This window comes from Labeo rohita, chromosome 10 (assembly GCF_022985175.1).
Source record: "Labeo rohita strain BAU-BD-2019 chromosome 10, IGBB_LRoh.1.0, whole genome shotgun sequence".
Taxonomy (NCBI): domain Eukaryota; kingdom Metazoa; phylum Chordata; class Actinopteri; order Cypriniformes; family Cyprinidae; genus Labeo; species Labeo rohita.
Genome location: NC_066878.1, coordinates 24,988,391 through 25,132,569, shown reverse-complemented (window position 1 = coordinate 25,132,569; position 144,179 = coordinate 24,988,391). Strand labels below are relative to the sequence as shown.

The 144,179-nt window shown below is 35.8% G+C and overlaps 3 protein-coding genes across 5 annotated transcripts; 2 read left to right on the top strand and 1 right to left on the bottom strand.

Moving 5' to 3' along the window:
- The first annotated feature begins 44,494 nt into the window (after positions 1-44,494).
- Positions 44,495-93,986, top strand: glis3 (GLIS family zinc finger 3). Of its 2 annotated transcripts, none has more exons than XM_051121280.1 (11): positions 44,495-44,702; positions 46,209-46,553; positions 52,674-52,842; positions 56,750-57,812; positions 76,147-76,308; positions 76,435-76,545; positions 82,192-82,324; positions 82,518-82,647; positions 88,453-88,583; positions 91,929-92,102; positions 92,199-93,986. In XM_051121280.1, exons 2-11 carry the CDS (start codon positions 46,280-46,282, stop codon positions 92,330-92,332), a joined length of 2,481 nt encoding a protein of 826 aa, XP_050977237.1. In that variant the 5' UTR covers positions 44,495-44,702; positions 46,209-46,279; the 3' UTR covers positions 92,333-93,986. The 2 variants fall into 2 exon arrangements, with proteins under 2 accessions (XP_050977237.1, XP_050977236.1); XM_051121279.1 differs by having other exon boundaries at positions 46,209-46,562.
- A 1,590-nt stretch (positions 93,987-95,576) lies between these two features.
- rfx3 (regulatory factor X, 3 (influences HLA class II expression)) lies at positions 95,577-122,188 on the top strand. Of its 2 annotated transcripts, XM_051120574.1 has the most exons (17): positions 95,577-95,735; positions 103,800-103,924; positions 105,643-105,734; positions 106,550-106,817; positions 109,852-109,926; positions 110,332-110,513; positions 110,611-110,730; positions 112,654-112,778; positions 112,860-112,972; positions 113,057-113,172; positions 113,254-113,408; positions 113,597-113,694; positions 113,800-113,949; positions 116,235-116,443; positions 116,581-116,734; positions 116,852-116,894; positions 119,229-122,188. In XM_051120574.1, exons 2-17 carry the CDS (start codon positions 103,805-103,807, stop codon positions 119,501-119,503), a joined length of 2,295 nt encoding a protein of 764 aa, XP_050976531.1. In that variant the 5' UTR covers positions 95,577-95,735; positions 103,800-103,804; the 3' UTR covers positions 119,504-122,188. The 2 variants fall into 2 exon arrangements, with proteins under 2 accessions (XP_050976531.1, XP_050976532.1); XM_051120575.1 differs by lacking the exon at positions 109,852-109,926 and having other exon boundaries at positions 95,578-95,735.
- A 3,414-nt stretch (positions 122,189-125,602) lies between these two features.
- smad4a (SMAD family member 4a) lies at positions 125,603-138,711 on the bottom strand. Its single transcript, XM_051120576.1, has 12 exons — positions 138,387-138,711; positions 136,710-137,047; positions 136,439-136,613; positions 136,326-136,355; positions 134,754-134,963; positions 134,251-134,376; positions 133,996-134,103; positions 131,777-131,827; positions 131,520-131,703; positions 131,275-131,443; positions 129,759-129,898; positions 125,603-127,786 (listed from the first exon to the last, which is right to left on the bottom strand). The coding sequence occupies exons 2-12, from the start codon at positions 136,947-136,949 to the stop codon at positions 127,411-127,413; spliced, it is 1,809 nt and encodes a 602-aa protein (XP_050976533.1). The 5' UTR covers positions 136,950-137,047; positions 138,387-138,711; the 3' UTR covers positions 125,603-127,410.
- Positions 138,712-144,179: the final 5,468 nt, after the last annotated feature.

Below are 144,179 nucleotides of genomic sequence, written 5' to 3'. Positions count from 1 at the left end.
AAGAACGTCTCTGAAAATTTTATTTTATTATCATTATTATTATTATTTTATTTATTTATTTTTTTTGCATATCAATATTCCTGCATAATGTATGAATAATGATTTGTGCCAACATTTCTAGAACGTTAACATTCTATTAACAGGGTTTATACAGATACTGTAAAATGAAATTCCAGAACTTTTAAGGACTTTTCAAGAACTTCTTTTTTGATTTACAAGGGCTTCATTTAGAGATCTTTTAAAAATTCTAAAAAAGATAAACAGATAAAAAAATGTACTAATAAAACAAAATGGCAAAAATAAAGTGAAGCACATGCAAAGTATTACTACTAAAGTATTACAAAGTATACTACACTTTTACTGTAGTAAAACCATTTGTGTAAACTTTCTTTTTTTCGTTTTGTTCTTATAACTGTACTTCCTTAATTTTTTACGTTTTCTACTGCTTAGGGGAAAAAATATGGGAAAACAAACAAACAAAAAAAAGATTTGTGAAACCGAAATGCGGACCTGAAACAAATGATTCGTGAATCATTTCGCGAACTGAAAGATTCAAATTAAATGATTCGCAATCTTAGTTAAATGATTCGCGATCCGCCCTCCGAGTCCCGACCTGAAATAATGGTTCGCGAATCATTATTCAGATCGAGATTTCAGAGTGTGAATCGCGAATCATTTGATTTAGATCGGAACTTGAATCTTTCAATTCGCAAAATGATTTACAAACACGTTCAGATCTAAATCAAATGATTCGCGATACGCATTCCGAAGTCCCCGTCTGAATCAAATGATTCGTGATTTGCGAAGTTCTGGTCTAAATCAAATGATTCGCGACACGCGATTTGAAGTCCCGATCTGAATCAAATGATTCGTGATACGCGATCCGACTGGAGCGCTTCGAAACAGTGAATCATTTTGCTACGCAATGGTTCAGCCGATTCGGAGTTTCAAAAATCTCCGTTTCACCCATCACTACGTGTTTATTAAAATTAAAAGTAAAAGTAAATTTGAAAATTAATGTCTTTTTAATTTGATCTGGCTTTCGCTAGTGAATCGCTTGAAATGAATGATCGAAGTCGGAGCGGTTCCAGCCTTAATGACTCAATTGATTTGGTTCTTCTCTTCCTCTTTCAATTACATTAACTAGAATAAGTGAAAAAAAGTAATGCTTTTTCAATTGTGTGAATTTTGCATGCAAAGATATGTGCTTATTGAAAAAAATAAACATTTATTTCTTTGATACATTGTCTTTCAATAATTCAAGCACTTTTCAAGTACCTTTTCAGAAATGTTGCTGTTTTAAAGGTTGTTCTAGACCTTAAATTGCAAAAAGTCAAATTCAAGCACTTTAAGCACCTTCCCAGAATATTATAAGAACATTCCCTGTTTGCTGGAAAGAAACCACCCTAGAAAATGCATTGCAACACACAAAAAAAATGTGGGTCACAGTGTAAATATCCTATCTGGATCCTGATTTTTGGTCTTTAGACATCTAGCCATTGTGCAATGAATTTAAAATATGAGTTTATACCTCACAATTCTGACATTTTTCTTACATTTCTGACTTTAATTTCTTTGAATTACCTGTACATTTTGCAATTTTGCATTTCTTTACCACAAAGTAAAAATAAAAGATTCACAATTCTGTCAAATAAAAAGGCAAGAAGAAAATCCAACAAAAATATTTTTAGAAAAACATTCACTGAACAGTGAATAATGTTTTTGTGCTGCATTTTAAGAACGTTATTAAAGACCAGATCAATGAACGTTACTGAAAGCACATTTGTTCATAACTTTTGCTAGAAGGAAAGAAACCACCCAGAAACCGCATGGCAGCACACTAAAAATGTGGTGTATTTGGACTGATGTTGGGATGACTGGATCCTCATTCTCTGTGTTTTGACATCTATAATAGCCATTGTGCAACGATTTCAAAATAAACCATGGCTTTGCGCTTTAAATAAGGAGTTTGGCCCAAATTCCCCAGAACTGGATGGTCGCCTGGAAGCCTTCAGCCCGGACCGGAACGGCAACAGCTTGCCTGGATGACTGATGAATAATCCTTCAAGGATCATAATCTAGCATAATTAAAACATAATGCAATATGTTGTTTTCCGCCGTTCGACTTCACCTCTTCCTCGCGGCACCTGAGTCGACCTGTGACGTGTTACAATTAGCGGGATTTGACACGTGGCGGCGGCTTTAGTCACGCTGCAGTTACTATGGTGAAGTGCTATTTTCTTCCCTGAGCCAAAAGCCGCCCATTTGCTGGAAAACACAAGAATGCTTTTACCTTCTGCTTATACATTAGCTCTATTAGATAGAAAAATCACAGAGAGTGCAGAAAGCCCCTTTACCAGGGCTTCTTTTGTCTGCCTGTTGCTATGACAACACATCGTGCCAAACAATACGGAGACTTGGGAAAGATGGGTCACCGAGGAGCATTTGGATTTGTGCCGATTACAGCACTCAACACTGGAGTTTTTCACGGAGGTGAGATGGAGTCAGACGACTCTGCTCTCCGCCGCAAAAATAACACCACTAACGTTTCTCTACAGCTCTGATTGCGTTTTAGACTTTGAGATGGAATCTTAAAGATAAAATGTCATTGTTAATGTCATGTGCTGTCCATAACTGCGAAAAATCAGGCACAAATGAAGGTCAGAAATCAATCCATAGGCCTGCTGTGGATAAATGTGAAATAACGTGAATCGACTTGTGGCTTTATCAACCATGACCTCATATAACATTCACAACACTGCTGAAATAGAAACTATTTAACCTAACTAAAGTTAGTTAGCTGGTTTCTGGGCTGATAACCTAGTCTGTGATCAAAAACTAGCTAAAACCAGCTTTAAGGCCAGCAGAGCACTCATACGGTTTATTTCCTCAGTCTCTCTCTCTTCATGCTGGACATATTAATTGAAATTTCTGAGGTGAAACTTGTTAAATGGAATTAATTTCCCAGGGAAAGTGTTCAGACAGGTTTGAAATGAAGGGTACGGAGTGATGCTTCAGAGTTCTTGTGTTTGTGACGTGAGCGTTTCACGGTCTAGTCTGTGATTTAAAGTATTGAAGCAGGTGAATTACCACACAAACTCTTTTCAAACAAATTTGACTTCACCGGAGATCTTATGTTCTGCAACAACTTCCCTGATGTTTCCTTCACAGTTCCTAGAGGGAAATAAAAATGCAAAAATGAGTCAATAGTTGTCCTACACTGTAAACTTTCAGCAGTTTCATCTTAAAGGTTGTTTTAAAGGAGAAGTCCACTTCCAAAACAAAGATTCACATATAATGTACTCACCCCCTTGTCATTCAAGATGTTCATGTCTTTCTGTCTTCAGTCGTGAAGAAATTGTTTTTTGAGGAAAACATTTCAGGATTTTTCTCCATATAATGCACTGATATGGTGCCCCTGAACTTCCAAAATGCAGTTTAAATGCGGCTTCAAATGATCACAAATGCGGTTGTAAACGATCCCAGCCGAGGAAGAAGGGTCTTATCTAGCAAAAGGATTGGTCATTTTCATTAAAAAACAAAACAATTTAAATACTTTTTAATCTCAAACGCTCGTCTTGTCTTTCTCTCCCTGAACTCTGTGTATTCTGGCTCAAGACAGTTAGGGTATGTCAAAAAACTCCAATCGTATTTTCTCCCTCAACTTCAAAAATCATTTCAAAATGAAGTACCGACACAGTGTTTGCAAAGTGAACATGCAAAGAAGATCAAACACCCTTAACAAAAAAGGTAAAACAGTGATATAGGACGATTTTGAAGTTGAAGGAGAACATGAGAGGGGAGTTTTTCAACATACACTAACTGACATGAACCGGAACAAAAACAGTCCAGGCAGAGTAAGACAAGACGAGCGTTTGGCATTAAAAAGAATATAAATTGTATTATTTTTATGAAAATAACCGATCATTTCGTTAGATAAGACCATCTTTCTTCTCTGGGATTGTTTACAACCGCATTTGTGATTGTTTGAAGCTGCATTTAAACTGCATTTTGGAAGTTCAAACTCGGGGCACCATATCAGTCCATTATATGGAGAAAAATCCTGAAATGTTTTCCTCAAAAAACATAATTTCTTTACAGCTGAAGAAAGAAAGACATGAACATCTTTGATGACAGGGGGTGAGTACAATATATGTGAATCTTTGTTTTGGAAGTCGACTTCTTTAAGGCAGCTGCTGTTTTTAAGTTGAAACTGGTGAAAACTTTTTACAGTGTACAATAAAAGTCTGTTCACTATGGAAACCTGTTTAAACCACAAATTAAAAATTACAAATTCAATTTTTTATCTTACTCGCTTAAAATTCTAAATTGATCTCACTGAATTTTTTCTTGCAGTTCTGAAAATAAAGTCAAGATAAAGTCAAAATATAAACACAGAATTCCAATTACATATCACAATTCAGCCACAAAATAAAAAGGGGATTCGCAACTTTTTCTCACAATTCAGACTTTTTCTTGGAATTGGAGAATTTAGTTTATATCTCACAATTTGTAAGAAAAAAAAATCTGACTCAGACTTCTCTCTCACAATTTTGAGTTTATTACTCACAAAAGTCGCAATTGTTTTTTCCACCACAAAATAACAAATAAAAGGTAACTTGCGAATTTTTCCTTGCACTTCTGAGTTTATATCTCAGTTTTCTGAATTGCAAGAAAAAAAAGTCAGACATGTGAGATATAAACCCAGACCTGTAAGGTTTTTTTTTTTTATGACATGTAAATCTAGAATTCAACAAAAAAAAGTCAGAATTGTGCGAAAAATGTTGCAATTACTTTTTTTTTTTAATTCCAGAAACAAGCTTCCATATTTCACATCTAAAATTAAGAGAATAGCCACACTACAACTATAACGATACAGAGAAACAATATAGATGGAATCACTTTCAGAACATTTTTTCCAGCAAGTGAATGATAAGCCAATGATAATCCACCTGACTAGAAATATCTGATAGCTTGAGCATTTATAGAGGCATGCGACTGCTTTTATAATAAACATAATGTTGTTGCCCGTTGGTGCAGACACAAATTTATCAGTATTGTAATCGTTCTTCTTATGAACGGGCCTAATATAGAGCTACAAAATGCATGTGGAGCAACTCAGATCGTTTGATGAGAAATTAAGTTAATGTTGCAAACCTTTGGTGCTATCCTGGCAAATCTGAGTCTGAAACTCTAAAGGAGACTCTAATGTGAGATTACTGGAGTCTTTTTCCCAGTTGAAACAACTGAGAAGTTTCAGCAAACGGCTCCATTTGCTCTTCATTTCATCCGTCTGGCAGAAACAAGTGATTTCCTGAAGTCAATTTTTCTTTCCTGTGGGTTTTGAGGCCCGTTCATTTCTCAGACTTGACATTTTCATTGTTTAATCTCATAGGTGATTATATTTTATTGCAGTAATGTTCACTTCGATCATTTACGATCCTTTTCCTTGGATATTTGGGACGCATTTCATTAAACACACAGCAGGCTGTAAACCCCAAATAAAAGAAGAGGCATAAATAAATCCAAAACAGCCGTCGAGCATAGCTAATAAACGAACGCTCTTGACCTCAGAGAGAATTCACAAGACAAAGAAACGGAGGAGTGAATCGGTCTGTATGCGATCACATCGGGCAATTCTCATTGTGACAGGAGGGTGAAGCCTTACTCTCGCCACCTGTTATTTAGCGCTGATGGCTCGTCTAACGCGTCGGCGCAGTTAAGCTGTGGGCAGAGGATGGGTTCCAGCTGGGAGATGTGTTCACACATGCTCAGCGGCCCAGACACACACACATATTAGTTTAATGAAATGTGTACAGATCGTAATTGCAGTAATAAGGGGCTGCTTCCCTCGAGGAGGCCTGCAAAAACAAGTCACATGCAACCAGGCAGAAAAACAAGCAGAGAAAGACAGACACTAAACTCATTCTGTGCATCTGCTTTCAGGGGCCCAGGACGGTTTTGAAAATCACTATATGCATCTGACATATTGTGTATTCTTTATACTGATTTTGTCATACACTCTTAAAAATAAAGTTTCTTTATAAGCATCTATGGCTCTTATAAAGAACCTTTACCACTTACATTGCATAAAAGTTTCTTTAGACTACAAAATGTTTTTTTACTCTCGTTAATCTAATGAAAATATTTTTCAATCTTGTAGAAATTGAGCTCAAGCACTCAGCATCATATTTGCTGAATGAAATCCAATACTGGTTGTTGTTTTTTTTTTTACTAATTCTGGGCTGTTGATTCCTAAAATAGTGTTTGTTTTTACTTAAGCACATCACATTTTCTTGCAAAATATGATGCATCTTATAGCATTTTTGCTTTTGAGAACATTTGTAAGGTGCAGATGTTTTGTATTCTCATTTAATCAGCAGAAAAACTGCCACAAAGACAAGGTTCCTGTCTTCCTCAGAGACAAACCTAGAATACTATGTAGGATACACAATTTTAATAATAAAAAAAAGATTGCAACAAACATCTTTTGTTTTAAAAGTCACATATCCTCCACAGTATTCTGGTGTAAATTCATCTGACATGGTAGACGCTCTATATATTAAATACCAACATGGACAGGCAGCGTGACATGCATAAAAAATAATGTAAAAACATTACATTAAATTTGAATGGAAGCAGCAAAGAGAGCAAAAGAGCAACAGAATGAAAATAGATAGAACAACTGAAAGAGTAATAGACCGATAGAGCAATGGAAGGACAGAACAACAGAGTGACAAATAGATAAAGTGATATATAGAGCAGCAGAACGATAGAATGGTAGATTCACAGAGTGATAGAGCGACAAAATGATGAGGCAACAGATAGACAGTGACAGAAAGATGGAATAGAGTGGCAGAATGATAAAGCGATGGATCAGTAGTGTCACAGAGTGATAGAGTGACAGAATGATAGAGCGACAGATAGAGTGACGGAAAAATGGAATAGAGTGGCAGAACAATAGATAATGCAATGGAAAGGTAGTCACGGAGTGATAGAGCAACAAAATGATACAGAGTGGCAGAACAATAGAAAACACAGAATGGAGTGATAGGGATAGAGCGGCAAAACAATAGTTAAATTGATGAAACGTGGAGCTGCAGAACAATACAGTGACACAGTGATGAAAAGAGCAAAAGAATAATCCATAAAGTGATAGAACAGTAGAGAGACAAAACAGAGTAACAGATAGAGCAATGGAATGGTAGATTGACAGTGATATATATAGCGACACTAACAGAGCAAGAAAACAACAGATAGAGCGACAAACAATAGTTAAATTGATAAAACAGTGGAGTGACAGAATGATAGAGAGACAGAATGATGGTTAAAGCAACAATGATAGATAAAGTGATAGAACAGTAGAGAGACCAAACAATAGAACAACAGACAGAACAATAGATAAAGCGATAGACAGTGACAGAACAATGGACAGAGCAACAGAACAACAGATAAAGTGATGAAGTGGTAGAGAGACAGTGATATATACAGCGACACAATGTTAGATCAACAGATAGAGTGATATAGCCACAAAACAATGGATAAAGCGACAAAACAATAGATAGAGCAACAGAACAGTGGAGTGACAGCAATAGAGCGACAGTATGATGGATAGAGCGGCGAAATGATAGATAAAGCAATGGAACCGTAGAGCAACAGACAGAATGACAACAATGGAACAGAGTGGCAGAAAAACAGATAACACGATGGACAGGTAGAGACACAGAGTGATAGAGCAATGGAATAGAGTGTCAGAATGATAGAAAACAGTGGAATGGGAGAGTGAGAGAGTGATACATATAACGACAGAGCAAGAAAACAATGGACAGAGCGACAAACCTAGTTGAACTGATGAAACTGGAGCGACAGAGCGACAGAATGATAAATAAAGTGATGGAACAGTAGAGAGACAAAACAATAGAGCAACAGCAATAGATGACAGAACGATAGATAAAGTGATAGACAGTGACAGAATGATGGACAGAGCAACAGAAAAAGTTGGTAGAGCAACAGTGATCTATATAGCGACACAATATTAGAACAACAGAGAGCGATATAGCCACAGAACAATAAATAGAGTGACAAAATAAAGCGGTAGAGTGATATAGACAGAACAATGGATAGAGCAACAGAATGATAGCTATAGCAATTGAATGGTAGAGCGAGAGAATGATAGAGCAACGTATACATAGAGCAACAGATATTTTGACAGTGATAGATAAAGTGATGGAACGGTAGAATGACAGTGATAGAGTAACAGAACGATAGAGTGACAGATAGAAAGAGCACCAGAACAACAGTTTTTATTAGCATTTTTGATTGAATATTCTTAAAATTATTTTTAAAGATGCAGGGCTGTGTTGTTTAGAAAACGAGTGATAGTATGAAAAACACTCTGGTATTTATCAGTAAAAAAAAACAGTCGATCAGTCCTTTTAAATCTGTCATTTTGAATGATCCAAAAGACACTCATGAGTCGCCACCTACTGCTGTAATGATGTAACCTACAGAATTATTATTGAATGAAACTAAATGCAACATTTGAGTCACCAGGATTAATAAAAAAAATCCACTGTAAATGCTTTCATATCATTATATGATTATCATAATGCAGTGGAAATGTTCATGTTTCATTATTTAAGTGTCTATTACCTGCAGGTTTCATGTGTTTTGACTGCAGATGGCTGTGCGTCTCATGATGAAGCAGCTTTGCATCATCACAGTCTGTTTGGCTCTTAAATAAAGAGAAATAAAAGTTTTTCTGCAGCAGCAATAAGCACAGATTTGATTTGGAATACAAACTCCTCGTTCTCTCAGTCTCTCTCTCACACACACGCAGAGTACAATATGCCCTATTTTGAGAAAACGCAGCATCTGTGTTCTATAAATTTGCGAGTGTTATCTTCAGTCGGCTTCCCAATGAGCTGGAAGAGCAGACGAGAGCGCGGGAGGAAGAATTCGGCTCATTCCGAGTGATGTCAGCTGCATTCTAATGTCTGATGATTGCATCTCCTCCTAAAATGTCAAGTGCATTTCCATTTAAAGTGCTTGCTTAAACACCCATGAAGAGGGGACACACGGGCACTCCGTGCATAAAGGCATGAAGAGGGAGTCTCTCAAGAGCCGCCGGCCAGAAGAAAATCACCTCCTTCCCCTTTTTTCCCGCAGCACCTTTAGACAATGCCTGCTAATGCTGCGTCTCTCCCTAAAGATAGAAGCCGGTCGCAGACTCTCTGGAGCGCAGACACCATCCCACACATGCACGCGTATATATAATTTGTTAACCTCAAGACAGGAGCCGTATATTACATATATTATCTCCCTGCAGCGTTGAACTCAGGTGAGTCATCGCTTCAGTCCATATTGCAGCATTTATAGTGTCAGAAATTCCAATTTGAACATACATAATTAAATTCCCACCTGCTAAGTTCAGTTTTTCCGACTGGTTATTGAATATTGCAACACTCAAATTGCGTTTTTTTTTCCGAAGTTAAATTCTCAGTATTAAACTTTAATAGACCTTAGTCAAGGTAAATGGATAACAAACTTTCTGGGCCTACTAAATGCAAAATTGCATGCAAAAACACCTTAACCCTATAAAACCTGCTTCACATCACATTTGATATGCAAATTTCTAAGGGTTTAAACATTCAATCAAAACATACTGAGACCTGACTATCAGAATCTTTTGAAGCCTCCAAAACATCTCACATCTTTTGAGGAACATTTACATGCTCATCTCTCAATCATCATTGGACTGCATTGTATTATATGTTTGAATCATTTCAATCTCATGTTACTAAGACATATTACTGGAGATACAGGGTGACAACTGATATTTATGCAATTTTATGTCAGTATCTGTTATAAAGATCTCATTGATTTACATTACAAGCATCAGAACTTCAGCATATAAATGCATATTTTGCTCATTTTGAGTCTCTACATGCAACTATGAGCCATAAAAGTCTGATGCACCACATAAAAAAAACTTTTGACTTTTTAGACTTTAAATTGTCTAAATGTTCAGTTAAACTTTTAAATCAAATAAAAACGCCAAATTTTATATGTATGTCAGGCTTTACAGGGTTAAATCAGTATGAAATATCAAATGTTGCACAGCCTCATTTTATTTGCATCAAATTTAACATGGCATCTACCCTGAATGCCACAAAATAAATAAAAAATGAAAACCATAATGGCATTAGCAAGCAGCATGAAGGATTATACCAAGATCAGACAAGACCAACGACACACTCGCCACATTTCATTTTGAGTCATTAGAAATGTAAAATGACACGCTTGAATAAAACTTGAGTGAACGACGCCAACCTGTGCCAACGAATGCGACGCACCTCCTCCAGCATCCATCACGGCCGCGTCCTCTGCCACCTTTTCCTGAGGCCTATAAACAACATAAATGATGCGTCGTGTGGAAGCATCATAAGGGAGATTTATTGAATGACACGTTTGGCCGTGCATCAGCCCTCTCGTTTGATACATTCTATTTAATTAGGTTGCTGATGTAGAAATGTTTGCCGTGATGAAAAGGTAAAGGCAAGCTCACACGCGCCATAAATATCCTGCATAACGACAGCAGTTTAATGTCCAATTAGATTAAAAGGGTCTGAGAAACAATGGCGCATTGTGGACGGACGCCCTAAGAGACGTTGATGGAAAGGAAACAGATTCATTAGCTCCATCAAAACATGACTTATCAACAGCTCTGACCGTCTTGAACTCATTTGGCGTGATTGATTTGGAGCTCTGAATGCTCTGAGAAAGAGCATGTCAATGGAGTCCATAAAGTTTTACATGCATTTACATGCATTTACATGCATGCAGCACCGTTCTCATGCATTTATGGAAAATGTAGCTATCATTTCCATAACTTTGGCTGGTGAAAATCAACTTTTTGAAAATAAAGGTTCCAAAAGGGGGGTTTTCACTGAAGAAGAACTTTTTCTGGTTCCCACAAGAACCTAGTTCTGTCTGTCTGTTGTTCTATTGTTCTATTGCTTTATCTATCATTCTGCCACTCTATCCATTATTCTATTGCTCTGTCGCTCTATCTACATGTTGCTCTATTAATCTGCCCGCTCTATCTAAAGCTGTTGCTCCACTGTTTCATCGCTTTATCTATCGTTGTCATTCTATCTACTGCTGTCTGTCACTCTATGTTCCATCACTTTATCTATCATTCTGTCACTATCCATCTAGCTATCTGTTGCTATCATTGATTGCTGTTGTCCTATTGTTCCATCATATAATCTATCGTTCTGTCATTCTATTGCTCTATCATTCTGCTGTTCTATCTACAGCTCTGTCTATCTTTTGTTCTATTGTTTTGTTTGTTCTATCTGTTGCTGTATTTACATGTTGCACTATCTATTGCTGTTAGATATAGCTTTATCTATCGTTCTGTCATTCTATCTATTGGTGTCTATCTGTCGCTCTACATTCCATCATTGTATCTATCATTCTGTCACTATCCATCTAGCTATCTGTTGCTTTTATTGATTGCTGTTACCCTACAGTTCCATCGCTTAATCTATCGTTCTGCGTTCTATCTATTGCTCTATCATTCTGTTGCTCTATCCATAGCTCTGTCGGTCTATCTAAATGTCACTCTATCTATTGCTGTCGCTCCACCATTTAATCGTTTTATCTATCGCTGTCATTCTATCTATTGCTGTCTATCTGTCGCTCTACATTCCGTCACTTTATCTATCATTTGGACACTATCCATCTGTCCATCTAACTATCTGTTGCTCTTATCGATTGCTGTTACCCTACCGTTCCATCACTTAATCTATCGTTCAGTTGTTCTATCTATTGCTCTATCTATTATCTATAGCTGTTTATCTGTTGTTCTATTGTTCCATTGCTTTTTCTATCATTCTATCCACTGTTCTATCACTCTATCTGTCGCTCTATCTACATGTCACTCTATCTAGTGCTGTTGCTCTACTTTTTCATCACTTTACCTATCGTTCTGGCATTCTATCTATTGCTATCTGTCACTCTACATTCCATCACTTTATTTATCATTCTGTCACTCTAGCTATCTGTCTATCTATCTATAGCTGTCACTCTACTGTTCCATCGCTTAATCAATCATTCTGGTGTTCTATCTATTGCTCTTTCCATCTGTCATTCTATTGTTCCATTGCTTTATCTATCATTCTGTCACTCTATTGATTGTTCTGTCGCTCTATCTATCTATCACTGTTGCTCCACCGTTTTATCACTTTATCTATCTTTCTGTCAATCTATCTATTGGTGTCTATCTGTCGCTCTATGTTCCAACACTATCGGTCTGTCTGTCTCTCTGTCTGTCTCTCTGTCTATCTATCTATCTATCTATCTATCTATCTATCTATCTATCTATCTATCGGTGTCTATCTGTCGCTCTATGTTCCAGCACTATCTGTCTGTCTGTCTGTCTGTCTATCTATCTATCTATCAGTAGCTGTCACTCTACTGTTCCATTGCTTAATTGATCATCCTGGTGTTCTATCTATTTCTCTGTCCATCTGTCATTTTATTGTACCGTTGCTTCATCTATCATTCTGTCACTCTATTGATTGTTCTGTCACTCTATCTATCACTGTTATCTATCTATCATTCTATCATTCTGTGATTCTATTGTTGTCACTCTACTGTTCCATCGCTTACTCGATCGTCCTGGTGTTCTATTCTCTATCATTCTGTTGCTCTATGTATCTGTCGCTCTATTGTTCCATTGCTTTATCCATCATTCTGTCACTCTATCCACTGTTCTGTCGCTCTATCTACATGTTACTATCTACCGCTGTCACTCCACTGTTTCATCACTTTATCTATCATTCTGTCATTCTATCTACTGGTGTCTATCTGTTGCTCTATTGTTCTGTCGCTCTACGTTTTAATCTATCATTCAGTCGCTCTATCTGTTGCTGTCACTCCAGTACTTCATCACTTTATCTATTGTTTTGTTGCTCTATCCATTTTTCTGTGGCTATCTATCTATCTATCTATCTATCTATCTATCTATCTATCTATCTATCTATCTATCTATCTATTTCCTCAATTAAAGTAAAGCCAGGCCTTCTTTGATTTGATTAGCCATATCAAACATTTTGACATTGATGAGCACTGTTAGACCAGCCCAAAAATATAACTTTTAAAACTTCTTGTCATCTTAACAAACAGAGTAGTGTGTAATGAAGTGTAGCAGAGCGACATCAAAAAAATGTTTGGCCATTTTTAATTAATGGGTGTTTCGTCCCCCTCAATGTCTATGGTGGTCTCGACCCTAAAAACTAACACTCAGTTTAATGTGCTGCCGACATCCATTCATGTTTTCATCTGATAATGCTGCGGCACCCTATGACAGACTTCAACAACATGTAATTAACCTGCGGCCAAATTACGCCAATAACAAAGCAGCAGACATCAGTGGTCAGGATCGAGCAGATCGAGCAGATGCCCGCCATCAGATGGCTCCTCCCATCGCCCGCAACCGACCAATCAAACAGCTTCAGTCCGAGACTCTCCACAGAGACGTCCAGAACTTCAGCCAAGGACAGAAGAACGTGGCCCACATCAGAAACGCACGCAGCGTCTGGGTCCATCCTGAGGGTGCGAATCAACAGAGAGCATCAGCCTCATTTCAGAGGAACACAGACCAACCTCGAGCTCAGACACACTTCAGGAGAAAGGACACAGCTCTTTCTACACCATTGAAATCTTAACGCTCCATACAAAGTGTTTTTGTTGCATAATAAAACAAGGCCGCTGCTGGCTTTGGCGTGCCCAGATGGGGTTTTAAATTCAATTAATATTTAGTATTATCATCGATTTGACTGCACTGGCACCATCAGATGAGAACAAAACCTAAACTGAACTGATCCGAATAATAACACTATTGTCCTTTGTAGAGCTGCTTTAAGTTTTTTTATTATTATTATTATTTATTAGAAATAATCTGTATTGTAGAAAGCATCAAATAAATGTAACTTAGGAGCCTAAATATAAAATATATATTAAATATATAAATTTGCTAAAATATATTTTAAATAAATGCTAAATATGTGTTGTAAACAGCTCAATGAATATATGTTTGAAATGACAGTCAGTGAGGTCAGAAAAACAGATGTAATTCAAGGGGAAAACAAGTTTGTTTTTCTTACCACACTGGCATATGTTGCTTGTTTTAAGGATAAACTTGCTTAATTTAGATCAATTTCTCCGTAAACAAGAATTAGTATCTTCAGTAATTTTGCTTTCAAATACATATATCTCGACTTCAGAATGTTAATATGTTTGTATTGAAAAACAAGACAGAAATACTGAGGAAAACGAATTTTTTTGCACGCTAAAGACTCGTTGTTAGTGTCTTGTGTAGTTAACCTTTGTTTTAAAGAAGTATCTTCAACATTAAACCCACCACGAACAAGCACACATTTCTGGAATTATTATGCATAATGTGTTCACAATTTTTATTATTTCATAATGGAATTAAACTTTGATCATGAGCGCATGGGATCCTGTAATCACGACTTCAAAAGCAGATCATTACGGCACAGATGAAGACGAGGAGTGCAGCGTCTCTCTCCAACGCAACATTACGGTAATTAAACCTCCCGTCCCAGAGGAGAGCCGCTAACCAACACCTCCATCAGACTAACTACTCACTCGCTGACAGGGAAGGTCGACGCACAGATGTGCGTTGCGCTCATTACAGCAGAATCACAGATCTCTGAGAAAAGCACATTCACGAGCTGAAGAGGAACTCATCTGATGTCTCAGCACAAGCTCCTCTGTTCTCGGCTTTAATCAATGTTATCATTTCACACAGACGCTCAGAGGAGCTTCAGTTTTACCCCACCGGCAAAATCATTTCTGAACGGTCTGCACTTTCAGCTGTTGTGACATTAGTTTATCTACAGCAGCACAATAAACACACAGCACAGATCGCCATTAGAACGGCTGTGTAACAGTAAAACCATTCACATTCACACAGGATCTGATCATTAACGGTCAGACGAGAGTCCTCAGCTAACAAAAACACAAGAACGTTTTTCTAGCGTTGTCATTAAGTTATGAAAACATTATTTCTAAACACTCTTAAGTGTTCACAGTAGCCACGCTTCCATCCAAGGATTTTTTACTAAAATATTTAGTGCTTCAAAATTTAGCTGATGGAAATGCCATTTATCGATAAAATTTCTCACGTGTCGACAAATTCTTTTTCCGTTTAACTTTAGCGCATAAATTCTATATAGATAGTTAAAATGTCACAAAAATTTGTTTGGAAACACTTTTTGTCGAGAAAAGAAGTTTTAACGCAAATAAATGTGGTGTCACATGACAGAATTAGCCTATAGGCAGCGTCCGTGCGGTGTTGCTCACGTTAAAGCACAGTTTCTCTGTAGTTTAAAAGTCTAAATAAATCATATTCATATTATTAAATTGTGTCTAAAATTATTATAGATATGGTAAGAAAAAGACGAATTACCTTTCAAACATACATATCTTAATTTGATGTTCATTTAGTACGTTGCAAGTTAAAATGTATTAATTTTGTACAAAAATACAAAATTTCACATTAATTCTTTTTGGCTTCTTATATTTTCATTCTTGTTTTGTTCTCAGTTCTGTTCGACCATTAAATTTAAAGGATTTGTTGTGGAGTGAGGGGAAGTAAAATAGTATGGTTTTTCAATATGCTTGGCATACTGTATTTTATTATGACAATGAACAGACTGCGTTGACAACACTGTAAAAAGTGGTTAGTTGACTTAAGTTAAAAAAAAATTGAGGAAACCCATTTGCCTTAAAATTATTAAGTAAATAATTATTTAAAAAAATAAGTTAAGTGAACTGTCAAGTTGATTTAATAAGTTAAATCAACTTATCACTTTTTAGAGTGAAGTTAGTAATGCCGAACTGCGTGCGTGAGGCGCTGGCACCATCATTTGTTTTTTTTGGGGTTTTTTTACCCCCTTTTAAAAAAGTGGAAACAACTTACTATACTCCTTTTGTGGTCCTATAAGAGTAAGACATTATTTGAAATTATTTTAAACATTTCTTAAATTTGCGTACATTTACAATAAAAACAAAACATTGTGCTTTTGTAAAATAAAGGAAACAAACAGGATGCCACTTTCTCAAGAGCGCAAATGAAATTCAGCATATATGCTGATACTTGTTTGACAGTTTTTTTTTTCTTAATTTATTAATTATTTAGAAAATATATATTTCGCATATAAGCCTATTTGTTTCTTTTATATATAGCTTTATTGTTTTTCTCCGTTAGCAGAAGTGCTGCAGGTGCGTGATGTGACCATGTGAATCCTCATGTTCTGTTGTTTATGCTGCTTTTTCCGTGTATAAAATTAATCCCTGGAAAACAAATTTTCAAATATATTTCAAAAATATTTTTAATGGGTCACAGCTACTTAATATATTTGCAATTTAACATACCCTTGTCGGTTAACGGTTAATAATTTCCTAATGACCTTCGGTTAGGAGAAATAAAATAACTGAAATGAACACTTCTATTTCCAGTACAGTCTAATAAATGTTAATCAGAAAAATAATATCTTATAATACAACTGCACCTGTGTATGAATATTGCCTGATGCTCAGGTATCTAATCTAAATAGTCTATAGGCCTAAATACAAAAAATAAATAAATAAATAACACTTGTTAATAAAAAATAATTTCATGTAGGCCTATACAATTTAATAACAGTCTACATAAAGTTTTGTTTCAAAAGCATGAAGAACAGGCCAGAAGCCCTGCATTTCAGCCTGAGCACGATGGGCCCCAGCTTTTTTTTACACTCCTAGAGCCGGGCTTCAAGCCAATTTTCACATCATAGTTCAGACGCGGGCCAGGCTTCAGGCCTGTTTTAGGCTTCTCCTTATTTTTATATTTTAGACATCCACCAATTATGGTGATGAAAAAATTCTGCACTGGTGGAAACAACACAAGACTTCACTTCCGCTTTAACTTTCGAGACGTTTAGTGTCTCTGTCAGCAGCAGCGAGCGCTCCTTCAGCGCAGCTGGAACAGTTCCGCATTCAATTGCACGCAATAGGCTAAAGCTTGCCAAAAAGCACAAACGTTATTACCATGAATGTGTCGGGGGGAAATAGTAAGGAGAATTTTGAATTATTTAGTAATAAACTAGTGTTTTCTGAGTCAGTGTCGCAAGGATGAAGTTGCCGATCCTGACTCGCCATCTCCTCTTTGGATGCGCCTTTAGAGAGAAAAGCATCTTTGCAGGTTATGTAAGGAAAGAGTTTTTGTACTAATAAGTACAAAGTAAGTAATAATTTAAAGCTTTCTATAGATGTATTTATCATGTCAGTGAGGTATGTATTCACTGAGGTTCGATTCATTTTTGTGTAGTACTCCTGTTGAGATGACAGAAATCATGTTTGTTTTCTTTATTTTATAAAAGCACCATTTACAACGTTTTGTTGATATTGTGAGTGCACACAAATAAAAGTATTACTCTTACCTTTAGGAGCAAAAATGACGGAATATTTTAAATTGTTTCCACGGAAAAAATGCAAGTGATTTCCATGTCTCCATGTTCTGCAAAGCGGCTTCAGATTCCACTCTCCGCATAAATGATTGGAGATGCACCTAACAGCACACATTTATTTAAGTTTAACGTTTATAACATTGTTTTATACTTGAACTGTTTTATATCTATTGATTTTATTTTAGGTAAGTCATGATGATTTGAGAAGGCAAAATTGATCAAACAGACTATGATCAGTCTTCCGCTGGCCGCTTGGTCGATGACATCATCCCTAAAAGACGAACTGTCGCATAAGTCTTGGTGTATCGCAAAAAGAATTGCCCTTGAGCTGTTTCCATACGTAATTTCACCTACTGCGCAAATTACCTAGGCTAGTAGCCTGTTCTAGAGGCCTGCACGGACCTAAAATTTAGGCCCTAGCCCGGCCTTGTCCGACAGCTTATCAGAATTCTCTGCATATTCTGAATGGAAACTTGGCTAATGTCAAGTTAAAAAAAAGTCTTTTCTTGCCTATTGAAAATGTTAGAGACATATTGCAAATATTATGGGAATGTTACTTTTAAATGTTCTCTGAACAATCAAAACTTTTTTCTAGGTTAGAAAATGTAGGAGAAATCATTAAAGGAATGTTCCATTTTATAATTTTGCAAACACTGTGGGAACGTTACATTTAAATATTCTTTTAACATTCTAAACATTGTTTCTTTGTAACACTAACATTCTAAATTTGCCATATGTTCGTTGAATGTTCAAAACATCATTTTTTTAAATTTTGAATTTTGTCTGAACATTTAAAACTTTTTTCTTGGTTATAGCAAATGTTACAGAAAACATTAAAGAAACATTCCATTTGATCATTTTGCAATGTTACTTTTAAATGTTCTCTGAACATTCTGAAACAAGTGCTATCTTTGAACTACTAATGTTACTAGTAGAATGTTTTTTCACAACGTTGAGAGGACATTGCCACATCATTAGCCAAGTTCTGAAAGCTCTCTGTTTGGGACAGCAAGATTTTTACTTAAGGAGTTGCTTCTGCTCACCAAAACTGTATCAAAAATACAGTAAAAATTTTGAAATATTATTACAATTTAAAATAGATGTTTTCTATGTGAATATATTGTAAAATGTGATTTATTTCTGTGATCAAAGCTAAATTTTCAGCATCTTTACTCCAGTCTTCACTCACATGATCCTTCAGAAATCATTCTAATATGATGATTTGCTGCTCAACAAACATTTCTGATATTATCAATGTTGAAAACAATTGTGCTAGTCAATATTTTTTGTGGAAACTGTCATACATTTTATTTTTCAGGATTTACAGATGAATAGAAAGTTAAAAAAAAAAACAGCATTTATTTGAAATAGAAATCTTTTGGAACATTATAAAATGTCTTAACTGTTACTTTTGATCAATAAAATGTGTTCTTGATTAAAAAAACTATTAATTTCTTTCAACTTTTGACTGGTAGCACGTATGTATATATATATATATATATATATATATATATATACATACATATATTCCCTGATGACAGTCTCCTCTAATCATCATCTGGAGCAGGAGGCGTTTAGCACATGAGAGGAGGAGAACAGAAGTCATTACAGTACGCCGGGCTCCGCTGGGGAATTGAGCGCTCGTACGGATACGAGGAAACAATTCACTACAGACTGATAAGGGAAAAAAGTTAATTACACAGGTAAGCCTCGGGGTTCATGTAAAACGCCTGTGGAGGAGGAACAACCTCCGCGGACGACCCCGAGCTACACGCCTCTGCTTACCCAGACAGAAAATCTGATTGCCTTTGGAGTTTCACCGGAATGCTCGTATTTTCGCTCCGGGACACAAAGTCACCCGGAACGCATTAGAATAGCTGCATGTTTTTGGATTGGGGGCGGGAAAATGGGCGGAGCTCTGGGACGAGTGACAAGAGGAACTCAAACTAGATTTAATGACATTTTTGAATTGCAGCCGGTAGCTCACATATTAAAATTCAAGAGACGTCAAATGATTTAAATAAAAAGTCATTTATTTTACCTTGACGTGGCAGGCATTTCTACTCAGTGTCTGAGTTCTGGGACGCTTGGATTGATTGACCGGAACGTCAGGAACGTCAAACACAGTTTGGACGTCTGTCAGGCCAGATGGATGAGAATAAAAATGAGTCTGTGGAGCAGAAGTACAGTGGATTTTACTGTAATAAACACTGATGTTGATCATTAAGCCAACAAAATGCTGATTGTATGTGTTTCTAGCACAAATGCATATGATTAAAAACTCATAAATCAGACTTGAACAGCACTGCCTGTTCATCACTCACAGCCTCGTTTTCACATTATATTAAATAATTAAATCTACCATTTCTTCCTATTTTGTCTTGTTTAACAATACAAATGTCTAAACACTTAAAAATCAAGATCCAAGCAAAATGGCTGAAGATATTAAGTGCTGTTTTTTTTAAAAAATTTTTAAAAAGAAAAAATATCTGCTAGTGGGGTGAGAAAAATAAACTTAATTCAAAGGGAAAACAAGATTATTTCTCCTACCCATTGGCATATTTTTCTTATTTCCTTATTTTAAGCATTAACTCACTTAATTTAGATACACTTAAAGAACACTTTCATTATGTCACGTTGTTGCTGCAGGATGGAAGACAGGATACAACGTACGGAACAAATCTAATTTTAATTACTTTCACGAGGAACAGACAGGAACACAGAGCGATATCCACACACGTAGAAACACACTAATCAACAATATGCAACAATAAAGACCGACAGAGAACTCAGGATACAAACAGGCTTATAAAGGGAAACTAATAATTGCAGACAGGTGAAGGGGATGACGCTAACGAGGGTAAACCAAAGCAGACAGATCGACGGGGGGAGACAATGGGAGAAACCAAAGAATACAAACAGACAGAACTGTGACATTACCCCCCCCCTCACAAGGCGCGACTCGCGCCGTAACACATACACTGGGGTGGGGGGGTGGGCGCCCTGGAGGTCCGTGCTGGACAGACACCGGGTACTTAGGGGCGTACCTCCAGGGCGGATCAGGAGTTCAGGAGGCCATGGTGGATCTGGGGGCTCAGGAGGCCATGGCCGGGTAAACAGTTCAGGTGGCCATGGCGGGTCTGGGGGCTCAGGAGGCCATGGCCGGGTAAACAGTTCAGGTGGCCATGGCGGGTCTGGGGGCTCAGGAGGCCATGGCCGGGTAAACAGTTCAGGTGGCCATGGCGGGTCTGGGGGCTCAGGAGGCCATGGCCGGGTAAACAGTTCAGGTGGCCATGGCGGATCTGGGGGCTCAGGAGGCCATGGCCGGGTAAACAGTTCAGGTGGCCATGGCGGGTAGCCCCCCCCCAAAATTTTCTTGGGGGAATTTACAGTACTGCCAGCCGTAGGGAGCGCTGGATGAGGTGCTGGCTCAGGAGGGCGCGCTGAAGGGGGAGCCGGCTCAGGAGGGCGCGCTGAAGGGGGAGCCGGCTCAGGAGGGCGCGCTGAAGGAGGAGCCGGCTCAGGAGGGCTAGCTGAGCAGAGCTCCGGCTCTGGAGGGCGAGCTGGGCAGAGCTCCGGCTCTGGAGGGCGAGCTGGGCAGAGCTCCGGCTCTGGAGGGCGAGCTGGGCAGAGCTCCGGCTCTGGAGGGCGAGCTGGGCAGAGCTCCGGCTCTGGAGGGCGAGCTGGGCAGAGCTCCGGCTCTGGAGGGCGAGCTGGGCAGAGCTCCGGCTCTGGAGGGCGAGCTGGACTTTGTCTTGGCTTATGAGAAGCACCAGGAACTTGATTTGACTCAGGAGATGTAGCCGTGACGTGACTTGACTCAGGAACCACAGCCGTGGCTTGACTTGGCTCAGTAGCTGCAGCTGCAACTTGACGTGACTCAGGAACTTGACTTGCCTCGGGAAACGCAGCTGCAATTTGACTTGATTCAGTAGCTGCAACTTGACTTGACTCGGGGAAAACAGCTACAACTTGACTTGACTCAGGAAGGCTGGGCGGAACCAGCGGAGGGTTAAGAAGGCTGGGCGGAACCAGCGGAGGATCAGGAAGGCTGGACGGAACCAGCGGAGGCTCAGGAAGGCTGGACGGAACCAGCGGAGGCTCAGGAAGGCTGGGCGGAACCAGCGGAGGCTCAGGAAGGCTGGACGGAACCAGCGGAGGCTCAGGAAGGCTGGACGGAACCAGCGGAGGCTCAGGAAGGCTGGACGGAACCAGCGGAGGCTCAGGAGAATTAGGGGAGATAATAGGAGCAGTGAACTCCAGTGGGATTGCCCTGTCCATAATGTTCATTTCAGCAATCATGACTGGGGACTCAGGCTTGGGGGCCATCTTGGCCGGGGGCTCAGGAATGGAGGCCATCTTGGCCGGGGGCTCAGGAACGGAGGCCATCTTACGTGCAGATTCTGGTGTGGCGGCCATCTTGCGAGCAGGCTCTGGCGTGGCGGCCATCTTGCGAGCTGACGCTGGCGTGGCGGCCATCTTGCGAGCAGACGCTGGCGTGGCGGCCATCTTGCGAGCAGACGCTGGCGTGGCGGCCATCTTGCGTGCAGGCGCTGGCGTGGCGGCCATCTTGCGTGCAGGCGCTGGCGTGGCGGCCATCTTGCGAGCTTGGCGTGGCGGCCATCTTGCGAGCAGGCGCTGGCGTGGCGGCCATCTTGCGAGCAGGCGCTGGCGTGGCGGCCATCTTGCGAGCAGACGCTGGCGTGGCGGCCATCTTGCGAGCAGACGCTGGCGTGGCGGCCATCTTGCGAGCAGACGCTGGCGTGGCGGCCCGAGGACAGGGCTCTGGGCGGTGGCCGGCGGATTAGAGCGCGGGATGAGGCCGGCCGCATCGGGCTGAGGACAGCGGTGGAGCTCTGGAGGATGACTGGGGATTTGGGACTGGGCTGACGGTTCGAGCCGTTGACACGGTATGTGGAGGTTCTCGGCTTAGGGCAGGCGGGCGCGTTGCGCTGTGTCTGGGAGGAGACTGGAGGATGAGACCTAATCGGACTCTGAACTTCTTCTACTTCAAAATCAGATCCGTTTAAATAGAGAATCAGATTGATTAGCTCGATCAAGGGGAAACTACAAGTGGGAAGATCGCAGCGTATTGTCTCATCATCCAGCCCCAAAACAAACACAGCGCCAAGAGAAGTTTCGTGCCAGCCTACCTGGTGGGAGAGTTCGATGAATTCCTCCACATACCGTTCCAACTCACGACCGTCCTGCCGCAGTCTCCACAAAGCGTCCTCAGCCCAACTCATCTTCTCTTTATAAGGTCGGTCTTTCTGTCACGTTGTTGCTGCAGGATGGAAGACAGGATACAACGTACGGAACAAATCTAATTTTAATTACTTTCACGAGGAACAGACAGGAACACAGAGCGATATCCACACACGTAGAAACACACTAATCAACAATATGCAACAATAAAGACCGACAGAGAACTCAGGATACAAACAGGCTTATAAAGGGAAACTAATAATTGCAGACAGGTGAAGGGGATGACGCTAACGAGGGTAAACCAAAGCAGACAGATCGACGGGGGGAGACAATGGGAGAAACCAAAGAATACAAACAGACAGAACTGTGACACATTACTTAAAATTAAATAAATGTCAACTGAAATATAATAAATAAAATAAAATATTTAAAAAACATTTTTTTTAATACTTAAAAATTTAGTTTAACATTTTTTAAAAACTAATAAAAAAAAAAAACTTCAAAAATTAGCTGAAAACAAGCATTTCTGTTATTTAGTTTAACTTGATGTACTAAACTGAAACAATAAAAAATATTTTTACATTTAAAAAAAACACAAAATCACAAAAATATTAAAACATGACTGAAATTCAATTAAAATAAACAAATAATATAAATAAACTTTTAAAAAATACTTTTTTCAATATTTCAGTTAGCTGCAAGGATTTCTGTTATTTAGTTCAACTTGATGTACTAAACTGAGATTAAAAATTAATAAAAAAAAATACAAAAATACAAAATAAAAATAACAAAAACATTAAAACATGACTGAAATTCAATTAAAATTAAAACAGATCATATAAAAACTAAACAAACTTTTTTTTAATATTTCAGTTAGCTGCAGTTAACTTGAGAAACATTTCATTCAGTTAACTTGATGTACTAAATTGAAATAAAAAATTAATAAAAAAATATATATAAACATTTAAACAAACACTAAAAATCACACAAACATATTAAAACAACTGAAGTTCAATTAAAATGAAAATATAACATAAAAATAAAAACTAAAAATATATATATTTTAATATTTCAGTTAGCTGCAAGCATTTGCGATATTTAGTTTAACTTCATGTACTTAATTTAAATAAAACATAATGAAAACTATATAGACATTTAAAAGAAATACAAAAAAAATCACAGAAAATATGAAAACATGACTGAAATTCAATTCAAATGAATACAGATAATATAAAAATAAAATCTAAAAAAACGTTTGTTTAAAATATATTTTAGTTAGCTGCAAGCATTTGTGTTATTTAGTTCAACTTGATGTACTAAATTAAAAAAAATAATAAAAAACTATATAGACATTTAAAACAACACAAAAAGAAAATTACAAAAACATTCAAAAATGACTGAAATTCATTTAAAATGAAAACACATCATATTAAAATAACAAAAAAAAAAAAAAACTTTTTTTATATTTCAGTTAGTTGCAAGCATTTCTGTTATTTAGTTTAACTTGATGGACTAAATTTAAAATAAAATAAAAACTATATAGACATTAAAAAACACTAAAAATCACAAAACAATATTAAAAAATTACTGAAATTCAATTAAAATGAAAACAGATAATATAAAAATAAAAGCTAAAAAACATTTTTGTAATATTTCAGTTAGTTGCAAGCTATTTAGTTTAACTTGATGTACTAAATCTAAAATAAAATAAAAAACTATATAGACATTAAAAGAAAAATCTCAAAAAAATATTTAAATATGACTGAAATTCAAAAACATTTTTTTAAAAATATTTTAGTTAGCTGCAAGCATTTCTGTTATTTAGTTTAACTTGATGTACTAAATTTAAATAACAATTAATAAAAACTATAGACATTAAAAAAACTAAAAATCACAAAACCATTAAAAATGACTGAAATTCAGTTAAAATGAAAACAGATCATATAAAAATAACAAAAACCTTTTTTAATATTTCAGTTAGCTGCAAGCATTTCTGTTATTTACTGTAACATATTAAATTTAAAATAAAATAAAAACTAGACATTTAAAACAGATAATATAAAAATAAAAACTGATTCAAAACTAATAAAAATTTTAATATCTAGTACAATGTACTAAAAAACAAGACAAAAACAATATGCAAGATTTTTTGCTTTATTTCATGCATTGCACAAGAACTAAAATGTGTCAGATTGCAACTCAATTGCATGTTGCATTCTCAATATTACAGTAAACAATCATCTTCTACAGTTTTTTCCCTTTCAGATCATCCACTGTCACGGCAGGGCAACAATATGAGGTAAATCTTGCTCAGTTACTTAGTCAATTCACATAAAGTCATAGCTGATGTTTGTCATCTCCTCGTTAAACTCAGCAGACACGAGATCATTAGCCGCACTATGGTGTCGTAACCTTACGGTCGTTGCCAGATTTGTCCCTGCAGGGAAACCATCCGTCCCGATGAACTCTGACTCGGATCTGTCCGGTCCACTCAACGGCAGTCTGAGAAGTGAGATCTGTCACGCGCGGCTCGACAGAGTGACGGCGATGAGGAAATACATCAGACCCGAGAGCCTCTCTGAGCCTTAACAAGCCGCGTCTGCTGCCAATGAGCTCACGACGCTCCGTCAGACCCTCGCACTCACTCATCTAATAACGCAGACTATCAGAGGAGACGGAGAACTGATAGCGACAGCCACTTCCTCTTATGACTTCATGAAGACAAAGATTAAATAACACGGCTCTCACAGAGGTGCAGCTGTTATTGTGATGAGTGACGATCGGCGCAGTCGCATCTTTAGACTCCTGTACAGTAAATTCATCACTAAAGGTTTGCATGGGTTTTTTGGTTGAGTGATAAATTTATGGTTCATATAGTCTGAAACGAAAATAAAACACCATGATTTATTTATTTATTAAGTTGGCTTGAGAAAGCTAATTATTATTCAACTATTCTTCTTCTGAGACTAAAATTTCTGACTGCTACTCCTCCTACAGCTTTAACTCTACAAACTCCAAACTCAGCGCAGGGCCCAGCTGCATAAACTTAGCCTCTTTCTTAAGACAGAATCTTAAAAACTAGTCTGACCAACTAGCAGTTGGCCAATGGGTAGTCTTACTTCTCGGATTCAACTGAGACTAATCTACGTTTTTATGTAACACAATTGTGTAAAAAAAAAAAAAAACCTGACTAACTTTTAAGACTAGTCTAAACCTTTTATGGCCCCAGATCTTCAGACTGATCTGACCGAGTGTGCTGTATCTTTTCTAACTGATCAGACTTGAAAAAAATGACGAATAAAACTGGGAAAAATCCCATAGACTTACACTGACGGAACGTTCAAATGAGCAACACTATTCAAACTCCAGCTGACAAAACTCCCAGAATCCTTTGAGACTCAATCAAACTTTCCTTCTATGTACTGTATTTATAATCCATTCAAACTCATTCAAACTAACTTGTTAACCATGCTAGCAACATGCTAGTAACATGCTAGTCATGCTAATAATATGCTAATCATGCTAGAATCATGCCAACAACATGCTAGTAACATGCTAATCATGCTAGAATCATGCTAGTAACATGTTAATCATGCTAGAATCATGCTAACATGCTAACAACATGCTAACATGCTAACAACATGCTAGTAACATGCTAGTAACATGCTAGTCATATGCTAATCATGCTAACAGCATGGTAGTAACATGTTAATCATGCTAGAATCATGCTAACAACATGCTAGTAACATGCTAGTCATGCCAGTAATATGCTAATCATGCTAGAATCATGCTAACAACATGCTAGTAACATGCTAACAACATGCTAGTAACATGCTAGTCATGCTAGTAATATGCTAATCATGCTAGAATCATGCTAACAACATGCTAGTAACATGCTAGTCATGCTAGAATCATGCTAGCAACATATTAGTAACATGCTAATCATGCTAGAATCATGCTAACATGCTAACAACATGCTAGTAACATGCTAGTCATGCTAGAATCATGCTAGCAACATATTAGTAACATGCTAGTCATGCTAGAACCATGCTAGCAACATGCTAGTAACTTACTAATCATGCTAGCATCATGTTAACAACATGTTAGTAACATGCTATTCATGCTAGAGGCATCATAGTAATGAGTTAATTTGTAAATCATGCTAGAAACATGGTAACATGCTAATCATGCTAGAATCATGTTAACAACATGCTAGTAACTTACTAATCATGCTAGAATCACGGTAACAACATGCTAGTAACATGCTAATGCTAACAACATGCTAACAACATGTTAGTAACATGCTAACCATGCTAGAATCATGTTAGAAACATGCTAGTAACATGCTAATTATGCTAGAATCCTGCTAACAACACGTTAGTAACATGCTAATGCTAGTAACATGTTAAACATGCTAATAACATGCTAATAATGATAAAATTGTGCTAGTAACTTGTTAACATGCTAATTATGCTAACAACATGTTAATAAAATGCTAGTAACTTGCTAATCATCCTAGAAACATGCTAGCAACATGCTAATAACTTGCTAATCACTATAACAACATGCTAGTTACGTTAATCATGTTAATAACATGCTACGTATCTATCTATCCATCCATCTCTGACAGACTGTATTGCCTTCAAAACATTCAAAAATTAACCTTTTAAAACTACTTTAAACTTCAAACTATTTACTTCTAACATTTTCAAACTTTCTGGTCTGGCTTTCTCAAGTTTATTTTTTTCCAGTTTCGACATGTGGTTGCTTTAGCAAAGATTAATCTCTTAAATTAAATATAACATAAATATGTTAATAACTCCTTTGGAGTGCTGAGTAGTGCATTCTGATTGGGTGTGACCCTGAAGCCCCGCCCACAACAACCCTAATGCAAATGAAAGTACATGCAATAAACATGATTTATATTTGCATTGATCACTGCATTGATTATAATTTACTTGCTCATGCACGAGATTATGATCACAAATGACATCTCTTTAATATCTGAAATGTTTCTCAAGATGAAATGGAGACTTCAAATTGTCTCCTGCTTCTTAGATGTTTCAGAAAACATGTTTTATGACAACTAGACTCATTTGCATGCTTTTATTTCTCCTGAAGACTTTAAAAAGCATCTGAGATAAAGTTGAGTCATAATGAAATTATAAGTACATTTTTGAGCAATGCACTTTTCCTCTAAGATGACAACTAAGCTTTAAGTGAATAATTAGCCTTGTTTAGCATTATAATCACGCACTTGCTGTTGCTCCTGTAGCATCGTTTACAGATGAGAAGATGAATGTAGTGAAGTGACACGGCCCCGGGCGCCTCATCTTTTCTTAATTTAGCTGCTGCCCCGAACACCTGCCTGACCTCTGACCCCTGCGGGACAGGACGGGGCAGGTCTGCAGAGACTGGGAGTTTATAAAGAAAAGATAAGATGATTCTCCGAGACACTCAGACCTTCAGGAATCACAGCCAGGATCCTTCATTAGCCTTATTCAAGTTTGCTCGCAACAGACGAGGAACCTTGAAATGACTTCGCACATTCATCAGCGCACGCAACAGATGAAAATGTCTCATAAATGGACCTGTTTGCTGCATTTGCATCCTGTCAGACAATTGAATTTAGTGATTTTCTGAATCAGACTTGTAAATATTTCACAAGCTCCTCTGTTCTGTTTCATAATTCACGCAGGTGTCTCAGCTGAGGCTCAAACCGCATGTGACAGCCGAACCAAACACGGCTTGATGGTTTCGCTTGAGGATCCAAAGTAATACTAGAAACTAAATCATTTATCATCCTGTTTTTTGGTCAGTTGAGAAGCACTCCTTTAAACATCATGTTTGTTTAGTTTGGGGAAAAAAAACTAATCCCTAATGTTAAAAATACTGAAAGCAAATGGTTTTGTGATATTACTATTAAATGTTTCTGAATGTATTAGATAAATGCTTTTGATGCACTGAACACTGTACTACTGTTTCCTTACTGCTAAAAAATGACTTTCTTACTCAGTATTCTTGTCTTGTTTTTCAGGAAAAACATCTAAACTTTCTTAAATCAAGATACATTTACTGAAGAAGCAAAATGACTATATTAGGTGCTGTTTGCTAAAAAAAAAAAAAATTAGGCATTTATTCTAAAAAAAGAAAAAAAAAACCATGAATTTAATTTTGATTTTTTTTTAGAAAACAATAACAGTTATTATCGTAAGTCATTTTTCTTCTTCAGAAAATGTCGCTTGATTTAAGAATATTTAGATATTTTGTAAACAAGACAAAAATACTAAACAAGACAAATCATTTTTGCAGTGATAAAGCAGGACATTCACTGCATCCTGATTTAAAAACAGAAAAGTGATGAGTTGAGTTATTACAGCTACCTTTGATGTTTTAAGGAGTTTCTCAGCTTTTTGCTTCAAGATCCAACTTTTCCTTTGATCATCAAGTGGAGATGAACACTCAAGTAATGCTAGAAGCCTTCTTTGGGTCACGACCCACCAGTTTATGTTTTAAGAAACAGATTTGATTAGTTTGGTTTAATATTACACAATTACTGGAAGCAAATGATTTTCATGACATTATAAGAACCAGGAATGGTTTACGAATGTCTTAAATGCTAAGAATCGTAAACATCATGTTTGATTATGTTTGGAAGAAGAAATGATTCCTTTAAAAAAAAAAAGAAAGAACTACTGCAAGCAAAGAACCATTATACGAGGCATTAACTGTTCTTGAAATGTCGGAATAAATGCTTCTGATGGACAGAACAACTTAAAAAATACAGACAGGGCAAAAGAAATGATGTTTTATGTGACTGTGTTTACAGTCTGAACTGAATGAGAAAGAGTTGATAAATAAAGCAGTTGGCATCATCTATTGTGCTTTTATGGCAAGCCGTTTTAACATTTAATTTTTGTAATGTAGAAATATCTTTTTTATGCAACAAGAACTTATTTTTTAGCCATTTTAACTTATTTTTTAGCACCTATTAAATAAACACTACTTATTCTTTAGATGCTAGTAGTATAAGTAATAAGTAGTTCTTATCATTAGATACTAGTACTTATTATTCGATAAAAACTAGTATTTATTAGATACTGGTACTTATTTGTTAGATACTAGTACTTATTCATTAGATACAAGTACTTATTACATACTAGTACTTATTATAATTAGTACTTATTTATTGGATAATAGTACTTATTATTAGATTGTAGTAATTATTCCTTAGATTTTTGTACTTATTAGATACTAGTACTTATTCATTAGATACTAGTACCTATTAAATACTATTGCATATTTATTAGATACTAGTACTTAAACTAGCAGTTATTATTACATACTAGTATTTATTATAATTAGTACTTATTAATTAGATAATAGTACTTATGATTAGATAGTAGTAATTATTCCTTAGATTTTAGTACTTATTAGATACTAGTACTTATTCATTAAATAATAGTACTTATTCATTAGATACTAGTAATTTTTACTTGGATACTAGTATGTATTATTAGATACTAGTAATTATTCCCTAGACTGTAGTACTTATTAGATATTAGTAATTATTTCTTAGATTTTTATACTTATTAGATATTAGTATTTATTCATTAGATACTAGAACTTCATTATATTCTAGTACTTATTCATTAGATAATAGTACTTATTATTAGATACTAGTAATTATTCATTAGATACTAGTACTTCTTTTTAGATACTAGTACTACTTATTAGGTACTAGTACTTATTCCTTAGATTCTAGTAGTTATTAGATACTAGTACTTATTCATTATATACTATTGCTTATTATTGGATACTAGTACTTATTCATCAGATACTTGTACTTACTGTTAGATATATGTACTTATACTTTATATAGTACTTGTTATTAGATGCTAGTACTAACAGAACTTATTATTAGATACTAGTACACATTTATAGGATACTAGTACTTACTTCAAAGTTTTTTTTTATTGTACTAGTAAGACTTTTAATTGAACTCTGCAGTGGTGATTCTGACTAGTCATAACAAAACATGAGTAATAATCAGTTGTGACTAGTAAGATAAATGCTACTAGTAACAATTACAAAAGATACTAGAGTCTAATAAATAAGTACTTGCGCCTAATGAATAACTACTAGTATTTATTAGTGCTGTTCAAATGATTAATTGCATACAAAATAAATGTTGTCTACATAATACATAAAATTGTATATATTTATTATGTATATATAAATGTACACATGTATATATTTAAGAAAATTATTTTGTTTATATATTAAATATATTTTTATATAAAAGGAAATATATTAATATAAATATATACATGGAAATATTTTCAAAATATATACTGTATGTGTGTCTGTGTATATACATACAGTACACCCATATATTATATAAACAAAAACTTTTATTTTGGATGCGATTAATCGTGATTAATCGTTTGAACAGCAATAGTATTTATTAAATATCTAATGAAAAGTAACCATATTTAATTACTCACTATTGAAATACATGCTAGTCAAACACAGATTCCCACTGAAGTCAAAGCCAAAAATTTGAAATGTGTTACTAGTAACAGTAGAGTAGGTACTAGTCATTACTCAAACAAGTACTAGTATCTAATGAATAAGTAGTAGTGGCTAAAGAATAAGCACTAGTAGCCAATTAATAACTAGTAACTAGGAACTGATACTAGCAGCTAAAAAATAAGTACTCGTAACATTGAAATAGATATTAGTAAACGTTAAAACGACTTGTAACAGAAGTCACTGGTGGGTTATAGTTGATGATGTCACTACAACAGTCTTGCATGGCGTTTGCACCAGTGTTTATGGCTTTATTAGGCGTATTGTTGCATACCTTCACCACCCACCGGCAGCCATTTATAAACTCATCTAGAGGTGATTCGGAGAGGCGCGTTCCTCCGGAGTCCCTGCATCTTCAGCGCAGCGGCGTTGAGAGGTGACGTCCATCCTCAGGTAGAGTCCCCGTGGCTCGGGTGGCCACATTAATGACCATCTGCTCAGAGAGACCCAGTCAACGGCTCTTTAATGAAGACGAATGTGAGGAGGGCCGGACCAGGAGGCGGCCGGCAGGGGTCTAATGACACACCTTCAGCTGCGAACCTGCCACCCGCTGTGACTGATGGGGAGAAACACTCCATGAACTCACAGACTCCAGCAGAACCGCTCAGGAGCTCCTCGAGTGACCAGCGCTGAAAGACAAACACAGGAGCGTCAGCGCAATCAAACCTCCTGCGGGCATGAAAAATATTACATTATTACTCTAAATTACGTGAAAAATATGAACCTTGACTTCAGACTATCAGTCAAAAGTTTGGAATGTTTACAATTCTTTTTAAAGAAAAGTTTTTTAAAGATGTCTCTTCTGCTCATATCTGCATTTGTTTGATCAAAAATAGAGTAAAAATTGTGAAATATTATTATGATTTTAAACAGCTGTTTTCTATGGGAATATCTGTTAAAATGTAATTGATTGCTGTGGTCAAAGCTGAATTTTCAGCATCATTACTCCAGTCTTCAGTGTCACATCAACCTTCTAAAATGCGGATTTGCTGCCCAAAAAAATATTTTTAACACTTTAACACATTCACATAGAAAACAGCCTTTTGAAATTGCAATAATATTTCACAATGTTATGTTTTTACTGTATTTTTAAGCAAACAAATGCAGCCTTGATCAGCTGAGAGACATCTTTAAATAAAAAATCTTAATTATTCCAAATTTCTGACTGGAAGCGTAAGCATAAAATAGGTCTAAAAACTACTTCTAGAACTAGTAACTTATCCAGCTATGCAACTAACTTCACTGCTGTTTAAGTCTTAAAGTGACAGTACACTAAATAAAAGTCATGCAATCCCTTTAACATTACAAAACAGTACTTTTGTAGTACTATGGTACAAAAACCATGTCATATGGTAAAAACGTGGTACTTTCTGACCCTGTGTGGTAAAGTTGTATTGATGTTGTATTAGCAGCAACACTGAATCTGTTCAAAACACACTGCACATCTCATATATATAACGCTAAAGCAGAATCATTTAACCGCTTTTGCTTTTACACCGAGCAAACACAAACACACCAGGAGAAGTTGATCACATAAACCAACAGCTGTTTAACGTCACAGACTCCTACAGTAAAGCGGTCAGTCGTTAACAGTGTTGCTCTCCATGTTTTTAATTAGGAAAACACGAGTGGAATAACCCTGGAGGAAGAGAGCAGGAGAGGACCTGAAAGAACACACACACATCTGCTCGCCTCAAAATTACATTTTATTGGGTTCATGAAAACCGTGCTGACATATTTTATTGGATTTTGAAGAACTATGTTGACACGGTGAATTTCACAGGATGTTTAATGCGAATCCGGCGCTCACAAACGCAGTTTTCTTGACGGTCGATTCTCCGCTCGCACCGACACAATAAAAAGCAAACAAAACGTAATCAAATCTTACTTTGATCAATCGCCGTGCTCCTCCAAATCAAATAACCATAAATAACTCAAAATAGCAGTTCCAGTTGTGTTTGTGACACGTTTGAGGATGAAAATGTGCAGAAAAAAAAGGCACATATCAAGATCTGTACTTGTCTGTTTATGACTACACTGATTTCAAGGGGTCACAGTATTTTCCTCTTCACAAGAGAACGTAAATATTGTGTTTATATTAGACACATTATCAAACGACAGATCAAACACAGTGACTGGGTGAACATCAACTAAAATATCATGCATTTTCTGCCCTTTAGCTGACAAGCCTATTTTAGGGTTGTATCAGTAAAAGAAAAATAAGCAAAAAAAAAAAAAAAAAATTACATGAAATAAAACACATTGACTTAAAATACATATATATATATATATATATATATAAACTTTATGTGAAGTACAATTTAAATAAAACAATTTAAAAGAATTTTTACAAAACAATAAAGACAATGTTACTTGAAATAAACATTAAATAAAGTAAAATATAAAAACGCTTTTATTATTTTTATTTCAGCTATTTACAACATTTTCATTTAGTTTGTTGAAGTACTAAAATAGCTAAAACTTAAAACTTAAAAAACTTTATAGACTTTATAGACAAAGTTTGGGATCAGTAAGATTTTTAATGGTGTTCATTTGATCAAAAATACAGGAAAAAAGATTGTGAAATATTATTGCGGTGTAAAACAATGTTTTTCTATATTTATACATTAAAATGAAATTCATATCTGTAGTTAAAGTTGAATTTTCAGAATCATTACTCCAGTCTTCAGTGTCACATGATTCTTCAGAAATCATTCTAATATGCTGATTTATTATCAATGTTAAAAACAGTTGTGATGCTTGATATTTTTGGAAACTGAAATACTTTTTTCAGGATTCTTTGATCAATAAAAGGTTAAAAAGAACAGCTTTTATTTAAAATAGAAAGGTTTTCTAACAATATACACCACTGTTTAAAAGTTTGGTCATTTTTATTCTCTTTTTTTTTGAAAGAAATGAATACTTTTATTCACCAAGGATGTGTTAAAATAATAAAAAGTGATCGTATAGATTTATATTGTTAGAAAAGATTTATATTTTGAATAAATGCTGTTCTTTTTAACTTGTTATTCATCAAAGAATCCTGAAAAAAAAAATCACAGGTTCAAAAAAAATATTTGTCAGCACAACTGTTTTCAACATTGATGATTCTAATAATAAATCAGCATATTCGAATGATTTCTGAAGGATCGTGGGACACTTAAGACTGGAGTAACAGCTGATGAAAATTCAGCTTTGCATCACAGGAATAAATTATACTTTAGAGTATATTAAAATAAAAACCATTATTTTATATTGTAATAACATTTTGCAATATTACTGTTTTTTTCTGTATTTCTTATCAAATAAATGCAGCCTAGATGAGCATAAGAGACTTCTTTAAAAAACATTACAAGTCTTACTGATCCCAAAAACTTTATATATATATATCTTACATAGCAGTGCATTTATTACATGTTATTCCAGATTTTATTATTTTATCAACCCTACATCTCTTGAATCTCGCCCTTTGTTTTAGTCTATTGTTTGTTTGTTTTTTTATTCTATTTCTAGATTGCTTTGTCTCCATTTCTTACAGTATGTACCCTGTGTACGCTTTGGAATGAAAAGTAGCATTACTTGCATCAGCATTGTGTTAAGGGCCGTAAACTGCTCTTGTATCCTCAAATTTGTATAAAGTCTGAGAGATTCATGTACACAAGCATGTAATTTAAGGACAGCTCAGAAAGAGCACTTTTTTTGGCTATGATTCAAAAGTAATACTTCATTCTTGTGACTATTCACATAAAACCTCTTGAATTAAATAAGAATAATATTTCTGTCTTTTATACAGAGAATTCCACATTGCCACTGTATTTTACAATGCAAAGACAAGTCTGAGAAGAACAACCGTGTTGAGAATACACCATTAATCGTCAGCAGCAGCTTTAGAAAACAGACGTCTGGATTAATATAACAAAGATATGTCACATTAAATCAGGGATTCACAAACTTTTTTCCCCTGAAAAATATTAATTTAACAAAACATTCATATTTCACACTTCTCGTTCATTATTGGAAAAAATCAAATCAAAACAAAAACATTTTAAAACATTTTTTAAAAGAGAATATTCAGAAATCACCTCATTGACTGGCTGAATCCAGTGCATCAAACACATCACAACAGTGATTTTTCAGTGTTTACCTTATTTCTTTTATCAAAAGTCCATATTTGAAAGCCATATGGCCTTGAAGAGCAACATAGCGTCGATACAGATGCCAACCATAAACAACTGCAGTTAAAATCTCTTTTTTCTAGTGTGATTTCTTTTACAGTCATGTCGGCCATGAGTCCTTCAAAACACATCTGGCTTTTATAACATATAAACAATTTCTACAATTGTTTTCTAAATGTTAAATAAAGTATTTCATCAGCAGATCTGTATATCTGACAAACACAAGATCACAGATTCAAGAGTTCTGAAACAAAACACACAACTGAATCATGTGTGCAGGAATCTCTCTCAATAAAAACACATTTCACGTGTTTTGTGTTCATCTTCTCCCATTTGCTCTTTTTACATTGACTATTACTCCATACAATCATTTACAACAGTAATTTCTCATATATGTATTACAATACTGATAAATGTAAAACTGACTTGAATGGTATGAGATGACTGGATGCAACTGATTCCTATTGAACTGTCAGCAACTGAACTGCAGCTCAAACATTTTTTAATTATTTCAAAAAGCACATATTGATGGGGAACCGGGCTTTTGAAACTTCGAATCAGTTAAACCACTGCTTTGCAAAATGATTCACTTTTTCGAAGCACTAGAATCGGATCGTGTATCGTGAATCATTTGGTTCAGATCGGGACTTCAAAGTGGGCAAATGAATTAATTGAACTTCAGATCTGAACTTCAAATCGCGAATCGCGAATCATTTGATTTAGAGCGGAACATCGGACCGGGTTCGCGAATCTTTTGATTCAGATCGAACATTCGGAGTGCGGATCGCGAATCATTTGATTCAGATCGGAACTTCAAAGTGCGGATCGCGAATCAATTGATTCAGATCGGAACTTGGAGCGGGTTCGTGAATCTTTTGATTCAGATTGAAAATTCTGAGTGCAGATCGCGAATCATTTGACTTCGATACTTCAAAGTGTGGATCGCGAATCTTTCGATTCAGATGGGAACTTCAAATCTTTTGATTCAGATCGGAGTGCGGATCGCGAATCATTTGATTCAGATCGGAACTTCAAAGTGCGGATCGCGAATCAATTGATTCAGATCGGAACTTGGAGCAGGTTCGTGAATCATCTGACTCCGAAACAAAAGCGTGAATCAACTGATTCAGATCGGAACTTGGGGTGGGTTCACGAATCTTTTGATTCAGATTGAAAATTCTGAGTGCGGATCGCGAATCATTTGACTTCGACACTTCAAAGTGTGGATCGCGAATCATTTGATTTAGAGCGGAACCTCGGACCGGGTTCGCGAATCTTTTGATTCAGATCGAACATTCGGAGTGCGGATCGTGAATCATTTGATTCAGATCGGAACTTCAAAGTGCGGATCGCGAATCAATTGATTCAGATCGGAACTTGGAGCGGGTTCGTGAATCTTTTGATTCAGATTGAAAATTCTGAGCGCGGATCGCGAATCATTTGATTTAGATCGGAACTTTGGACCGGGTTCGAGAATCTTTTGATTCAGATCGGAACTTAAAGCGCGGATCGCGAATCACTTGACTCCGAAACAAAAGCGTGAATCAATTGATTCAGATCGGAACTTGGAGCGGGTTCGCGAATCTTTTGATTCAGATCGAAAATTCTGAGTGCGGATCGCGAATCATTTGATTTACATGGGAACCTCAAAGCGCGGATCGCGAATCTTTCGATTCAGATGGGAACTTAAAAAGCGTGGATCGCGCGGAAAGCGATTTTTTTTCTTTTCTTTTCTTTTTTTTTAATTAAACGATACAGATATCCAAAACATCAAAACAGTACAATTACAGACAAAATACAATTATTAAAAAAAAAAAAAAAAAAGGGTAATAAAACATCTTAAGATGACACAAAGTATGAATACAGAGATACTGTTTTCATAGCTTTCTAATTAGCAGAACTTTGGATAGTTTCTATATACTTATCCAAGTCCACTTTGAACAAAGAAAAAAGAGATTTAGAGCCAGTAAACTTTTGTTTATGAATGTGAAATTTAGCTCGGAACTTCAAAGCGCGGATCGTGAATCATTTGATTTAGATCAGAACTTCGGACCGAGTTCGCGAAACTTTTGATTCAGATCGGAACTTAAAGCGGGATCGCGAATAATTTGTTTAAGATCGGGACTTCAGAGCCGGTTCGCGAATCATTTGATTCCGTTCGGAACTGCGGAGCGCGTATTGTATCTTTTCTGACTTCTTTTGTTAAACAGCACAAAACATCAAACCATTAAAATAATATGGTTAAAAAACAAAAAAAACAAGAAGCAAGAATGTATACACAGATATAAATGTGTTGCCAGTTAAAAAAAAAAGAAAAGTATACTATTGTAATAAATTCAAGCACTTTTACTGTACAAGTGCAGGAAATCACAAAGTCTCATGTCATTTAAATAAATAAACAAACAAGGCCAGACACCAACAGCCTAGAAGGCTTAACTGTTTAAGGCTGCTCTTGCATCCTTGAGTTTCTAGGAAGTCTGAGAGATTGAAGGTTCGCACTGGTCCATTCAGTGCTCTTTATAACTCTCAGCATAACAGGAGGGAATGTTCGTCTGCCTCGGGCCGGAGCCCTGAGCGTTTCTGCAATTAAAACAGCATTTCTGCCTAATGAGACGCTGATGATTCAGCTGGAGTTTATCACTGCGTCTCTTCCACTGGAGTACAGCAGAGCGCAGTGAGCATGGAGAGACCTGAATGTCTTTTCATTTCCTCTCATGTCTCTGTTCACCTCCAGCTAAGCGAACGAACGCATCTGCCTGAAAGCGTCTAAGAACAACACGAGTTTGTGGGACTGAAGCGCTTTGTCTCCTCCTGATGAGGTGAGGTGAACATGCGGCGTCCGAGCCTGGTGACATTCACACGCTGCGTGACATTATCCAGCAGAAATTAGCTCTCAGAGCCTTTCAAATGGGTGCCGCGCTCTCCATTAATCACAGGAGAGCTCCTCCTCGGAGCCTGGAGAAATGCAGCATTATATTCACACAGGAACGCTGGAACCTTTTAGACCCTTAGACCTTCATCTGTAACTTACTGAATGAGGGCTTTCATCAACATTTGCACCTAGAGCTTTCAGAAACAACCATAGGGTGGCCATCTGTCTGCTTTTAGGTCCAACAGCCCGGTTTTTAAATACAATGAGCTGGATGATTGTCAGGACTATTTTATAGCATTATATGCAACGGTATCCACCTTATTTTTCAGTGCGAAAGCACGCCGTTTTCTGCAAATGTGCGAGACTTCCGGTTCATTAGCAGCGATAACGAAATAATGAGAAGAATAACAAAGTAAAACGGTATGCACTACAAATCAGTGGGTTCATAATTAAGATAATACATGGTAATTTTGTTTGCATATCAAACAGCAAAAATTTGTACAGCTAAAAACAGCTAGAAGTGAATGACACCAGAAGCCAGACACATTCAATTTACAAATGGCCACACCATTATATGAAGCAAAATAAGGTGGATATAACTAACGAACAGACAGATTAAAACAAAAGTACTTTATTATAGTATTTTAGAAACAATCCCAGCGAACAAGAAACATTCTTAGAATGTTCTGACAAAGTTCTCTCAAAGATATGAACAAAGTAACATTATTACAATGTTGAAACATTTTATTTGAAACATTTTTTTAAAATGTTACTTCTTGTTTCAGAATGTTCAAAGAACATGTAAATGTAACATTCCCGCAATGTTTGCAAAATGATCAAATGGAATGTTCCCTTAACACCAAAAAAAAAAACGAAGAAATTAAACATTTTGTGTTCATAGAATATTCATTAGCAACAAAATGTTTGCAAAATGATACAATGGAATGTTCAGAGAACTTAATGTTCATAACTTAATGAGAACGATAGCAAAACCTTCTGTAAACATTTTTGTTATTTTTGTCTCAATTGAAAGTTTTTACTTCAAAACAATTTCGTTTTTGAATGATTTAGCCTTTTTAACAAATTGGATGAGTCAATGATTCAATGACTCGTTCATACATAAAAACTTGCTTCATTCCTGAATAAATCAGCCGTTTTGAATGAATCATTTGAACGAATGAATCTATCAATCAATCTAATAATCAATTAATCAATTTTTAAGACAGTGAAATATCACCACCTACTGGTGGTTTTAGCTTCATATTTAAAGTATAATTTCATTTTTACAACATTTCATATTTTTATATTCAATATAATTTGTATTTTTTTTAAATGTCCATTTTCAGTTGATTGGTAACAGCCTTTTAATGTCTTATAATTATTCAAAATACATTTACTGAATAAATGTAAGTAAAAGATGTCATACATTTAAAAAGGTTAGAAAACTTGCCTTTATAAAGTTAAATATGCCACTGGAAATAGATTTTAATTTCACCCCTAATGGAAAAGGTTTCTGTCACTGCTTGTAGGTTTGGGATCATTTTTCTGGTGTTACAGAAATAGCCGTTGTGTCTGAATAAATGCATTAATGAGACTGACGAGAGAGGATGACTCTGATGAAACTACAGTGGTTTTGGCATTAAGTCCAGACTGCAGTTCAATAACAGTGAACACTGTTCTTACAAATGTTTTTCTCATGGACTGACAGGCTGATTTGACTTTTCTAAGCCAGTAGATTAACATTTTAACTATGGAAACTGATTCTGACAAACCTCAGTTTCATTTTACAGTCGAACAATAACACCACCCTGCTGTTTTCCTGGCCAGAATGAAGTGATCACCACACTGCAGTTTCACCTACAGGACCTGTTTGAGACAGTGTGTGTCTGTGCTTCTACTGCCCTCTGCTGGAGAAACAAACACCAACACCACACAGGAGCAAATGTATTTCCATCAAATCCTGTGCTTTCAAATGTCAATTCACATTTTAGGAGTAGTTAAGAATTAAAAGGCTGATATTTTATCAGAAGCATTTATTTATTTATGCATTGCTGATCTTGAATTAGTTTTTTTTTTTTTTTGAGTAAGTTTTGTTTTGTGCTTTTGTGATTTTTGTTAGTTTTAGTTTTTAATATGTCTATTTTTATTTATTATTTTTATTTTTTCAGTTTTAATTCTAGTAAATTTAGTACTCATTTTATTTTAGCAAACAGGCCCGAGGATATTGGTAAAGGCCAGTGTTATTTTAGCATAGTATTTATTAATATTTTAAACTAGCTTTTATTTTTTATTATGCATTTAATGTGTTATTTGGTGTTTCTTTTGTAATTATTTGTGAAGTTTTATTAGCAATTTCTAAATGAAAATTGTTTCAAAGTAAATCCTATACCATTTTTTAATTTATATACTATTATAGTATTTAGTAATATTTTGACATAGCTTTTTTTTTTTTCTGTTTAAGTTTATTTCAGTTTACATTTTCGTAATTTTGCTTTATGCATTTGTCATTTTTATATTTTATATTTTTTTGGGTTATATTTTTATATTTGTCTTTACATTTTTATTTCAGTTTTTTTATTTAATTAATTACGCTACTTTTTTTGTTTTCATGTTTATTTTAGTTTACATCAAACAATTTTGCTTCATGCTTTTGTCATTTTTATATGTTTTTTTTATATTTTATATTTTAGATTTTAGATTTTTTTGGTTATATTTTTATATTTGTATTTACATTTTTATTTCAGTTTTTGATTTAATTCATTGTGTAATTATTTGTAAAAACTTATCAACAACTTAAGTAAAGTAAAGTAAAGTAAAGTAACACCATTTTCGTTTATATTCTAAAGTCCAGTGTTAATTTAGCATAGTATTTATTAATATTTTAAACTAGCTGTTTTGTTTTGTTTTAATTTAAACTTTAGTTTAAGTTTTTGTTATATTATTCTGTGCTTTCGTCATTCCTATTAATTTCTGTTCTTTAATACATTTCTTGATAATTTCAGATTTAGTTTTAGTAATTTCAGTACTTTATTTTATACAGTATAGGCCAGTGTTATTCACATACTATTATAATGTTTATTAATATTTGACTTATTTAAATGTTTATATTTTCTGTTTACATTAAATATTGTAGTTTTAATTTTTTCATTTTTAATTTAATTTTATTTCAGCTTTAGTTGTAATAATTTTATTATGTCAGTACATAATTTAGTTGCAATGGGAAACATACTTTTTTTTTTTTTTTTAATTTTGTCTAATATTTATATTTCAGCTGATCTCAGTTTTTATTTCAGTGAATGAAAGTGTTAGTCCTTTGGCCCCGAAATAATTAAATCTTTCAAATTTCATGTCTATTTCTTTACTCCGGCAGCAGCTAAAGTCTGTGTGCCATTCCAGTATCAGCACTGCATTAGTGTGAACAGATTATTACAGAGCAAAATACAAACGGCCCTAATTATAACACAATGAACGCAGTGAATCGATGCAGCAGAAGTTCAGCGGCCAGTTCTGAGTCACTGACTCACTGTAAACACATTCATCACTTCTTACAGCTTCACGCGAACTGCCATGTCATTTCCACTAGAGGCCAGCATTTAATTCACGTCTGGTCACCCCGAACACCAGAGGACGCGAGACTTGAGATACGCAGACTCCGGCCTCCGCACAAGCATCACAGATCAATCCTGTAATAATACAGGCCTTTATTAGCATTCGTTCCTCTCACGTTCTCAAGTCTCCTGCAGAATAAACAACACTGTTGCCATGACAACAAGCAGCAGAACTCACTGCACAAACACTCAAGTCTGGACTGAAACTCAGGTACAGTATCAGAGCAAATCCAGATCAAACCAGATTTGGGGATCCAAATATAAACTATAATACTGAACAACTATTTTTCTGAATATGGAAGGCTTTGGGTGCCATTCTATAATTTTTGGTGCGTGAACTTTTGATTTTGATGTGCTTTTTATTATAATAAATTGTTCAAATTAATGAAGCATTTCAACTAGAGCAAGGACTGTCATGAGCAATTTCAAGCCAGCAGATGTACACAATGAGATACACCATTACAAAACTAATCAGAACTAGTTAAAATCTCCTACAAACTGATATCACCAAACATCTTTCAAATCAGAGATCACACCTCTGACACGCTCACTATTACACTGCACATACTGAGTTTATTAGAGTATGTTTTACAATACAATACTATGTGGGTCTTTTTACGTCAAAATTTCATGTATAATGTATAAACTTGTGTTGCCTGCCAATTCTTATATTATTTGTGAAATTTATTAGCAATTTCTGAGGGAAAATTGTTTCAAAGTAAATCCTCTACACCTTTATATACTTATATTTAGTACATTATTTAAGTTTCTGTTTATTTCTATTTTCTGTTTTCATGTTAATTTCAGTTTTAGTAATTTTGTTTTGTGCTTGTTATTTTTTTATGTTTCTATGGGGTTTTTTTTCAAATTCTTTTTTATTTAATGTGTTACTGTTTCTTTTGATTCATTTTATTACCATTTATTTATTTATATAGTATATAGTATTTAGTAATATTTTAGAATAAAATAGCTTTTATTTTAATTTTTTCTGTTTTCATATTTATTTTAGTATTTTTGCTTTGTGCTTTTGTCATTTTTATATGGGTTTTTTTTATATTTTTATATTTGTATTTACATTTTTATTTCAGTTTTTGATTTAATTTATTGTGTTACTTGCTGTTTCTTTTTTAATTATTGAATTTTTAAATTATTATTAAAATAGTGAAATTTATTAGCAATTTCTGAGTAAAAATTGTTTCAAAGTAAATCCCACAACATTTTAATCATTTACAAGTTTATATACTTATATTTAGTCCTTTATTTATGTTTCTATTTTTGTTTTCATGTTAATTTTAGTTTAAGTTTTAGTAATTTTGTGTTATGCATGTCATTTTATATTTCTAGGAGGTTTTCAGTTTTGTATTTAATTTAATTTAATGTGTTGCTGTTTCTTTGTAATTATTTGTGAAATGTATTAGCAATTTCTAAATGAAAATTGTTTCAAAGTAAATCCTATAGATTTTTTTTTAATGTATATACTATTATAGTATTTAGTAATATTTTGTCGTAGCTTTTATTTTGTTTTTTTCTGTTTTCGTGTTTGTTTCAGTTTACATTGAGTAATTTTGCTTTATGCTTTTGTATTTTTTTATATGGGGTTTTTATACTTTTATATTTGTATTTACATTTTATTTCAGTTTTTGATTTAATCAATTATGTTACTTTTTTTCTGTTTTCATGTTTATTTTAGTTTACATTGAGTAATTTTGCTTCATGCGTTTTGTCATTTTTATGTTTTTTTTATATTTTATGTTCTTTGGGTTATATTTTTATGTTTATATTTACAGTTTCTTTGTAATCATTTGTGAAGTTTATTAACAACTGAAAATTGTTTCAAACTAAATTCTGCACCATTTTCGTTTATATTCTAATATAGTATTTATTAATATTTTGACATTTATTTTTATTTTCTGTTTTCATTTTAATTTGAGTTTGCATTTTAGTCATTTGTCACTTTGTGATTTTGTCATTTTATTAGTTTTATATTAGTTTAGAAACATAGTATTAGGGGTTTTATATTTTTAATTAAATTCATAGTGTTACTTGCTGTTTCTTTGTAATTATTTGGGAAATTTACAATATCTGAATGAAAACTGTTTCAAAGTAAATCTCGCACCATTTTTGTTCAGTATATAATATTATATTTATTATTTATATTTTCAGTTCTTCATATCTTTTTCAAATTATAATTATTCATTATTAGTTGCAATTTATGAGTAATGCTTCAAAGTAAATCCTACAAATTGTTGTCAGTGTATGTAATGCATTGCATGAATAATTAAACTCCACAATGCACATACTTCCAAAAGTTATTAAACAAGTTACAGTAACACCGGTTCAATTATTAATTGTATTTAAAAGCATATGTGGATCTCAAATGAATCCAAATATGGTGTTTCAGGAGCGTGTCATGATGTAATGCTGCCAAACATTCACATGCTGGAGGTTTCGCGGGGCAAAAGGGCAAAATGAGGCTGATCTACCCGCCCCTGACAACCATCACAAACCCACACACAACAACAGCAGCAGCAGCAGCAGCAGCAGCTCACATTCACTCACCATGAAACCAAACACGCTTTAAACACGACAAACTCGGCTCAAACTCAGCCGTAATGCGGGAAAGAACGCGCTCCCGATGACGTCACCGCGGCAGAAGTTCGTCTGAAGCGCTTTATTTCACGAAGGTGACATGACGACACTGTAACAGGTGAGTTTACCTGCACTGAGCGAGACTAGTGACGTGATTCATCACTGACTGTCGGAAACATGAAACGAGATCGATAAACTTGTTAAAACGTTTGATTAATTGTATTTGTTTCATGGACGAACGTGACTCGTGAATGTGCGATTTTACATTGTCACCATATGTTTGTTTTACATTACTGATTTTATGATTTTTAATAAACATTAAGCGCAAAAATCATTTAATAATAGCTTATAAAGGACATCACGACGAAATCTTGAAACATATACACTTACCAGTCAAAAGTTTTGAAAAGGAAGATTTTTAATGTTTTTTAAAAGACTTTTCTGCTCACCAAGCCTGCATTTATTTGATCTAAAATACAGCAAAAACAGTAAAACTGTGAAATATTTTTACTATTTAAAATAGCAGTTTTCAATGTGAATATATGTTAAACTGTAATTTATTTCTGTGATGCACAGCTGAATTTTCAGCATCATTACTCCAGTCTTCAGTGTCACATGATCCTTCAGAAATCATTCTAATAATGATTTGCTCCTCAAAAAACATTTCTGATTATTATTATTATTATTATCATCATCATCAATAGTTAAAACAGTTGAGTAATTTTTTATAACATTATTTTTATTTATTTATTTATTTATCTATTTATTTATTTATTTAGTAACATTATACACTATACCATTCAAAAAACTTGGGAGTCCGTTTTTTTTTTTTTAATAAATTAAATAAATTAATACTTTCATTTAGCAAGTATGCTTTAAATTGATATAAATACATTTATAATAAATACTGTTCTTCTGAACTTTCTATTCATCAAAGAAACTTGAAAAAAATCTACTCGGCTGTTTTCAACATAATATTTATTTATTTTAGTAGCAAATCAGAATATTAGAATGATTTCTGAAGGATGGCATGACATGATGCTAAAAATTCAGCTTTGAAATCGCAAGAATAAATTGCATTTTTAAAATATATTCAAAAATATTTTTAAAATAGTAAGAATATTTTACAATATTACTGCTTTTGCTGTATTTTGGATCAAATAAATACAGGCTTGGCTTAAAAAATAATTAAAAACTTCTGAGTGGTAGATACACTACTGTATTTGACCCACAGTTGAAATTAAAAATATGAATCTAATGTTTTGATTATTTTTGGTGCTGTTTAGCTCATCATGTGTTTCAAAACACTGATTAGTAAGTGACTAACCCAACTAGTCAATTTAAAGCAACTTCAGAGAACCTCAATAGCCAAACATAGTTCCCCTGAAAACAAGTACAACGATGCTCTCAGGTAATACAAAGGTACTTTTAGACACTCTTTTACCTTCTGTAGTAAAGTTGGATTATATTTTAATTCACACACAGTGCAAGGAGCAATTCGTACTTCATCTGATCCTTAAGACTGACTTATGTAATCTTATTGAAGTCAATGTTTTGACTTAAAAAAGTTCAAATGTATGCCACTAGATAAAATATTTTCTAATCTATGTTTAATGTTCATCAGGCGATTGAAACCACGGCTCAAATCTAAATCCGAACGCTCGAGATGATGTTCTGTGTCGACCAGTGACGGACATGAACGGGAAAGGCTGTAACTTGATGGTTTCTCCGTCCGGTACAACTCAGGTGCCTCACCTGAGGGTCCAGACGGGTCACTCCTCTTCTCCGTCGCTCCATCCCGACACCGCATCAGGAAACCCGGCCCTCCTTCCCACGCTGAGTCTCCGCCGGCAAGTTCTGACCAATGGGAAGCTGGGCTTTCCGCAGACGTCGCGACATCAAGCCCCGCCCCTTTCGCTCCCAGCACCCTCCTCCAAACAATCAGTTCGACCCAGCTGCCAAGACAATGGTACGAAAGGTAAACAAGAACAAACGTCTCAGGTTTTAATGCAGTGAATTTGCTACAAGCCATGCTTGAAAGAGCAGCCGCTGTTCATAATTTAAAAGGGAAAAGAGAAATAGGCCATATCTTCATGTCTGAGCTCCACTCTACCCATAATGCTCAGCTCAGTGAGCCAGAACACGAGACATGATGCTTTGAATTAGATAGGGGACTATTGAACATCCCCTACGCTATTTAAACAGCACTTCCAGCCTTCATTTTGTCTCAGACTGTCAAAAGCAAAGACGTGCATTTTCATCACAAGCACACTTAATCATTCCTACATATATGCAACAGTTCAATAAAGTCAGAATGAAATCAAAATCTAAATTTGCTTTCTAAATCCTAGAAAGCAGCTGACATCAAGGCCTCCAAATTTTCCAACCAATTAAATAATAAAACTAATTTCAAAGTGAGTTTGAAATGCATTTTCCAGTGGTGCTTTATACAATGTAGCACTTTATAAAAATAGTTTCAAAGAATCTTCACGGCTATAAACAGAAAAGTAAGTGTGTTGTAAAATCCATCAATTATGAAACACGTACTATTAATATTTGACATGCATGCTCATAAAACTGAGAGAAAATGTTTTGTTGTTCATCAGCATTCTCTGAATGTCGTTATAATGATATTTGAACTTGAACGTTCTAATAATGTGGAGAAAACAATTTCAGAATTTGTGCTTTATGAATATTCTAAAAAATGTGTTTGGAAGCATTAAATAACATTCTAAAATGGAATAATAAAAATAAACATTCAAAATAACATTCTGAGTGAAAAATTTGATACAAGGGCATAAGAAACATTTTTGTAAGTGTTAAATAACATTGGAAGCATTTTGAAACAATGTTCCCACAATATGTTTTATTGAAAGGTCCCAGGTGAATCTGAAAGGTCATACATTTAATTATTTGAACATCATCTGTTCTCGTCCTCCCCAAAACCACATTGTACTGATTTCAGGGTTCAAACAGATAGTGTAAAATGAAATTTCAGGACTTTAATGAATTTTTCAAGTACTACTTTTTTATTTTCAGAGACTTCAATCAGAGATCTCACTTAGGTCTTCTATTTCAAATTCTAAAAAAAGAGAAATACTAGATAAAATATACTAATAAAAAATTGCAAAAATTACACTTTTACTAAAGAAAACCACAAATAATGTTCTTAAGGGATTTGTATTTGTGTATACTTTTTTCCCCTTTGTTTTGGTTTTATTACTGTATTGCCTTAATGGTTTGATGTTTTCTACTATTTAAGAAAACAAACTCTTAAAGATTCACAAAATTGCTCCAAAATCACGATATGAAACAAATGATTTACAAACCCGCACCAAAGTCCCGATCTAAATCAAATCATTTGCGATCTGTGCTACGAAGATCCAATCTGAATCACAAGATTTGCAAATCCACTCTGAAGTTCCAGTTTAAATAAAATAATTCACAATCTAAACTCTGAAGTCCCGATCTAAATAATAATGATTCGTGAACCATCATTTCAGATCAGGAGTCAGATTGAGAATTATTTGGCTTGTGTTGTGTGTCGTAAATCATTTGATTTGATTATTCAATTCGCAAAATGAATCACAAACCCGTTCCGATCTAAATCAAATGAGTTACGATACACAATATGAAGTCCCAATCTAAAACGAATGATTCACTATACGTGATCCGATTGGAGAGCTCGAAACAGTGAATCATTTTGCGACAAGTATGTTTAACTGATTCAGAGTTTCGAAAAGCTCAGTTTCATCCATCACTACATGCTTTTTTAGAATCGTTACAAGTGATGTTGAAATGAATGAATGGCTCTTTTAATTTGATCTGGTTTTTGCTAGTGAATCACTTGAAATGAATGAACGAAGTCACGAGTTTGAATCAATCTAAGCGGTTCCAGTGTAAATGACTCGATTGATTTGATTTGTCTGTTCCTCTTTTTGCGTCTTCAGCCATGTTAACACGACACTGTCAGTACTACTACTTGCTTAGCTCAATTGGTTTCCGACATTAACTGAAATAAGCAAAAAAGATGCTTTTTTGAATTGAGTGAATTTTGCATGAACACTTATACACTATCTTTCAATAATTCAAGCACTTTTCAAGTACCTCTTCAGGAATATTGCTACTTTCATGGGTTTTCAAGGCCTTAGATTCAAAAAGTCGAATTCAAGTACTTTAAGCACCTTGTACAAATCCTGTGATTTACATACTGGTTTATACTTCAATAGCATCCAGCAGCTCCGACCATGTTTTCGCTCAAAGCCCGGCTCTCATATTTTTGATGATTAACCAAGCAGAAAGCTTGTACCCAAATGAGCCATGGAACCAAAGCAGAGAGAGAAACTCATTAGTACTTAACAGAGCAGAAACGCTTCCTTGGCTTTACGGGTTTGTTATAGGAATTCCATGACTATTCATGTGTTTCTGTTTGAACAAGACCAAAAATATCACATTAGAGGACAAAAGCTCTGGTAGTCCACACAAAAATGCTGAAAGATAGTTAGGTTTCATTAAATGTTAATAGATTTTAATTTTCACTAACATTACTGATTGATTTGTGATTTCAAAACTAACTAGATAAAAAAGTTTGTCAAGACAAACTTGAAGCTGGCTTGAGAAAGCTGGACCAGAACGTTTGAAAGGTTTAAAAAGTTCAATAAGTTTTAAAAAGTTTTACGTTTCATGGTTTTCAGTCTGAAATAGTTTGAAGTTTAAAGTAGTTTTAAAAGATTAAAGTTTGAATGTTTTGAAGGCAATACAGTCTGTCAGAGATAGATGGATAGATGGCATGATTAGCATGCTACTACCATGTTGCTAGCATGACTAGCATGCTATTAGCATTTTTGCTAACATAATTAGCAAGTTACTAGCTTGTCTCTAACATGATTAGCATGTTACTAGCATATTGCTAGCAAAATTTGATCATGATTAACATGTTACTAGCATGTGGTTAGCATGTTTAGCATGTTACTAGCATGATTAGAATGTTTCTAGCATGTTATTACCATGTTTCTAACATGATTAACATGTTACTAGCATGTTTGGCATGTTACTAGCATGATGTGCAAGTTACTACCATGATGCTAGCATAATTAACATGTCACTAGCATGCTGCTAGCATGATTCTAACATGGTTAACAAGTTACTAGCATGTTGCTAGCATGATTCTAGCATGGTTAACATGTTAACATGTTTCTAGTATGATTAGCATGCTACTAGCATGTTGTCAGCATTATTTGCAAGCTGCTAACACATCACTAGCATGATTCTAGCATGTTTATAGCATTTTGCTAGCTTTAACATGATTCTACCATGTTAGCATGTTGTTAGCATGTTTCTAACATGATTAGCATGTTAATAGCATTGCTAGAATGATTTTAGTATAATTAGCATGCTACTAGCATGTTGTAAGCATTATTTGCAAGTTACTAACACATTACTAGCATGATTCTAGCATGATTAGCACGTTTCTAACATGTTACTACCATGTTTCTTACATGATTAGCATGTTACTAGCATGTCGTTAGCATGATTAACAAGTTACTACATGTTGTTAGCATGATTACCATGTTACTAGCATGATTATCATGCTACTAGCAAGTTGTTAGCATTATTGGCAAGTTACTAGCATGTTATTAGCATGCTACTACCATGTTTCTAACATGATTAGCATGTTACTAGCATGTTGTTAGCATGATTAGCAAGTTACTAGCATGTTTAGCATGTTACTAACATGTTGTTAGCATGATTAGCATGTTACTAGCATGTTACTAGCATGTTGTTAGCATGATTAGCAAGTTACTAGCATGTTACTACCATGATTAGCATGTTACTACATGTTGTTAGCATGATTAGCATGTTACTAGCATGTTACTAGCATTTTGTTGTTAGCATGATTAGCATGTTACTAGCATGTTACTAGCATGTTGTTAGCATGATTAACAAGTTACTAGCATGTTACTACCATGATTAGCATATTACTACATGTTGTTACCATGATTAGCATGTTAGTAGCATGTTGTTAGCAAGATTAGCATGTTACTAGCATGTTACTAGCATGTTGTTAGCATGATTAGCAAGTTACTAGCATGTTACTACCATGATTAGCATGTTACTACATGTTGTTAGCATGATTAGCATGTTACTATCATGTTGTTAGCATGATTAGCAAGTTACTAGCATGTTACTACCATGATTAGCATGTTACTACATGTTGTTAGCATGATTAGCATGTTACTAGCATGATTAGCATGCTACTAGCAAGTTGTTAGCATTATTGGCAAGTTACTAGCATGTTACTACCATGATTAGCATGTTACTACATGTTGTTAGCATGATTAGCATGTTACTAGCATGTTGTTAGCATGATTAGCAAGTTACTAGCATGTTACTACCATGATTAGCATGTTACTACATGTTGTTAGCATGATTAGCATGTTACTAGCATGATTAGCATGCTACTAGCAAGTTGTTAGCATTATTGGCAAGTTACTAGCATGTTACTACTATGTTTCTAGCATGATCAGCATGTTACTAGCATGTTTTTAGCACCATTAGCATGTTAGTTTAGTTTGAATGAGTTTGACTGGATTAGAAATTATATAAGGGAGGTCTGATTTAGTCTCAAGGGATTCTGGGAGTTTTGACAGTTACTGTGCGTTCACACCAGACGCGATTCGCGCTATTCGCGCGTAGTTGGACACTTGAACATTTTGAGTTTACTCGCTTTATTCGCGCGTGAAATTCGCTTCACAACAGACACGAATTCGCGTCATGGGAGGGTCTTCTGCCAGGCATAACTCAGAATAAGCTCAATTTGCCAGCTTTAGCTAGCTTGTAGTCTCAATATATATATAAATATATATAGCTCAAATTGAGTAAAGTGTGAAAATTGAGTTTTTTATAACTTACCAGGTTGTCCGACCCTCTCGCTCACTTTCTTCCAAGATCCTTTTTATTCCTGTTTTTATAGAAGTATGAAGATGTATCGTACAGCTCCGGGTGTCCACACACAGCGATAATGATTTTGTCCTCCATTTTTGCTTGGGATTTCTGCCTCCGCTCGCTAATCACGCCACTACTAGAGCAAGCTCCTGATTGGTTAACGCGGCGCGAATATTCGCCAAAGTTCAGATTTTTCAACTCGCACGTCAAACGCCCAAAACGCTCCATTCGCGCCGCAGGATGTCTATTCGCGTCTTTGCATTGACTTAACATGTAAATCACTCGCGCTTAACGCTTCATTCGCGTCTGGTGTGAACGCACCTTTAGAGTTTCGGCTCATTTGAACATTCCGTCAATGTAAGTCTATGGGATTTTTCCCAGTTTTAATCGTCATTTTTAGGAAAATCTTAAGTCTGATCAGTTAGAAAAGATACAGCACACTTGGTCGGATCAGTCTGAAGATCTGGGCTGAGTTTGGAGTTTGTAGAGTTAAAGCTCTAGAAGGAGTAGCATTTTAGTTTCAGAGGAAGAAAAAGAAGTTGTTTAAATAGCATTTCAGTAAGTTGGCTTTCTCAAGCCAACTTAAATATTACAATTTGCAACAACAACACTCAAGCAAAGCATTAAAAGACACCGTTATTACTGATCCCCAAACAGTACTGAACCACTGCACTTTGCAAATGATCTTGAAATCTTAGTGCAATCTTAATGTGTAATTTGCAAACATAAGTAGTTCTTGTGAACTTCTAATGTACACTATAAAAAACAGTAAAGCTAGAATAAGCAGTACTGAGTAATCAAGATACGCGTCTGAACAGACCAATCATAGTCCTGTTATGCGGTACAAGGAAGGAAAATAAGTGTGTCTCCAGGGCACAACCGCCTCTGATCTACTGGAAACGCCGCGCTTGATTATTAGTTCTCTGCTGGAGACTGGTTTAGAGTCTTTTAGTGCCAGTTTTTCCTGCTCTTTAATGGCTGGATTTTATTCTGACAGTCTGAACTTTAGTATTACGTGACTATGCAGAGACTTTTGAGAAAGTTTGATTTGCTCTGCAGCTTTTACAGGAGATTTTATAGAAAGCAGGAGAAGTGAATTATCATTATTGAATCATAAATGAATGAAACGTGGCTTTTTCCTCAGGTTACTTGTCTTTGGGGACGAACGGAAGAGTGTTTGGGCCGTGCGGCGGATCGAACCTGCAGGTGTCGAGCAACGCCATGCTGGTTCAGAGTCTGGGTCCGGTTTCTCCACAAACTTCAGTCCAAAACGCTCCACCTCATTCACTCGCTCTTCCCTTCACTGATGCCAGGTACACATCCTCACACACTTACAAATAAAGAAGTTTCATAGTGATCTAATAGAAAAACCATTTTTGGTTAACAAAGAAACTTTCAGTGGTCATTTCTTAGAAGAACATTTTAATAACCTAAATGCCTTGAAAGATGATTTTCTCAGTATTTTGATTTTTTTGCACCCTCAGATTCCAGATTTTCAAATAGTTGGATCTCAGACAAATATTGTCCTATCCTAACATCAATGAAAAGCTTATTTATTCAGATTTCATGATTTCAGATGGGAAAAAAATGACCCTTATGACTGGTTTTGTGGTCCAGGATCACATATACATTTTATGTATGTTTACATGGTACAACAAAAGCATGCATTGGCTGTCAAAGGCCAAAAAGTACCATATAAATAGTCAATTTGCAGTATATTCAAAGTGCAAACAGGTCAATATTGTCATTATCCACTGAAAAGCTTCCCTTCTAGCAAACGCTCTCAAATATCATTCATGCTTCTGTATATTCAGACTAGGCATGTCATTATTTACTCACCCTTATGTTGTTCCGTGACTTTCTCTCTTTCTTCTCCTCTGGCAAAGATCTGAAATAGACTACAAAAAAGGTCATGTGGAGAAGAAATGACATATAGAAAAAACATTGCTGCAAATAGCATTGGTCGACTCTTCCCGACTCTTCCCTTCTGTAAATATATCAAAACTTAATGTTTGATTAGTAATATGCATTGCTAAGATCTTCATTTGGACAACTTTAAAGGTGATTTTCTCCATATTTTGATTTTTTTTTCACCCTCAGATTCCAGATTTTCAAATAGTTGTATCTCGGACAAATATTGTCCTGACAAATCATACATCAATGGAAAGCTTATAAAAAAAAGTTATGTAAATGTTAGGATATTGCGTAATAGTTATATAAATGTTAGAACAAAACGTTCTTGAAGTAATGTTGACAGAAGGACAGTTTTTGAAAATGTTGATATCAGAATGTTTTGTTATTTGTACTTGAATATTCAAAGAAATGTTTTTGTAACCTTTAAATAACGTTCTAATCATGGCAAGAAAACATTGTAATATTTGCACAATTTTAAAAATAAAAGTTCAAATGTTTTATTTTGGATGAAAAAGTTAGCAGAATGTTATAAGAATGTTTTTGTAACCTTTACATAATATTGTAATCACAACAAGAAAACTGGGCATGCTAATATGAAAAATAAATGGTCAAACAACATCACATTTTGGGTGAAAATAATGTCAGTAGAATGTTGTAAGAAACATTTTTGTAACCAATAAATTAATCTAGAATTAGGACAAGAAATTTGGACAATTTAAAATTGTACAGACATTTTTAAACAGTGTTCCCACAATGTTTTTATATCTTACATTTATTATTTATATTTATTTATTATAATAAAATTTTTTCGTAATAATAAAATTAGTAGAATGTTGTAAGAAACCTTTTTGTAACCTTTAAATAACATTCTAATCTCAACAAGAAAAGTGGACATTTTAACGTTTGCAGAATATTAAAAATAAACGTTCAAAATAACATTGTATTTTGGGTGAAAATAATGTTAGTAGAGAAACCTTGACATTTTTACATTTTTTTTAAACAACGTTACCACAATGTTTTTATAACCTAAATTTGTTATTTATATTTATTTATTATTGTTATAAATCTTTTTCATAATAATAAAGTTAGCAGAATGTTGTAATAAACGTTTTTGTAATCTTTAAATAACATCCTAATCACAACAACAAAAGTGGACCTTTTATATGAAAAATAAATGGTCAAATAACATTACATTTTGGATGAAAACAAAGTTAGTAGAATGTTGTCAGAAACCTTTTTGTAACATTTAAATAACATTCTAATCACACCAACATTTCTGGACATTTTAACATTTGCAGATTATTAAAAATAAACATTTAAAATAACATATTTTGGGTGAAAATAAAGATAGTAAAATGCTGTAAGAAACATTTTTTATAAACATTTCATTACTCTATTTTAACATTTACAAACATTTTAAAACAATGATCCCACAACGTTTTTATCATTTATATTTATTTATTATTATAATTATTATTTTTTTCATAATAATAAAGTTAGCAGAATGTTGTAATGAATATTTTTGTAACCTTTAAATAACATTCTAATCAAGAAACTAAAACAAGAAAAGTGGACATTTTATATGAAAAATAAATTGTCAAATAACATTACATTTTGAGTAAAAATAAAGTTAGTAAAATGTTGTAAGAAATCTTTTTGTAACTTTTAAATAACATTCTAATTACAACATTTTTGGACATTTTAATGCTTGCAGAATATTAAATAAAATATTCAAAATAACATTTCGTGTGAAAATAAAGTTAGTAAAATGCTGTAAGAAACATTTTTTATAAACATTACATTACTCTAGAATTAGGACAAGAAACTTGGACATTTTAATATTTTACAGACATTTTAAAACAATGTTCCCAGTATTTTTATAAACTAAATTTGTTATTTATATTTATTAATATTATTATTAATAATCTTTTTTCATAATAATAATGTTAGCAGAATGTTGTAAGAAAACTTTTTGTAACATTTAAATAACATTCTAATCACAACAACATTTCTGGACATTTTAATGTTTGCAGAATATTAAAAATTAATCAAAATAACGTTGTATTTTGGGAAATATGTGTATATATATATATATATATATACACTACTGTTCAAAAGTTTGGGGTCAGTAAGACTTGTAATAGTCTTTAAAGAAGTCTCTTATGCTCATCAAGGCTGCATTTATTTGATTAAAAATATAGAAAAAATATTGTAATATTGCAAAATGTTTTTACAATATAAAATAATGTTTTTTATTTTAACATACTTTAAAATAGAATTTATTCCTGTGATGAAAAGCTGAATTTTTATCAGCTGTTACTCCAGTCTTAAGTGTCACATGATCCTTCAGAAATCATTCTAATATGCGGATTTATTATTAGAATGATCAATGTTGGATAATATCAACAGTTGTGCTGCCAAATATTTTTTGGAACCTGTGATTTTTTTTTTTCAGGATTCTTTCATGAATAACAAGTTTAAAAAGTACAGTGTTTATTCAAAATATAAATATTTTATAACAATGTAAATTGTTTATTATTAACTTTTAAGAAACTTTTAATTATTAACTTAATACATCCTTGGTGAATAAAAGTATTAATTTCTTAAAAAAAAAAAAAAAAAAAAAAGAAACAATAAAAATGTACTGACCCCAAACTTTTGAACGGTAGTGTATATGTATATATATATATATATACACACATATACATACATATAATGTATAATAAATAACACTTTAATCACAACAACATTTCTGGACATTTAAATGTTTGCAGGATATTAAAAATAGACATTCAAAATAACATTTTGGGTGAAAATAAAGTTAGCAGAACTCTGTAAGAAACATTTTTGTAACCATTAAATTACTCTAGAATCAGGACAAGAAACTTGGGACATTTTAACACTGTATAGACATTTATTAAAAATAAACATTGAAAATAATATTGTATTTTGGGTAAAAATAATGTTAGTAGAGAATCCTGGACATTTTAACTTTTTTTTTTTTTTTAAACAATGTTCCCACAATGTTTTTATACCCTAAATTTGTTACTTGGGTAAAAACCGGACGCAGCATGACATTTAAGTGAATAACAACTTAAATGACTTAAATATAGACTTGGGAATTGTGTAGATTACTATTATGGATCTGATTTTGGAGCTTGAGAGCCACAATCCCATTTAAATGAATGGAAAAGAGCAACTGGGATATTCACAAAGTAGACAGAAAGTCATTTGCAACATTTCATTCATGACATTTAAACCTGTGTAATTTTTAAATCTGTGTAATTTTTGGGTGATCTACTGCAGGTGTTTGCTGTCCAGAGAATCTTTAGCGTCGACCACCCTCAGCATCGCAGAGACGCAGTCGATTCGCAGCAGTAAGCTGGACTGGCCCTACGGATACCGCGTTCTGCCTCCACTGGGGCTTCAGCAGGTGTCTAATCAGATTGCAGAAGCAGCTGATCCGAATCTCGTTCCCGGGACCTCCATGTCCGAATCCGTCTCCAACCCCGCGTCTCTGCCGCATTATCTCTTCAAGGAGGACGGCAGCAGTCCGCGACTCTCGGCCCGCTCCAAAAAGCGAGCGCTGTCCTTGTCTCCGCTCTCGGACGGCATTGGCCTCGACCTCAACTCCATCATCAGAACCTCGCCCACGTCGCTGGTGGCGTACATCATCGGTTCTCGCACGTCGCCGGCCTCACGTCCCACTCCTTCTCCTCTGCAGTCCGACGTTTGCGGACACCTGCTGGGCATCAGAGGCAGCTGCATCCCTCATCCAAATCCTGGCAAACACATCACCAAAGACAGGTCCATTCAGACGCTCTCCGGCGACACCGAGAGTTTCCGCATGCAGCAGTTGGAGGCGACGCCGCTAGAAGACCAATTCACCAATCTAGTGGTGGAGCACCAACTTCTACCCGAAACGGCGACAAAAAACAGCCTGTCGCCTTCGATACAGCTTCAGTTTGAACTGTCTGCCATTATCAGGACGCCTAGTCCTCCTAGAGGACCTCCACCGCCCTATAACGCCCATCTGCGAGGTTCCCACGTTCATATCCCAGCGGTCTCTCAGGTGTCTTCGGACAACCTGAGGGTGCTTCCGTCAACTCTCTGCCCGATGCTGGAGGAGGATGAGGAGGAGGATGCGAGCGGAGGACACTGCTGCCGATGGCTGGACTGCGGCACCGTTTACGGCCAGAGAGAGGAGCTGGTCAAGCACATCGAGAAGATCCACGTCGACCAGCGCAAGGGTGAGGACTTCACCTGTTTCTGGGCCGGATGTCCACGCAAACACAAACCTTTCAACGCACGCTACAAACTGCTGATTCACATGAGGGTGCACTCCGGGGAGAAACCCAACAAATGCTCGGTGAGTCGAAAGAGTTTCAAAACCTGGAATCTGACAGTAAAATTGTTTCTATATATGCAAGCACAGACTAAAAAATAAATACATGCAATAACAGTAAATAATAATTATGCATGCATAAATACACAAAATTCAAAATTACAATTTAAAAAATGTAATATATATATATACACACACACACTGACCAAAATTATAAATGCAACACACTTGTTTTTGCCCCCATTTTTCATGAGCTGAACTCGAAGATCTAAGACTTTTTCTATGTACACAAAAGGCCTATTTCTCTCAAATATTGTTCACAAATCTGTCTACATCTAATCTAATGTCCTTTGCCGAGATAATCCATCCACCTCACAGGTGTGGCACATCAAGATGCTGATTAGACAGCATGATTATTGCACAGGTGTGCACAGGTGGGTGGCCACTCTAATGAAAGGCCACTCTAAAATGTGCAGTTTTATCACACAGCACAATGCCACAGATGTCGCAAGTTTTGAGGGAGTGTGCAATTGGCTTGCTGACTGCAGGAATGTCCACCAGAGCTGTTGCCCGTGAATTGAATGTTCATTTCTCTACCATAAGCCGTCTCCAAAAGCGTTTCAGAGAATTCGGCAGTACATCCAACCACCTCACGACCGCAGACCACTTGTACACCAGCCCAGGACCTCCACATCCAGCATCTTCACCTCCCAGATCGTCTGAGACCAGCCACCCGGACAGCTGCTGCATCAATCGTTTTGCATAACCAAAGAATTTCTGCACAAACTGTCAGAAACCGTCTCAGGGAAGCTCATCTGCATGCTCATCGTCCTCATCGGGGTCTCGACCTGACTGCAGTTCATTGTCGTAACCGTCTCAAGTGGGCAAATGCTCACATTCGATGACGTCTGGCACTTTGGAGAGGTGTTCTCTTCACAGATGAATCCCGGTTTTCACTGTACAGGGCAGATGGCAAACAGCGTGTATGGCGTCGTGTGGGTGAGCGGTTTGCTGATGTTAACGTTGTGGATCGAGTGGCCCATGGTGGCGGTGGGGTTATGGTATGGGCAGGTGTATGTTATGGACAACAATCACAGGTGCATTTTATTGATGGCATTTTGAATGCACAGAGATACCGTGACGAGATCCTGAGGTCCATTGTTGTGCCATTCATCCACGACCATCACCTCATGTTGCAGCGTGATAATGCACGGCCCCATGTTGCAAGGATCTGTACACAATTCCTGGAAGCTGAAAACATCCTAGTTCTGCACGGCCAGCATACTCACCGGACATGTCACCCATTGAACATGTTTGGGATGCTCTGGATCGGTGTATACGACAGCGTGTTCCAGTTCCTTGCCAATATCCAGCAACTTCGCACAGCCATTGAAGAGGAGTGGACCAACATTCCACAGGCCACAATCAACAACCTGATCAACTCTATGAGGAGGAGTAGTGTTGCTGCATGAGGCAAATGGTGGTCACACCAGATACTGACTGGTTTTCGGACCCCCCCAATACAGTAAAACTGCACATTTTAGAGTGGCCTTTTATTGTGTCCAGCCTAAGGCACAGCTGTGCAATAATCATGCTGTCTAATCAGCATCTTGATATGCCACACCTGTGAGGTGGATGGATTATCTCAGCAAAGGAGAAGTGCTCACTAACAGATTTAGACAGATTTGTGAACAATATTTGACAGACATAGGCCTTTTGTGTACATAGAAAAAGTATTAGATCTTTGAGTTCAGCTCATGAAAAATGGGGGCAAAAACAAAAGTGTTGCGTTTATAATTTTGATTATATATATATATATATGTGTGTACTGTGTATATTAATAATGTATGCATAAATACATACATGTAATTTAAAAATATTTACATGTATACATATATTTACATAGAATTTATATCATATGTACATATAAATATTTTCTATATAAATATAACAGTTTTCTTAAATATATACATGCATCTGTGTGTATTTATATATACAATATATATGCACAGTACACACATATATTTTATGTAAAGACAAACTATGCTGCATGCGATTAATCACGATTAATCATTTAACAGCCCTTGTATATATACCCCAACACATTATATGTAAAATATAGGTAATTTAGAAAAAAAAAAAAAAAACATCCAACAAACCCCAAAATCATTACAAAAAAAAAAAACTGTAACTGGAAATAAAATAAACATTAATTTGAATACTACCAGTTGCTAAGGTACGACAGCGTTTTAGTGCCATGTTAGAAAATTTAAAATCTAAAATTACGAGATTAAAGTCGTAATATTTTGAGAATAAAGTAAAAATTCAAAATTATGACAATAAAGTCGAAATGTTTCAAAAATAAAGTAAAAAGTTTGGCAAAATGTTGCAAGAATACAGTCAAAATGTTTTGAAAATAAAATCGAAATGTTTCGAGAATAAAGTAAAAATGTTTCTAAAAAGTAAAAATGTTTCAAGAATAAAATCTAATTGTTTCGAGAATAATGTTAAAATGTTTCGAAAATAGTTAAAATGTTTTGAGAATAAAGTCAAAGTGTTTCGAGAATAAAGTTGAAATGTTTCCAGAATCTAAATGTTGAGTATAAAGTCGAAATGTTTCTTAAAAAAAAAAAAAAAAAAAAAAAGTAAATATGTTTCGAGAATAAAATCTAAATGTTTTGAGATTAAGTCGAAATGTTTCAAGATTAAAATCTAAAGGTTTTGAGAATAAAGTTGAAAATTTCAAGAATAAAGTCGAAATTACAAGAATAAAGTCGAAATTGACATTTATTATTCTCGTAATTTCGACTTTATTCTCAAAATATTATGACTTTAATCACGTAATTTTAGAATTTCTTTTTTTAGCGTGGCCCTAAAACGGCATCATACTAAGGCAACATTTCTCTTTTTTTTAAACCTGCAGTGCTAAAATAACTAAAACTAAAATAGAAATGAATAAAGACATAATTAAAAAGTTTTTTACTTACTAATAAAAAAAAAAACAATACAAAATATTAATAGAAAACTATAATAGTATCCATCCATGTAGCCACCTATCTATAGCAAAAATGATATATAATACTATTTAAGTACTATTTACATTGTAAACATGCTGTAAAAATAGCAGCGGTGGCAGATGGTAAAGTGATAGTGCAGATATGTGACATTCATCATTGACACGCATGTGATTGACAGTGTTAGGTTACATTTCAGAATCCTGTTGTTGCTCAGCTGAACACCTTTCTGCTTCACTGCCAGTAATTCAGAGGTGAAATGTCTTCTAATATCTTTGCTTAATGTGCAGACACAGCTATACATAAGCCAACGCCGTTCAAAATAACCCTCTCTTTGCAATTGTGTTTCCAACGTGAACCACCTTAGAATAAATTAAAGAACCATTAAGGAACTTTCTTTATTTAGAGTAATAAAGAGATGTGCACAAACAAGCACTTTATTAAATGCCTGCGTTTTAGAGGATCTGGTGATCGGGACGGCGCAGGGTAACGACACCCCCCAGTGGTCGCATCCATTGATCTGTTGCATTTCATATTTGCAGCACATTGCAACACTGCAGTGCATCAGGGAATCGCTTGTTTTCTTTTGTCTGTTGTTGCAGCATTAACAGCATTTCTAGTGGAGAAAAATCCCTTTGTCTTTATGTTTAGAAGAGACTCTTCTGAAGCTTTAAACTAGCTAATAAACACCATTAGGACATCAACAACAAAAAAAGAAATCCCTGGCGATATAATCAGTATAGCTGTGTGCTTCAAAGTGCTGTATTATGCTTCATCTGTGATTTTTCTCCTCTCTTTTAACTCCAGCCATCAGCTAATTAGTGATTATCCTTGATAATTGACATGGGAGTTTGTGCAATTATGCAGTTATTAAAAAGGGACAAAAGACTCACATTTAAGCTCTGGCAGAGACACGGCTGCCTCCTGCCATACACTTCAATCAAACGGACAGCGTGCTGGATGCAGTCAGAGACGACTGACGTGCCGCATTCGCTCCGGGAGGCTTTATTTATAAACAAGACTTGCTGGAGAAAAAAAGTGGTGCTTGAATGTACTGTAAAAAGTATGATTTTTTTAAATCATAGATAAAAATCAGATAAAAATTAAGGTCATTGTTTACTCACCCGCATGTTGTGTGATTTATCTTCTTCTGTGAAACATAAGCAGAATGTTTGGAACTGACAGCATCAGTCAAATTACTTTTTATCATATGGACTATTACTGCCAGATTAACTGCATTCTTAAATTTTTAAATAAAATTAAATGGTTACAAAGCAGGGTTTCTCTGGGTCTTAAAATGTATTCGTCTGCTTTTACACAAAGTCTTAAATTCATAAAGTCAAGACATTAAATGCACAAACTGCAAAAAAACTGCCAGTATTTTTATTAGGGATTTTTAGATGTTTGTTTTCCCAGTATAAATATCTAAACATCCTACTTGAAATGCAAAATGAAGAAATTAAGTCTTGTTTTCTCAGAAATTACAGTAAGTGAGTTTATGCTTAACCCTCTGGTGTTGTTTGGTCAAAAAAATTTTTAAAAATGTTTTACACCAACAGGGGGTTAAAACAAGAACAAATATCTGTCAATGGGGATTAAAAACTTAAGTTAATTTTTTAATTAAGTTGATTTTTTTGACTCCATTGGCCAATATTTATGCTCGTTTTAATAAAAAGAAAAACTTAATTTGGATAAATTTCTCAGAAAACAAAATGTATCATGTCAGCGCGGATCGCGACTCATTTTATTTGAATCATTCAATTCGCGAAATGATTCACAAACTCGTTCAGATCTTAATCAAATGATTCACGATCCGCTCTCCGAGCCTGAGGTCCCGTTTTGAATAATGATTCGCGAACCATCATGACTCGAAGAGCGGGTCGCGAGTCATTTTATTTGAATCATTCAATTCATGAGATCACAAGATCTGAATGGGTTTGTGAATCATTTCGCAAATAAAATGATTCCAATAAAATGATTTGCGATTCGCGCTCCAAGTGCTGATCTGAAATGATGGCTCGCGAATCGCAAATCATTTTATTGGAATCACACATACCTATTGGAATCAGCGACGCAACAAAGTTCAGAATCCCTCAACTTTATGCAAATGAAGAGCGACTGTCGGGAGCGACAGCCAATAGGAAAGAAGACGGTAGAGCTCACATGATCGTTCTCCTCTCAGCCATAGATAAACATATGCAATGGAAAAATATAGGCTATGCTTCTCATTCGTTTTTGTTTGTATGTACAGATTTAACTTATATTTATATTATATTTAGTCTTCTGCCTCCAAAATGTTTGAATTTAGCAGCAAGAAACCTGATTCGCTGTCAAGGCAACCAGTAGTGAGAACGCCCACTAGCAACCTCATCGCCAGCCCCTGGCGACATGCAGCGACAGAAGTCGCTGCTAGTGTGAACGCAGCATTAGTCAAATGATTCACGATCCGCGCTCTGAGCACGAGGTCCCGATCTGAATATTGATTCGCAAACCACCATTTCAGACCAGGACTCGGAGTGCGGATCGCAAATCATTTGATTTGAATCATTCAATTCGCGAAATGATTCACAAACCCATTCCAATCTGAATCAAATGATTCGCGATACGCGATTTTAATCCCAATCTGAAACAAATGATTCGCGAGACGCGATCCGATTAGAGCGCTTCGAAACAGTGAATCATTTTGTGACGCAGTGGTTTAACTGATTCTGAGTTTCTGAAATCTCCCTTTCACCCATTACTACGTGCTTTTTAAAGAATTATTACAAGCGATGTTGAAATTTGAAACTGAACGTCTCTTTTCATTTGATCTGGTTTTGCTAGTGAATCGCTTGAAATGAATGATCGAAGTCAAAGTGGTTCCAGTAAATGACTCAATTGATTTGGTTCTTCTTTTCCTCTTTTTGTCTCTTCAGCCATGATTACATGATAGTACTACAACTGGCTTAGCTTGCTAGTTTTATGACATTACCTGAAATAAGTGAAAAAAGTATTATGTTTTTCTGAATTGTGTGAATTTTGCGTGAAAAGACTGCATTTGTCTTTCAATAATTCAAGCACTTTTTAAGTACCTCTTCGGGAATATTGCTATTTTCAAGGGTTTTTTAGGTCTTACATTTCAAAAAGTCAAATGCAAGCACTTCAAGCACCTTGTACAAACCCTGTTTTCAGTGTATCTTGATTTAAAAACATTTAGACACATAAAGAATCAGAAGTACAGTAAAAGTTATTTCCATAACCTAGTTAACCATTTCTTTTGTTAAATAAATTTTAAAAAATGTAGGAAATTTATTGGTTGTATTTTCAGTTCTACATTTACATTTCGAGAACATTTTGACATATTGTGAACTGACATAAAAGTCTTGACCTTCATAAAACCTGCAAAGTTTAATTCATACAACATTTTAGAATAATTACTGATAAAGAAAACTGAGCTGAAACCCTGAAAATGGTACGAAAACCATTTTGTGACATTTTAAATGCATAGAAACAAAGTAAGGTGTGATTAGTGATTTTAGCACGTTGCTATGGGGTTGCTAGGGTGTTGTGGTGTTGTCGGGGGTTTGATCAGATCACGATCTGTAAGCAGAATCTCCAGCAGAGAATAATTCTCATTTAGACGCTTTCGAGTAGGAAATCTGCCTACATGTTTGTCCTCGGGTGTTGTGATTTTCTTCAGCAGCGTGTTTGTTTCCTTCAGCGATCTGAGCTGATCAATCATTAATAGCTCACACATACCTGTGGTCAACCTTTAGCTCCACACACTTACTCATTAAAGAAGCCTTCGCTGTTGCCATGGCGCCGGGAGCAGTCGGATGGTTTTCCAGTGAGTGTAATCGAGAGCTAAAGAAAGACAAAGAAAGACAAAACTCAGAGTGTTTCCTGTGTAAACTGCAGTCGTTTGTTGTCTGTGGACTGAATCACGCACACAAACACTCGTCAGCGTCACAGCGCAGCGTGTTTGAGCACTAGTTGAATGGAGTAAACAGATCCGTGAGTCACTGCAGCATAATGACACGGATCTGATGTCCTGAACAATCACAGACGAGTCCCGGCATGCTCAGCACCCGTCTGCACACACATCTATCTATGTATCTATCTATCTATCTATCAATCATCTGCCCAACTACCTATCTGATTATCTATCTGCCTATCTACCCAACTATCTATCTATCTATCATCTATCTATCTACCAACAATGTATCTACCCAAATATCTATCCATCCATCATCTGCTCGACTACCCATCTGTTTATCTATCTGCCTATCTACCCAACTATCTATCTTTATAGACTGTGTATTATGTATATTATCTGTCTATTTCTCCATAGAATCTGTATGTTTATCCATCTATCTACCCAACTATCCATCAGTTCCTCCACCCAACTATCTATCAGCTACCTGTCAATCTATCCAAATACCCATCCATCATCTGTCTATCCATGTACTGTATATCCTTCTGTCTATCCAACTATCTATGTGTTTATTTTTGGGTCTGTTTATTTGTTTATTTATCTTTGTATGTCTGTCTATGTATCTATGTATCTATCTATCTATCTATCCATCTACCCAACTATCATCTACCCAACTACCTGATCTGATTATCTATCTGCCTATCTACCCATCTATCTATCTGCCTATCTACCCATCTATCTATCTATCTATCTATCTATCTATCTATCTATCTATCTATCTATCTATCTATCAGTTCCTCCACCCAACTATCAGCTACCTGTCTGTCTATCCAAATACCCATCCATCATCTGTCTATCCAACTATCTATCTTTCTATTTCTCCATCTGTATATCCACATATTGTATATCTTTTGCCAACCCAACTATCTATCTATCATCTGTCTATCTACCAACAATGTATCTACCCAAATATCTATCCATCCATCATCTGCTCGACTACCCATCTGTTTATCTATCTGCCTATCTACCCAACTATCTATCTATCTTTATAGATTGTGTATTGTGTATATTATCTGACTGTCTATTTCTCCATCTATCTACCTCACTGTTGTCTATCTATTCATCCATCAATTTCTCCATCTATCATATGTCTGTCTTTCTGTATGTTTATCCATCTATCTACCCAACTATCCATCAGTTCCTCCACCCAACTATCTATCAGCTACCTGTCAATCTATCCAAATACCCATCCATCATCTGTCTATCCATGTACTGTATATCCTTCTGTCTATCCAACTATCTATGTGTTTATTTTTGGGTCTGTTTATTTGTTTATTTATCTTTGTATGTCTGTCTATGTATCTATCTATCTATCTGTCTATCTCTCTATCTATCCATCTACCCAACTATCATCTACCCAACTACCTGATCTGATTATCTATCTGCCTATCTACACATCTACCCATCTATCTATCTATCTATCTATCTATCTATCTATCTATCTATCTATCAGTTCCTCCACCCAACTATCAGCTACCTGTCTGTCTATCCAAATACCCATCCATCACCTGTCTATCCAACTATCTATCTTTCTATTTCTCCATCTGTATATCCACATACTGTATATCTTTTGCCAACCCAACTATCTATCTATCTATCATCTATCTACCAACAATGTATCTACCCAAATATCTATCCATCCATCATCTGCTCAACTACCCATCTGTTTATCTATCTGCCTATCTACCCAACTATCTGTCTATCTTTATAGATTGTGTATTGTGTATATTATCTGACTGTCTATTTCTCCATCTATCTACCTCACTGTAGTCTATCTATTCATCCATCCATTTCCCCATCTATCATATGTCTGTCTTTCTGTGTTTATCCATCTATCTACCCAACTATCCATCAGTTCCTCCACCCAACTATCTATCAGCTACCTGTCAATCTATCCAAATACCCATCCATCATCTGTCTATCCAACTATCTATCTTTCTATTTCTCCATCTGTATGTCCATTATATGTTTATTTATCTTTGTATGTCTGTCTATGTATCTATGTATCTATGTATCTATCTATCTATCTATCTATCTATCTATCTATCTATCTATCTATCTATCTATCAGTTCCTCCACCCAACTATCAGCTACCTGTCTGTCTATCCAAATACCCATCCATCATCTGTCTATCCAACTATCTATCTTTCTATTTCTCCATCTGTATATCCACATACTGTATATCTTTTGCCTATCCAACTATCTATCTATTATCTGCCCAACTACTTATCTGATTACCGATCTGCCTATCTACCCAACTATCTATCTGTCTATCTTTATAGATTATGTGTATTATGTATATTATCTGTCTATTTCTCCATCTATCTACCTCACTGTTGTCTATCTATTCATCCATCCATTTCTCCATCTATCATATATGTCTTTCTATGTTTATCCATCTATCTACCCAACTATCCATCAGTTCCTCCACCCAACTATCAGCTACCTGTCAATCTATCCAAATATCCATCCATCATCTGTCTATCCAACTATCTATCTTTCTATTTCTCCATCTGTATATCCATGTACTGTATATCTTTTTGCCTATCCAACTATCTATCTATCGATCTATCGATCTATCTATCTATCTTTATAGATTGTGTATTATGTATATTATCTGACTGTCTATCTGTCTTTCTATATGTTTATCCATCTATCTACCCAACTATCTATCAGTTCCTCCACCCAACTATCTATCAGCTACCCGTCTATCTATCCAAATACCCATCCATCATCTGTCTATCCAACTATCTATCTTTCTATTTCTCTATCTGTATATCCATGTACTGTATATCCTTTTGCCTACCCAACTATCTGTTTATTTTTGGGTCTGTTTATTTGTTTATTTATCTTTGTATATCTGTCTGTCTGTCTGTCTATCTATCTATTTCATGCTGATATCAATTATTATTTTCATCTGCTGGACGATGAAACCGATAACAAAATCCTATAAGTGCACAAATGCACTCAGAAAACACATTAACACTACAGACCCATCTAAACACCATTGCAATGTATGAGTGTGTACACTCACTGTACACAAATAAAAATTGTATGGTATTGACTACTATGCCAAGGGCTTTTTTTTCGCACAAATGATTATGGTAATCATTGAGTATGATAGTATATTATTACGATACTGTCCCCTGTACCATGGTAGCACACAGTACTTATTGTGCTTGATGCCTCTGGCTGTGTTTGTGCTATTCTGATTAACACATGCTGTAGAGACGCCAAACCTGAAACTCTGTTGTTTTCTTAGTCGCTTAAAACAATCACCATCACGATCAGATCTGCCAAGAATGGTAGCGGTTTTTAACAGCTGTAAGGAGGGAAATGACTCTCTAATCTGCCTCTTAAGAAACGTTCTTTGTTCATGCGGAATGGGATCAGAGCTTTTAACCGTTTAACAGATCCGATCTCAAACAATAGAGCTTCAAACGCCCGTCACAGCTAAAGTACAGCGAGTTTCACTTGTTTTGATCATGCGAGTGATTCCTCATCCTCCGGTTTCCAGTTGCCTTTGCAAACTTTACGATTTTGATCGACCTTTCACTTCAAAACCCACATAAGAACATAAAGGCCTTACGTTCTGCTTTATCGTATGAGCGAATGCAATAATTTATCACTTCAAATAACAAACCCTGTTGAGACACATTAATCTCTGGCGTTTCCTAACCTTAAATAAATGATAATGAAAAGTTGTAGTTGTCTGGGTGATGCTGAAGCGCTGGCACGCGGAGGAACGTTCGCTCGACTGCTGGCACTCGCTGTCATTATGCGACGGCGCATGGCGTGCTGCCACGGCCTGTCAGGGGCCGCTTGTGACTTTGAGCGGCACATTGGAGCCATGTTGCAGTCTATTCAGGGCTCGTTCTCTGCGAGCGGCCAACAGAGCTCTGAGCTTTATTAAATAAAGTCCATGTGAAAGGTCCTCGAGTGCACAGACACGCCTGGACACGGCTGGACGTCTGGCACTGCGCTGCGTCTGTTTTCCCAGCAGGCCTGATCTGAATGCTTATTGATCGACTCTTTTCTGTGGCTGGTGTTTGTGAGGCAGAGGACAGCTGGGATGGTTAAGGTGTAGTTTAGTTCCTTAATGATTCACTGGTAATTAGGGCAGCTGTAGTTATTACTTCTGACTTTAATGACTCTTGTCAGTGAGCTTAGGGGCTTCTGGTCCAAGACAAACAGTCCCAGATCAGTCGTCTTCTGTCTGTAGGAACAAAGAACAGACAAGTTAAGAAACAAGCTCTGAATCCATCTATCTAGCATCCATCCTACCTGAATGTATGTCTATCCATCTGTCTACCCAACAATCAATTTCATCTATCCAACTATATATCTGACTCTCCATCTATCTATCTATCTATCTATCTATCTATCTATCTATCTATCTATCCATCCATCCATCCATACCCCACTGTTATCTATCTATTCATCCATCCATTTCTCCATCTGTCTATCCATGTCTTTCTGTATGTTTATCCATCTATCTACCCAAGTATCCTTTCTATTTCTCCATCTGTATATTTATGTACTGTATATTCTTCTGTCTATCCAACTATCTATCTATCTATCTATCTATCCATCTATATGTCTATCATTATGTCTATGCATCTGTCTACCCAACTATCATCTATCTATTTATCCATCCACCTGTCTGTCTATCTATCTATCCATCTATCTATCCATCCATCCATCCATCCATCCGCCTATCTACCCCACTGTTATCTATTAGTTCATCCATCCATCTGTCTATCCATCATCTATATATCGATCTGATTGTCTATCTATCTTCCCAACTATCTATCTATCTATCTAGTTATGTCTATGCATCTATCTACCCAACTATCAACTATTTATTTATCCATCCATCTATCCATCCATCCATCCATCTATCCATCTATCTATCCATCCATCCATCCATCCATCTATCATTATGTCTATGCATCTATCTATTGATCCATCCATCTATCTGTCTGGTTATGTCTATGCATCTGGCTACCCAACTATCATCTATCTATCTGTCTATCTATCATTGTCTATGCATCTATCTACCTAACTATCATCTATCTATTCATCCATCCATCCATCCATCTATATATCTATCTGATTATGTCTATGTATCCATCTACCCCAACTATCTATCTATCTATCTATGCACCCATCTACCCAACTATCATCTATCTATTCATCCATCCATCTGTCTATCCATCCATCTATATATCTATCTGATTGTCTATGTATCTATCTACCCCAACTATCTATCTATCTATCTATCTATCTATCTATCTATCTATCTATCTATCAGTCTATCTGATTTCTATCCATGTACTGTATAGCCTTCTGTCTATCCAACTATCTATCTGTTTATTTTTGGGTTGTTTATTTGTTTATTTATCTTTGTATATCTGTCTATCTGTCTATCTATCTATCTATCTGATTAGGTCTAGGCATCTGTCTACCCAATTATCATCTATCTATTCATCCATCCATCTGTCTATCCATACATCTATATATCTACTCCAACTGTCATCTACCTATCTATCTATCTGATTTCTATCCATGTACTGTATAGCCTTCTGTCTATCCAACTATCTATTTGTTTATTTTTGGGTTGTTTATTTGTTTATTTATCTTTGTATATCTGTCTATCTATTTATCTGATTACATCTATGCATCTGTCTACCCAATTATCATCTATCTATTCATCCATCCATCTCTTTATCCAACTACCTATCTATCTGATTACGTCTATGCATCTATCTGCCCAACTATCATCCATCTATTCATCCATCTGTCTATCCATCCATCTATATATCTATCTGATTGTCTATGTATCTATCTACCCCAACTATCATCTATCTATCTATCTATCTATCTATCTATCTATCTATCTATCTGATTTCTATCCATGTACTGTATAGCCTTCTGTCTATCCAACAATCTATCTGTTTATTTTTGGGTTGTTTATTTGTTTATTTATCTTTGTATATCTGTCTATCCATCTATCTACCCAATTATCATCTATCTATTCATCCATCCATCCATCCCTCTCTCTATCCAACTATCTCTCTCTCTCTCTCTCTCTCTCTCTATCTATCTATCTATCTATCTGATTTCTATCCATGTACTGTATAGCCTTCTATCTATCAAACGATCTATCTGTTTATTTTTGGGTTGTTTGTTTATTTATCTTTGTATATCTGTCTATCTATCTATCTATCTATCTGATTACGTCTGTGCATCTATCTACCCAATTATCATCTATCTATTCATCCATCCATCCATCCCTCTCTCTATCCAACTCTCTCTCTCTCTCTCTCTCTCTCTCTCTCTCTCTCTATCTATCTATCTATCTATCTATCTATCTGATTTCTATCCATGTACTGTATAGCCTTCTATCTATCAAACGATCTATCTGTTTATTTTTGGGTTGTTTGTTTATTTATCTTTGTATATCTGTCTATCTATCTACCTATCTATCTGATTACGTCTATGCATCTATCTGCCCAACTATCATCCATCTATTCATCCATCTGTCTATCCATCCATCTATATATCTATCTGATTGTCTATGTATCTATCTACCCCAACTATCATCTATCTATCTATCTATCTATCTATCTATCTATCTATCTATCTATCTGATTTCTATCCATGTACTGTATAGCCTTCTGTCTATCCAACAATCTATCTGTTTATTTTTGGGTTGTTTATTTGTTTATTTATCTTTGTATATCTGTCTATCCATCTATCTACCCAATTATCATCTATCTATTCATCCATCCATCCATCCCTCTCTCTATCCAACTATCTCTCTCTCTCTCTCTCTCTCTCTCTCTCTCTCTCTCTCTCTCTCTCTATCTATCTATCTATCTATCTATCTATCTGATTTCTATCCATGTACTGTATAGCCTTCTATCTATCAAACGATCTATCTGTTTATTTTTGGGTTGTTTGTTTATTTATCTTTGTATATCTGTCTATCTATCTATCTATCTATCTGATTACGTCTGTGCATCTATCTACCCAATTATCATCTATCTATTCATCCATCCATCCATCTCTCTATCCAACTATCTCTCTATCTATCTAGGACACACTGCAGATTGTTTTCAAATTGTTCAAACCGCACTGCTGATTAACGCCACTAATTAAGATTCATTGTTAGCACTTACTATCACTCATGTTTGTTTGTGATCATTATTTATAAGTTGGGAACAGGCAGGATTCTGGAAAGATGACAATCTGCATACGTGAAAGAACTGCACAAAGACTGTGCCTTTCTCCCACCGCTTTTAGAAACAATCCCGATTAATCCTGATCCCAGACACTCAGCGTCTCAAACAAACAGCATGTATTGAGGCACAAACCTCGAGTACCAAACGCATCCAAATGCCTGAGTGGAGCAGAATTCCTCTGCTAAGATTTACGAGCAAACGTCACCTCTGCCAACGCAAAGAAGAGAGGAAAAAGAACAGAATTCCTGTCCATTAGTGACAAACCTGCAAACAATCCAGCAGAAGTACAAATCGTTCTGTTCACTCAAAACAAACCTTCAGTTCAGCCTTTAGAATATAGATTCATTTTAAATAAAGACCAACACAAGCTTTGTGATTAAAGTCTCTAAATGACACCCACATACAGCACTGCTATTGATATCTACTGTACTAAAATAACTACTTCATTATAAAGCAATCAAAACATGCTGACAAAAACACACCATTAATGTCCAACCCTTGGACTTCAGCAGCTTCCTCTTATATAAGATGATCTCGGAGCAAAGGAATTCTAGCTATGGTTTTCAGATGATTTTTAGTGGGTAATCATTTATTCCGAAACTGTATTTCTGAAAAATAAATGAGGTCAGGACGTTTGTTCACAGCTCAGTGGTTTCTGGTATCCGTGACTGTGATCACTGGCATTCCTGTCAGGACATTAGAAAGGACAAAGATCAGGAATGTCACATTCCTCCAAGATGAGGCCACTGCAAAATCGTTGTGATGTCATTAATTAAGGTCAACAGTCAAGCCTTTGATGTTACAATTTGTGCAATAAATAGTTTTATATGGGTAGCTGACAAATAGTAAAAGACAATTTTTGAAGTCTAATCTTTGAGAAAATATAAAGGGTCACTAAATTCCTCAATTATTTCATACATTTTTTTGTTTTTTGCTGAACTGTACGATACATTTGTTCTATGGTGAGATGTAGCAAAAATTAAGAAAAAAAAACTTAATAATATATAAATAGCATGAGAGAGATTTATCTTCATTGTTAGACATTTCTAATTTCTAAAAACAAATCTGGTTCTTTTATGTGTGTCACACCATAGGACATTATGTCACACCATATGACATTACGTCACACTAAAAGAACAGAAATGGTTGCTATTAAAGTATTTCTATTTAATTTTGAACATGTCAAAAGAGAAAGGAAGTTTAATTGTGATACAAACAATATCAACATGTTTTTTAAACAAAAAATAATTTTCAACAAAATTCAGTCTCTTAGCCAATCCGTATGTTACTGAAACTCTTCTAGCCCCCTGCTGCATGTGCGGCACAGATAAATATGATTGATGTTCAAACTATATTCATTAAGATGTGAATGAATTTTTTAAAACTATATGGCTACTCTTTTTAAGGCATCATTTTAATTCTATTTACTTTCTGCATCATACAGGCGTCACACCGGAGGACATTTTCTATCACACCAAAGGAAGTTTCAGCCTTTTGTGTCAATTAATGACTTTGCTATTCCGAGCTAACCGGTCATTAGCAGTCAGCAAGACACATTTGTATAATTTTCCATGATTATGTAGTTTAACATACATTTTTTAATGAAATATATAATTTAGGTGTGTCACACCAAAGGACAACAAAATGTAACACTTTTGTAGTGGTTCCAAAAAAGTTAAATATTTGAAGAATTCTGAGACAAAAATGTACCATGTGCACGTCATGGGGGCTTGACGGGGGACTTCAGTAACACGACCACGAATGGGGTCTTTCAACTAATTTAAGTTTTCTCTGGAATTGGCTGATTTAAAATCAGGATATGGTGTCGCACCAGAGGACATGGTTTTCAGAGACAAAATGTGAAAAAAAATGATTGGCATTTACTAAAATAGACACTTGTACAATTATGGCAGAGGTATTTCTTAACATTTTTATGCTTTTATTTTAAATTTATAAAAGCTGTAATTTATTGAACCATGCTTGAGACAGTCACGCCATAGGACAATTTTGAGATTTGGCTCAAAATTTAAAAATCTGGTTCTATTATGTGTGTCACGCCATAGGACATTACGTCACACCATATTTTATGTGTGTCACGCCATAGGACATTACGTCATGCCATATTTTATGTGTGTCACGCCATAGGACCTTACCTCACGCCACATTTTATGTGTCATGCCATAGGATGTTACGTCACGCCACATTTTATGTGTGTCACGCCATAGGACGTTACGTCACACCACATTTTATGTGTGTCACGCCATAGGGCGTTACGTCACACCACATTTTATGTGTGTCACGTCACATTTTATGTGTGTCACGCCATAGGACGTTACGTCACACCATATTTTATGTGTGTCACGCCATAGGACATTATGTCACACCATATTTTATGTGTGTCACGCCATAGGACGTTACATCACGCCATATTTTATGTGTGTCACGCCATAGGACGTTACATCACACCATATTTTATGTGTGTCACGCTATAGGACGTTACATCATGCCACATTTTATGTGCGTCACGCCATTGGACATTACGTCACACCATATTTTATGTGTGTCACACCATAGGACGTTACGTCACGCCACATTTTATGTGTCATGCCATAGGATGTTACGTCACACCATTCTTTATGTGTGTAACACCATAGGACGTTACGTCACGCCACATTTTATGTGTCACACCATAGGACGTTACGTCACGCCACATTTTATGTGTCATGCCATAGGACGTTACGTCACACCATTCTTTATGTGTGTAACACCATAGGACGTTACGTCACGCCACATTTTATGTGTGTCACACCATAGGACGTTACGTCACGCCACATTTTATGTGTCATGCTATAGGACGTTACGTCACACCATATTTTATGTGTCATGCCATAGGACGTTACATCACGCCACATTTTATGTGTGTCATGCCATAGGACATTACGTCACACCATATTTTATGTGTGTAACACCATAGGACGTTACGTCACGCCACATTTTATGTGTGTCACGCCATAGGACGTTACGTCACGCCACATTTTATGTGTGTCACGCCATAGGACCTTACGTCACACCATATTTTATGTGTGTCATGATTGGCATTTACTAAAATAGACACTTGTACAATTATGCCGGAGGTATTTCTTAACATGTTTATGCTTTTATTTTAAATTTATAAAAGCTGTAATTTACTGAACCATGCTTGAGACAGTCACACTATAGGACAATTATGAGATTTGGCTCAAAAAAATAAAGTAAAATAAATCGATAACACTGCAGCTTTTATAACGACATGTCCATGTAGGACAAAGAAATATTCAATGATGTACTGAATTTTAAACAACGACAATATTAATTATATTCATTTTTAACTTGTGGGACAGTGAAAAAGCCATGTCACATCAACAACCCATATGCATAATTATACATAACATCTGGGTGTATATATAATGTATTTTTTCATTATGCATAACAAGTATTATTTTATATAGACATTTATAGGCCATACAAAACAACAGCTTGTGGCTGGCTAATTTCATCTCCCCTGTGATGATGGTTTTACACAGAAAATGCTCATCATCAAATGGCAGCATCATCAAGAATTAACTATTACACACCTTTAGACACATTCCTGAAGACTATGACTAAGCGTGAAAGTATGAAGCCTCGTTAAGGTGTCGCACGGCTGACCGCTGAGTTCAGACTGAGCTCCAGAGATCATCATCCAGGAGAACGGATGAAAACACGTCGCCTACTATTGCTTCTGCATTTTCTCCATTTTAATTAGCTTATTTAATAAGGCATAATAATAATTGCACAGAATAGTGTTGGTTTAATCTAATGAAGATGGCACAAAATAAGCAGAGGGACCGTGAAATGGCACACGACTGGAAGCCAAGAGTGAAATTTGAGCGAAATTGCACCAAAGTCTCCAGAGTTACGGATCTGTTCATTTACAATCGCTGTACAGTAATGAGAGCTTGAATAGACATAAACTGGTCATTTGAGCAGCAAAACACTGACCCCTCCTGGTCAATCTGTGTCATGTAGTCTAGACAGAGTGTTTTAAATGTTCAAAGTGACCCATCTAACCTTTTTATTCTGTCATATCTTCTTTTTATCTTAAGTTTGATGGCTGTCAGAAGGCGTTTTCCCGCTTGGAGAACCTAAAGATCCATCTGAGGAGCCACACGGGTGAGAAACCCTACGTGTGTCAACACCCCGGCTGTCAGAAAGCCTTCAGCAACTCCAGCGATCGCGCCAAACACCAGCGCACGCACGTCGACACGGTGAGTGGAGCCTGAAAACCTCACGCAAGGCGGTTTCTTGAGTCTATCTGCAGTTTAACACTCCCACGCAACACACCTGCAAACAAGAGGCGCAGACGTGTGCACTAACAGATTGTGTCTCTGCAGAAACCCTATGCGTGTCAGATCCAGGGCTGCACGAAACGCTACACGGACCCCAGCTCTCTGCGCAAACACGTTAAATCACACTCCCTAAAGGAGCAGCAAGCCAGGAAGAAGGTACAAAAATCATCAAACACACTAAAGCAGAAGTCGTCTTAATTCAGTCAACAGTTATTCACAGTGTTGGGGAAAGTTACTTTTAAAAGTAATGCATTACAATATTGCATTACTCCCTAAAAAAAGTAACCAATTACGTTACTTAGTTACTTTTTTATGGAAAGTAATGTGTGTTTAAATTTGGGCAGGGCTTGCTTGTTTGTTTTTAATATTAAAAAGTTCTATTTTTGGCAAATGTAAAAGCCCTTTCACACCAAAAGCCTCAGGCTGAGTAAATTCAAGCCTCAAGAACGCAGAAGAAAGTTTAACACTCTTCAGCAATAATTAAAAAAAAAAAAAAAAGGAAGAAGAAATGTTAGTTTATCTTGAGTAATTTTTGCTTATTAGTATGGTTGAATTGGATCATAGAAGGTTGGTAGCAAAAACACTGGTTAATAAAATGGGATTAAATACATAAAGGGTATTTGTTTTATTAAACATATTTAATTATTGCAGGTTTACGTCATATTCTGAGTTGCATTTCACTGTTTCTATTTATTTTGAGGAATACGGAATCAGTTTTTGTGAGTGAGACGAATTAATGCATGTTCACATTTATTCTAGAACTAAAGTAATATCGTACTCCTGATATCTCTCAACATGGGGACAGCAGAGCTTTCAATCAATAAATGGAAAAAAGTAACTGGCGTTACTTATTTGAAAAAGTAACTTTTCTTGCAAATTAAAAAGTAATGTGTTACTTTGCTAGTAACTTGTTACATTACCCCCAAAACTGGTTATTCACACTCGTGTCATTCCAAACTCTGATGCTAATTTGTTTTTGCATGTACCACAAAAATGAAAATGTAATTTTAATTCATTTTCTAAAATTTGACTTTAGAAGACGTGGAAGGTGCACTAATGGAAACTTTGGAATAATTAAAGGAAAAGTCCACTTTCAGAGCAACAATTTACAAATAATGTACTCACCCCCTTGTCATCCAAGATGTTCATGTCTTTCTGTCTTCAATCGTAAAGAAATTATGGTTTCTGAGGAAAACATTTCAGGATTTTTCTCCATATAATGGACTTCATTGATGCCCCGATTTTGAACTTCCAAAATGTAGTTTAAATGCAGCTTCAAAGGCTCTAAATGATCCCAGCCGAGGAGGAAGGGTCTTATCTAGCGAAACGATCAGTCATCTTTTTTGAAAAATAAACATTTTATACTTTTTAAGCACAAAAGCTGGTGTAGCACAGGCTCTGGGATGCGCGTTCACGACGCTACGTACTATTATTTCACGTCGAAAGGTCACGCGGAACTACAGACCCAGTGTTTACAAAGCGAACGTGCAAAGACTAAGAAAGTGCAAGTAAGTCAAACACTGTTTACAAACAAAAAGATACAACGATGTCGGACGATTCTGAAGTTGTAGGAGAAAATAAGATGGAGTTTTTCCGCCATTCTCTACCTTTTTGAGCCGGAGTACACAGACGATGAACTTAGACATGATTCCTAGTAGCGATGGAAAGTTCGGATCTTTTTACCGACTCGGACCTTTGAGCTTCGTTCAGCAAAATGAACAAATCTTTTTTCGAGTCATTTCATTCATTTTAGCAAAATCAGCATCACGTGACGCCCCATAAGATGAACGAATGACTTGGAAAAACCCGAAGACTCGAAACAGGTGAACTAATTCCAGTACAGAACCTAATAGGCTGTTGCGCATGCGCCACTGAACGAATCACTCCCCGAGATGACTCGTTCTTCACGAGTCACATTAAAGATTCGTTCAAAATGACCAAATCGTTTGAAAACGGCCCGTGGACGCGCATCCCAGAGCCTGTGCTACGCAAGTTTTTGTGCTTAAAAAGTATTTTTAAGTATTTGTATTTTTCGAAAAAAATGAGCGATCGTTTCGCTAGATAAGACCCTTCTTCCTTGGCTGGGATTCTTTAGAGCCTTTGAAGCTGCATTTAAACTACATTTTGGAAGTTCAAAATCGGGGCACCAGTGAAGTCCATTATATGGAGAAAAATCCTGAAATGTTTTTCTCGAAAACCATCATTTCTTTACGACTGAAGACAGAAAGACATGAACATCTTGGATGACAAGGGGGTGAGCACATTATTTGTAAATTGTTGTTTTGGAAGTGGACTTTTCCTTTAAGAAGGTTTAAAGAAATCTCATCTGCTCAACAAGGCTGCATTTATTTGATTAAATAAATTTAAAATAGCTGTTTTGTATTTGAATATCTGTTAAAATGTAATTTATTACTGTGATCAAAGCTGAATTTTTAGCATCATTACCACAGTCTTCAATAGGATTATGGTTTGAATTTTATCGATTCCGATATTTAACGATTCCTAGTTTTGATTCCAATAACATTAAAAAGTCAATAACAATTAGGTCAAACATTTTTATTCTGTATTTTTACAAAGCTTTCTGTTGCAGCTGAATAAAATGAGCAAAAATCAGCAGCCTACAAAACACAGGAACTTTTGCCTATAGTTTTAACAAAAAATACCACAAAAACTACTAATAAACGACTAGTATCGATTTCAAACATTAAATTGTTAAAGGCAAGTAAACAGTCAGTAATAAAATAGGAACAAGCAAATAAATTAGCAAGCGCATAAATACAACTGAACAAATTACAGGTATAAAGAAATTGAAATCAAAAGCTTAAAAACACACATGCATAGTTTTCTTTTCATAAAAAATTACAGATTAATTCACTAAATTTACGAAAGATATTCAGTGAAGATCAGTGAATGATTCTTTGTTTTTGTATTAACATTAATGACAGGCAGTATGTTTATTAGGTTACTGTCTCTTTACCACCGAACGCATGCGGATCTAAAAATACTGTTGCAAAGGCGTTTTCTCTCTCATCTGTTTACTTTTGACAAACAGCCGTTTATGATGATATACTGACGTATTTGTGCATATTGGAGTTTTTCTCCTTACTGTGCTTAAATCGTTTGATTTTCTAAACTTTAAAATCGCATTAAAATGCGAACACAGGAATATTAACCGAAATGCATGTATTTTATTGAATGCTTGGTTCTTGGAAATTTGGAGCCGGTTCTAAAATGGAACTGGTTCTCGATCGATACCCGACCCTTCAGTGTCACATGATCCTTCAGAAATCATTCTAATATGCTAATATGAAAACAGTGATCCATAACCATTCAAGCGTTTGTGGTAAGGAGAAAATAAATAAAATAAAAAGTAAAAAATATTAATACTTTTATTCATCAAGGATGCATTAAATCGATCAAAAGTGATAGTAAAAAGATTACAAAAATTTCTGTTTCAAATAAATGCAGTTGCTTTTAAACTTTCTATTCATCTGTGAATCCTGAAAAATAAAATGCATCGTGGTTTCCACAAAAATATGGTTCAGCACAACTGTTTTCATCAGTGATGATAATTTTAAATGTTTCTTGAGCAGCAAATCAGAATATAAGAATGATTTCTGAATGATTTTCATGTGACACTGAAGACTGGAGTAATGATGCTGAAAATTCAGATTTGATCACAGAAATATATTACATTTTAACAGAAATTCACATAGAAAACAGTTGTTTTGAAACTGTATTTTTGCCCAAAGAAATAGCCTTGGTAAGCAGAAGAGACGTCTTTCAAGAAGAAATCTCTTTTTTATGGTGTTTTCAAATTGTTGCACATAAACAAAGATGCTTTTGTGCTCCACAGACTAAAAACAAAAGCATATAGGTTTGTAAAGACATAAAGGTTTTTGGGTCTTCTGAACTATCCATTAGTTGTCTCACAAAGAACGAGCACGGAGAGTTGTGCGTTTGTCACACAAACGGCGTAGCATTTGTCAAGAGGGGTGTTGATAACGAAGTCTCTAAACTTGTAACTTGTTAGCAGCCTTGTGTAGGAGCCGTTCATTATCAGAGGAACAAAATAAAGGTCACGTCACCATAGATACAGATTCCTCAGGTAGACATTTGTGGGAGAGAAAAAATAGTGCAGCACGTCAACCTGCGCCTTCGCTTATGCACGATCTGTCCAGTGTGTATGCGCTCGTTTCATTCTCACCAATGATTATTATGAATTACCGCTGTATTATTAGGCATGCTAAATATAATCACGCACGTCGAGAGCTCCAAACGCAGCGATATTTTAAGCGGCGATATTAAACCATATGCTCATGATTAATTACTGTATATTCAGCTCAATTAAGCAAAAAATTAGGAGCCAATTATCCAAGCCTTTATCTACACTTGTTGTCGTCTATTCACTTTGAAACTGTTTGGAAAGTAAATGCAGTTTTTAAGTCGACATGAAATCACTATTTTTTGCTTTTTTGGTCTTATTGTGAACGATTCATTGGTGCATGTTAATCCAAATATGTTATTTTCATTTTTTTTCTTAAATAATAACTAAAATGACTATCAATTTCAGCATCTAAACTGTAAAATAGACATTTACACTTAGTTTTAGCATAAAATTTACATTAAATTTTATATTAATTTTCACTCAGAAATTGCATTTTAATAATTACAAATAATTATGGAAATGGCAAGTAACAGAATTAAATTTGGGGTTTTTTTAAGGTAAAAATAGTATTTTCTTGTAAAATGTACTCTAATAATCTATTTTCAACCTCAAAAATGTTGACTTCTGCCATTTATCTAAGGTGATAGTGACAGTTTTATATTTATTTGGTTCCACAGTGTTTGCCGATTTTTATTTATTTACACTGTGTAATGTTGTATTTTTTTATATATATTACATCAAGTATGCTGTGCTTCCAAGACTTCTTATTGGTTTTGCTAATAAAAGTTCTACGTTCATTATTTATTTGGTTTCACAGTGTTCGCTGATTTTGTTATTATTTTATATTAGGCATATAACATGATGTATTTTTATTTGTTTCGTTAATAAAAGTTTGTTACATTACGTTAATGCTGCTAATTTGAAAGTGAAAGTAAAATGCGCACAACGCTTTTACAAGCTACTTAAAACTGAAGGAAAGTGAAGAAAGGAAGGACAACTTAAACAAACTAAAAATAAACAACTGCTTGACGCCGAATTGCTGCTAATTTGAAAGTGAAAGTAAAATGTGCACAGCGCTTTTACCAAAAGAATGCGAGGAAAAGAGGGAAAACTGAAGCAAACTAAAAACACACAATTGCTAGATGCTGAATTTCTGCTAATTTGAAAGTGAAAGTAAAACTCGAACTATACTTGGAGAACATATTTCTGTATTGTTTTCCCTTAGATTTTTTTCCCCTTAAATTTTCTTTAGTTGGTCTTAAAAAGGTCTTAATAAAGTCTTAAATTTTCCCTCATAAAACCTGCAGAAACTCTGTTATGTCTTGTCATAATTTAGCATGCATTATAATATTTGAAGGTTTGTTTGTCATGCATTTTAATGCATTCTACTTTCTAAAAGTATTATGTTTTATAACCATGCTTACAATTATTCATGAGGTCATACGGTGCATAATAAGGTGCATTGCATTATAGAAACTACTTCTATAATGCATTATATATAGAGAATTTCGTAACGTTTTACCATAAAATCCACCCTCAGTCTTTCAGAAACAGTTGCTAAAGCGTGTCACGTTGATTTGAGGGCAGGAGATGCAGTGCTGTGAATAAACGTGACTGTGTTTGATGTGATGTAGTTGAGACGCAGCACAGATCTCAGTCAGGACGGACTCACCGAGTGTTTGACGGTTCAGCCGCTGCAGCACAGCCTCGCGCCACTGGACCTGATTGAGACCAAGCACCAGTCGCCCACTGATGATCTCTACACTGGTACGACACACTTATGAACACTTGTACAAATAAAAACAACAGTGTTATTTTCACGCACTGATCGATTTTGAGATTCTAGTGCATGTTTGCATTGAAAAAACATTGGGAAAACAGTCATTTTCATTCTAGTTATGGCTAACGGCATTTAATCTTTCCACGGTTTTAATTGTTTTGTCTTCTGTCGATGTGCAAGTGTTCACCCTCAACCAGCCCAGCCAAACAAACACGCTGCAGAGTCCGATGCAGATCCCCCCTGGTTCACAGACCCTTCAGACCCCAAACGGAGCCCACATGCAGCTGCCGCCCTTACAGGGAAACAACAGGTAGCAAATCTTGATCAGTTTTCAATCAATGACATTAAAGGTTCTGAAATGCATGAGTCACAGCATTTAACTTCTGTGAAAGTGAACAAGAATATAGAGTGGAAAATAACATGAGGCTTGATTTTATTCATGAGGATTTGACTGGATTGAGCTAAATATTGATGCTCAAAGTCAGCATGAAATAACAGTTTAGTCCATGTATTTTCTAAATGCATGTTTCTGTGAACAGCTCATCCAAGCATGTTTAATTTTTAAAAATGTTTTGATCTCGTAACGTTTAATCAAAACTGGATCTTTTCTCTGGTGATATATGCAGGTCTTCTTCAATCATTTAAGTATCTTAAGCTCCGCCCCTCAAGCACTTTTGAGCCACGCCCACATTTCAACATCCAATCAACAACCAATTCAAAGAATCAAGTCCCGCCCTACATTTTTTCTTTTTTTAATAAACCAATACGCTTGGTTGTACATGAAAATATGAAAGAAATGATTTGTCACTACTTCCATTTCATCACAACTTTAAGACTCATTTTCCCGGTCTATGTGAGTTAAGTCAGAATTGTGAGATACAAACTTGCAATTCTGTAAACATTTCAGTCTTTCTACTCCTCAGAACTGGACTTTATAACTCGCAGTTGTAAGTTTGTATCTCATAATTCTGAGAAAAAAAGTCACAAATGCAAGATACTAACTCCGAATTATAGGATAAAAAGTCGGTATATTCAGTGGTGGAAACGGGTTTCCATATATTTTAGTATCACTAATATGCTATTATAGTTTTTAATTATTTTTTTTTATTTTTAGATTTTCTGTTTTCATTTTAATTATAGTTAAATGTAATTTTTTTTGTCATTTTTATTAGTTTTTTTTTTTTTTTTTTTTTATATACATTACCAGTCAAAAGATTTTAATGGTTTTTAAAGAAGTCTCTTCTGCTCACCAAGCCTTCATTTATTTGATCCTAAATACAGCAAAAGCAGTAATATTGTGAAATATTTTACTATTTAATATAACTGCTTCCTATTTGAATATATTTTAAAATGTCATTTATTCCTGTGATTTCAAAGCTGGATTTTCAGCATCATTACTCCAGTCTTCAGTGTCACATGATCCTTCAGAAATCATTCTAATATGCTGATTTGCTGCTTAAGAAACATTTTGCATTATTATTAATTATAATATTTAAAACAGTTGAGAACATTTCTTCAGGATTCTTTGATGAATAGAAAGATCCAAAGAGAAAGAAAGTTTAGAAATTAATACTTTTATTTAGCAAAGGTGAATGTATGATAATATGATGATGAAGACATTTATAATGTTACAAAAGATTTCTATTTCAGATGAATGCTGTTCTTCTGAACTTTCTATTCATCAAAGAAACCTGAAAAAAATCTACTCAGCTGTTTTCAACATAATAACAATAGTAATAAATGTAAAATGAAATCAGAATATTAGAATGATTTCTGAAGGATCATGTGACTGGAGTAATGATGCTAAAAATTCAGCTTTGAAACTATTAGAATTAATTACATTTTAAAATATATTCAAATAGAAAACAGTTATTTTACATTACAATAATGCTTCCCAATTTTTAATTTGTTTTTGATCAAGTAGACGTAGTCTTGATGAGCAGAAGAGACTTTTTTATTATTAGTAATTATTAGATTATTATTAGTAGTAATTATTCCGAACTTTTGACTGATAGTCAAGGTTTATATTTTTTCACATAATTTGAAGTAATAATGCATGTTTTGATGTCAGTATTTTTCATGCCTACAGGAGGTTTGATTGCACTGACACAATAGTAAAAATATTTCAAAATTGTACTTTTGCTGTACTTTGGATAAAATAAATGCAGGTTTGGTGAGCAGAAAAGACTTCTTTAAAAAGCATTAAAATCTTACTGTTCAAAAACTTTTGACTGGTAATGTATATAAAATAAAACAAAACAAAAAAATTAAAATTTAAATAATTACAATTAAATCAAAACAATGCATTTAATGTAAGGCTGCATAAACAGGGAAAATGAGTCTTAAAGTTGCAATAAAATTAAAATATCGACAAATAATTTCTTCCATATTTTCATGTACAACCAAGTGTATTGGTCTATTAAAAAAAGAAAAAATGTAGGGCGGGACTTGGTTCTCTGAATTGGTTGTTGATTGGATGTTGGGATGTGGGCGTGGCTCTCAAAAAAAAAAAAAGCTTGAGAGGCGGAGCTTAAGAGCACTAAATGATTGAAGAAGACCTGCATACATCACCAGAAAAAAGATTCAGTTCTGATTAATCATTACAAGATCAAAATATTTTTAAAAATTAAACACCTGCTTGGATGAAAATAAATGGACTGAATTCTCATTTCATGCAGACTTTGTTTAAAAACTTTTGACTGGTAATGTGTAGTATTGTAGTACAGAATATATAGATAAAGTATTTTTAGTATAGTATTTAGTTCTAGTCATTTTAGTACTTCAAAATAAATGAAATAAAAATGAGAAATGTTGCTTTGGCAACTAGTAAAACGTTTTTTATGTTTTTTATTTAATTTTGGTTAAATTTTATTTTGTCTTAATGAATTTTGTCATGCTTTTAGTTAACAGTAATGCTCATATTGAAGGAAACAATAGCTAAATTCGATTTCCTCGCTGTCATTATGACAAACGAGTGCCTGTGAGAGTTTCGCTGCCCTGAGAACCTCAGCAGCCTCTTTCCTTTGCGACGTCCCCGCTGGGCTCAAAATTGCGAGCTAGTTCACTCAAAGTCTGAAAGAAATGAAAAAGGAGAAAAAAGACGGCCGTTCATGCATCTATGACTGGAGAAAATGAAGGTGCATTTGTATTCACTCAAAGATCAGAGCGCTGAAAGACAGGTTAGCCGCGACACCAAGCTGGCATCACTTGTATGCTCCAGTGTCTGTGACGCTCCTTTCAAGCTTGATGAATCGAGTCTAATAATCCGCGCCGGGCCGCTGAATGCCGTATGTTTTTTTCCTATTACTATGTTTTTGGTCGAACCTCAATCGAGCACGTTGCCACAAACTGAATCACTGTCTAGTTGACATTCATTTAGAGTTTCCCTTGGCGGAGTGAATCGCTATGACCGATTCCAAAGCGTCTTTTCTTTTTCTCTGATCTGCGACAAATGCGTTCCTGGTTGTCATGGCTTTATGGCTGCGAGCTCGTAGTTGCAATAATCTGATTCAAATAAAGCAGGCTTTTCTCCGCTGAAAGGCTCCACTGCGCTTTTGTGTGTTTTACACAGCGTTTGGGAAGAGGTTTATATTTTTGGATGCCCATTCCTCCACTTCAAAGGCACAGAGAGGAACCTTTTCTGCCTTTCTGGAACCAGATGCGCATGGCTTCTCGCCGCTCGCGATTGTCCCGGCGCCGGCGGTAGGCACGCCGTGCGCCGCGGGATCCGGGGAAGACAATCGGCTTGTGAGATCGAGACCTGCTCTGCCTCATTGGTCCCGCATCAGCCGACGCTATAGCCACCGGCCGGAGAGCACCAGGAATTCAATAAGACAATCATAAAATGCGAGAAATACTCTGGCTATGGGATCGGCGTAATTACCTCACTTTGTGCTTAATCGGTTGTGAAATACCTCTGACCCCAGATTCTCTGGTAAAAGCAGTTCGTCTGTTCCTGTGCCACTGTTCTGATGCACTTTTTACATCCAGGAATAAACACAATGCTGCTTTGGATGCCTGTTAGAAGTGGAGCCCTGAAAGAGTGTCATTGGAACTAAATCAAACATGTCAAAATTATGAATCAATTTGCTTAAACTTAAAAGGTACAATTCAGGCAGAATTACTCATTTTAAACTGATGTGCAAAAAACATCAAATGACGTGTTTAGTTGAATGTTTCATGCTGTTATTTCAGAGGAAGCTGGACGTACACATTTTTTTGAATCACTACTACGCAGACTCAAGATCCAAATGAATCACCACTGCGCAGACTCTGTCTCTAAATGAATCACTTCTGTGCAGACACAAGCTGTAAAATGAATCACTACTGCACAGACTCTGGCTCTAAATGAAACACTTCTGCACAGACTCGAGCTCCAAATGAATCTCTACTGCACAGACACTAGCTCCAAATGAATCACTGCTGTGCAGACCCTGGCTCTAAATGAATCGCTACTACACAGACTCGAGCTCCAAATGAATCACTACTAGGCAGACTCAAGATCCAAATGAATCACTACTGCACAGACTCTGGCTCTAAATGAATCACTTCTATGCAGACACAAGCTCCAAATTAATCACTTCTGCACAGACTCTGGCTCTAAATAAAATCGCTACTACACAGACTCGAGCTCCAAATGAATCACTACTGCACAGACTTGAGCTCCAAATGAATCACTACTGCACAGACTCAAGATCCAAATGAATCACTACTGTGCAGACTCTGGCTCTAAATGAATCACTACTGTTCAGACTCAAGCTAGAAATGACTCACTTCTGTGCAGACACAAGCTCCAAATGAATCACTACTGCGCATACTCTGGCTCTAAATGAATCACTTCTGTGCAGACTTGAGCTAGAAATGAATCACTACTGCACAGACTCAAGATCCAAATGAATCTCTACTGCATAGACTCCGGCTCTAAATGAATCACTACTGTGCAGGCTCAAGCTAGAAATGACTCACTTCTGTGCAGACACAAGCTCCAAATGAATCACTGCTGTGCAGTCCCTGGGTCTAAATGAATCACTACTACACAGACTCTGCCTTTAAATGAATCACTTCTGTGCAGACACAAACTCTGAATGACACGAGTAATACTGCATGTAATGCTCATTTGTTATGCAAAGATGTTAGCCAATCATAGCAGTGGGTGTTTACATTGAAGTCTGACAGCAGACAAACTCCTCCCAATTAGAGACTAAATTCAGGGTAGAAAATGATGATTTATATCTAAATTATGACCATTTTTGATTGAATCATTACTGCACAGACTCAAGCTTTTAATGAATCACTACTGCACAGACTCTGGCTCTAAACGAATCACTTCTGTGCAGACTCAAGCTAGAAATTAATCACTATTGCACAGACTCGAGTAATTCTGCATGTAATGCTAATTTGTTATGCAAAGATGTTAGCCAATCATAGCAGTGGGTGTTTGCACTGAAGTCTGACGGCAGACACACCCCTCCCAACACAGCCTTCAAATTAGAGACTACATTCAGGGAAGAAAATTACCATTTATACCTAAATCATGACGTTTTTGATGACAATAAACATACTGAGATTATAAGTGCATCTCAGGAAATGTAAAATAAAATGTAAAAAATGAATTTCATGGCCTTTAAAAGGTACAATTCAGGCAAAATTGCCCGTTGTCAACCCATACTTGTTCAGATGAAACGTTCATGCTGTTATTTCAAAGCTAGATGCAAAAATAGTATCAGTCCACAAATCTGACTTGAGAATCATAAATCACACTGTGCTCGTTCATTTAGGGCAGTTCAACAACTAAGCCTGGTTTCTCACAAGGTTTTTTCAATTTCTGTCATAATTGACTCTGCCATAATTCATCATTTTGTAATAACTGTCCTAGTTTTGTAATTTGTAACTACTTTCAGTGAGAGTGGATTGCTGTCAAGAAGCAAAAAACAATAACAAAACACCATAGAAATATCATAACAGTAGGATTAGCATACTAAGTAAACATTTTCACTGTATGAGTAAAATTTTCATTCTTGACTGAACTACTGTATTTCTTTAAAATGCATTAAACTGCTGCCTAGGTTTAATACAAATAGATGGTTTATTATAGTAAAAGCATCTGATCTCTCAGGTTTAGGGTTCCTGTGTCACATCAGGTGTCCTCCGGCCCATCAGTACCGCTGTCATCTCACCACACGCTGGGCCAAAACACTCACAAACTCCACAGATACTCCAGCCATCCCAGGACATCCCACCCTGACAGTACGTCCCTGCTTGCTTTTATATCTTTATCCAATCCATTTAATGCAAAAGTTATGATGTTGTGAATTAAATTGTTCCTCAAATTAAGTTGCCACATTTAATTGTGCTTAAAGGAGAAGTCCACTTCCAGAACAAACATTCACAGATAATGTAGTCACCCCCTTGTCATCCAAGATGTTCATGTCTTTCTTTCTTCAGTTGTAAAGAAATTATGTTTTTTGAGGAAAACATTTCAGGATTTTTCTCCATATAATGGACTTCATTGGTGCTCTGATTTTGAACTTCCAAAATGTAGTTTAAATGCAGATTCAAACGATCACAAATGCGGTTGTAAACCGAGGAAGAAGGGTCTTATCTAGCAAAACTGGTTATTTTCATTTAAAAATACTATTTAATCCCAAAACACTCGTAAACGCTGTATTCTGACTCAAGACAGTTAGGGTATGTCGAAAAACTCTGATCCTTAACAAAAAAGGTAAAACAGTGATATAGGACGATTTTGAAGTTGAGGGAGAACATGAGATGGGAGTTTTTCAACATACACTAACTGACATGAACCGGAAAAAAGTAGAGTTCAGGCAGAGCAAGAAAAGATGAGCATGTGACATTAAAAAGTATATAAATTGTATTATTTTTATTAAAATAACCGATGGTTTCTCTAGATAAGACCCTTCTTCCTCAGCTGGGATCGTTTACAACCACATTTGTGATCGTTTGAAGCCGCATTTAAACTGCATTTTGGAAGTTCCATATCAGGGCTCCATATCAGTCCATTATATGGAGAAAAATCCTGAAATGTTTTCCTCAAAAACATAATTTCTTTACGACTGAAGAAAGAAAGACATGAACATCTTTGATGACAAGGGGGTGAGTACATTATCTGTCAATTGTTGTTCTGGAAGTGGACTTCTCCTTTGAGTATTCGAATGTTTTAGGAATACTAATGATCTCTAGAGAAGGAACTTGGAAATATTTGCACAAACTTTGTAAAGCAACCTGTTTACAAAAACTACAGCAGTATACCAGAACACTAGAGCTGCGTAATTTGACAAAACTATAGAAATAAATTGGTATTTTTTAAATAAAAATGCACATATGAAAATTGAGGATAGAAAGAAAGAGGATACTGGCTTAATTTTTTTTGCTTGTATATCAATATGATAATTAAATAAATAAATAACATTTTTAGAAGTAATAAAATAAATTAATAAATTATTTAATAACAAAAATTATTTAAAAACTAAATATGAAACATTACTTAAGTACCACTAAAATATTACAGTGAAATATTGTTATATTTTACTGTAAAAAATACTTAATACTAAAATTAATTTTACATTCCAGCTGTAAAATTACAGTGTTGATTTTACAGATGTCTTAAAGAACATTTTTGTTCACTTCCAGAACAAAAATGTACAGATAATGTACTCACCCCCTTGTCATCCAAGATGTTCATGTCTTTCTTTCTTCAGTCGTTAAGAAATTGTTTTTTGAGGAAAACATTTCAGCATTTTTCTCCATATAATGGACTGATATGGTGCCCCGAGTTTGAACTTCCAAAATGCAGTTTAAATGCAGTTTCAAACGATCACAAATGTGGTTGTAAACGATCCCAGCCGAGGAAGAAGGGTCTTATCTAGCAAAACGATTGGTTATTTTCATAAAAATAATACAATTTATATACTTTTTAAATGTCAAATGCTCGTCTTGTCTTACTCTGCCTGGACTGGTTCATGTCAGTTAGTGTATGTGGAAAAACTCCCATCTCATGTTCAAAATCGTATATATATATAACTTCAAAATCGTCCTATATCACTGTTTTCCCTTTTTTGTTAAGGGTGTTTGATCTTCTTCGCATGTTCACTTTGCAAACACTGTGTCTGTACTTCTGCAGCGATGTAGGATGATTTTGAAATGATTTTTGAAGTTGAGGGAGAAAATACGATTGGAGTTTTTCGACAAACCCTAACTGTCTTGAGCCAGAATACACAGAGTTCAGGGAGAGAAAGACAAGACGAGCGTTTGAGATTAAAAAGTATATAAATTGTATTATTTTTATGAAAATAACTGATCGTTTCGCTGGATAAGACCCTTCTTCCTTGGCTGGGATCGTTTACAACCGCATTTGTGGTCATTTGAAGCTGCATTTAAACTGACTTTTGGAAGTTCAAAATCGGGGCACCATATCCGTCCATTATATGGAGAAAAATGCTGAAATGTTTTCCTCAAAAAACAATTTCTTTACGACTGAAGAAAGAAAGACATGAACATCTTGGATGACAAGGGGGTGAGTACATTATATGTGAATCTTTGTTCTGGAAGTGGACTTCTCCTTTAAACCATCATTGATATTTGCATTAAGTTAACTTTTCACAAACTTTGTAAAGCAATGTTTTTACAACCACCTATAGCAACATATAAAAAATATTTTTTTCCCTGATAAATAGCCTAATTTAAAATGTTATATATATAGTTTGTGCGTGAGTGTGTGTGTGTGTATATATATATATACATGCTTTTTAATAAAATATTATAGAGAAAGAATTAATTATAAAATAAACAGAATTAATTATAATTTTAATTATAGAATTGTAATTTTAGATTTCAAATGTAATGTAATTACATAATAATATAATAGTAATATTATATTATTATTAAATATATTAATATAATAATAATAATAATAATAATGATGCTTATAGATGTCTTAATTTCTTTGTTTTCGACTTTTATGCTGACTAAAATTAGAGGAAGTTCTTAAAGCTTGTTTGGTAAGTACTTCTCATTACTAGTTTGTGAAGATGGTCAGTGCATGTCAAATTACATGTGTGACAATTGCACGAAGCCGTACTGTGATTTTGGTTTGTATTTAGATTCACTGTGCAGCAAAAGAAAACCAAGCAGCCGTCCTAGCAACCGGACAACACCACCCTAGCAACACTAATACACAGCGCATTTGTGTGGCATCCGACGCTACATATATGCACATTTACATATATTCCATATGTGCAGTAAGCAGATGCAAAATGCATATTTAAGACGTGACTGTAAGCGGAGAACAAACCGGTCGGCGATGAATGATTCACAAATTGGTCCTTCCACTCTTAGAGCAACAGATGGCAGTCTGTCAGGCGAAGTCAAAAATAGATCCATCTAATACACGTCTAATCTCATCATACAGATCGTATAAAGTTTTCCCAAGCTCAAATGTCACCCTGAGGAAACATCATTCAAGCCTGGAATGTTAAATGAAGGACGCAACAGATAGAGAAATAGAGGAGCTAGATCATTTGGTGTTGAGAATAATCAACCGGCGTGATGTTTTTTTGCATTAACACTCGTCAGGTTTCTCTGCTGATGCCCAGACCGTGTTCTCATACGGTGACTCACCGCACGCTGCCAAACATATTACTTCCTGTTCCATGATGCAGATGCCCATGTTTGAGGACAATCTGGGTTCCTCAGATGCGTCTCAGCCGGAGCTCGACCTGGTGCACAGAACTCTGTCAGGTGTCGCTGGTAAAAAAAAAAAAAAACCCACACAAATACTATAAATCAGCATGATGTGCATTGCATAAATTAGCACGCTCATGGTTTGTGTGTTTGTGACTGCAGTGTTCGATTGCCAGACTGGACCTGAAGTGTTTTTGGGAGAGCAGGTGCCTTCGGTGCAGGAGGACAATTATCTTCACATCCGTACCGCGGAGAGATGCCCGAGCCGGATCTCATGCGTCTTTACTGAAGGGTGAACACTTGTTTAACTATGGTGGATCTCACCAACCGGAGCTGAACTTGAGTTTTGGTCAACTCACACGGGTTGTTTAGATCACTGAGGTTTCAGAAGGACTCATGGACTCCTGATCTATAGGAGAAACTGGATTTTTATACACTGTAAAGCACAGGTGCCTGAAGTATTTGGACTTTTTAAGCCACATCAAGCCATCAGTGAAGAAAATATCAAAGTGCATCTTTTTGAAACATCACTTTTCTTCAGTTCTACTCAGTGACTTTTTGTCAACCTTTAAGTTCACAACAAAACTTTACTTTAAACCAGACAAACGTACATTTGCCAGATGTTTAGCTTGAAGGAATAGTGAAAATGTGATGAAAATGTGCTCACCGTCAGGCCATCCAAGATTAGGATGAGTTTGTGTCATGAGAATGTGTTATTGCATCACTGTCCCACCAACGGATCCTCTGCAGTGAATGGGTGCCGTCAGAATTAGAGTCCAAACAGCTGATAAAAACATCACAATAATCCACACCACTCCAAACATCTTGAGCTGTTTTGGCTTGTAAACGGTGCATGATCTGTGCAGATTTCTCTTCTGATTCAGACTAGACCACTTTTTCACTTTTTTCTATTTCAAAACGTCTTAATGATGGATTTGTTTCAGCTTTTGTCTCAAGATGTTAACTGATGGACTGGATGTCCAGTGGTGTGGATTATTGTGATGTTTTTAGCAGCTGTTTGGATTCTCATTCTGATGGCACCCATTCACGTCCATTGGTGAGACAGGGATGCAATGCTACTCTACATCTTGGATGGCATGGGTGATTTTTGAGTGAACTATTCCTTTAAAAAGTGTGTTTGTGCATCGATTCAACAAATGACATTCTTTGATATTTTAAGTAAACAAATATTTGGGGGGCCACTATGTAAATAGTTCATGAATAAGCAAAAATAATGCACTTATCGCAGAAGCCATATTGATGTAAATATTTATACACAAAGCTTACGTTTGTAATGTTTTATCTACTAAAGTCATTTATGAATATGAATTGCCTTTGAGGTTTACATATCCTCGTCCAGTCTGTGTGTGAAAAACTTAATTGCTGATCAGTGACAGTAGTTGTGTATTTTACTTCTGGATTTTGAAGTTTTTAAGTTCTTAAAGGGAGACACTGCAGGCAAATGTTTTTTCATGCACCTGTCAAGTTTTGGGATTTTTGTTTTTTTATAAAGTGTTTGTTCAGACTAGTAGAAAGAAAACATCCAGAACACACTGTTAAGTGTTTCTTTTATAGCACTTTATCTATTTGTGTCAACAGATTTCAATTACAGTACATATTTTTAAAGGCAGTTTTCTCAAAATGAGTTTTTTCCTCCTACACGGAGCCATAAATCTCCACTTCTGTAGCACTTACACACACCAAACCGAACATTTTTATTCCTGTCTAAAGGTTTTTACAGAGGGATTTGTTCATATATAATTTGCTTGATTATATACAACATTTTTTTCCCCCCAAAATCGTGAAAATATATTGTAAGTATTTTCTGAATTATGGAGTGACAAAAATGAGGTACCAAAAATTCCCTCTGTAAAAACATTTGATAATAATGTGTAAAATAAATAAATAAATAAATAAATAAATAAATAAACGTCATCCAGTGTTTAGATTTTTGTACTACAAATTTATGCAAATACAAATTAGCACATATTTCATTAAATAATGCCTCATTTGCATTTTAAACATAACATTTTAGAAAACCTGTAATACAAAAAATGTTTGCAATTATCACTGTAATGCAGTGTCTCGCCTTAAATGACAGCAGAATGTAAACTATCAAAATATCACATTAATGCCATTTATTGCTTTTTCAGTAATACTGTGTTGTAATGATCTCATCTAGAGCAACTTATGTGTTAACATTTAAATATTTTCTTTGGAAAACAAATGTTTGAAAGTTGCTGCAACAAAAAATAAATAAATGATAATAATAATAATAATAATACATATGTGACCCTGCACCACAAAACAGTCATAAGGGTCAATTTCATGAAATTGAGATTTATATACCTTCTGAACGCTAAATAAATAAGCTTTCCACGTACGTATGGTTTGTTAGGATAGAACAATATTTGTCTGAAATACAACTTTAAAAAAAAAAAAAAAAAAAATCTGGAATCTGAGGGTGCAAAAACAATGAAAATATTGAGGAAATCACCTCTAAATTTGTCCAGATGAAGTCCTTAGCAATGCATATTACTAAAAAAATTATGTTTTGATATTTACGGTAGGAAATTTACAAAACATCTTCATGAAACATGATCTTTACTTAATATCCTAATGATTTTTGGCATAAAAGAAAAATCAATAATTTTGACCCAAACAACGTATTGTTGGCTATTGCTACAAATATACACGTGATACTTAAGACTGGTTTTGTGCTTCAGGGTCACATGTGTTAAAAACTAATTAAGAGGTTCAATTAAGAGTTTTTAAATATATTAATCTGGTTCGCTTTATTCAGCCGATGTGATTAGAATTCAGCTGAATTGAGGCTTTTTTATTATACAGTTATGTACATATTAGTACAAACAGTTATATAAAAAAAAACAAAAAAAAAACACAAAAACAAAAACAAGTGCATGAATATAGGTAAAGAAAAAAATTTGATCTATGCCAGGGATAAATAAAAAATAAAAAATTTAAAGTGACATAGTGCTTCATAAGTCTTTTTAGCTTTTCTCTTTCTAATATTGTGCAAAGTAGTGCCATAATTTTTTATCAAACGCTCACCGTTTATTTACACTACAAACACGTTTTACAGGAGAAAGTGGTTTGGCGCATCAGTCCCGCCTTTCTCTTTCATCTCAACCAGACCTGCTTTAGAAAGCCACGCCCACAGGGCGACGGGCGCCTCCTATTGGTGCATCAACACACTGTGTGTGAACATCCCACGATATGACTTCTTTCGTTTACAATGTACGCTTGCGTTCGCACTTTCAGATTTTATGAGAATGATAATAGCTGTATTTTTTTACGCACATAAAGACACACAAAATATAGAAATAATTCACATTCGAGCCTCCGGAGGCCACGAAGATACTCGCCGCCCTCTTTTTCAGTTCGGTTGAGCTGTCAACCAGACACCATAGCTAGCCACGCCCCTTTCATACAGCGTCAAGTTCGGTTGCGCGCTGAGCTTTATATGCTAACCGCTCCAGGCTCCGCCTCTTTCCGCAGCGTCAAGTTCGTTTACGCGGCGAGCTTTATAGCAACCGTTGCCCTGAGCTGCAGCGCCATAGTCACCGTAGTCCTGGCGACTGTAACCCACCAACAATAACAACAACAACCTCCTCCTCTCCGCTCCATCCTTACCACCACCTTCCTACCATCCTCATCCTCATCCACACACTAGTCCAGGTGAATATTTCCATATTAACCGCTCGTTTCTAAATATGTTCGCTGCATAATGCTCGTGGCTTTTTGATTTCTGTTTGACGGTTGGAGTGAAACAGAAAGGGTTTGTGTGTCGTGAAGGTTTAATCGGTGTTTGATCCGCTGCTGCTTCTTTTCTCTGCTGCTTCATTCTGCTTCTATTGATGCGGCGCGTCCAGATGTTTCTCTTCTCGACTGCTTTTATTTACTAAACCTGAAGAGTAAACGACATCTGTCGCGGTTTGAATAGTGTCCAATAATAAATCTGATGATAATAACACGCGTTTGCGAGACCTGAACGGCGAAAACGCGACGAAAACGCTGTTTTATTGAAGCGCAGCATCATTTTCTCACGAAGCAGGTGTTGCTAAGCGGCTAGCGTTAGCATCGTGAGCCCGAATGAAGCGATTTTTGTATTAGTTTGCGTTTGTGTTCATCATCACAACGCTTTGAATGCAATTCCATGCTTTCTGAAGTCGTTAAACACGCTTTGGTTCTATTAAACCTGTATATCCGAATTTTTTTGAACAGCTCGTTGATGCATTATCATTAGCTTCATTTCTGACGCTCATTTGTGTGAAACTGAATAGATTTTCTCTTCAGTGAAATGTCTGTGTTTTTAATTTTCGACTGATGGATGTTCCTGTTCGATTTTAAGTGTGTTTTTGTATGATACCGTGCTGCATATGAAGGTTATCTGTCTGTCTTCTATTGTTATAAAGCAGGAGTTACTCTTGCTAAGCTATTGGCCCTCAGCCTCTGTGGCTGTGTCTCAAAACCTAGTGTGCTGCCTACATAGGGCACCAGAGGCGTGCGCGGCATATTTGGGCATCCTTAAACAAAAACTCGTGGGCTGGCTTTCTAGATCTTCTTTTTGGAGACTTGTCAAAGAGTAGTGAGCATCTCTGCCTACATAGGCAGCTGCTTATTTGCACAGCTGTGTGAAATCCACCTGTTTATGAGCTCACTTTCATTGACAAATTAGCGTTGACGTCACACGTCGAATCAAACCAATGCCTTTTGACATTATAATTCATAGTTTGTCCAGTTGCATGGGTTTATGCTTCTTGCATTACTGTCAAAATGGATAAACGTGATCCTGGAGCGCAAAAACACATTGTATGGGTCAAAATGATCAATTTTTCTTTTGTGCCAAACATCACTGGAATATTAATTAAACATCATGTTCCATGAAAATGTAAATTTCCTACCATAATTATATCAGAACTTAATTTTTGATTAGTAATATGCATCGCTAAGAACTTCATTTGGACAACTTTAAGGCAACTTTCTTAATATTTATTTTTTATTTTATTTTTTTTGCACCCTCAGATTCCAGATTTCAAATAGTTGCATCTCGGCCAAATACACCAATGGAAAGCTTATTTATTTAGCTTTTAGATTATGCATACATCTCAATAAAAAAAATTGACCCATATGACTGGTTTTGTGGTCCAATGCAAAGATCTATGGATGTGCTTCTCGTGGACATGTTAAAGTCTTTTTTGATGATGGTTTTAATAGGAATACACTTATAGTCTTAAGATGCACCACTGCTTTTGACATTATAATTCATAGTTTGTCCAGTTGCATGGGTTTATGCTTCTTGCATTATCGTCAAAATGGATAAATGTGATCCTGGAGCGCAAAAACACATTGTATGGGTCAAAAGGATCAATTTTTCTTTTGTGCCAAAAATCATTGGGATATTAATTAAACATCATGTTCCATGAAAATGTAAATTTCCTACCATAATTATATCAAAACTTAATTTTTGATTAGTAATATGCATCGCTAAGAACTTCATTTGAACAACTTTAAAGGCAACTTTCTTTTTTATTTTTATTTTTTTGCACCCTCAGATTCCAGACTTCAAATAGTTGCATCTCGGCCAAATACACCAATGGAAAGCTTATTTATTTAGCTTTTAGATTATGCAAAAATCTCAATTTAAAAAAATGACCCATATGACTGGTTTTGTGGTCCAGTAATGTCAAAATTGCTCAGTTGGTCCAGACTTTTTTATATCATCATCGTAATTTAATTTCACAACCAAACTGGATGGTGTTTTTATAATCTATTTTTTGTATAAAAAAAACTTAAGTGCAAGAATGCAGCATTAACTGTTTTCATGCGCAGTCATAATCTGTGTCCTCTCATCTTTTGCTTTTTCCTGACATCTATGGATGTGCTTCTCGTGGACACGTTAAAGTCTTTTTTGATGATGGTTTTAATAGGAACACACTTATAGTCTTAAGATGCACCACTGCTTTTAACATTATAATTCATAGTTTGTCCAGCTGCATGGCTTTATGCTTCTTGCATTTATTGTCAAAATGGATAAATAAGGAAATGCAGGGAATGGTCTGGGTTGAATGTGCGTTGTAATTAATAATGTCAAAATTGCTCAGTTGGTCCAGACTTTAATTTCACAACCAAACTGGATGGTGTTTTTATAGTCTATTTTTTTTGTATAAAAGTCTGTTTTCATGCACATCCATAATTTGTGTCCTCTAATCTTTTGTTTTTTGCTGACGTTTGCATCTGTGGATTAGCTTCAAGTCTTTTAATAAAAACAAACTTATAGTCTGCCATTGACAGACTATAAGTCTTAAAATGCACCACTGCTTTTGACATTATAATTTGTAATTTGTCTGGTTGCATTGTTTTATGCTTCTTGCATTATTGTCAAAATAGATCACTGAGGAAATGCAAGGAAGATCATGGGATTGAAGATGTGTCTAAATCATACTGCTGTTAAAAGTTGACCAAACTGCTCCGTTCACAACCAAAACTTGGTGTATTTATAATAATTTTTTTGTATGAAAGACTCAAGAATGCAGCATCACGTTTGCATGTCCAGCCATAATTTGTGTCCTCTCATCTTTTGCTTTTTCCCAACTTTTTCATCTGTGGATCAGCTTTTTTAAGTCTTTCTTGATAATGGTTTTAAACGAAACAAACTTATAGTCTGCCGCTGACACCATCTTAAGATGCACCTCTGCTGAAGTTTGTTTCATAGCTCAGCATAGCTTGGCAGTTCCCATTAGTCTGCAACCGCTAAAAGAGCATGTCACTTTTAGCAACGTTGGTTTGCCGTCTCCTGGCGCCGGATGCAGAATTGCGAGCGATTCTCACGTATTCCAAACGGCGGCAGGTTCGAGTCACATCGTCTAAACAAATCGCTGAGGGTTTCCTAGAGTTGCATCAGGGTCCTCTGCGAGATGAAGTAGCGTCTCGCTTCCCCTGTTGTCTTCATTATAGGCCGAGGAACAGGTGTGTGCCGTGAGATGCTGGAGAAGACCTGACATGTGCTCAGTGGAGAGAGTTAGCTTGGTATATCGCTCCATCCAACCTGCTTTGTTGTTAGAAATGCTGTCTTTGATATTGCGGAAATGAATAGTGATTTCTGAGTATTTTCTCTGAAAGAAAACAAAAGCAATCGAGCTAATGAAGTTGATTATGTTATTCCAGGTGTTTCTCTCGGGTCTGGTGTTTTAGCTTTATTTTCCGTCATTTTCTCCCCCCTTTAGTCTGTTAATGGCCAAACCAAGAGGACAGGATGTCAGAAACCGCTAGTTATCAGCTCACGTTACCACTTATCTACAGTCAGGTGTAGAGTTGAAACGGGGCAGTGCCACCTGTCCGCAGTATCCTGTTGCCTTTCCAATCTCTTTAAGAGATACTGATTGAGTAAATAATTCATATCCATTTCATTTCAAGCTAAACCCATTGAGGTTCATAGCTCACGAGCGTGTGGGCGGATGCTGCTCGGAAAAAAATGTTACAGAGCTTCTACAATTTTTTCTTTTTTAATTAAGATTAATCAAGATTCTTTATTTTTTTGCTTTATTTTAGTGTGTGTGCGTGTTTTTTTTTTTTTTTTTTTTTAAATCTGAACCACCCCTGGCAATGCTAAATATACACCAGCTACTGTAATCACTTCAGAAGTCTTTGTTTTAATGATTGTTACTGTATTATGGACATTTTTGCTTCAGTTGGTGCAGTGGATTTGTTTTTGGTTATGTTCTTAAAAATAAAGGTTCCAATGGAAGAATGCAATGCAATAGAAGAACCATTTTTGGTTCTGTTCAGTGAACAGTTCTTAAAAGAACCATTTTTATCATCTTTAAACAACCTTCTTCCAGTACAAAGACTTTTTGGTCAATGCAAAGGTTCCATGGATGTTAAAGGTTCTTCATGGAACCATCAATGCCAATAAGGACCTGCAGCGCAGTGTTTTTTTTAATGCCCGATTCAAATGTCTTGAGGTTCTTCATTGGCATTGAATGTTCTATGAAGAACTATGGAATCTTTCCATTCCACTAAAGGTTCTTCATAGTTTTTTTTTTTTTTTTTAGGTTATTAAAATGGTTGTTTTAAGAATTGACCACTGAATGGCTCTTTGGGGAACCAAAAATGTGACCCTGGTCAACAAAACCAGTCATAAGGGTCAGTATTTTGAAATTGAGAATTAATCATCATCTAACAACTGAATGAATAAGCTTTCCATTGATAGATGGTTTGTTATGATAGGACAATATTTGGCTGAGATACAACTAAAAATCTGGAATCTGCAAGTGCAAAAAAAAAAAACAATTTCACCTTAAAGTTGTCCAAATGAAGTTCTTAACAATGCATATTACTAATCAAAAAATCTGTTTAGATATATTTAAGGTAGAAAAATGTACAAAATATCTTAATGAAACATGATCTTTACTTCATATCCCAATGATTTTTGGCATAAAAGAAAAATTGATCATTTTGACCCATACAATGTATTGTTGGCTATTGCTACAAATATACCCGTGCTACTTAAAACTAGTTTTGTGGTCCAGGGTCACTGCAGAAAACCCCATTTTAATAGTGCATGTACAATTTAACGACTGCAAATGACAAACAAAATGCAGTGCAGTTCAAACTCAAGTTTTACTGCCCAACATATACGTTTGGCGTCCCAAAAGCGCATTTGACCCCTCGTTCCGTGCCGGGGCAGTTTCAGGGCCGTGGGGGTAGAGAGACGGCAAGTGTTGCCCTCCTCTTGGGCCTTTGTTACCCTTCGGCTTTTGAGGCTGCAGTTGCTCAGCGGAGCTCTGGGTTTAAGTGGCCCACAGGGGAGCGGATGAATAAGAGGAGGTGAAGTCAGCTGGGGTGGGGGGAGGACGAGAGTTCAGACAGGTGCCTGTTTATGCACGGCCACAGGGAGCAGGTGGGGTTAGTTAAGACAATGTAGAGCAGTGCTGCAAGATGCACATTTTTACGTTGGACATCAAGTGCCAAAATTGTTTATAAATTGGTTATTGACTGAAGTAAGCAAAAATATTAAATCAAACAATGGAATGTATTGTTTTCATGAACTGCATAGACAATAAACAAAATTATCAACATGACAGACTGAATTTGGGAATTGTCTCTTTAATGTTTCAGCGGCCAGTGTTTTACTATGCAAAATACAGTTTATAAATTATTTTAATCATTTAATCATTGCAATGCAAATATAGTCTGGCCTGTATTTTTTTCTCACCTTGTGTAGTTTTGTTGTGATTTTTGGGTTTGCATGAGGGCAGGTCACACGCCTGTTCATGTTTCATAGGCTATAAACATCTGTCTCTGCATCTGTCTAATTTGTCAAGTGTCCAAGAGACACGTGAATGTGTGCTAAAATACCAGTTTAACTGGACAAAACTGAAAGTAATTTAAATGTTATGTTTTAACTAATTGTGAGCCTGGAGCACAAAACCAGTCATAAGTATCACGGGTATATTTGTAGCAATAGCCCACAATACACTGTATGGGTCAAAATTAATGATTTTTCTTTTATGCCAAAAATCATTAGGATATTAAGTTAGAATTATGTTCCACAAAGATATTTTGTAAATTTCCTACTGTAAATATATCAAAACTTAATTTGATTCATAATATGCATTGCTGAGAACTTCATTTGGACAACTTTAAAGGCGATTTCCTCAGTATTTTGATTTTTTTGCACCCTCAGATTTCTTATTTTCAAAAAATTATATTTTGACCAAAGATTGTCCTGTCATAACAAACAATTCAATTGAAGACGTATTTGTTCAGCTTTCAGAAGATCTATACATGTCAATTTCAAAAAAATTGACCCTTATGACTGGTTTTGTGGTCCTGGGTCACAATTTATTTCACTAAGGACACAAATGGTTAGTTGCATTGTATAATTTGCATTTACCATATTTTTTCATGAATCTGATGCTATATGTGACCCTGGACCACAAAACTATTGTTTTTTTTTTTAAAGGCTGAATCCAATATCTTGAGGTTCTTCATTGGCATTAAGTGTTCTATAAAGAACCTTTCTGTTACACTAAAGGTTGTTTATAGTCAAAACAGGTTTTTTTTTTTTTTTTTAGGGGTGTGCGCAACGACTAATTTGTTTAAACGAAAGTTTTGTATGCGACTAGTCCCGCATATCCCTAGATTTTTTAGGTTATTAAAATGGTCGTTTTAAGAATTGACCACTGAATGGTTCTTTGGGGAACCGAAAATGTGACCCTGGATCACAAAACCAGTAATTTTTTTAAATTAAGATTTATACATCTGAAACCTGAATAAATAAGCTGATGTATGGTTTGTTATGATAGGACAATATTTGGCTGAGATACAATTCTGAGGACGCATCTAAATATCTAAATACTGAGAAAAATCTAAAGTTGTCCAAATGAAATTCTTAGCAATGCATATTACTAATCAAAAATTAAGTTTTGATATAATTTACGGTAAGAAATGTAGAAAATAACTTAACGGAACATGATCGTTACTTAATATCCTAATGATTTTTGGCATAAAAGAAATATTTATCATTTTGACCCATACAATGTATTTTTGGCTATTGCTACAAATATACCTGTGATACTTAAGACTGGTTTTGTGGTCCAGAGTCACATATAGATTATGTTTAAGGACAACAGGTGTTGAGTCATTTGCCAAACTGCATTCCACATGTCTCTGATTTGTTAGCATATTTCTAAACAGGATGAGGGTTTTTCTGTGTGTTTACACTACAAATCCACATCTGTTGTAACATTTCGGAGGACATATTTGTAGCATTTACCAAGAGTTTAAATTGGATTTTAATTAGAATGCAAGTCTGTTTAATGAAAAGTTCTGTTTAAAAAGAAAAAAATCCAATTAAGACTAACAGTCATCTAGTTTGGAGCCATAATGGCGCTGCCTGATGCCAATAAAAAAAACGACGGCAATCCACATTGGCATAAAACGTTAGAATGTTATCTGTGAATAGTTTAAGCGTGTTCTAGATAAAGTCTGTTGACTCATTAGCGTGTGCATTGGAAATGGCCGTGATTATGTGTGAGGCAGGAATGCTGGGTAATCAGACGTTTAGGGCTGAGGGGGAGGTGAACTGAACACAACACCACCTGCACCCTTCAGGTAAATGAGGAACAGAGGAAGAGGAGGTGGCAGGGAGCCTCTGGGGAGAGATGCTCGGCTGTCAGGAGGCACGAGGGTAATTAACCTGGAGAGACCTGATCATGGAAACTTTTGCGGCTAAGAAGCCTTGGGCTGCGTGTACGGTCGAGCTCCGCTGCTCAAACACGGCTTGTTTACATGTTGCATTATGGCTCTGGAACAAGAAAAACCAACGCAAACGTTCTGATGTACATGTTTTCTTACATTAATGATTTCAGCAATACTGAACGGTAGCAGCAAACTATTGCTTTTTAAACCTCTACTGTTTAAAGCGTGAGCGGAGAGAAACCTGCCGAGGCGATTAAATATTAACTTCATTTATTGCTTTGGGTACGGGCAGCGATCTCCACTCACTGACCTGCCCAGAACACACAGATCCACATCACAGATGTGTGTTTGTGCAAGCTGAATCACACCCTGCAGAGGACAGGAAGTGACCTGAGACTGATTAAAAAAAAAAAAAAAACCCTTTCCGATAGCGTTTGCAAGACGAGCATCACTATTGCTAGTGTTCAAACCTGTTAAGAAAACGTGTTAAAGTTAAGCGTTGTATTTGTGAACAATGGTGATTTTTGTGTTTCCAAGGCGCCATGCAGACCCCAGAGGCAGGCGCTGACTCCACGTCCAACGTGCCCCTCCAGACCAGCGTGCCTGTGCAGCCTGCGGTCAGTGCCCAGCAGGTGGCGTCTCAGGTGCCCGTCCAGCAACAGGTGAGCCCATATGCATCTAAAAACCATTATAGCTCAGCCAAAAATGAAAATCTGGATGTAGATGTGAATGGGTGCCGTCAGAATGAGAGTCCAAACAGCTGATAAAAACATCAATAATAATCCACAATGGCTGTTGAGAAGACAAAAACCCAAACAAATCCATAATTAACTCCGTAATCCATAATAACACTTCCTCTAGTGAAAAAGTGGTCTGGTCTGAATCAGGAGAGAAATCTGCACAGATCAAGCGCCGTTTACAAGCTGTAAACTTTAAAGCTTTGTCTTCTCGAGATGTTAACTGATGGAGTGGTGGGGATTACTTGTGGATTATTGTGATGTTTTTATCAGCTGTTTGGACTCTCATTCTGACGGCACCCATTCACGTCCATTGGTGAGCAAGTGAAGCAATGCAGTCCATCAGTTAACAGCTTGAAAAGACAAAAGAAACAAATCCATCATGAAGACGTTTTAACTAGTGGCTTCTGGCTAAAATAAGTCCTCTATCCAAAATATTGTGGATCATTTTCAATTGTCATTTTTGGGTGAATATTAGAAAAACACAACAACAAATGTATGAGAGAAGAGTAATCTAGTTCACAAACGAATGAGCCGCTCTTGCAATGAATCATATGTTTAAATCAGACTAACGAATAACTCACTAACTGCATATAATTTTTTTTTGGGGGGGGGGGTACTTAACTGTATTTATTTACTTAATTATAGTCAGTAACAGTTTTTAGATCTTTTTAAAGACCTGAACGACTTTTCCACAGTTATTAACTTTGTAAATCTGGTTTTACCATTTTTTTTGTATATATTTTTGAATTTTCAAAATATTTTATGTGCACTTACAACACTGTAGTTTATGTTTTATTACTTTGGCATTAAATTGCGTGGGTGTTTCTAATACAACAACTGAGGGAGTGACACAAAATTGAATGTTATTTGTGATCCTGGATTATAAGGGTCAATTTTTTTGAAATTGGGGGTTTAAAGCTGATTTAAGCTTTCCATTGATTTATGGTTTGTTAGAAGAAAATTTATACATCATCTGAAACCTGATTAAATAAGCTGATGTATGGTTTGTTAGGATAGGACAATATTTGGCCTATTTACAACTATTTGAAAATCTGAGGGTGCAAAAAACCTAAATACTGAGAAAATCACCTTTAAAGTTGTCCAAATGAAGTTCTTAGCAATGCATATTACAAATCAAAAATTAAGTTTTGAAATATTTACGGTAGGAAATTTACAAAATATCTTAATGGAACGTGATCTTTACTTCATATCCTAATGATTTTTGGCATAAAAGAAAATTTGATCATTTTGACCCACACAATGTATTGTTGGCTACTGCTACAAATAAACCTGTGCTACTTAAGACTTGTGCTCCAGGGTCACATTTGGAAAGTCAAAGAAACGCTATTATTGGGGCAAATAGGAATGCAAAAATGGTATTTGTTGTAGTTTTCATTTACCGTTATAGATGTTTATCCAGCTATGACGACTTCAGCTTCTGAGAACCCTGGAAATGTCAAAAGGGTCCATTACTATACGCATTTTTCTCTGTGAATCTTGATGAAAGCGTTGTAAATGTAACATACTGTTGTTTCCTTTACTATCATCTTGCGAAGCTGCTGAAACCGCTTATTTATATATTCTCCAGTCTTGATGGAGACGTGAGTCACTCTGGGTGTAATTGTGTCGTGTGTTTTCAGGCGCAGACTGTTCAACAGGTCCAGCATGTGTATCAAGCACAGGTGCAGTACGTTCAGGAGGAAAACAACGGCGTTTACACCAATGGAACCATGTGAGTGTTTAAGCATATGGGCTCAGACATACCTGCTCCCTGATGTGATTTTAAAAATACATGTCAGAGGCGCTTTGTAATTGGCGCACCTGCCGACAAGTGCTTTAGGACACCAGCAAAATGGTGCAAAATGCAGAATTAGTCCCTCATACTGTCACAGACAAAATAAAACAAGGGTTAGTCACGATTGTTTAGTTGCAAACTGATTTGACGCACTCCAGCTCTGTCCTGTCACTGAAACATGCTGAGCGTCAGTGTGAGAACTGCGTTCAGTCACCTGGAAATGACCACAAGTATCAGTGAGTGGCCGGCGTAAGAGGGACGAGAGCACTCGAGGATCGTGCGCTTTTTAGAGAAGAAGTCGACCTGTGCCGCGGAAAAGCACTTCCAGACGTTCACCCTCGGCGCAGGTCACCTGAAACTCTCCTAAGTGCTTCCGTCTGCTTTCTCTCGCTCGGTAACATTCGGATCGCTCCTATTTAGAAATTCACTCAGCACGAGGCTAAGATCTTTCAAATTGGCTATTATAAATAAAATGTCATCAGCCGAACGGAGAAAGCACATATCAGAATGGCAATCAAAAGCAATGTTCTCTATAAAATACTTATGCTTTGGTGATTTCTGTATCCATGGAAACAGCACTCTCACCTGAAGCTGAAAGGATGCGAACCCATCAAGACACGACTTATTATGTTTCTCGAGTCAATTAAAGAAAAGCGTGTGCGCTGATATAATTTAAAAATGTCAGAAATCATTCGAGTGAAAAAAGAAAACAGCTGGCTGCTGTATCTCAAGCGCTCTCGTTTTGTTGGCAGACGGACGTATTCGTACTCAGAACCGCAACTGTACAACCAGAACAGCGGCGGGAACTACTTCGATACGCAGGGCAGCTCGGCTCAGGTGAGCACGGTGGTCACCACTCACAGCATGGCCAACAACGGCAACGGGAACGGCGCTTTGGCCATGGGGCTGTCGGGAGGCCAGATCATCAGCAGCTCGGGAGCGTATCTGATTGGAGGAAACTCCATGGACGGCTCCGCCCCTCACAGCGCGGCTCAGACCACCAGAGCCTCCCCCGCAACGGTGAGCACCAATCACGGACGCGCACCTCACCACTCACAGTCCCCCGTTCTTGCTCTGATACGTGCTTGGAACGGTTCAAGCCAAAATTAACATGTTTGTAAAAAATTAAGGGATAATAATTTTCCTCCAGAGGTCATTTTCTGGGTCATTTTTAACGAGAAACTTCTAAGAGAGGCTAAAACGCACTTCAGAAATAAGAAAATACTTTAATTAACTAAAATAAACCCAATCTGAATCTTTATAAGTGGTTACCTATTAAAGTAAATCAACATATTTTGTGATCACGGCTCTGTTCCAAAATGCCGAAGGCTATCAACTACCACACTATTAAAAAAATTCCAAAATTGCGTTTTCAAAGTGATGCCTAAGAACCATTTCTGGTTCTCCAAAGAGTGAACAGTTCTGAAAAGAACCATTTTTTTTCTTTGTGGTCCACTATAAAGACTCTTTGTGCAATGGAGAAGTTCCATTAATGTTAAAGGTTCGTCATGTAGGGCCCTATGATTTCCACCTGGACAGAATTATGGATAGGTAAATCAAAAGTGGGTCAGTACACTTAAATCAAAACGCGATATGGACTAGTGTCTGTAAATATTAAGCCAAAAATTACTATTTAAAAATGAATCCTGCATGTGCTGCATGACTGTGTGAATGAATGGCACAGACGTGCAGTTTTGTTTAGTAAACGTGTTTTCAGTCTCTGCTGCCTCAACACAAACATCATTTCTAGAACTGCTCTGAGAGTCACTTCATGAGCACTTTACACTTTCTTTTGTGAAAAATGATCATCTCATCATATATACAAACAGAAACTTAAAGGTCTTCACCGCAACCCGCCAAAATAAAAGTTTGAAGAAACTGTGACAGAAATATATTACTTCATGTAATGATACTACTAATACTAAAATACTATAAATACTTACCAGAAAAAAATGACCAGAATTTAACTGTAAAAATGCAATACACAACACAGTATTTCTGAAAAAAAAAAAAAAAGTAAATATTTTTTATGTATATAAAACCAACTAATTAGAGATGCTTTTGATTATTAAACATTGATGAAATCATTAAAATGGAATTATGAAAATTAATGGAAAACCGAATTTGGTAAAAAAATAAAACTGACTGATTCGTATGGCTGTAAAAATTTAATTTTTCTTAAACTTTTAATAAAGGGCTGTTAAATTGTGTATGTTTCATGATTACAATTAATTAGACATGCTTTTTGATTGATATATATTTTTTTTTATTTAACCACTGAAAGAGAGTCTAGAAAAATTAAAACGGAAAAAAACTGAATTTAGAAAAAAATAAAATGGGATCTGGGGAAAAAATAAAACTGATTTCATAGGACCCTATTCATGAAACCATCAAGGCTAATAAAGAACCTTTATTTTCCACCTTATTTTGCAATGAAGAAATTGCTATTTTCTGTGAATGGGCAAAACTTACAATTGAATAGCACTGTTATTAAATAAGGAAACTATTTGCACTACAAAACAGTATGTTTATGATTATGATAATAGAATATTAAGACAAATATAGGGCCTTATGAAAGCTGTTTTATTTTTCCCAAATTCAATTTAATTTTATTTTTTTCCGAATTCCAATTTTTCGCTTTAATTTTTCTGGACTCTTTTTTTTTTTTTTTTTTTTTTTTTAATGGTTAAATAATATTTTATTATTCAAAAAGCAAGTCTAATAAAATCACAATTATGAAACATCCAATTTAACATTAATTTATTAAAAGTAATGTAACAAAAATGACATGTTTAGGGCTCTTTTTCTCACCTTCTGTTTTATTGTTACCAAGTTCTGTTTAAGCATGTCTCATTATTTGAACGCATAAAAACAACTTAATTTATTAGTGTTTATTTTTACAATATTTAAATTTTTCTGGCTATCAATTGAAGGCATAAAATATTAATTTAATTTATCTTTTATTCAAATGAAACTTCAATAAATTGTATTTTTTGGCAAACAAAGTTACTATTAAAATTAAAATGAAAGAAATGTGCGATTATTCCTTATTCCTAGTAAAATACAGTTTTAATAATTTTAGTAATAATAGCAGTAGCATGTAGTATTACATGCATTCTATTAAACAATAGTAATAAATGTCTTCCATCCGAGAAATCCCATCTGCGTTTTCTGGCTCACGGAAATCATAGGGCCCTATATTTGCCAAAAATTACTAAAAGTGACTGACACTGGAAGCCACACGCACTCAGTCTACAAATTTTATCAACCTACTCTTACATTAAAAAGAAGGTGGACAGCAGTGTCCTAAATATAAACATTACAGTTCATTTTAAATTCAACTGAACTGTTTTCTTATCGTTTTCAGTATTTGTATAAAAGAACATGCATGCAATGCACATGCAAAACAAGATAAACATGTCAAGAAGCCTTTACATCAGGTGCACTTATGTTAGATGTTTGGAACAGAGCCAATGTGTCTAGAACAGATTTATTTCATTATAGCATGTTACATAAAAAAGGGAAGTCTTATCATCGAGCATCATTAAGGGGCAATTGATCGTCAGCCAACTTTATGTTTGAACAGTGATGTAAAATGCATCCTACTTCTGCAGTTTTGTATCCTGCTCACAAGTGTAGTGCATTATGGGTGTTGAGGTTTTTCTACCTTTTTGGCAAAAGGGAATTCATGTTCTACTGCATAGACAACCGAGTTGTCAGTGGTGAATTAGATTTAATTTTTGACCCTGCAGATGAATAACTGATCATATTGTCACTGTTGTTCATGAAAAACTTCCTGACTTTTGACCTGTTGTGGTGGGGTGTTTATGAACGCTATGCTCAATTGTCAATGAAAGCGGGACCGTTATGATGACGTCTGCGGTGCTGGGCTGTAGTGTGTGGTTTTGGTGGCTGGGACGCTTTAGTCGGGTCTGTTTCTGCTGCTCATCTCTGGTGTCAGTACAGCTCTCTGTCGCTACGGCCTTCGTTTGATTTACTTTTCCCCCCTTTTTGTTTTTGTTCTCCTTTATTCTTTTGCTCTTTGGTCTATCAGATTGAAATGGCGATTGAGACGCTCCAAAAGTCTGAAGGTTTATCCAGTCAGAGAAGTTCGCTGCTCAACAGCCATGTAAGTTGTAACCATGACGACCATGCACAGCTTCGCTTTGCACAATCTGCTTCTCTCTCTCTCGCTTTCTCTCTCTCTCTTACACTGTGCCATTCAAAAGAGTCACATGATCCATTCGGAACATGCATTTGTTACATTTGAAAAAAAAAAAGTTACAGCGTGGACTTTTGAAATGGCACTGTATTAGTTTATGCAAGTGTTACTTTATTGTATTTTTATTGTTCTTCCATGTATGTAGAACTTTTAGGATTTGTAATGTTAAACGAGATGTTAAACGATTTGCTCTAAGGTTATAGCACAGCAGCACTGTCATTCCAAAACTACGACTTTCTTTCTTCCATAGAACATGCAATTTTTTTTTTTTTAAAGAAATTGAAAACTGACGAATTTAGCTGTTCTCCACAGCTACAATGGTTACTGGATAATTACGAGACGGCGGAGGGAGTGAGTCTGCCCCGTTCCACCCTCTACAATCACTACCTGCGCCACTGTCAGGAGCAGAAACTGGACCCTGTTAATGCTGCGTCTTTCGGGAAGCTCATCCGCTCCATCTTCATGGGGCTGCGCACCCGCCGCTTGGGTACCCGGTAAAATCAGCCGCCTCTCCTCTCACTGACACATGCTCCATTCTCTCCACAGCTGCATTTATTCACAGAAGTCTTGTTTTTTTCACTCTGAATTTAGAGGGAACTCTAAATATCACTATTATGGGATTCGTGTGAAGCCAGACTCTCCTCTGAACCGGTTGCAGGAGGACATGCAGTACATGGCGTTGAGACAGCAGCCCGTCCAACAGAAGCAGAGGTACTGTCATCTCCGTCAAACTTTATCAACGAGTAGCATCTCATAAGAGATCTGAAGCGCTGTTCTTACAGGTATCCCAAACGTGGCTCATGAGTAGTGATGAGCATGGCGCTGGACATGCAAATATCAAGGGTTGAATTCACAGGAAATGCATGAACTGGTCAAATGCATATCTTAAATGAAATGCAAGCAGGGCTGGGTAGCAACTGATTACATGTGGATTAGGTAATCAGATCCCAAATATTAATTACTTGTAATTAAAGTTACAGCACCGATAGCCTTGTGGTTGTGCGCCGACATATACAGCACCACTGCGCTCACGGCGACCCGAGTTCGATTCCCGTCTCGAGGTCCTATGACGGGAATAATTTCCTGTCATCTCTCCACTGTCTCGTCTCAATAATAAAGTAGCAAAAAGCCCCCCCCCCAAAAAATAAAAATTATATATATATATATATATAAAATTTTTATTATTTTTATTTTTTTTTCAACATTGCACCAACTACTGATGAACACATTCATTTTTATTTGAATAATCACTTAGCTGGTTATTTAACCATGTATTATTGAAAGGATTTTGTCTTTCAAACTCATTAAAATACACAAATTCTTATTTCTTATGTGCAGACATTCTCAAACTTTTTGTTCACCTAATATATTTACTTTAAAGGGCTGCTCAATCAGGAATTCTGTAAAAGACAATACACCCCTTTGCATTGAACTTTGAGCGTGATTATGGTTAAATTAAATTTTATTAATCAAACGATATGTCTAATTAATTAAAATCATGAAACTTACACAATTTCACATCAATTTAATAAAGGTTTAACAAAAATGACATGTTTAGGGCCCTGTGAAAGGTTTTATTTTTTCCTAAATATCATTTAAATTTTACTAGACTTTAATGACTTTAAGCATTTTAATGCTTAGATAAAAAAATATTTATCAGAAAGCATGTCTAATTAATTGAAATCATGAAACTTTCACAATTTTACAGCAAATTATTAAAAGTTTAACAAAAATTACATGTTTTTAAGGCCCTATGAAATTTAGTATTTTTCTTAAATTCAGTTTTGTTTTTGTGAATCTCTGTTTTCCATTAATTTTCTGGATTCTATTTTAATTGTTTTAACATTTTAATAATCAAAAGCATGTCTAATTAATTTTTAAAGGATAATTAGATTTAATAAAGAATGAATTTATTATAGGCTATTTATTCCTTTTTTTTTTTAAGAAATACTGTGTTGTGTAAATATTCCTTAAATACCGTTTATATATATATATATATATATATATATTTTTTTTTTTTTTTTTTTATTAGTAGTAGTACTATCATTACATTAAGTAATATATTTCTGACTATTGCTGTGAAAACCTTTAGGTTTCTGTTTGTATATGATATGACAATAGTTTTCCGCAAAAGAAACAATAAAATGCTCATAAAGTCACTCTCAGAGCAGTTCTAGAGATTATGTTCATGTGTTCATGTTCTCATATATTGAGGGGGCAGATGCTGAAAACACAGTGAGTATAATTAAAATACAATTAAACATATATATATATATATATATATATTTAATGCACTTCATGCTGTTAATTACACTCTTTGTATTTTTACATAATTGCGGTACAAGATTGTCCTGTTTAAATCAATGTAATAAATGAGTTGGGTCAAAAGTAATCTAAAAGTAATCTGATTATATTACCTAAAATGTGTAATGGATTACATTACTGACTATTTTTGTCATGTCATTTGGAATCAGTAACGGATTACGATTTGTAAGCACCCAGCTTTGAATGCAAGTCACTTTGGATAAAAGCATCTGCCAAGTGTGTGCATGTAAATTTGAGTTGTCATTTCAGTTTAGAAGGCAGTTCATTAAAATTTGGGACGAAGCTCATCTCTAGTTGTTCCTTCTGTAGATTCAAGCCAGTGCAGAAGATGGACGGCGTTTCAGGCGAGAACTTCTCCACCGGTGGGCAGCACACGCCCAATCCTGCAGAGCAGACATTCATCGCTCAAAGCCAGCATCATCAGCAGTTCCTGGGTAAACATAATGCAATAAATTCGCTGGAGACGGTTCATCTTTTAGAAGAGCTTTTCTGATTTTTCCCGTATGCCTCATTAGATGGTTCCAGGGCTCTGCCGGAGTTTGTTGAACTTGACCTCGGAGAGGCTGTGGAAGGCGTCGGATCAGAGGACGTCAAAGCCCTTCAGACGCTGTACAGAGAGCACTGCGAGGTCAGTCGTTCAGGACGTGTTAAAATCCAATTCTCAGCTTATTGAGTGCACATTTAAAGGCGTTATCACCGTTTCCACATGTAGGCCATTTTGGACGTAGTGGTGAACCTTCAGTTCAATCTTATTGAGAACTTGTGGCAGACTTTCTGGCGCTATTCTCCCTCCAGCTCCGTAGAGGGCGTCACCATCACAGAAAACAGGTATGTTACCTACTTCTTTGGTGCGTCATCAAGTTTTAGATTAAAAAAAAGGATATCAAAATGTGATTCGTTTTGATTCAGCGGTATGAGCGAGATCGAGGGCCGCCTGCCGCGGACCAGACTGATTCTGCTCTGCCGAAATGAGGCGGTGCTGAAGTGGATGAACACCTGTGATCACCTGATGTATCAGGCCCTCGTGGAGATCCTCATCCCTGATGTTCTGAGACCCATTCCTAGTGAGTCGTGGATCATCATAACACTTCTTTTTTCTACTGTTGCACCAAATAACAAATACTAATGGTAAACACTGGTTTGATAACACCTTTGTGTAATAATATCAGGGCATGTGGAATCTTCCAGATAATATCGAATCTTGCCTGTCCTCTATTCTGTGTAAATCTGAATCTCCATCCGCGTTCGACAGGTGCCTTGACTCAAGCCATCCGTAATTTTGCCAAAAGCCTTGAGGGCTGGCTCACCAACGCCATGAGCAGCATTCCCCAGAGGATGATCCAGACCAAGGTAAGAGGGTAGATGGTTACCAGTTGTTTTATCTAGACAAGCTGATAATCAAAGCCTTTGTCTGTCGTAGAAGTCCCAGTCCCAAAGAGTTCTTCTCTTGCGCAGGTTTCCACTGTTAGTGCCTTTGCTCAGACCCTCCGCAGATACACGTCTCTGAATCATCTGGCGCAGGCGGCCCGTGCGGTCCTGCAGAACACCTCCCAAATCAACCAGATGCTCAGCGATCTCAACCGTGTTGACTTTGCCAATGTGCAGGTACGTCACAAACACCATGGCATCCATTCTTAAAGGAGAAGTCCACTTCCAGAACAAAGATTCACAGATAATGTACTCGCCCCCTTGTCATCCAAGATGATCATGTCTTTCTTTCTTCAGTTGTAAAGACATTGTTTCTTGAGGAAAACTTTTCAGGATTTTTCTCCATATAATGGACTGATATGGTGCCCTGATTTTGAACTTCCAAAATACAGTTTAAATGCGGCTTCAAACGATCACAAATGCGGTCGTAAACGATCCCAGCTGAGGAAGAAGGGTCTTATCTAGTGAAACCACTGGTTATTTTCATTAAAATAATACAATTTATATACTTTTTAAACCTTTAAGTTTTTTAAATGCAGATTGACTTCGTCGGATTTTAGGTAAATAAATCAAAAGTTGGTCTGTCCCTTAATTCGGATTGCGATATGCACTAGTGTCTGTGAATATTGAAACGCAAAAAGATGGTTTAAATATGAATCCTGCATGTTCCGTTTGCCTCTGTGTATGAATAGCAGAGACGTGGGTTTGTTTACTGCATAAATACTGAAGTACACATGACGCTCGCAGTGATTTTCAGCCTCTGCGTCTCACTATATGATGACATGAACACATAAACTTCATATCAAGCATCATATCATATACAAACAGAAACTAAACAGCAACCCGTCAAAATAAAAGTACAATTTAACATGTAACAGAAATATATAAGTCTTGTTTTACTTTTGTACAGTAAAATGTAGGTCTTTATATATTCCTATTTCTGCCAAATTTAAATAAAACAATTAAATGAGAAAAATAAATAAAGTACTACAAGAATAACCACTTAATTGTTAAAAAAAAATAAATATGATTATTAAAACCTTTTAAACTGAATAGTCACACCATTTTTCTTCCATGTATTAATTTTAACAGTAAAGCTCTGTTTGTTGGCAAAAAAATAAAAAAATAAACAGGTTTAATTTTCATTTGATAAAGAAGTTTCTGGGAAAAAAAAGAAAAACACTGTAGGGCCCTTCTTTTTTACTGAAATAAATGTTTTTGTTACTACACAGAGAGTACCCCCGTAAACCTAAGGGGAAACACTGACACTGTTGCCTGATTTTGCCATTTTGTGCAAAAATATATCTTGACTCCATATAGTGGTTATTTTGGGAAAATCCCAGATATTTTGAGCAGTAGCATTATAAAAAATATGTGCTAATATAAAATTAAATTAAGTATCCTATATAAAATTGCTAAATAAATCTATCAATATGTTTTTACTTAACTACATTGAAAAATTGAGTACTTTTGTACTTTCATTCGAGTAAAATTGAACAAGGACTACTTTTACTTGAGTAATATTTTATTGTACGTATCTGTACTTTTACTCAAATACTTGATTTGTGTACTTTGTCCACTGCCTACTGGCAGCCTTAGTTTCATTTTGAACATAATTTGCAGTTATTTAAATCATTTAATATTTCTGTATTTAAAATGTGATATTTAAAACATTAAACTCAACATTAATTTATAAATTAAATTGCACTCATGCCACCTCCGAGCCTCATTAAACGTCTAAAAGCCACTTTGTGTCCTTCTGTGTAAATGAATTTTGCTAATACTGATTTAATATGATTGGTAACTTCTTCTACTGTTTTAGTTAAAAATTTTAAAAAGCTTATTAATAAATTTTTTAATTTGACATAAAAGATGACATTTAATAACATTTAAAAAATGTCATTACAAAGGTTAAAACAAAGCCCACTGTAAATCAAAAGGAGTCAAATATCACCTCGTAATGGGAAGGAATGATCAGAATTTTTGCTCCTAATTTAAAAAAAAAACAAAGTAAGCGTAGAGCCCTGTATTTGGATGGAGACAAATGCAAAGGACAAATTCCTAGTATGGGTTACCACATCACGTATCAACTGAGAATCTCACAACAGACTTTAAAAATGTTGCAAAAACAACTAACTCATGCAGAAACATGTGCCTCGTTTCTAAGCGTGGCATTATAAAAGTCAGCTCAAAATCTGAAGCACGTTTGATATCCTCAGACTTAATGCAATCAAAGTCTGAAGCTAAGAAATTGGGAGTCTGTGCCCATCAAACACTGTGCAGTTGTTGGTAAAATCTGTCAACTCTCGACTACCCAATATCTTGCAGACTGGCTCTGACTTTTGCCAACTTGTCCAGACTGCAAAAATCTGTGCAAAATTTGTGCAGGCTGTTCCAGCCTTACAGAGTCATTTAGAAGATCCATTGTAGTGATGTTCTGACTTCTTGTTGATTACGTACAGGAGCAGGCCTCGTGGGTGTGCCAGTGCGAAGAGGGCGTAGTTCAGCGTCTTGAGCAGGATTTCAAGGCCACCCTCCAACAGCAGAGCTCCTTGGAACAGTGGGCCGCTTGGCTGGACAACGTGGTCACTCAAATACTCAAGCCGTACGAGGATAAGCCCACCCTCCCCAAAGCCGCACGCCAGTTCCTGCTCAAGTGGTCCTTCTACAGGCAAGACTTTTAGGCTTTTTTCACACCATACTGGCATCTTCATGATGCCTAGATCCATCTTGCACTCCCCTGCATCAGAATCTCTCCTAAAGTGCCAACAGAACTTTTTACTTTCATGTTTTGTCGCACTCTTACAGCTCTATGGTCATCAGAGATTTGACCCTTCGCAGCGCTGCAAGTTTCGGCTCTTTCCACTTGATCCGGCTGCTGTACGACGAGTACATGTTCTACCTGGTGGAACACCGTGTCGCGCAAGCGACGGGAGAGACGCCCATCGGAGTTATGGGAGAGGTAAGGACTGCGTCTCTCCGAGACGCTGTTTGTGAAGCTCAGCATGAGCTGTAAAAAGCCACAAAGTCAGTCTTTCTCTCTAATTGCCGTTTCTTTGTGCCACTCCATCCATCGCAGTTTCAGGACCTGAATACCATGTCACCTGCCAACATCGACAAAGGTAAGCCCGCCAAAGCTCAGACCGCAAGCTGAGACCTCATTACTTCCAGAGTTACGTAATTACAGTCCAGACTAACAAGCTCAGCCACTTTAGACCAGTAGGGGACTCTGAGATTTTGTTGCTTTCCTTTGAAAGCCGTTTGACAGATGAGATGGCTGGATGAGCTGTTGCTGTGTGAGCGCGGTGCTGTTTGTATTCCTCCACCATATTCCTCCATTCATCGTTGCACATTGCCTTTTCCTTTTTGACTTCTTCATTTTTGTTAAACTCATGTCCTTCTGACTAATAGAGAGCATGCTGGTGGTGCATTGTAGAACAAGTTGTATAAGAAGGACGTATACAGGGTTTCTGCAGGACTTTTAAGCTTAAACTTTTTAAGACCTTTTTTATAAGTTGCACAAATAAAATTCTTACCATATGAGCGGGGTAGAGCAACGTCTGTAGCAGAGGTCACATTAACCGAAAATTGTCCGTCATTGAGTGATGCAAAAATCTGAAGGGCGTTCATCACTTTGACAGATTACACAGAGTGATCTATTGTAAACTGTAACTGTAATTCCCACTCCAGTTGGAGGCGAGTGGGCTCCAGCGTAGCAGCAGAGCACGGGATCCAGAACAAAAATAAAACTGTCATAAATCTTTTGCTATGCGTTTGATTACGCATGGGCGACTAGCCTACCCACTTTAGCTATAGTGATCTATCACGCCACATTAAAAGAGCGCCAAAACAGTATTTATTGCTTTTAAGTTCCTAATGAAATGGACAGAATTTGAAATCTGAAACGTTGTTTCATATCAAAAGTAACAAAGCACAGAGCTCAGCCTATTGCGATTTATTGGATAGAAGGCGCACTATGTACTGTTCATTCATCAACTGAAAACAGCATAGACCAAAAGATCGACTGGTATATAAGGATCAATATTGGTTCATTAAAATGGGAATCTTTTTACCCAGCCCTAGTGTATTTTGTTGTTTTTAAACACTGCGCTGTCGTCCTGTAGCTTCATGATTAAAAATGAAAATGTGAACCAAAATAAAAGCAATTAAATGTTTTATTCTAATTAAAATATGAAAATTAAAATGACAGGTAATAATAGATTATGAATTTTTATGACCCTGTCTTCACATTTCAGCCTTTAAGTTAAATTTAATAAATTTTAATTTTTAAGAAACTGGTTAAAAGTATTAATTATTACAGAAATTTTAACAATTATCATCAATACATTATTGTTAATTAAATAACATAAATTAGGGGTGTGCAATATTGACAAAAAATGATATCTCAGTATTTTCAGGAATTTTATTGATAACGATAATGAGACAATATTTTTCTGAGTGTGTTATTGTGCTGGCATCTTAAGGACTATACTTCTGGACAGCCGACTCCTAAATTTTTTGATATTCTTCACATTCGGAGTGGTCAGTTCACGGCAGTGATAAAAATGAATCTTCTTCAATAAGTTTAATAAAGCAGTAAGCCCCAAGAAGCCGTAGTTTACAGTAAATTTATAACAGCTAAGGGGTGTTGTTAGGCACGATGCGGAGCTGTCATGAATTCACTGTAAACCACGGCTTCACAGGGCCTGTTGCTTTTATAAAACGGTAATTCCGTATACGCAGTACATAGTTTTACAAAATACAACAGAGCAAATAAAGTGTAATATTAATAAAAACATTATTCTTCCGCCAAACAATGTAGTTCCTCAGGAACGGTTGTGGTTGCAACAAAGTGGTTGCTGAGCAAAACACAAACATAAACAAAGGTATATGTTTGTAGAGTAACACCGTGCCTACACTGGATGCGACAGTTGTCGCGTCACAACAGCTAAAGTCTGTCTACGCTGGACGTGACAAAGTGACGGTTGCAAATCATTTGAACTTTGCGTGAGCACGTCAAAAAATAGAATGCGGCAGCAGTTTACTGTCAGGATTTGTCACGTCACGCTGCGCCACATCCAGTGTAGACAGCATCAGTGATTATAATGGGTTGTACTGTATTTTGTCACGTCGCACCGCTCGTGTCCAGTGTAGACATGGTGTAATTTATAACAGCTTGGAACGTGGCTCAACCAATCAGAATCAAGGACCGGAACTAATCATTTTATAGGCATTTTTACCTTTATAAAGCCTTTTTTTTTTTTTTTTTTTTTTTTTTTTTTATAAAGTGTGCATCATCTTTTGAGTCAAATTCTTACATTTGGGCTGTTACCAAGCAAATGAAATCAGTATCAACAAAATTCATCTTTGCAATGCAAAGGAAACCCAGAAGCTGTCAAATGGGTTGTCAATGTCATTTCTTTTTATTTTTTTTTAATTTCCATGTCTCATTCTAGATGAGGTGAGCGAGATGGACAGCGATTTGGACGAGGAGATGGAGGAGTCCGACGAGCCTCTCGCCAAGCGCGAGAAAGCGGAGACGGAGGTCATCCAGGTGCTGCAGGTGGGAGCCATGGAGGACGGCAGCAGCGCGGTGGTGGGCGTCGTTCAACCCAGCATGCTCAGCTCTTTGCCCCCGACCGCCGGCAATCACACCGAGCACATCCTCAGCTCCGGAACCAGCACCATCCGCCACTGCGGCAGCGTGGGAAACACGTACGCCTCGGTCTGAACGGGCGTCCGTCGCGCTCTCATCCCGTCCATTCTTATCCTTAGCGAAAATGGATCTCTGCAAAGCTCCCATGAACACACGTGCTGATTGTAAAGTCTAAAGCCCTGATGTGAATAAAAAACGTTTGTCGGATGACCCAGAACTCAAATCCAAGCCACTGGTTCCACCAGGAACGTACCATTTGCCTAGTCGATATTTATCACTTCTCTATTACTGTACCGGTCATTGTTTACAGTTTCGTTTAGAACGCGTAATTGGCCAAACGTCGCTTGCTGTTTGGTTAGGGAGTGGAAAGTCTCGCTGTATAACCGTGCTGCTATAATCAAAGCAGGCTAGACCGTACTTGTACCGAGCGTAATGAGCTTGCCTTTTCACCTTCTGTACTTTGCAGTCCGAGTGTTTGTAGATTCTAGTCGTTCGGTAGCCTTTTCTTTTGGTCGTTGTACATATGCTGCATGTGCGAACTGTGTCGTGGGTCTTGGAGTTTTTCTTTTTACCGACTGGACCAAAAACACAAGAGCGAGAGACGACGGGCTGTCATCACGGGCCATTTCGACGCTTCGTCGCCTCTCGCGCCTGTGCGATGTTGCGGAGCGAATGTCAGGGATTTTATGTACCTCGGGTTCATCTTAGTGCCTTAACCCAAACAACAGCTTTTCATCTCGTCTGAACCGGTGAAGCCGTCGTGTTCGTGCTGAAAACCACACCGCCGGAGAATATTCATAGCGTCGCGGAGACATCTGCCACCCGATTTATCACGGTGGACACGTGGCTGGATTTGTGATCTGACACAGGGTGTGTCGCTCAGTTATTGCACCCTTTTCAATTTGAGGTTCGTTCCTTCGCCTGTTGAGTCGGGTGAACTTATGTGTGCGATTTGGCCGAGGTGTTGTCGTCGTCGTGTCACCCTACCTCACGCCGGCTTTGCCGGTTTTAGACACGAGTCCTGACGGGATCGTGTCTTTTATTTACCGACCCACGTTCTCATTTTACTTTAATTTGAATTCACATCGGCTGCCCTCCACATTACAATTCGTGGACCAAACGTTAATAAACATTACGATGATGAAGAGTGGGTCTCATTTCAGACCTTTGATTTTATTTATGTTTCTTAATCTGCATGTATAGATGACAGAGTTTCATTTGGTACTAGATCTAGGTTGTTCGTTTAGTTGAAGTACTGTGAAATGGCGATCACAGCATCTGTTAGGAAAGTGTACTTGACCTGTCAATTGCTGTACTTTTGTGGAAAACACTGGAAAATGTAGTTTGGAAACTGGAAAGCGTTATTTTCTTCACTACTGATGATGAGTGTGTTTTACGTACGTTTTATGCATCTTTTTGTACTCCGAATTACTTTTAACGAACGTTTAAAGAGATTCCGTCTGACGTTTCCCGATAATCGTTGATTTATATTTACGTGTGCAATCTGTGAAAGTCACCTTTTTTTGAGCGTGCCGGTTGCTAAAGATTTTCTACCGCTGAAGAGTTACGTAATTGATTTGCGTTTCCGTTGGGTTTCTGTCTTCGTGCCTGGACTAGGGACAGCTCTTCGCTATTGGATAGTTCGGTAGACGTGTTGATCGTGTGCGATGACACTACTCGAAGTGCTTTTGGTCTTGCATGCCTTTTCTCGTGCTGCTAGAATATCATGAGTTGGCTTCTCCGTGGCTTTCGGACGCCGTGCCAGAAAGTATAGAACAGTCGGAACCACATGCCTGTTTCTACTCGAACTTTGCCAAAATGCGCTTCACACTTTTGACCTTTGATTTGGAAAGTCTCTGTTGTGTTTTTAGTTTTCTTTTCTGACCAAGACACTAAGATTGAATGGAAATCCTCGACGGACGTTTGGATATCAATGCAAGCTTTTCCAGGAAAAGAAACTTGCCCTTCTTCTGATATCAACATATCAACCCCTGAGGAGCGTGAAGGCAGCTTCACTGACTAGAGACTTCAGTGCCTTTGATTTCACTAAGACCTCCAGAACCAGTACAAGCCAACGGATGGACGGACGGACGTCTCCCAAAAACGCCACACTCACCTTTGACACATATGCACATCCCAGTTTCAAGGCACCCAAACTGACTCGACTGCTGATGATGACATGAACAGAACTATATTGGGATTTCCCCAATACGAGCACTGCACTATCATTGTCATCTTGAGGTTTTTTCGTTTTGGTTTCGGTTTCGGTTTCTTTCTATGGTACTGTAGAGTGACACGCTTGGTTTCTGTCGTCTTATTTCGGGGGGCTTATTTTAAGTGCCATTTGACTGTTTACGTAGTGAGTCGTGGCCTGCTGTAGCGCGTTCAAATGCAAGCACAAGCATCGTGGTACTCTGAGAAAAACCCTCAGAACAGAAGTCCTAGATGTAAATATTGAGATAAAATGGAAGGATATTTATTTACAGTCCCTTACTTTAAGCAGTTTAATGACAGATATGTTTGAAAAGTGTAAATTGTGATATTTTTTTGTTTTTCCCCCTTCGCGCTCTCTCTCTCTTTATCGTTTTGGATGATGTACCTTACATATACAGTACATATGTATTTTTTTTCCTTTTTTTGTGTGTTGTTCCGATTTACCTCTTAGTAAATTATATCCTCTGAAAATTGGTAAAAGCTTACTAATAAGTGTAGAGTGATTTGTATTGTGTATTTTACATGAAGGATAACAAAACTGGGGAACTTTTATATTTATAAAATTATATATTAACATTTAGTGTGTCAATATGAGGAAAATATAGGAATTATCCAAGACACATGTAGTTTGTTTTTTCTGAATATTTCAGACTTGAGCTCAGGCTAGCTTATTAGTGTTGTTTTCTTAAATTTGTGGCTTGTCTTTCAATTAATAAACCTTTTCTTGTTGAAACGAGACCCCGTGTGTTCGCTGGCGCAAAATGACTCACCCTCACGCCGTTCCAAACCTGAAAGCTGTTGTTTTCGTCTGTGGAATCAGGAGAAAAAGAATCATTTTTTCAGACGGTGACGAGTTCCAAACACTCACAGTATAAATGCACTATAAATGCTTTCTGCTATTCTACTATCGAGTTATAAGAAATATAACTTAGAATACATTTAAATGAGCTAATGCAAAACAATCGTTGAATGTTTTGTTACCTTTTTTGTGTGCAAATTGAAACAAGGAAGCGTGCTTTGTTTAGGACTTTACTAGGAAACGTAAAATTATTTTATGTTTTTGAGCAAGACTAATTAGGATGTATACTGTTCTTTCAAAGTGGGTTTTAGAAGAGAATACGAGATTTATGTCTGAATTTTGGCGATTAGAGACGGAAAGCTATTGCTTTACTCCATCTTTCATTTTTTAATCAATTTTCATATTACTTATGTTTACATGGAGAACTGTTGGCATAACTTAAGAGTGTCTAATTGGTCAAACACAGTTCAAAACACTCAAAAGATGAATGCAAATAGTTGCCTCAATATTTTGCGTAAAACCAGGACAATATATGGGTCGTTCTACAAAACTGGTGCAAAAACTGCTGTCCTAAAACCAAAAAGCACTTAAGTATTCAAATCTCAGATGTTTACAAAGTTCATTTTATTATCTATTGAAACCCACAATAATATTTAAAATATTAGTAAGCTTAATACATATAAAAGCATCATTTATTGGGTACTTTCAATTGGGAGGTGGCTATCCCAAACCCCAACCCCTAAATTTCACTTTATGAAAATGATGCTGAATTAATTTTTGCATTTTATTCCATTGTTGTGTTTAAAAATATATTAATAATATATATATATATATATATATATATATATATATATATATATATATATATATATAGGTAAATGTGTTCAAAAGTATTAAAAAAACATCTCTGTTACTTTAAAGAATGTCACTACCAAATAGCATTTTTCTATAATTAAACACTTTTTGAGAAGTTAATCCACAACATTTAGTTTTTTATACGTGTACAACTGTTCAGAACTGTGCTAGGTAACCATGTGCTGATTAGCATCTTTGAGCTAGCTTCAAAAGTACCTAACTACCAAAACAATCTTTGCTTTTTGGGTGTTATCCCATATAATTGTCACTACCGTAACAGTCAACACCAAAACATGTCATAATTGTTTCAGTAGTGACAAAATGGAACACATAATCCTTTATTTGGGAGAAAATAAACAAAATTTAAGTACAGTTATTCAATTTCAATATGTTTTAGTAATGTTTTAGCTACCAGAAACATGGTATGTTTTTGTCAAAAATAAAATATACTGGATTATCAACTAAGATGTTTTAGTAGTTTTTGGTTCAGTGTATATTCAAACTAATGAATCCTTAATTTTTAAATCAGCATGACCAACTTTTTGCCTTTTACAAAAAAAACTGAATTCAAAATACAAATCTCATAAATCACACTTGAAATATTGTTAAAATTGTCTTTGTTATTGATTTACCTCTGAAAAAAATGTTTATAAAATAGCAAAACGTATATATTTGCAATGTACATGTAAGCAAAATGTTAACAGATCAACATAACCCTTCTAATTAAATTATATATTACTATTATATATTAGTTTTGGTAGTGAAAACTTTGGGAAGAGCACAAATATTCCAAAATTTTCTGAAAATACAATATGAGAATTAACTGCACAATTACTAGAAATGTGTAACTTGGATATTATACAGTTTACATACATACAACATTTGTGAATAAAGGCTTTTTTTTTTTTAAGACGTTTCCAACTTCAGTGGCCCATATATTCGAATATTTACGATTCATGTATATCTATATTATTGATGATGAGCGCCCAGTTTCAAATTAAGGTTAAAAGATGTCGATTTGTTTTTATTTACCTGACTGTATAAATTTTACGATGAAAATGTCACCGAACTTATTTTTTAATGGCGGGCGCGCGTCTGACAGAAATGGCGCGAATTTCTGAGGCGAGTCACTTTTACCTCACGACAGATTCATCAGTGGCGTTTGTTTTAAGGTTAATTAAAGTTTCCTAAAAGTAAACAGGAAGCACATTATGAAGACTAGCAAACGTGTAATGTCTCACGACTTTTAAAACGTTTAAAAAGGACTCAATTAATCTGAATTAACCATCTTAAATATATAGAATATAATGTAGTCTCTTCAGATCTTAGTATTTTCGTCGAGAGGTACATCACTGCTTAATTTCAGTTAACTTTAAGTGTTTTACCTCAATGAAGGAGGCCTTGATGTTTGTAGCTCAGCCGACAGACGTTTCTTAACGAGCCACAACCTGTTAAAGTGGCAGGCCACGCCCACTACATGCATATTAATATGGAGAAGTGCGTCACTGCTTACGTGGAGACGCACAAACTACGCAAAAAATACGCAAATTATACTGAATAGCAGAAATTTTAAATTAAACGCTAAATAGTAATGCTAATTGTATTTCATATTGTGTGGATTAGCTAGCATTTGAAGAAATTAATTAGATTGTGTCGTTACAAAACTTTTTCACAATAAATGAATATGTAATATATGAAGATTTTGTTTCATTATACATATTGTGGTGAGTTGTTAAAACCAACTTCTTATCAGCAATTGCGCTCAGGCCGACCCGAGTTCGAGTCCCCTCTCGACGCAGTGTGCCGTTCCAGCTCCCCTCTCTCAACCAAATACTTTTCTGTCATCTCTCCACTGTCCTGTCCAAGTAAGATAAAGATAAGACAAAGGAATAAAAAGCCAAAAACAGAGTCTGATTTACTTCAAATGCTAACATTATCCAAAGAATGTCTAAGAAACTTACTTTAGTAAATATTTTCTTAGTATATTTTCCATTGTGATTTTTCCATCAGCGCACATTATTACAAATAAAAAAATAAGTTCTGTTTATAACTTTTCATTAAAATTTTGAAACTAGTAACAGGTGACTGGTATTTCAGCCTTTCTTCTAACAAAATGTTAAGGATCAAATTAATTACTGATGGATAAAATCAAAATATACTTTAACTTACAATCGGGTTGCAATATTTTTGTTTTATGTTGCTTTTTAAAAAAAAGACTCTGAGAATTCGCTCTGATGTAAAAAGCATAAGTGCATAAACGCATTTCTGTGAAGATGAACAAATATGAAATACACAAGACTTCAAAATCAATTTCATATTATACTGTATTTGATAAATTGCTAAAAGTATGAGTTATTTGAGGAGATGCTCTCACAAGCGCTCTCTTTCTTGTTCAGAACTTTCCTGTTTCTTTTCAAACAGAATATGAAATCAGGCTCAAGAGAACGTATTGATCTGTCATCTAATCTTACTCCAAGACATGCAAGGCTGACATGATTGTCTAAATTGCCGCTGTACGACATCTCAAGAGTAAGTCTGTCATTTTATAGAGAAAACACAAGCTCTGGGTAATACTGACATCTTATTTTTCCCATAATGTTCATTTCATATGGCTTTCAATGTTCACATCAAAACACACCGTTCCAGTTCATCTCATATCCACACACGACCGCCATTTATTATATGAATAACTGATATTCTCAGGCATCAGGGGAACATGATGTGCGCTCTAAAAAACAGAGAGATTAATGGTATAAAAGTGTTAATTCATCAGTTTCCCATGAAAGGATCTTTAGAGAAAAATCAAATGGAGCCCTTGTGACCTTTGACCGGTAAAACTGCATTAAACCACTAATGCATTAAAGGAACAGTTCACCCGAAAATTAAAATGCGCTCTCAAAGCCCATCCGAGATACAGATGAGTTTGTTTCTTCATCAGATTTTCTTCACCAATGGATGTGAATGGGTGCCGTCAGAATGAGAGTCCAAACAGCTGATGAAAACATCACAATCCACACCACTCCAGTCCATCAGTTAACATCTTGAGAAGAAAAAAGCTCAAACAAATCCATCATTAAGACATTTTAACTTTAAGTCCACAATAACACTTCCTCCAGCGAAAAAGTGGTCTGGTCTGAATCAGGAGAGAAATCTGCACAGATCAACTGATGGACCAGAGTCGTGTGGATTACTTGTGATGTTTTTATCAGCTGTTTGGACTCCCATTCTGACGGCACCCATTCACTTCCATTGGTGAGCAAGTGATGGAATGACACATTTCTACAAATCTGATGAAGAAACAAACTCATCCTAATCTCAGATGGCCTGAGGTTGAGCACATTTTCATGTTTTGTCGGAACTTTTCCTGTAAACCAAACATCCTAGTACTGAATCCAATTCGTTTTTTTCTGTAAAAGAGCTGCATTTTTATTCACAGGCTGCAAAGAAGAGAAACTGAAAGATGGAAAGAAAAAGAAACAGACATAAAGTGCTAGAACAAATACATGGCTAAAAGAAAAAAAAAAAAAGCATTCAGAAGAAACCGGATGTTATTGCTCGTGCACGTATGAGTTTAGACTAACCGTTACACGTCTATGATGGTTAACAGTAGGTGGCAAGGAACTTGCCAAAAAAAAAAGAGAAGTCAACAAGCCAATTAGCTGCTAGTGAGAAGCTCAAAAGAAAATGCATGTCTTCTGTACATGCTAATATGAATGCGAGTCCAAACCACTTAAACCCAAACACTGCAACTCAAAAAAAGGAAATGCTACATGATTTTCAGGTAAACATCAGCCGATGTACTTCCAGACCACTGCGCACGGCTTTGAAATGTTCAGGCTGAGAGACTCTGGTTTGCATTAAGAGATGACGAGCAAAACAAAGTGGGAAAAAAAAAGACGAGTCTGATTGAAAATGACATTGTTTAGACATGATGGAAACTCTACTGCAACAGCATGAAGCAAATGTCTGGGAACGAATTCATTTAAACAGCTCTTGACTGAATCCCAGCATGCACCTTTGCAGAGCTGGCAACCGCACATCATCTTCATGCAAAACACTTCTGAAGCTTTAGATGATCAGATACTGGTTACTATAACACTGGGTCCTGTGCACTTCAAGCTCTGAATGTAATCTGAACAAAAGCAACACGGGCAAAAACAAAAGACGCAAATGAAGTAAACGCAGCCTCTGAACCCCGTTGGTCTCTCTGCATCATTCGCACAGTTCGGCGGTACTGGGTTTGTGTGGTTGCCGTCGGTCCGGCGTGCGCGGGCGACCTCAGTCCAGCGGCGTGGGGTCGGCGATGGGCATGGTGTGCAGAACCTCGTCCAGCAGCTGCAGTGCGCGGTGCAGGTGGATCTCGATCCAGCAGGGCGTCTCTTTGATGCTCTGCCGCGGGTAATCGGGACCCCAGCCCTTCACGAAACTCATGCGCAGGATGCAGAGCCGACGGAGGTCGTCCACACCGATTCCAGCGGCCGCTGATAAACCTACATGAATGATTGATATGGGGTGAATCCACGATAATCACACTTTATACCAAAACACATTCAGAACTATAGAAGCTTGTTTCCGCTATGCAATTAAAAAAATGGTTATTGCAACTTGGGACAATTCTTACTTTTTCCTTACAATTCTGAGTTTCTCTCTCTCACAATTTTGAGGAAAAAGTCAGAATTGTATGAAACTCTACTCTACTAAAAAAAAAATAGCGAGACATGAACTTTTCTAACATGCAATTCTGAGAAAAAAGTCAGAATTGACTGATTAATTCATAATTTACAAAAAAAACAAACAAAATTAAATGTGAGACAGAAAATGTGTGTGAGAGAAAGTTTAAATGAGTTTTTAAATAATTCTGTGTTGGAAACAACAACAAAAAAAAAACAACGACTGGAATATAAAAATCATTAAAAAAAAAAGTAAAAAAAAAAAAAAAAAAAAAAAAAAAAAAAAAATCACAAGATGTAAACTGCAGAACAAAACAGAATTCTGAAAAATAAAAGAACAAAAAAAAGGAGAAAATCAGAATTCCAAGGGAAAAAAAAAAAAAAAAAAAAAAAAAAAAAAAAAATCACAAGATGTTAATGTAAAACATGCAAGATGTAAACTTTTATAACATGCAACTGCGAGAAAAATTACTGTTTTATAATTCTGTCAGAAGAAAAAAAAAAAAAAAAAACTAAGAATTCCAAGAAAAGAAGTTAAAATTGCAAGATATAAAAATAAATAAATAAAAAGACAAAATCAAAATTCCAAGGGAGAAAAAAAAAAAAGTTAAAAAAAAAAATAAAAAATTACATTATCTTAACTAAGAATTCTAAGAAAAAAAAAAAGAAACTTTAACGTAAAGATGTAAACTTTAATACTATGAAATCCTGCAATTCAGATTTAATAATTCACAGTTTAAAAAAAAAATGAGTGAGAAGAATAATATTTATAAATTATATATAAATTTATAAATTAAATATAATATAAATTATAATTCTGTCAGAAGCACAAAAAAAAACAAATGGAAGATGTAAACTCAATTTTGAGGGGGAAAAAGGTAAAAAAATAAAAAAATAAATAAAATAAAATAAATGCAAGATGTAAACTAAGAATTCCAAGAAAAAAGATCAACTCATAATTAGAAAAAATAAAAAGAAGAAATGACATACAAAATCAGAATTCTGAGGGGGGCAGTACAAAAACAAGACAAACTTTTATAACATGCAATTCTTAGGAAAACGTCAGAATTGAGAGAGAGAAATTCAGAGTTTAACAAAAAATGAGAATTTCATGTTTTGAATTTGAACAATTTGAAATGTATAACTTGCAATTGTGAGAAATAATCTCGCAACTGCAAGAAAAAGTAAAATTTAAAGTCACAATTACTTTTATTTTTTATTCTCGTGACAGAAACAAGCTTTTTATGCATAATACATTCTAGAAAACATTCTAGAAAATTCTGGTATTAATGTACAAATAAACAAATACAGATTGTTTTGGTAGCAACTGAGTTTTAAACTCCAATGTCTCCAATGTCTATGCTAACATCCTGAACTATAAAATTACCTTAACATCTGCTATTTAAAACAACTTTACAGTTCAAATAAGACAAAAACAAAGTTTCATAAAATGATAAACCTCACATATCAGCCTAATAAATGAGTGTTTGTTATACATAATTGGTCTTTACATAAAAAAAAAAAAAAAAACAGCAGACTGACTGAATGAAAATGCAAAAAGGAAAAGCAGGAATACAGTGGTTACCCCTGTAAACAAAGCAGTGTTGTGTTTCAAAACAACTTTATTAGGAATTATATGAAGGTAAAAATCAATGCCATCAAAATTAGATAGTCATTTGCCTTCAGATATAATTTCACGTATTATGCGACGGGTTTGCAGATATAAGGCTGTTTGATCAAATTTCCAATTATGGCAAACTTAAAGTGCAGTTCTGGAGTGTAGAACACTTACTGATAGCAGGTGCGATTCCTCCCACGGATCCGGGGCCGGGGGATGTTTCCCGCCACCGCTGCTGCTTGAGCGGCCGCCGCCGCCTGTGCCGTCGCCGCCTGCTGCTGCATCTGCCTGTGACACTGACGCAGATCAAACACCTGCCGGACAGAAACAGGAGCTCAGTTGACACGCTAATGCAGCTTGAACTTATTTTATTTCAGCTGGTCATTTTGCAACTTGAAACTTTAGTGCAACTTCATGCACTGAAGAAATAAAAATAAAAACTATATACATACATTTACAAAAATAATGAATTAAATAAAAATAATAACAATGACAAAAACATACAAAATGACTCAAATTTAGAATAATAAAAAAAGAAAATATATACAAAAAAATAAAATATTAATAAAAACTATAATAGCATCTCAATTTCACTAAATTTCCTTTTATAAATTAAGCATAATCAAATCTGAAGTCCTGGACTTGGTTGCTTCAAGTTGAGTTCTGAACTTCTGATTTTTTTACAGCAGTGAAAATTCCCAAATATATCTTCTCATATTTCTAAGAAAAAAAGAAAAGTGGCAAGATGTAAATTATTATAAAAGGTTGTGAAAAAAAAAAAAAAGATCAGGATTCTGAGAAAAAAAAAATGCAAGTAGTAAACTTCTTTAACACGCAAATCTGAAGGAAAAATTAAGAATGATCTCAAATCAGAATTGCAAGATGACAAATAAATAAATAAAGTAAAAATTGCAATATTTAAACTAAGAATTCCAAGAAAAAAAAAAATTGCAGGATAAACTCATATTTCTGAAAAAGAAAAAAATAAAGGGGGGAAAAAAGGGAGAAAAAAAGAAAAAAAAAAAAAGATCTCCAATCAGGATTCCAAGGGGGGAAAAAGTAAAAATTGCAAGATGTTGACTCAGAATTCCAAGAAAAAAAATACAAGCTGTAAACTTCTAACATGCAATTTTGAGGAAAAAGTCAGAATTGAGAGATAAATACATTTACCAAAAAAATTACCAAAAAATGAGACTTGAGATAAAAACTTGCATTTTTTTTTTAATAATTCTGTCAATTAAAAAAAAAAAAATAAAAAACTCCAAGATCTAAACTCATATGTCAGGAAAAAAAAGAAAATGTAAGTATTAATGAAAACTATAATAGCACCTAAATTACACTAAATTTCTTTTTATGAATTCATAAATTCTGACCAGAGTAAAAATATAAACATAATTCTAAAAGTTGTAAACTTTTATATGACGCAATTGAGGAAAAAAGTAAGAATTTAGATAAATTTTGAGTTTAAAAATGTTACAATTACTTTTTTTATAATTTTAAGAAACAAAAAAAATTAAGCATAATCAAATCTGAAGTCCTGAACTTAGCTGCCTCAAGTTGAGTCTCTTTCTTTTTTTATAGCAGTGAAAATACTTCTATTTATCCCAAGTATTTTTTGGTCATTCTTTCAACTCTTACAATCCTAAATCTTTCTGTCAAGGTTAAAGACAGACGTGACTCTCGTTCTAACCTTGATGTATGCACTGGGGTAAATCTTGTGCACAGCGTCTCCAGGAGCGCGGCCGGCCTCTCGGTCCAAGTAGTAGCTCTGGACGAAGACGGCGTGATCGCTAAGACAGCGAACCCAAACATCCCCCTCTCCTTTACATTCCAGCTGGACGCCCTTCCCGATGTGCAGTCTGGAAACAGGCACGCAACAAATCAGATCAAGCCCAATAACGATGAGTTTAATGATGATTACTGTGACGGCTGTACCTCGCCCTCTCGATGGCCTCCGTTCTGTGGACGTTGCTGAGCTGGCCGAGGCAGAAGCGATCTCCTCCGGACGGGTCCACGTATCCGTCCACGGTCACGATGGGACAGGAGGAGGGAACTTTAAAGGTCTCGCCCACTTGAACGTCCATCTCGAAATAAGCGATGGAGCACCAGTACTCAGGAGCTGCCCGAGATCAGCAGATCGTAAGACATCTGAACGCCACCGAAACGAGATTTTAACATAATGAGACTCTTACCAGGGTGGTTGGATATCGGTGGCTGAAACGCGATTTCGTTGTGAACTGGCCCTGAGGAGAAAATCACACAGACTGTGTAAACAGATGCACTGCAAATGGTTTTCTACGGGACTGCACAATACACAGGACAAACCAAAGACTTGAAGATCTGCACAAATGAAATGAATCCTGTGTGACTAAACCCATATCATCTCAAAATAAATCATGCATCTCAGATTGTTTTAATCAAACATTCTGTGGCACATGTTCTATTAAAATAATCAAGACATGGTTTATTCAATATATACATATATGTATTTATTTTTGTATTGCTGATAATAAAAGAGTACATGTTGTCTCTATTTACACATGTGAAATTGGTTTATGTACTAGCATATCAGTGTATGTTGGATTTTGCTGGTACAATAATAATGTGTTTATAGACAGACAATAAACAAATTATTGTGCTGATTCTGGAAAAACCTATACACTGAACATGATAAATAATGTTCTTAGTTTTCTTCCTATGATGGGTGGTGATTATTAAAAGTTCTATAAAATGTATTTTGTTTTTCCTAAATTCTATTTCATTTTTTTTTTATGTTTTATTATTTTTTTTTCCCCTGAAACCCATTTTAATAGTTACATTTTAACAATCAAAAAGCATGTCTAATTAATTGAAATCATTGAACTAATACATTTAAAAACAATTCATTAAAAATTTATTAAAAATAATACGTAAGTGAATATTCATTAAATATTATCATTATTATTATTTAAATATTCATAAAAAACGTATTTATCTTTCTCAAAATCTTTTTTAATGGTTTAATTACACTTTTCCTGTTTTACTCCAATTTTAATAATCAAAAAGCATGTCTAGTTAACAGATATCATGGTAAATATAATATCATAGATATCAACTTGTAAAATGTAAGAAAATATGTTTTGTTTTAATTTTTCTGATTGTTTTAATGATTCCATTGTAATGGTTTAATTTTATTTATTAAATATTATTATTATTTAAATATCTATAAATGTTTTCTCAAACACTATTTTTCAAATTTACAAATTCAGCGTTTTCTGTTGTCATTTTTCTGGATTTCCATTTTAATGGTTTAATTAAATCTGAATAAACAAAACACATCTAATTAAGTGAAACCGTGAAACTTAGACAATTTAACAGCATTTTTTTATATATATTTAGATCCTTATGAAATGTGTTTTTTATTTTTTCTCAAATCCTGTTTTATGTTCACCAAATTCTGTTTTGTTTTAATTTTTCTGATTGTTTTAATGAAATTTAAATTTTTCCAATTGAAATTTTTCTGGACTAGTTAAATTAAATTTTAATAAAACACGTCTAATTAAGTGAAACCATGAAACATACGATTTAACTGCTTTTTTTTTAATCTTAAAAAAAAATATATATATATATATATATATTTTATATTTACATATTTACTTAGATCCTTATGAAATGTGTTTTATTTTTTCTCAAATCCTATTTTATGTTCACCAAATTGTTGTGTTACAATTATTCCTTTTTAGATTTTTCTGGACTATTTTAAGAGTTACATTCAATTTTAATAATAAAAAAGCATGGCTAATTAATAGAAATCATGGAACTAACACAATTTGAAACAATTTCTTAAAACTTTTTTTTGAAAAATATTAAATATCTGACTATCAAATATTATTATTTATTAATGTTTTTCTCAAAATCTTTTTTTGGAACCAAATTCTGTCTTTTCTATTGTCATTTTTCTGGATTCCATTTTAATAGTTTAATTAAATTGTAATAAACAAAACACATGTCTAATTAAGTGAAACCATGAAACTTAATACAATTTAAATTTTTTTTAAAGCTTTACCAAAAAACATATATATGAAATGAGTTTTATTTTTTCTCAAATTCTATTTTATGTTTTAATGATTCAATTTTATTGATTTAATTACATTTTAATTAAGAAAATGCATGTCTAAATAACTGAATTCATAAAATGAGCTTAATTAGTTTTTGTTTGTTTGTTTTTGCAATATCTGGGCCCTATGAAATGTTTTGTTTTTTTAGAAATTGTGTGCTTGGAATTTCAGTTTCTCGCAATATAGTCAATGCTTTTGAGTCTAACATCATGGGTTAGATGTTATATATGAGAAGGGGGAAGGTCACATCCAGTATGGCGTCTGTAAAGCTGTCAGATGTCTCTGATATGTTCCGTCTGGGGTGAGACACTCACAGTAGTGCGCTGGATGAGCCATAGGCGGATGATGCTGAAGATGGCCGTTCTGATGATGAGGCACAGTGGGGGTGAAGTTACTGTTCCTCGTCCAGGTGGAAGTGGCATCTGTGGACAGAAGCAGAGAGAGAGCGCACATCGGACACGGGACGTGCTGTCACGAATCAGATTTACTCAAGCTCTGAATGCAGGAGATGCTGAAAAGCTTTCGGACTCTAGGAGGAGCTGCTGGGTGGAGGTTCACTGATGGCTTACTGTGATGGTACGTGGAGGGCTGGCCGGGGGGGAAGCCATTCTGCTGTGAGCCCTGCCCCGTCCCAGAGGCAATCTGCAGCAAACCCTCACTGCTATGGCTTCCTGAGAGAACGCTATTGGGCTGAGCTGGGGAGAGAGGCGGCATGCACACATCAACACACGCACAAACCATTAAACACCAGGACCGGGCGCCGTCACCGCAAGCGAGCGACTGTACGAGCGATTTAATATTATGGTATTGTTACACATCATAATCTAGAGAAGTGCAATGAAATTCAGCCATGTGAAATTCATTATGGTGCATCACTCAGTATTTTGTTTCCTTGTCATTCTGATGTGTAAATAACGTAAGGTTGCAAGCGCTACAGCAGAATCCGTACGGTGACAGCGCCCAGCCCTATTAAACACCAATGAAGAATATGACGCCTCCACAAACGAGAAAGCTTTTCAGCATGGCCTATGCGTTTAAGGATATGAGGGAGCGACTGTGACGTGTGTCGTACTTGTGGATCCCACCGCGATGCTGGAGAAGGCCGAGGTGGAGGCCGAGCTGCTGCCCTCTGCTGGCGGGAGCATGGCGGGCGTGTTGAAGGGCTCCTGGGCCACTGGTCTGGAGGGAGGGTGTTGAATCGTCTGCATGTGTCCCTCAGTGCTGGGCAGAGACTGCTGGCCATCATAATCATACTCATCCTTCACCATCAGACCCGACGGACCTGGAAACAATCATGCAGACATGCACATTATATCACGCCTACATTTATTTGATCCGAAGTACACCAAAACAGTACAATTTAGAAATATTCTCACTATTTAAAATAGCTATTTTCTATTTGAATATTTTAAAATGTAATTTATTTCTGTGATCAAAGGTGAATTTTCAGCATCATTACTCCAGTCTTCAGTGTCACATGATCCTTCAGAAATCATTCTAATATGCTGAAGTAAAAATATTTTGAAACATTATACATCATTTACAGAGTCTTTATTTATTTAGAAAGAAATTATAGAAATACTTTTATTTAAGGATGCTTTAAAATTGATTAAAAGTGACAATAAAGACATTTATGTTACAAAAGATTTCTATTTCAGATAAATGCTGTTCTTCTAAACTTTCTGTTCATCAAAGAAACCTGAAAAATAAAATGTATGACTTGGTTTTAAATGTAATTCGGTTTTTTAAAAAATTCAGGCTTGGTTTTTATTTATTAAAAGTTTATTTTAAAATATGAATCATCTAGATATTTATTAAATATTATCTCAAATATATATTATTTTCAAAATCTTTTTTTTAACCAAATTCTGTGTTTTCTATTGTGATTCCATTTTAATGGTTTTATTAAATTTTAATAAAACATGTCTAATTAAGTGAAACCATGAAACGTATACAATTTAACAGCAATTTTTTACAACTTTAACAATAGGTATATACATTTACATCCTTATGAAATGTGTTTTATTTTTTCTCAAATCCTGTTTTATGTCCACCAAATTTGGTTTTGTTTTATTTTTTCTGATTATTTCTATTATTCCATTTGAATGGTTTAATTCTTTTTTTTTCCTAATAACATTTTTCTGGAATTTTAATAATCAAAAACGCATGTCCAATTAACAGAAATCATGGAACTTACATAATTTGAAACAACTTATTAAACATTTATTTCATATAAAAAAATATCTGAATATTTCTTAAATATTATTTAGATATTTATTAATCTTTTCCTCAAAATCTTTTTTTCTTAAATTCCGAGTTTTCAGTTATAATTTTTCTGGATTCCATTTTAACAGCTTAAATAATTAATAAAACACACACACACACACACATACATATACACACATATGCACATATATATACACATATATATAATCTGGGCCCTTTGGAATTTTTTTTTTTTTTTTAGAAATTATGTGCTTTGTATTTAAATTGTTCTTAACACAGTCACTTTGCTAATAAATAAATAAATGCAAGCTTGGTGAGAAAAACAGACTTCTATTAAAAAACTTACTGTTTAAAAACTTTTGAATGGTAGTGTATATATATTTTATGTAAAAGTCTTTTTTCAGAGAAGATCACTCACCAGAGCCTGACAGTGTGAGTCCAGATAAATCTAAAAGAAAACACAGGGGAGTTGAATTAAATAAAACCCATGATAAACGAGCTTTACGCAATTAAAACAAACATCCAACAGACCTATTCCTGGAGACACGACTCTCTCGTAATGGTAGGGGTTCACGCACACGCTGTCACATTTCAGGTCAAAGGCAAACTGGCAGTACTTCACATGTTTCAATTCGTTCTTATGAAGGTCCGGCCATCGCCATAACCGTGCATAAATGACATGTGGGAATCCTTTACGACCAGCCACCTGAACGCAGAAGAGAGTTACAGAAACAGCCCTTTAGAATGACACAAAACACACATATATACAGATCTGAGGAGTGTGGAAGCACTCCAGTCGCACCTGCAGCCGGCCGTCTAGTGTTCTCTGTATGGTCACACATTTGCTGGGATGAGCTCCGTTGGTGGTGATGGCGGTGATGAGCGAATCAAGCTCGTCCTTCTTCTCCTTCAGTTTCTTCACCAGACTCTCAATGGCTCGTTTAGCAAACGTCTCACTTTCGCCGCCCTGCCTGTGACACATCAGACTGTGCACGATGCTCAGACAGGCGTCGTTACTGGTGGGCGTGTTTGTGATGGACATCCTGCGCTGGTTATCGGCCTCCGAGAGGCTCCCGTGTGCCGTCTCAAACTTGTTTCAGCAATACACCTGCGCCAGTGAAGGGTCCATCCAAACGCCCCCTGCGGAACGATTGAGATTGAAAACGTTAAGAAGCGATCAAGGGGTTTTCCTCAATCATTCTGCATGCTTTTATAGGAAATATGTAAATATAGTTGACATATCGAAATGCACAGAATAAAAAATAAAAAGTTAACTGTGACCCTGGAGCACAAAACCAGTCACAATTCTGCCTTTTTTCTTGCAATTCAGAGTTTGCATTTCTGAATTCTGACTTTTTTTTTTAATTGTAAGATATAAACTCAAAATAAAGAGTTACAAAGTCCAGTTCTGAGAGGGGAAAAACAGTAGGCTCACAATTCTGACATTTTATATCAAGTTTATATCACGCAATTCTAACTTTATAATGCACAACTGTGGGTTTACATCACAAAATTGCAAAATTGGAAAAAAAAAAAAAAAAAAAGTCAGAATTGTCACAATTTTTATTTTTAATTCAGTGGCAGAAACAAGCTTTTATTATATTTATACATAGAAAACAAATATGGATGAGAAAAAATTATGAAATCTATAATTAAATAATTAAACATGAAATTATATTAACGCAATATAATATTATTGATACAAAAATACAATTTTATAAAAAAAAATATATATGAAGAGTTTATTTGCAAAAACAGAAAATTCAATTTTTAACTATTTTCAAAAATATTTTTTTTTCATTGTGCATTCAAACTGAAGCTGAGTTATAACTAAAAAAATACATCTAACACAATAAAAACATGCTTTTGGAAAAAAAAAAAAAAAAGTTATCCCTTTTTGCAGATAAATTCTTCATATGTAAAATATACATATAACATAAATATATATATATATATATATATATATATATATATATATATATATATATATATATATAAATGTACATTACATAAACACTATATATAAAATAAAAACGCAGTTTATAATATCAGTTAAATAGGTATTGGTTCTACTAAAGCTAAATGTGCTTGCACATCAAACTGAACATACCTACAGATGTTTAAATTAAGTACAAGCACCCAAACAAATCTTTAGAGCTGAAAGTGAATCTGATCAATACATTGACAGCACAAACATGTTGTTTACAAAGAGTTTAATTGGATAAAGCGTCTCACAGCACAATAATCCTTCACACACTTGATTTCAGACACGCTGCGAAGTCTTATACGTTTGGAGAAGTGTCGTGAACTCATGAATGTGGTGACAGTGAGGTATAAATGAGCTGAAGTGAATGTAAACAACGTGTTAGCATAACCTGCTACGTGTTAGCACAAGAGCGGCGGTTACTTCAGTCTTCACCTTACGATATAGACAAACAAAACACATGTAAATGTGAAAGAGGGTATTAAAATACCATACCTGTTTTGTCTCCTGAAAAGGAACCTGTCTTTATCTGTCCGGTTTTGGTGGTTTTGATGTGAATCTTGCTAGCGGCTACCGCGCGGAACACACTTCAGCCGGACTAACGCGCTCCGCTGAAATCTACAACGATTTAAAGCGACGACAGACGGCAAGACTTCTTCATTTGAGCGAGAACTCTGTTTGACGTGATTTGGCACAATATTTTATTAACAGAAGGGCAAAAACAGTCACCGCGCGGAACGAAAATAAACAATGTAGCCGCGATGGTCTCGACGCACCATCTCACACCCTGCTGCGCAATATGGCGAACAGCGCATGCGCACTGCGCTAAGTCCGGCTGCGCCTCAAAACACACCGAGCTGACTATGTATACACCTGTTTGGGCATCAGAGGCTCATTCCAAGTCTGCAACATTTTTGGCAACTTTTGGTACATAAATTGTCATGTACAAAAGACGCCTATATGTCTCCTTAAGGTGTAGATTTATTACATTATTTTTCCTTTGTTTTGTTTTTGTTTGTTTTAACTGTACTGCCCTTATAATTTGGTGTTTTTTAGTGTTTAGTAAAAAAAGAAATCACAAAAGATTCGCGATATGTTCTCCGAAGTCACGATTTGAAGCAAATGATTCGCGATACGCGCTCCGAGTCCCGAAATTTATCAAATTATTTGCGAACTGCGCTCCGAAGCCTCATTCAGAAAATGATTCGCGAACCCGCTCCGAGTTCCGAAATGAATCAAACGATTCGCGAACCCACTCCGAGGTTCCCATATAAATCAAATGATTCGCCATACGCGCTTTGAATCAAATGATTCGCGAACCGCGCTCCGAAGCCTCATTCAGCAAATGATTCGCGAACCCGCTCCGAGTTCCGAAATGAATCAAAAGATTCGCGAACCCGCTCCGAAATACGATATAAATCAACTGATTCGCAAGTCCCGACTTTGAAGTTCTGACTGAATAATGATTCGCGAACCCACTCCGAGGCCCGAAATGAATCAAATGATTCGCTATAGGCGCTCCTAAGTCCTGATCTGAAATAATGAATCGAGTCTCCAAATGAGTCCCGAAATGAATCAAATGATTCGCGAACCCGCTTCGAAGTTCCAATCTAAATCAAATGATTCGAAATACGCGCTTTGAAGTTTCGATCTGAATAATGATTCGCAAACCCGCTCCGAGTCCCGAAATGAATCAAATGATTCGCGATACGCGCTCCGAAGCCCCGATCTGAATAATGAATCGCGACTCTGCTCTGAGTCCCGAAATGAATCAAATGATTCACTAAACACGACAGTCCCGACTTTGAAGTTCCGAATGAATAATGATTCACGACTCTGCTCCGAGTCTCGAAATGAATCAAATGATTCGCGAACCCGCTCCGAGTTCCGAAATGAATCAAAAGATTTGCGAACCCGCTCCGAAGTTCCGATATAAATCAACTGATTTGCAAGCCCGCTCCGAAGCCTCAGTCAGAATCAAATGATTCGCTAAACCCGAGAGTCCCGACTTTGAAGTTCCGACTGAATAATGATTCGCGAACCCGCTCCGAGTCCCGAAATGAATCAAATGATTCGCCATACGCGCTCCGAAGCCCCGATCTGAAATAATGAATCACAAGCCCCCTCCGAGACCCGAAATGAATCAAATGATTCGCTATAGGCGCTCCTAAGTCCTGATCTGAAATAATGAATCGAGTCTCGAAATGAGTCCCGAAATGAATCAAATGATTCGCGAACCCGCTCCGAAGTTCCGATATAAATCAACTGATTTGCAATCCCGCTCCGAAGTCTCAGTCAGAATCAAATGATTCACTAAACCCGCTCAGAGTCCTGACTTTGAAGTTCTGACTGAATAATGATTCGCGAACCCGCTCCGAGTCCCGAAATGAATCAAATGATTCGCCATACGCGCTCCGAAGCCCCGATCTGAAATAATGAATCACAAGCCCCCTCCGAGACCCGAAATGAATCAAATGATTCGCTATAGGCGCTCCTAAGTCCTGATCTGAAATAATGAATCGAGTCTCGAAATGAGTCCCGAAATGAATCAAATGATTCGCGAACCCGACCAATCTAAATCAAATGATTCGAAATACGCGCTTTGAAGTTTCGATCTGAATAATGATTCGCAAACCCGCTCCGAGTCCCGAAATGAATCAAATGATTCACGATACGCGCTCCGAAGCCCCGATCTGAAATAATGAATCACAAGCCCCCTCCGAGACCCGAAATGAATCAAATGATTCACGATACGCGCTCCGAAGCCCCGATCTGAAATAATGAATCACAAGCCCCCTCCGAGTCCCGAAATGAATCAAATGATTCACGATACGCGCTCCGAAGCCCCGATCTGAAATAATGAATCACAAGCCCCCTCCGAGTCCCGAAATGAATCAAATGATTCACGATACGCGCTCCGAAGCCCCGATCTGAAATAATGAATCACAAGCCCCCTCCGAGACCCGAAATGAATCAAATGATTCACGATACGCGCTCCAAAGCCCTGATCTAAATAATGATTCGCGACTCTGCTCCGAGTCTCGAAACGAATCAAATGATTCGCAAACCCGCTTTGAAGTTCCGATCTAAACCAAATGATTCGCGAAACGCTTCGAAGCGATCCGAATCGACCATTGCTTGGCATCATTTTGCCAAGTCTTTTTATTTATTATAATAAAATGTATGATTGTATCATTCATTATTTAATGCTTTAAATGTTACTTAATACATTTTTAATCAAATTTAGTTCGAATATTTAGCTGCGTTTGCAAAACAAAGTTTAAAGTTTAAAAATAAGGTGATGAATAGAATTTTTTTGTTATATTATTTATTCGTTTAAATATTTTATTGTTCCAATGTTTTTATTTATTTTTTTACATTTAATATATTTTAACATATTTATTTATTTTAAATTACATTTGATTTATTTAAAATATTTTTAGAATTATAATGAAAAGAGCAGATATAAAGGGTGAAAGTCTTCATCCTACAGCTCCTGCAGTTAATATGTATAACTATGCAGCCTGCTGTGTGTGTTTTTCCAAGCAGTGCTGAGGAATGATGTCAGGTTGTCGTGTGTGTGTGTGTGTGTGTGTGTGTGTGTGTGTGTGTACTTGTTTTTGCTACATTGTGGGGACCAAATGTCCCCACAAGGATAGTAAAACCTGAAATTTTTGACATTGTGGGGGGCGCATGTTAAAAAATGATTAAAAATAGTAAAGGATGTTTATCTGAAAGTGTAACGATGCAAACATGTTTTCAGTGAGGGCTAGGTTTAGGGTTAGGGTTGGGTTACGGGATAGACAATGTCATTTGGTCAGTATAAAATCTATAGAAGTCTATGGAAAGTCCCCACAATTCACAAAAACAAACGTGTTGTGTGTGTGTGTATTGTATATCAGTTCTGTAGTGTTTGGCATCCCGATATGCCTCTGTATCTCCACTCCTAAAGGTCTTTACATTGAAACACTTAGTGCTTCAGATAAGACAGATACCTGTGCGATTTTACTGACACATGAGAGAAGAATTGCTTAGGTGAGCATCTACAGGTTTATTCACATCACACACAAACTCTGAAAGGCTCATCAATCAGGAATAATACATTTCATGTCAAATTTAACACTGAAAGACAAAAAAATACATAGAAAAATGGAAAATGTACTGTTATCTGTTGAGTTTATGGACATTTTCTTCAACCCTACACTCGTTCTTTATTAGTTCTATGAGGGTTGCCAGGTCCCAGGCAAAAAAAAAACACTGTGCTTGACTTTATGTTCCAGCACTTGACATGATAAAGTGTTGAAAATGTAAGCTATAAATGTAAGCGATGTGATAAGATGACACAAGTCAACTCAGATTTAGGCTATTTATATTGCACGTTTCACAATACACATCGTATCAAAGCAGAAAACCACTTTGTTTATCATTTGTTTATATTGTTATGCTTTATAGTGACGTCTATAAAACACATATTGTCTGTGCACTTCCCCAGTTCCCCATTTAACAAAATGTACATTGTACACATCTTCATGCAATAATTGAAAAATGTATATTTTCTGATCTCAGTCAAGAAAATTATAAAAACTACATATTCTTCTATCCTTGGGTTGCCAGGTATTCATTTCAACAAACAACACAATACATTAGTAAAATAATGTATGTTAATTTCTCTTTGTTTACAGATCTATAAGTAGCCAAAAAACAAAACTAAATTTTCCTGTGCCTGCATTTTTAAAAAATACCCCAAATTGTGCAGGAAAACTGCTAATCTGGCAACACTGATAGAAGCTTTTCAATGCACAAAAGGTTCTTTATCATTAAAACAGGTTCTTTAGAATATTCAAATATTTTTCAAACTAAAATAAAACCGTTCTTTTAAAAACTGATCACTGAAAGGTTCTTTGAGGAACCAAAAATGGTTCTTTTGTTGTTGGTACACTGCACTGAAAACCCCCTTTGGAACCTTTTGGACACTACACTGGACCCTGTTTTGGCAGATTTTCTTAGGGGTGAAGTTCACAGTGGCCCGACACATGTCCGTGACAGCGTTCGATAGCAAGAGGAAGTGGAGGCATCGTTGGAGACCGTTGCTGTTGGCGCTCAGGAATCTGACGGCTCTCCGGTCCAACGACACACCACTCGGAATGAGGTCTCATCTTGAGTGAGGGGTCGTACACGTCTCGATTTTTCACACCTCCTTATCACAGCTGTGTGGAAGAGAACGTGGCTGTGGCTCGCACGGCATGTGGCCATCAGGGGCTCCAATATTCACACTCGTTTGGTTACAATCGGCGCTATTTGACTGTACCGCATGACGAAACATTAACATCCACTGAACCTTCCACCGGACAAAAGGATCTTCACACACTCTTAAAAACGACGGTTCCTAAAGGGGTTTTCTGCAACAGTGCCATAGAATAATTATTTCTGCTTTCCCCCATACAGCAAAAAAGTATTTAACTATTAAAAAATTTAGTTTCAACCTTTATATACCAAAATATATTTCGGGGCAAGAAAATTTCCAATCTTACAGTAGCCAATATTTAGGATAAAATTAAATGTGGAAGGAAACTTCCAGTACGTCACGTTATAGACAACAAACGCTGTGAAAAATGATATGATCAGTAAGTCATTTAACTCATCACTTTAACTCTTTCTTAAAGTTATACAAGATTCAACTCCATTTTTGAAGTCAGTTTAATAAAAGTTGAAACGACTTGTACAACCAATTTGATTAAACTGAATTTTAAAGTAAAGTAAGTTTATGTGGAATTTAATTTTTTTTTTTTAATAAAGCTTTTCTTCAAATGTGACGAAAATGTATTTTCTTGGATGAAAATATATGGATGGAAAAATATATTTTGAATGCTTTAAAAATATCTTTTTATTTTTTAAATATATTTTCAAAAATATACAAAAAAATGGAAAAAAATAAATTTATCAACAGAAAATTATTAATATTCATTTTTGTGTTTTTTTGTATATTTTAAAATATATTTGAAAATAAATACTTTTAAGTTGAAGTAATACAGTGAATAAAGCTTTTCTTCAAATGTGACGTGAATGTATTTTCTTGGATTCAAATATATGGATGGTAAAATATTTTAAATGCTTTAAATATATATACCTATATTTTTTTAAATATATTTTTAAAAATATACAAAAAAAATAGAATGAATATTTACGTTGAATTCACGTTGAATAAAGCTTTTCTTTAAATGTGATGTGAATGTATTTTCTTGGATGACAATATATGGATGGCAAAATATATTTTGAATGCTTTAAAAA

Bases quoted from the DNA above. Each gene is read 5' to 3' on its own strand.
- glis3 (XM_051121279.1), top strand. From the start codon at position 46,280: ATGAACGGGAAAGGCTGTAACTTGATGGTTTCTCCGTCCGGTACAACT. The intron at 46,563-52,673 runs GTAAACAAGAAC...CTTTTTCCTCAG, and splicing joins CCAAGACAATGGTACGAAAG to GTTACTTGTCTTTGGGGACG. The intron at 82,648-88,452 runs GTAGCAAATCTT...CTGATCTCTCAG, and splicing joins CCCTTACAGGGAAACAACAG to GTTTAGGGTTCCTGTGTCAC.
- smad4a (XM_051120576.1), bottom strand. From the start codon at position 136,949: ATGTCCATCACAAACACGCCCACCAGTAACGACGCCTGTCTGAGCATC. The intron at 136,614-136,709 runs GTGCGACTGGAG...TTCTGCGTTCAG, and splicing joins CACTAGACGGCCGGCTGCAG to GTGGCTGGTCGTAAAGGATT. The intron at 134,377-134,753 runs GTACGACACACG...CTCTCTCCCCAG, and splicing joins CATCGCGGTGGGATCCACAA to CTCAGCCCAATAGCGTTCTC.
- rfx3 (XM_051120574.1), top strand. From the start codon at position 103,805: ATGCAGACCCCAGAGGCAGGCGCTGACTCCACGTCCAACGTGCCCCTC. The intron at 110,514-110,610 runs GTAAAATCAGCC...CTCTGAATTTAG, and splicing joins ACCCGCCGCTTGGGTACCCG to AGGGAACTCTAAATATCACT. The intron at 113,173-113,253 runs GTATGTTACCTA...GTTTTGATTCAG, and splicing joins GTCACCATCACAGAAAACAG to CGGTATGAGCGAGATCGAGG.